General features: G+C 49.4%; 11 protein-coding genes and 1 long non-coding RNA gene across 21 annotated transcripts in view; 3 read left to right on the top strand and 9 right to left on the bottom strand.

Annotated features, from left to right (window-relative positions):
* The window catches only part of IL6R (interleukin 6 receptor), a 7,942-nt gene extending 7,382 nt beyond the window's left edge, over window positions 1–560 (bottom strand). Inside the window, exon 1 of the mRNA XM_053475087.1 lies at window positions 52–560. Coding sequence (XP_053331062.1) covers window positions 52–151 — 100 coding nt within the window. The 5' untranslated portion in view covers window positions 152–560. The remainder of the gene's footprint in view (window positions 1–51) is intronic.
* Window positions 561–1,668: 1,108 nt separating this feature from the next.
* AQP10 (aquaporin 10) lies at window positions 1,669–4,464 on the bottom strand. The gene is made up of 6 exons (XM_053474420.1): window positions 4,360–4,464; window positions 3,592–3,718; window positions 2,935–3,072; window positions 2,712–2,830; window positions 2,366–2,583; window positions 1,669–2,150 (listed from the first exon to the last, which is right to left on the bottom strand). The coding sequence occupies exons 1-6, from the start codon at window positions 4,462–4,464 to the stop codon at window positions 1,940–1,942; spliced, it is 918 nt and encodes a 305-aa protein (XP_053330395.1). The 3' UTR covers window positions 1,669–1,939.
* A 2,809-nt stretch (window positions 4,465–7,273) lies between these two features.
* HAX1 (HCLS1 associated protein X-1) lies at window positions 7,274–11,204 on the bottom strand. Its single transcript, XM_053475108.1, has 7 exons — window positions 11,098–11,204; window positions 9,429–9,652; window positions 9,107–9,270; window positions 8,727–8,778; window positions 8,281–8,396; window positions 7,796–7,919; window positions 7,274–7,483 (listed from the first exon to the last, which is right to left on the bottom strand). The coding sequence occupies exons 1-7, from the start codon at window positions 11,145–11,147 to the stop codon at window positions 7,380–7,382; spliced, it is 834 nt and encodes a 277-aa protein (XP_053331083.1). The 5' UTR covers window positions 11,148–11,204; the 3' UTR covers window positions 7,274–7,379.
* Window positions 11,205–11,921: 717 nt separating this feature from the next.
* UBAP2L (ubiquitin associated protein 2 like) lies at window positions 11,922–29,141 on the bottom strand. Of its 8 annotated transcripts, none has more exons than XM_053475057.1 (29): window positions 29,072–29,141; window positions 27,486–27,606; window positions 27,316–27,393; window positions 26,998–27,108; window positions 26,419–26,587; window positions 26,011–26,106; window positions 25,387–25,432; window positions 25,201–25,301; window positions 24,575–24,649; window positions 21,808–21,860; window positions 21,344–21,429; window positions 21,093–21,264; window positions 20,559–20,760; window positions 20,197–20,459; window positions 19,893–20,062; window positions 19,196–19,385; window positions 18,987–19,041; window positions 18,470–18,647; window positions 18,188–18,254; window positions 17,604–17,787; window positions 17,393–17,481; window positions 17,006–17,059; window positions 16,821–16,902; window positions 16,502–16,719; window positions 15,483–15,588; window positions 14,763–14,879; window positions 14,164–14,231; window positions 13,690–13,881; window positions 11,922–12,467 (listed from the first exon to the last, which is right to left on the bottom strand). In XM_053475057.1, exons 2-29 carry the CDS (start codon window positions 27,567–27,569, stop codon window positions 12,372–12,374), a joined length of 3,402 nt encoding a protein of 1,133 aa, XP_053331032.1. In that variant the 5' UTR covers window positions 27,570–27,606; window positions 29,072–29,141; the 3' UTR covers window positions 11,922–12,371. The 8 variants fall into 8 exon arrangements, with proteins under 8 accessions (XP_053331032.1, XP_053331034.1, XP_053331035.1 ...); XM_053475059.1 differs by having other exon boundaries at window positions 17,006–17,053; XM_053475060.1 differs by having other exon boundaries at window positions 24,590–24,649.
* A 235-nt stretch (window positions 29,142–29,376) lies between these two features.
* On the top strand, window positions 29,377–30,840 carry LOC128504868 (uncharacterized). The gene is made up of 3 exons (XR_008355495.1): window positions 29,377–29,416; window positions 30,439–30,505; window positions 30,597–30,840. It is a non-coding gene; the product is annotated as an uncharacterized LOC128504868 (long non-coding RNA).
* Window positions 30,841–33,754: 2,914 nt separating this feature from the next.
* Window positions 33,755–55,300, bottom strand: KCNN3 (potassium calcium-activated channel subfamily N member 3). The gene is made up of 8 exons (XM_053475120.1): window positions 54,427–55,300; window positions 46,566–46,661; window positions 40,939–41,357; window positions 39,988–40,129; window positions 37,046–37,156; window positions 34,751–34,878; window positions 34,568–34,637; window positions 33,755–34,370 (listed from the first exon to the last, which is right to left on the bottom strand). The coding sequence occupies exons 1-8, from the start codon at window positions 55,192–55,194 to the stop codon at window positions 34,074–34,076; spliced, it is 2,031 nt and encodes a 676-aa protein (XP_053331095.1). The 5' UTR covers window positions 55,195–55,300; the 3' UTR covers window positions 33,755–34,073.
* Window positions 55,301–61,377: 6,077 nt separating this feature from the next.
* On the bottom strand, window positions 61,378–71,269 carry SEMA4A (semaphorin 4A). Of its 2 annotated transcripts, none has more exons than XM_053475071.1 (14): window positions 71,040–71,269; window positions 70,118–70,278; window positions 69,931–69,993; window positions 69,581–69,679; window positions 67,419–67,530; window positions 67,080–67,196; window positions 66,629–66,768; window positions 66,074–66,246; window positions 65,459–65,609; window positions 64,891–65,080; window positions 63,683–63,801; window positions 63,207–63,370; window positions 63,004–63,122; window positions 61,378–62,714 (listed from the first exon to the last, which is right to left on the bottom strand). In XM_053475071.1, exons 1-14 carry the CDS (start codon window positions 71,230–71,232, stop codon window positions 62,053–62,055), a joined length of 2,463 nt encoding a protein of 820 aa, XP_053331046.1. In that variant the 5' UTR covers window positions 71,233–71,269; the 3' UTR covers window positions 61,378–62,052. The 2 variants fall into 2 exon arrangements, with proteins under 2 accessions (XP_053331046.1, XP_053331047.1); XM_053475072.1 differs by having other exon boundaries at window positions 63,004–63,119.
* A 21,015-nt stretch (window positions 71,270–92,284) lies between these two features.
* LMNA (lamin A/C) lies at window positions 92,285–103,996 on the bottom strand. The gene is made up of 11 exons (XM_053475073.1): window positions 103,520–103,996; window positions 95,852–96,008; window positions 95,411–95,536; window positions 95,103–95,273; window positions 94,734–94,859; window positions 94,143–94,589; window positions 93,929–94,036; window positions 93,440–93,559; window positions 93,073–93,180; window positions 92,677–92,937; window positions 92,285–92,560 (listed from the first exon to the last, which is right to left on the bottom strand). The coding sequence occupies exons 1-11, from the start codon at window positions 103,867–103,869 to the stop codon at window positions 92,531–92,533; spliced, it is 2,004 nt and encodes a 667-aa protein (XP_053331048.1). The 5' UTR covers window positions 103,870–103,996; the 3' UTR covers window positions 92,285–92,530.
* An 8,512-nt stretch (window positions 103,997–112,508) lies between these two features.
* On the top strand, window positions 112,509–118,312 carry DEDD (death effector domain containing). Its single transcript, XM_053475090.1, has 5 exons — window positions 112,509–112,638; window positions 114,829–115,241; window positions 116,510–116,617; window positions 116,701–116,847; window positions 117,352–118,312. Exons 2-5 carry the CDS (start codon window positions 114,917–114,919, stop codon window positions 117,726–117,728), a joined length of 957 nt encoding a protein of 318 aa, XP_053331065.1. The 5' UTR covers window positions 112,509–112,638; window positions 114,829–114,916; the 3' UTR covers window positions 117,729–118,312.
* Window positions 118,313–119,482: 1,170 nt separating this feature from the next.
* On the bottom strand, window positions 119,483–121,979 carry NIT1 (nitrilase 1). 2 transcript variants are annotated; one of them, XM_053475091.1, is made up of 6 exons: window positions 121,917–121,979; window positions 121,055–121,306; window positions 120,867–120,964; window positions 120,513–120,646; window positions 120,313–120,438; window positions 119,483–119,991 (listed from the first exon to the last, which is right to left on the bottom strand). In XM_053475091.1, the coding sequence occupies exons 1-6, from the start codon at window positions 121,973–121,975 to the stop codon at window positions 119,722–119,724; spliced, it is 939 nt and encodes a 312-aa protein (XP_053331066.1). In that variant the 5' UTR covers window positions 121,976–121,979; the 3' UTR covers window positions 119,483–119,721. The 2 variants fall into 2 exon arrangements, with proteins under 2 accessions (XP_053331066.1, XP_053331067.1); XM_053475092.1 differs by lacking the exon at window positions 121,917–121,979 and adding an exon at window positions 121,850–121,890.
* A 19-nt stretch (window positions 121,980–121,998) lies between these two features.
* On the top strand, window positions 121,999–124,926 carry PFDN2 (prefoldin subunit 2). Its single transcript, XM_053475117.1, has 4 exons — window positions 121,999–122,140; window positions 123,250–123,338; window positions 123,528–123,651; window positions 124,218–124,926. Exons 1-4 carry the CDS (start codon window positions 122,099–122,101, stop codon window positions 124,395–124,397), a joined length of 435 nt encoding a protein of 144 aa, XP_053331092.1. The 5' UTR covers window positions 121,999–122,098; the 3' UTR covers window positions 124,398–124,926.
* A 363-nt stretch (window positions 124,927–125,289) lies between these two features.
* Window positions 125,290–127,343, bottom strand: KLHDC9 (kelch domain containing 9). Its single transcript, XM_053475122.1, has 4 exons — window positions 126,821–127,343; window positions 126,529–126,697; window positions 126,157–126,355; window positions 125,290–125,774 (listed from the first exon to the last, which is right to left on the bottom strand). The coding sequence occupies exons 1-4, from the start codon at window positions 127,327–127,329 to the stop codon at window positions 125,608–125,610; spliced, it is 1,044 nt and encodes a 347-aa protein (XP_053331097.1). The 5' UTR covers window positions 127,330–127,343; the 3' UTR covers window positions 125,290–125,607.
* Window positions 127,344–139,770: the final 12,427 nt, after the last annotated feature.

The following is a 139,770-nucleotide window of genomic DNA, read 5'->3' as shown; positions in this document are numbered from 1 at the left end:
TTAGGGTAGAGGGTGGGGTAGGTGTCAGGGGGTAAAGGTTGGGGCATTTACCTGGCTTGGGACACAGGGATTCCTCGGTGTTAACCAATGACAGGAGCCCAGCGCAGAGGAGCACCAGGTGGGGGTAACTGCAGCTTGTTGCCCCCGGCATCCTAACGCGGTGCTGCTGGGACCGACCCCTCCGCCTCCAGCCGTCTCCCTCGCTCTCGCTGTGTCTAATTCACTGTGATCTCTGGAGCTGTCTCCGGACGCTCGGCGCTCTCTTTCATGCTCCTCGTCCCCACCTTTTCTCGCCTTAGAGTTTATTCTCTCGTGCTGTCTCTGTGGTCTGTCTCGCTCTATATCTCCTCTTCACCGTATCTTTCTAAAGCTGTCTCTTTATTTGTCTTGTCCTGGTGAGATGTCTCTTTTGGTAGCACCCCATCCCCTTTCGTCTGTGTCGGGCTCCTCGGTCTCTTCGCTTGGCACTGTCTGCCTGTCTGTGTCGTACGCACTTTATGCCTGTCTCTCGGCTCAAGCACAGCCCACACTCTCTGATTAAACATCAGGCTGACAGGAAAACATTTGAGGAACAAAATACAAGTTAAACTAAAGCTTCTGCTCTGTTTACTCAGAGATCACAGGGGATCGTTACCACAGCGCACAGCGGATCAGGCATTAGAGCCGCACAAGATCCCTTTACAGATCCCTGTGATCCCTGTGATCGGTTCTATAGAGCAGATCTTCAGGACATAGAGATCTAGTGATCCCACTTTATAGATCCCTGGTGAGATCTCTCCTTAGAGTATTGTGATCGGTTCTATAGAGCAGATCTCCAGTACACAGAGATCTAGTGATCCCACTTTATAGATCCCTGGTGAGATCTCTCCTTAGAGTATTGTGATCGGTTCTATAGAGCAGATCTCCCGGAGAATACAGAGATCTAGTGATCCCACTTATAAATCCCTGGTAAGATCCCCCCCTAGAGTATTGTGATCGGTTCTATTGAGCAGATCTCCCGGAGAATACAGAGATCTAGTGATCCCACTTATAAATCCCTGGTAAGATCCCCCCCTAGAGTATTGTGATCGGTTCTATTGAGCAGATCTCCCGGAGAATACAGAGATCTAGTGATCCCACTTATAAATCCCTGGTAAAATCCCCCCCCTAGAGTATTGTGATCGGTTCTATTGAGCTTTGTACATAAAATCATTTTTTGCTAAATAAATATTGTGAAATCATAATATTTTTAACATCAATTTGTTTTAGGAAGACAATAAATAACGCCGGATTATTTGGGCCGGAGGGTGCAGAGAAGGATGCGGTTTGGTTACAATATTTCCCCAGGTATCTCTCCGGGGGTCAGCGGGTTTCGTGATATCAGCTTGACCTGGTGATCAGGCCAAAGATCACCAAAGGAATGGCTTCCTGCTTATGGCTACCCATTCATTAAACGCCCTTCATTTCCCGGGATCAGGAGTGTGTGACGGACGGGTCCAAACAAGGACGCTCAGAGGGCCACGGAAACTCTGAGAACGTCTCCAAGATACGATGGACGTCGTGCAAACTGCTGGAGGAATCACGGCTTAGATTTTACGTCTGGAAGGAGAGAGGGCTCATAGAGACAGTTACAGAAGGCAAGCGAGACACAGGGAGACCCTACTACACAGCCGCCAAGTGCGGGAAGCTGCCCGCTGAGAGACATGATCCTGGTCAACAGATTCAGGGAATGGCCCCTGAGGGGGAGGATTTCCGAGGCCAGTTTAATAGGGAAATGCATAATTTCCTGTTATTGACATAAAATTGGAACTAAAGTACAAATACACAGCAGGTGGAGGCAGGTTGCCCCACACAAGACCCGTGTGTGGTCTGGGATGAGGTCCACTGCATGGTTTTTAGTGCCTCCTCAGTGGTCCAGGCATGTTTTATCCTACAAGGGTGACGGTCCTTAGTCCTTGGCTCACAGGCGATGGGAAAGTGAGTTATCCAAGTTTATGGTGAACACTGGGATCTCCTTCTTGTTCTCTGGAAGATCATCCTTCCTTGAGGTCTCTTCTTCACTCTCAGGCCCCAGATGGTGGAATTCCACAAATATCTGGTATAAAAAAGACCCTAAAAGACCTCCAACGCATGGCGCCACCACTGGGACCCACCACCAGCAGTTACCAGCTCTAAGGAGAGATAGAGTAAGAAGGTCACCCTTTAAGCCGTATCCGTTCTGTCCAGGTCTCTCATCGACAGATACGGGAAAAAGTTGAAGATGTTCCTGGGACTAAGCAATCCACCCCCCCAAAAAATGATACCCCACCAGTTTCATACTGATGTAAGAAAGCAATCATTTGTCTCAACACATGGTCATAAAAGTTGACATTGGGATGTCACTGACCTGAACACCTCTGGACCCCATCCGGCTACATAGGTGAATAGTCTTGGTCCCAGGTCACGGGTAGGGTTGATGGGGAACCCACAGTTGGATCCCATCGATAACCCAATGGAAAACACCAGCATTCCAACAACCACCGGTTCTAGTCCCCGCGGGACGGGCTTATTCCGTGAATCCACGATGGCCAGAATTCCCATCATGAGCATGGACGTCCCCATTACCTGCCAAACACAATGGACATTTCCATCTGGCCTGGTGAACTACAAATACCATCAGCCTCCCACAGCCTTTGGCTTGATATGGGTACAGTCAACCGGATATTGACCTAAGAACGTGCAGTTTTTCCTACCTGGTCCAAAAATCCATTGGCAATGCTTAGATACGGAGCTGGATACGAGCAAAAAATGGACGCAGTCTCTCTAGGTCCGTACACAGTTAGGTTTCCGTTGGTGTAATTCTGTATGGCATCTAAAATGGAGATAGGGGAGTTATAGGGAAGAAGGGAACAGGGGTTTTAAAATAGAAAGGACGATGATGTGATATGCAGGAGTGTTACTCGGGTTTTATCTCACCGTGATAAAGTGCAAACGCCGCTGCCGCCCCGGTGAATGAGCCCACCAGCTGGATGAAAAAGTAGAGGGGCAGCTTTCTCCAGGGGAAACGACCCAGGGCACACAGGCTAAGGGAGTAGGCTGGATTCAGGTGGCCTCCTACACAAGAGAAAACCAGGCGGCAGGAGTGAAGACACCATAAAACAGCCCCTTCCATTAAACATGTGGCAGACAAGGCCACAGGAGAACCAACATTTCTGACAAAGAGGGCAATGTGGTTACATTTCTCGGCATCAGTAGAAGTTTCACCAGATTGAGGCCAGGGCAAAATCAAAAGGATATGTCAAGAGCAGGATGTCTATCTGTGGACCACCTTTATATAAATACTGCAGGGTCTTCACAGCCCACCCCATCCATGAAGAAATAGGCTGACCATCAACAGATACAGGGACCGCAGATGCCGTGTAGCGTAGGGGGTCTTTCCATTTGCCATGGACATGCATGTGTACAGAAATCCCCACAGGACCCATTAAAGATGCACAATATAATAATAATTTAATGAATTCAAAAATAAAAAAAACAGGGGTTTATGACCTGTGGTACCTGGGAACACGGATCTGATTCATAGGGAGGTAAGAATTTGCCTAGGTGGTTCTCACACACACATTAACCAGGTACCTGATACTCCCCCCGACACATAAATTGCCATTACGACTGCGATTGCCCCCGCTAGGTACATGCAGAAGAAGTTTCCTTTAGTGCTCTGGCTGGTGACTCCTTGAGCGGTGGCTCCGACGGTGATCAGCTGGGGACATGGAGCAGAAGACCATGAGATATCAGACGATGGTGGTGACGCAGAAGATCTCAGGGAGCAGGTGGAAGTGTCAGGAACTGGGCAAGGAATAAGGATTTAGAAGAACCCGTTCTCATGCCTCAGTCTGAATGCTTGGACCTCGGACCACCGTGAGGGTCATCAAAACACCAACAGTGTGAGGGACAGAAGGGTTCAGGAGCCTAGGAACCTGGCCAAACCTTCTTGAGTCTTCTACGAAATACAGATTACATTTAATTTCTGCTTTTTAAAAAAAAAAAACTATGAGGTTTTGGGCGATACCTTGAAATGATATTTCAACTTCTGGATTGTTTTGGGAAATGAAGATTAAACAAACTCTCCAAAAATAGGATCTGAAAGCAGGAGTTTCTTCAAAACACCCGAGAGCGTCTCTCAGCTCGTTTCGGGAAGCAGAGATTTGTGTTTTTAAGAACAAGGTTCATCTCAAATAATTTCCAATTACGCAACGTTCTGTACGTAGAAGATCACTGCACTTGCCCCTTTATGCTGCCCCACAGACCCTGGCTCTGCTATTCCTGTGCTGACCCCACATACAGCTCTGTTACTGCCCCTCCATCCTGCCCCTCTGCTATTCCCATGCCCCTGTTACTTACAAGCAGCACAAATACCCCAAGGAATTCAGCCAGACACTCCCGGGCCACGGAATTCCTCACCCTCAGCCAGATCCGCACCTTCTTCAGGAAATGCCCCCGTGCCATGCCAGAGACGAGCCCGCCGCGGGAGACAGAAAGGAGTAAAGGAGCGCTGGGTCCTCATATATACCCTGCAGCTCCCTATGACGCAGAGATAAACGGCACTCATTATATCAGCCACTGATAATAATATCATTAATTGGCACAAACACGCAAAACACGTTACAGAATCAGAGCCCACACAGGTACACGGGGTCATCGCACACGCACCATATACCCCCAGCGCCAACCTGAGCCCAAGCAGGGACACGGGGTCATCGCATACGCACCATATACCCCCAGGACCCGTCAAAGACCACCATGTAACACTTCGTTTACTGTGTCCCCTGACCCCAGTTGACTCTATGGGCTCACCTCACATTGAACTTAGTCTTACCCCAGTCCTATGATTTAGGGGGTTAATCCATTGCTGCTATTCCTATTCTAACCCCACACAGCTCTGTCACTACCCCTCCATCCTGCCCCGCAGCCCTCTCTGCTATTCCTGCACTGCCCCCCCCACAGCTCTGTTGCTGCCCCTCCATGGTTCAGTGCAGTCTTTGATGCACAAAATAACGGAATGGGGTAAATATTCGCAGCAGGAAAACAGTCAAATAAAATTGATTTGTTTTCCACCTGGGAGCTCATTTTTCCCATCTGATCTATGACCTCTTGTATAAACTATTCCTTCCACCCACTGATGTAACGTGTGCATTATCTCAAGCACATTATTAACAAAACTTAATAATTATTGACCTCTGAAATCTAATGAAAATAACCAAGGAACTTATCAGATGAGCTGTCTCCGCCGTGTCTGGAACTTCACGGCATCGAACAACGAAATTAAGATTATGAAGAATCTGAGCTTATTCTGGATCCGGTTCCAATTTCAGGGCCACGAGATCCAAGAACGTGCATCCGAACCACGGAGATCCATCTTCACAGAACCAGCATGGAAAGCTCCGACCCATCACCTAACCCTAGGAAGACCTGGGATATCCGTGTCTGTCTTCTACGGCGTGGAATTGTCTTGAATCTTTAGTTCTTAGTGCTCTGGGAGCGATGCGATTCCTTCTAAGGAAGCCGCGCTTCTCCCGTGACAAATCTTCATCCTTAAAGCCATGTCCATGGACCGCGTGTGAGCCACAGAACTGGTTACTTTTCACGTCTTCAGTCTCCTTAAGTCCCCCGGTCAAACGTCTGTCCTCAGGTGCCTCCATCAACTCTCTCTGCTTCGTCGTGGAACGATTCTAATTTCTGGGGACGAGGGAAGGTGAGAGGTCCTCCTGGGGGAAGTTATCATATTCCGTAATGGCCGAAACCAAAGATTTCTCCCAAATTCCACTTTGGGAGATAAAACTCTACAAGCCAACTCAACCGGGAGAGCTTTGGTGGAGGACAGGAGATGGTGTGTCCAGTTGAGTCCTCGTTGACGTTGATTGGATTTTTGTGGCCAGTTATTCTCGATACAAAGTACCAACCCAGCCGGTCCTCTGAGCTGCATACAGATTGAACAAAAATAGCGAATTGCCTTTTTATTAAATAAAACAAAAAGCTTCGAGCCGGGCAAGGCGCCCCAGCGTGAGAGCGCGTTCCTGAACCGCGTTCATTTCATTTTCTAAATCCGGAACGTGGATGGGGTCCATCTGCGCTGCCCCGAAAGCGGACCCAAGAAGCCAAAACGATCGTTCAGCAGAAACCGCGTGCCAAGTTTTATCTGGAACGCTGTTTAATTAGCTGGGAGAAAGCAGTTAGAAACCCATTAAGCGTTTTATTGGTGTGCGGTTATCGCGGACGGGGAGCCTTAACGTGTGCTCAGGAGATGCTACCAGCAGGCAGTGGCGTGTTATTTATGGGTTATCGAGTCATATAAAGTCAGGTTCATTCCGGATCCTGGGTCAGGGTCGTACTTAGGCACCGATTTTCAGAGCGTTTACGGGAGGGTCTTCCATACCCCGTGTATTAGGGTCCATCTGCACGGCCCCCTGAAAGCCTCAAAGAACAGCAGCGTGAGAAGCCTGATGCAAAGCAGAAGGAATATCGTGAGAACTTGGCTATGTGTGGATAACGTGACAAAGAGTTGCGCAATACTGTTTAGTGTCACATGGGTTCCAGGGAGGGACTGACCATATTAAATAGGGACCCTTTGTAGGTATGCCATTAAAATGACGGCTTCCTCCATGCTGACACTGTAGCTTACATCTCACTCTAGAGCAAACGTTCCTATAATGGCCTCAAAGATTACAATTTGGGCAAATAAATCGATATTCAGACAGTAACATATTTCACAACAACGTCCGCTCATAATGATGCATTTATTTGAGATTTTACAAGAACAGTAACTGGGACATACATACATATATATATATATATCTACCGGTGTGTGTGTGTATATATATATATATATATATATATATATATATATATATATATATATATATATATATATATATACTGGTAACAGCAGAGCCCGACTCCCAGTAACTGGGACATTTATATATATATATATATATATATATATATATATATATACTGGTAACAGCAGAGCCCGACTCCCAGTAACTGGGACATATATACTGGTAAAGGCACATTCTGGTTCCCAGTAACTGGGACATATATATACTCGTAAAGGCAGAGAAACTGGGACACATATACTGGCACATATATAAATATATACAGGTAATGACAGAGTCCGACTCCCAGTAACTGGGCAATGTGTCAATAGAAACGATCCACTCACATTAAAAGTAAGGCTACTTTTACCCTTTAAGGCCCACGGGGGGCATTAAAGAGGGTAAACCCCCCGTCTCCGGCCAAGTCATTGAGTCTGAGCCAGTTTCTGGGTGGAAGTGAGAATTTATTTCAGTGTATCCGTTACACAGAGCTCCAGGTCCACTGAGGAGGAGGAATCGGGAAAAGGCTGGGAGGGCGCGTTATCACGATCACTGGGAGAACCACCTCTGCAGAATCCTGCGCAGGATCGTCTGGGAATCGGACAGATCTAAGGGATCTTGCGGTGGGCCCCGGCTGGCATCTGGCTGGACTCCTTGGCACATAGCGAAACAAATGTGCAAAGGTCAGAGGCAACCCAACGTCAATCATGAAGACACAAATATCGATAGTATGATGTATTTCTAACACTTTATTTAAGGACACGTCCATTAAAAATCTCTTCCCACGGGAAGGTGTCTCGTGGCAGGAGGCTCTGCATCTCCTTTCATACTAAGGTTTGATGGCCCAGCGTGGCCGTGTACTCGTGCGACTGGAACACGTGCGGATTCAAATAAAAACACTTTTCATGTTTAACTCGTTGGGCTGTTTTTATGTTAAAGACCCCCGTGGCCCCGGGGTCACGTACCAGTGATAGTTCCATGCGTAGGATCCTCTGTAGAGCTACTGATGATCTGGTCCCCTCTCCGGACCGTCACTGTGGTGGTTGCGTTACCGCGGCCGTCCCTCACCGTCCTTCTCTCTTCTATGGTCTGTGACGGTATAAAAACAGGCGAGTTGCAGTTTCGTAAGCCAGGTACATAATACTATTGTGTGCGGTGCCTGCTAGTGATACACAGCCATGCGGTGGCAAGGGACCTGGGGCACTCCGGCTGTGTGAACGTGTGACGCGGGACCTGCATTGTCCGAGTAGCACACAGCCACACGATGGTCTCCATCCCATACTCACCTACCATAGAGGCAACAAACACTGTTACCAAGACATCTGAACCCACTTAGGACCCGCATGGAGGATTAACACCTAGGATTGGGGTAGTAAGACTGAAAAGTGTATGCTCATCAGCCAAATGCCCAGGGGGTGGTGGGATAAACCCTAGACAGACTCCAACTTACCCCATCTGGCCTTGTCACTCTGGAGACAGACACACTCTGGAAGAAGGAGGGAGCCCTTGGTTCTGCTGGGGTAAGGATGGCATCGAGGCCCTTGGAGGACACTTCTGAATCCAGATCTAAATAGATCAATACAGTATCAGTTACAGTGGATACCGTAAGTGGCGTGCGGGCGCATGTGCACCTCAATAAATAAATGGGGACACAATTATCCTCCCTCACAGCATGGTGAAATGAACAGGCTAACCGTTATTGTCTGTGGCTGGTGAAATGAACAGGCTATCCGTTATTGTCTGTGGCTGGTGAAATGAATAGGCTATATGTTATTGTCTGTGGCCGGTGAAATGAATAGGCTAATTGTTATTGTCTGTGGCTGGTGAAACAAATAGGTAATTGATTACTTATGGCCTGATAGGTAATTGATTATATATATGTGTCTAGGTACATACCTCTGTCTTGTCTGGGGTCACCTTGCGGAATTCTAATGGCCTCATCTTCCTGCTGTTAACATGAGAGGAGAAACACTCTTCACAGAGTATGTGCATGATGACTAACGCTAACCCCACGCCAGAAACACATAAAGCCTGCCCATAGTGCCCGGCAGCCTCAGGACGAATCTCTCCAGTGTCTGGATCCCAATACCCAGCTGGCGTCACTGCCACTGTAAATCATCCCAGGGCGAAAACTGAAACTTTGCCCCTACCCCTAAAACACCTGAGCGTCCCCACACAAAGCTGTGCATGCGCGCCGTACAGCGCGGGTTCTCACTGCATGCCTGCAGAGCGTCCCGTAGTCCGACCATACGAGAGAAGGTACTATTTATCCATACCCATGGTATCCTTGGCTGCCTGGGGCCTTCTGGAGAAGTCGGGTCCCGGGAGTACAGATCCCGGCCTCTCGGCAGGTGAGAGTCGGGGGATTTCAGCATGAAGTCCCTTAGTGTACTTGCCCCCCGATCCCTCCTCTGAGGTGGCGGATCAATGCCAGGTAGCTCTGGGGGGTAAAAAGGCAATAGTGGTTTATTTTCTTATTGTACGGTCAGCTTTAACTCCTATTCGTTTATCAGGAAACAGAACAAAATGGCCAATAATATGAGCCCGATGCCCCCCCCGTGCGGCCCCAGAACAACCCACCCCCCCAAAAAAACATACCGGGAATTTGTCGGTTTATTGAGCCTAAATCTGTAAAGAGTTCGTCAAAATCCCTGAAAAATTCATCCAAACCAAACATGCGGTGGAAGGGGCTCTGGCCAAAAGAGAAGCCGAAATCAAATGCAGGGGGCCGGCCAAAGGGGTACCCCGAGTTCTCTTCATCATCATCATCATCGTCGTCCTCATCATCCTCGTCAAGAGTCATTCCCCCAAAAAATGGGTCCCTGTAATAGTTGATAATAGTTAATAAGACGCTAATGGATAAGAGCGAGCAGGTACAGTAAGTGTGCAAACAGCCGCACGATGGGGAATGAGCGTGCAAACAGCCGCACGATGACGGAATGAGCGTGCAAACAGCCGCACAATGACGGAATGAACATGCAAACAGCCGCACGATGGGGAATGAACATGCAAACAGCCGCACGATGGGGAATGAACGTGCAAACAGCCGCACGATGGGGAATGAACATGCAAACAGCCGCACGATGGGGAATGAACGTGCAAACAGCCGCACGATGGGGAATGAGCGTGCAAACAGCCGCACGATGGGGAATGAGCGTGCAAACAGCCGCACGATGGGGAATGAGCGTGCAAACAGCCGCACGATGGGGAATGAACGTGCAAACAGCCGCACGATGGGGAATGAACGTGCAAACAGCCGCACGATGGGGAATGAACGTGCAAACAGCCGCACGATGGGGAATGAACGTGCAAACAGCCGCACGATGGGGAATGAACGTGCAAACAGCCGCACGATGGGGAATGAACGTGCAAACAGCCGCACGATGGGGAATGAGTGTGCAAACAGCCGCACGATGGGGAATGAGCGTGCAAACAGCCGCACGATGGGGAATGAGCGTGCAAACAGCCGCACGATGTGTTATGGGTGTACTGCGCAGTAAAATGGAGCCTAATATTTATATATATACATACATATATATATATTATGCTCCATTGTACTGCGCTGCGGAATATGATGGCGTTATATATATATATATATATATATATTAGGCTCCATTGTACTGTGCTGCTGAATATGATGGCGTTATATATATATATATATATATATATATTAGGCTCCATTGTACTGTGCTGCTGAATATGATGGTGTTTTATATATATATATTTTAGGCTCCATTGTACTGCGCTGCAGAATATGACGGCGTTATAGATATTTTAGGCTCCACTGTACTGCGCTGCGGAATATGACGGCGTTATATATACAGCAGGTAATATGTTCTTTAATTACACATTTGGTTTAGTCACTGATTGTGTACACATCACATACTGTGTCCTGAACACACAACTACTGGAGTTACTGCACATGTTGTGTATATACACAGTTATTCTGCAGTGATGCTGACACACACACATGTTGTGTAGAGGTTATATTGCTGTTGTGCTGACACACACACGTGTTGTGTACAGGTTATACTGTTCTTGTGCTGACACACACACGCTGTGTAGGGGTTATATTGTTGTTGTGCTGACACGCACGTTGTGTACAGGTTATACTGTTCTTGTGCTGACACACACACGCTGTGTAGGGGTTATTTTGTTGTTGTGCTGCCACACACACATGTTATGTACAGGTTATAATGTTGTTGTGCTGACACACACACGCAGTGTTGTTGTCACACTATTGTGCTGAGACACACACACCCCTCACCTCCTGCCCCCGGGTTCAAAGAACCTCCTGAACAGGTCGAACAGACTCATGTCCCCGCGCGCCGCAGTCTGACTGACACCACAGCAGCTGGTCCACACAGCAACCACTTCCGCCGGCCACGACGTCATCTCCGCCAACCGCACCGAACGTCTCTTCGCGCTTCCGCCAAGCGCACCGAACTTCCGTTCAGCACTTCCGCCAACCACATATAGCTGTAGGTCCTCATGAAGGCACCAAGCACTTGGATTCTTATGTATCGGCCTAGTATCTGAGCCGCTTTTAACTGGGTACAAATGCCACCTCGGCGTAGATGGGGGTGTTTTCTTCGGGGGGGGGGTTGGCTTTTGTGTGTGTGTGTGTGTGTATGTATATATATATATATATATATGTATGTATGTATGTATACACACATTCATTACACTGGTCTACACTGCAACTTGCACATAAGCCAAAGTGTCAGCCCAACCTGTAATGACTTAAGAACAGAAAGAAACTCCCAAGTGTCCTGTATTTATGTACAAATCCTGCTGCCGAGGAAGCTCCCACCTTCAAAAATACGCTAAAACCTCATGGGCCCTTCCCTCTTTTAAAAATAAAAAATTAACTCGTCGCCATTAAACTTTGTAAAAACCTCATCTACAGCCACCTGTTTTTGTCTGTCCGTGAAGTGTCTCGAAAAAGCGATAAATTAAGTTTAAATGCGCTCTAAAGTCACTGACTCTACGATTACCCCTGCGGTGCTGTCGCCCCCTGGCGTCCTGGGCCTGGATAAGAGGAGAGCGGCGATGACTCCACACAAGAAGAAATGTGAGAACGTTGAGAAATTCAGCTGTGTTTTCCGTTTATATACAAGACACGTTTATCCATTAAATTTAGAACACAGTACAAAAAGAAACACATCAACTAATCATAGAATGCAGGTTTCATAGCGATCCATCCTACGTATACAGAAACTGCGCACAGGATGGGGCCTCTTCCTCCCCCCTTTTGGTTACCTCCACAAAAAAGGTAAAGAAAGGGGAGAAAAATAAAACAAAAACAGAGGAAAATAAAACAAAAAGGCCAACCCTCCCCTAAAATAGCCAACATTTCAGAACCTGACTGCAGAAAACAGGGAGAAAAAATACAAACTCTATATTACATATAACGAGAAGAATGGAGAGGGTAAAGAGGGCCCTGTATGGGGGGGGGTTCTCTATCATTTTGCTGCTCCGGTCAACACTTCGCCGTCACGCAATTTTCTTTGGGGGCTGGAGGGGGAGCCGTTCCTCAGGCTAGTTGGTCCCCCAGCTGTAACTGCTGTACGCAGACTTGTTGGCCTGAGATTTCTGTGCCATAGACGCTCCCTGGGTCCGTTGTCCAGCGCCACCCTGTGGAAAGACCAAGGCAGTGCGATCAGTTATTTATTTATATGGTGGCCATACAGTCAAAGGGTCTGGCAAAAGTAGAACTTGAAAAGACAAACAGAGACATCAGGTAAAGAGGGCCCGTCTGGCAAGCTTACAATTATTGAATATAATGTTAATTCTGTAGTTCAAAGAATGTTCATTTTTTTAAGCTCCCAAAAACTGCACCAATGCTCAGCTCCGTTTCCAAGAATCATCCATCTTCATATCCAACCAAGAGGGCAAAATAAATCCGAACACTCTTCTAGTTATAGCCCCCCTTATAATGTGGGGAAATACCAGCATTAAAGCGGACTCGTCACTTGCACAGCCGTTAAACATTGATCTATACGGTACGCAGCTTGTGTAATGAGAAATAGCCACGCTGAATAAACCTCAATTCTAACTCCTCCCCCGATGGCTGCAGCAGCCAATCAGCTTCCACTATTACTCGATGTTATACAGGAAAACGGGGCTAGGGCATCAGCCATTTAAATCTTTAAACACCAGTCTGTTAAACATGAAGGACTGCCGCATCAAGGACTTGCGTAAGTGGCAGGCCCGCTTTAAAGGAACGTTGTGACATCAGTGATAGGGCACTCCACAGCGTGGGACAGGAAAACCTTACACCCAGCTCAACATCACCGAGTACATGCGATATAAAGGGGCACGGTGCTCTGTATATCGTGATAGGTGACACCCAAGTTACATTTGCCATTCACCAAGCTGCGGCACAGGAGGGAGGGTGTGAAGGTGATGTTGGGGCATCTGTGAGGGGAACATCGTGTGGCCTCTCCCCAGGCGGAGGGGTGCAGCGTGACGTTTTACCTGCTCGCCCTGCAGCAAATGCCAGCACAAGATCTGCAAGGCAACCGGACAAGCAAAATAAAGGGACAGATGTATAGCCCCACAAAGACCTGGGACAGTCATGCCAAGGTGGACGGGCAACACGGACTGGGCAAAAGTACCCTAGAACAGTGTGAACTTTTACTGTCTAGAGGCAGGCAAATAAAAGCCATGCTGAATAAACTTAACACTACTGGCTAAATGGAAGAGTTTGTAGCTGTGCTTTTTATAGCAATAATCAGTTTTTAAGTTATTTTTGGCCAGGCTGGCAAACTAATGCACTTCTAACAGTTCTGGGGCTCGTAACTCCTGGGGCCACGCGTGGCCCCGGGCATTCACTGACGGCGGGGTGGGCAGTTACCTGAGCTTCCTGTTGGAGGTGATGGTGGAGGATCTGGGAGTGAGGCTGCTGATGAGGAGGAGCTAGGATGTGCATGAACGGAGCTGGGGGGTAGGCGGCTGCCGTAGCTGGGTTGATAGGGCCACCGCTTCCTAGGGCCGAGGGCAGGTTGAAAGATGTGGCTGGGGTGAATCCCTGCTTCTCGAAAGATTGCTGAGGAATTAAATGGGAAAATAAAATAAATGAGTTTAGCAAATCGAAAGCGCACGCATATTACACGAAGCCACCGAGTAGTTTCCCGTATCCCGGGGTGCGCGGCTTTGCTCTGTAATGGTGCTAGTGACGTGTACCCACTCAGACCCTACACAATGTTCAGCCACTGGCTGGGCGTCCTGAAAGGCCCCACATGCGGAATGGCGTGCTAGAATAACCAATGGCACTGACACGGCATCCTCGATTCACACAAGCAGCCGTATACTCCCCCCGCAAACATACCTGTGTCTTAGAATAAACAGAGCCAGAGATGTCAGGCACTCCCGTGTTGCTAGAGGTGACCGACACACCTGCAGGGAAAGGCGACAGCGAGGGGCTTAATAGCGTAATCGGGGTCCATATACTCGAGGGGCTGAGGGAGAGAACCCTTTACTGCTGGGAGACTACACCGGTCCATACCCCACGTACAGAGAGTATAGGGGGGCTGAGCTTGCACGAAAAAGTCTCGACCTCGTGGTGCTTTAAGATTGATGGACTTTAGCGGTCACCACAACAGCCATCTTTCCACTATTCACGCTATCCGCAGGTCGACCCAAGCGGTCCTTTATACATATACACTAACCTGCCCCGATCAGCAGTTAGACCCCCTCGCCTGCAGACATTCAACTACCGCGAACATGCGATTAAGTCACATACGTGATGGGTTCTGGCGAAAATCCCTTCTAAACAGGGCTGAAGGAATGTGTAGGGTTTGAGCAGGTGATACGGGGAGGAAGAGGTGCCGGGAAGCAGAGCATTTGTTAGGGAGGCCAACAAACCAAATGCAAGCTGAAAGCAGAGCGAGCGAGAGAGCGAGAGAGAGACAGACAGAGAGCACTTACCAGCGCCTGGTCCATTGGTGGAAGCAGCAGCAGGTTTAGTCTGAGCAGCAGAAGCCCCAATAAATGCACCCTTACAGAAATCCCCCACGCTGGACACCTGGCACAAGTCATCAAAGCCTGTGAACAGACACAGCCCTAAACATCTGAAGCGACACTCGCAGAACCAGGGGGGCCACGGACACCCGCCTCTCCCCACAGCCATACGCAAGCCCTAAACGTGGTCACTGCCGCGGAGCTCCGTTACTACTACCCTCGGGGCAGACTAGGGCTGAGACACCCCCAGGTTTGAACAGCCAGGGCTCCTGGTTCATCAGCTTCTGCTCTAAACTAAAGAGCGAGACCCACCCCAAAGTGGAACAGGATGGGGACACACAGAGGACCCCCACCTGCTGCTGCTCAGACCACCATTAGGGACAGACGCTTTGCTGTGGGGAGACTTTAGAAAAGAGGCAAAAAACAAAACAAAAGGGGGTGCGGGAGAAGAGAAACCAAAGTGTTCAGCCACAAGGAAGATACACAGGGATCTTTGCACTGGCAGGAGACACAGGGGGAGATCCACACAGCGGCCCTTTAAAGGAAGCATGTGAGTAGCACCAAGCCATCAGAGCTCATCAGCATCAATCTAAAAGGCGCCATTGTCCTGCGTGCAACCCTCAAACCTTGTTAAGGCTGTCCTAGCCGTCAATACCGAGCAAAAGGCGTCCGCGGCGTTTGCCTTACCTGTGCTGTATCCGTGGGACCCGTAGCTCGGGGCTTGCTGGAACGCAGCCGCTGATGTGTTCACACCGACATTCACCCCGTGCTGCTTGGAAGAGGTAGGAGCCACCTAGGGGGAGAAAGGAAAACCCGTTGGGGTGAAGCCCACAAAGGCAAGAGCGTACCGGATCTCGCCAGAATACCCCAGGAGCCAAGGCACAAAATAAAACATCAGCGGACGCCTCTCACAAAAAAAATATTCCACGTAGATACGATTCCTCGAACTAGAGAGATACATACAGTGCCAGCGTCAACAGTTCCCAGCTTAAAGGAATCCCTCCAAACCGAGCAGCGAACATGATAGCCACGCTTCGTAACGCATTGCGGCTTCCAGGACATGGTTACTGTAAAGCAGCCCTAACATTCCTCATTTTACATACATGATCTCCAGCGGAGGCCGCGGTTTCTCTTTGCACGGAGAGTTCTCTATTATTGGACCCAAATAACGTTTTTTTAGACGTTGCAGAGAAGGATTGCGATGGTCACAATACAATGCGTGGGGTAAAAACATCAAGCCCCTACCCCAAACCGAAGGCAGACAAGAAATCTCACCTCACGGGGGGAGAACGCCCCTCGCTAAACACATCCGCAGAGGGTGCCGCCGCTGGGACAGCGAGGACCAAAGAGAGCTAACCGCACCGACATTAAACTCAAGCCAACCTTGTGGCAAATACCCTGCCTCAAAAAAACTTGAAATCATTCTGATATAAAACCAGACTCTTCTGACAGCCGAGGGGAACAGCTCGAGAAGAGGACATCAGGCAACTGTTATTAAAAACACTTTTATTTAAGAAATTTTTTTACAATCCGGCAAAAGATATTTATAGAGGAACGTTACAAAAACAGGAGAAGGAAAAAAAAAAAAGGATTCCCGGGTTACCCCAAACACGTGGGCATATCAAAAGGCGGCTCTTTATCAACCCCAGGTAGCCGGTGAGCAGCGCTTCAGGGGCCACTGGCTATTTATGGAAATTGACACTCACTGGGAACACGGCAGGCGTATACTGGAAAGTGCTGGGCAGACCCGGTACCCCGGTGTAGTAGGGCAGGCTGGTGTAGCTGTAACCGGGTGGCAGGGCCGGATTGAGGAATGTTTGCTGCGTCGTATGATGGCCTTGCGTCTGGCTCTGCTGCGGTTGCGCTAGCGTTGTGGCCGGAGCCGGGGAAGACGCGTCTCCACGGCTGAACTTGGCTAGGTCACCTATAGAAGAAGAGATGGCGGCGGTGTTAGCATCAGACCAGAAGAAACACACGGGTTACCTTATTCAGAACCCCATGAAGGTGGCCGGCGGCGCACGCTACCTGAATAAGGGTTACTCGTCAGGCTGGCATCTCTCCCGGTTAGTGGAGTGTTGGGCGTCGGGAACGGGATGCTATAATAATCCTGGAGGGAGAAGATTCCATACATTAAGCAGAATTTACACTAAATGCCGGATGAACACAGTGTCTCCCAACCGCAAGGGTGTGCGCGCATGATCAACACTTACTAAAGGAAACCTAGTCTGCAGCATTTGGAGGTCGTCATAACCATAAACCTGTGGCTGGGAAAAAAGTGAATGTTAGAAAATACTGTAATGTTAAGGTATAAACAATTACATTCAGGGGTCATACTTAAAAATGTAGTGGATGCATGGCACCACGCTGGAGCAGATAAGAGTAAAGAGTAAAATTAAACATGGGTGAGACAGGCATAAGAATATTTTGTATCAAGAGCCGAGTAAGGTTTGAAGAAATCAGTAGTCGGCTCAAATCACACGTAACCCAAGCCCCCTAATGTTCTAGCATGTGCTGCCCGTGGTAGCCATGGGAAGGAGCCAGGAAGGGTTGGCTGGCATGCACACCATTAAAAATGCACCATCGCTACAGGCACTTACGGGATAGGCGTGTAACAGACCAGGAGCCATGATGTATGGATTTGGTAACAGTGGGGGAACACCAGGAGGCAGGTTCGGGGGAGCTTTACCTGTAGGACACGAACAAAGTTATGACATCATCAGCGGTTTAAGTCTAAACGAGTCATATACGGGATTATGTTACAATACGGTAATAAAGCGACACGTGTGAATCCAGAGTAAGGTGCGTTACCAGACGTGGAAGCGATAGAGTTCCTCGTGGATGGGGCAATGGTGGAGCTGCCGCCCATCTCCAGCCGCAAACCGCCGACATTCAAGCTGGAGGAGGCAGGTGGGGCGGAAGAGACGCTGCCGGAGGCGGTCGAGAAGGTGGTGACGGTCGGGTGCAAGCCGGTATCGCTCTCCACGCTGGTGTGCTGCAAGCCAGAACACAAACGGTTAACGTACGAGAATCCCTCATTTATACAACGCCAGGCCCGATAAAGGACGCCTCAGAGATCCTTATGGATGGCAATTATCTGTAACGCTTAACGACCGATGAGAATCCGACAGCATGAAGTGCGAGACATCCTCTACTACTGGGATTATTCAGAAACAGCCTTTATACAAAGCAGGGAACACGGAAGCCATCAGTTGTACGGACGCCGCACCACATTCAGCCAATAGACGGGTGAAAAGCATGCAGGCAAATCCATGTTGCTGTAGCATGCGCTGTCCCCCCTTCATGGCCACGTTAAGAGCCAGGAAGGGTCTACTGACATGCACAAGGAGACACGATATAAGACGCAGAACGAGGTCTCCGCGGCACGGACTTACCAGGGGTGTAGACACCGATGTCCTCACCGTCGATGGCACAGAAGCCTGATGCTGAGACGATAACGAACTGCGGGAGAAAAAGGACACGGTTACAATATTCACCCCATAAGCGGAGGGCGATCAGCACCAGATTCCCGCAGAACCCGCTAAACAATTTAATCTGAGCGCGAAGGTAAAGGTCCAAGTGTGATTGTAATTCACCAGCCGATGATTATATATACATACATATATTTATTTGTATCTTTAAATACTCCAAAAATCCCAAAACAGTCCCATATCTACCTGCTGAGCTGCGAGGGGGCAGGGGTGGTTTGCAGATCCTCTGCGTGGCCCGAGCTGCTCATTTGTGAAGAGTGCGGGGCGGCTGGGGTCGGCACAGACGGCGCAGACACGGCGTCAGCGAAGAGAAAGATGCTGCCGGCAGACGGCGAATCTGCTTTTACGGAGGCTGCAGAGGGAGCTGGAAAGAAAGAGAACCACGTTGGATATCTCACTCTCTCCAGGACTGGCTCCAAGTTCAGTTAAATACCCAAAGAGTGAATTTTAAAATGCGACTGTGTGGGTTGTGCGAGATCATCCGGCAACAGACAGCCGTCTTTTCCAGGCAAACCCCGGTTGCTGTGGCACGCGCTGTCCCCCCTTTAAGTCTACATGAAGTCAGAAAGGGTCTACTGGCGTGCACGGTCCCTGGCAGGCAATGCAGAAAGCCAACAGTCCACCAAACGTGTCCCAGACTGCCGTATGACACAAGCGAACGGGACCTTCCATCCCAATCCATTGCTGTCGGGGGTGCGCTTACCTTCCGCTGATACAGGAGCCTGCAAGGCGGGAGCCGGCACCGAACCGAAGCCATTCTGCAGGGAGAGGCAACAAATGTCAACTCGCAGAAAAACATTTTTTTATATATAATGAAGACAGATTGTATTCTGCCAGGACGTAGACGGCAAAGTCTGCCACCTGGCCAACCGGGTCCCCAGGGGTAAATAAATCCGCAGCGCGTGCACCCACCTTGGGCTGGCTGATATCCTTCTGTGGAGAGGAGGAGATGGGGTTAGGGTAGCGCCGGGTCTGTGTGGCCCGCTGCTCATATAGAGGGCCCTGGGTGCTGCTCTGCGAGGTAAACGTTCCCGTCTGTATACCGCTGCTCTGATACGCAGACTCCGGGGTCTGGCTGCTCACCACAGAGCTGACCGTCTCACTGCGGAAGTAAACGAAGCTTAAACGGCGCCAGCGTGAAGGTTCATTTTTACAGAGAGAAGACAACAATGTCCATGTCTGCACAGCTGACAATCCAAAAGACTGAGGCAGTTCTGATGGGTCTTTCAGCGCAAGCCATTGCTGTCGCACAAGCTGTCCCCCCTTAATGGCTACGGAGAGAGCTAGAAAGGGTCTACTGTCGTGCGCAGAGAATCGGTGACCTTGTTGGGAGAATGCGAGGACCAGCTGTCACTTAGAAAATGGAAGAGCTTACCGGTTACGTACAGTGCCCCGGCAGCATAAGGGTTACGGGGAGCAGGTGTCAGGAAGAGGAACGTGGATCACATATACATGGAAAAGGTATTTATAGCAATAGCCACATCCCCGGTGCCATTCATTATTCTTAAACAGTAACAGTAAAAGTGCATCATTCAAAAGGCTCAATATGACAATATTAAGGGAAAGCAGGCAATTCTAACACGCCTGGTTACTAGACGGGAATCGCTACCTCGTGGGGCTGGTGTACAAGCTATCCTGCGTCTGGCTCACGGTCACGTTCGTAGTGGGGGACTCATACTCTGGTAAGACCGGCTCGGAGCCAAATTGCAGGGCCCCAAACTGCAGGTTGAGCCCGGAGATGTCAGCTGTCCCGGGCATTTCCACAGCGAGAGCTGGAATCTGCAAACAAGAAATCCATTACTAAATAGACTAATATATAACCTCAAAATCAATGAGATTCTGGAATGGTGAGCACAGTGTGGGAACCCCAAAGAAATAGCCCAAAAGCCAGAAGGGATGCGCCCCGTGTGTACCTTGGATGTAAGCGAAGCCTTCTTCTTCTGCGGTTTCATCTTGTGGTGCGCAGGCTGGGGGCTGCTGGACTGGTTGTCCGAGGATCCCGGGGACATTTGGGGAGCAGAGTTGGGTTTTGTAGGCAGAGGAGAGGATGGGCACACCGGCACCGCTGACGGAGCACTGACCGCGGGCGTCTTCTCCTGCAGGTACACGTCCATCATGGCAGACGCCGGGGGGAAGCTCTGGCGCTTGCTGAACGGATCTGACGAATTTTTCAGATCTGTGCAGACACGAAAACAACGATAAGTCATAGCTAATTTCTTGAATTTTGTTGGTACCCGCGATTACCCATAAGTTCTAGTAACAGGAGCCAACTTACCAAACTGCCCCAGCGACGGGGGTTGTGCTGCTGACCCGAGGTCCCATGAAGTGGTGCTGCTACCATCAGACTGGGAATGCTGGGCTGCCAGCTGCGCCAGGGCCTGCGCCGTCTTAAACTGCTCCAGGAACTGCGAGCCGGTGCTGCTGCCGCTGCCGCCTTTGGGCTCACCCTCGCCGAAGCTCTTACTGAGCATGCTGACCTGCAAGCGAGGGGAGGCACATCTATTAAGCACCATCACTGCAGCCATCGCACCCAAGTCCTCCATCTTCAGGATGGCGGACAACCTGTAGTTTCCACAATGACCCATCAGCCAAGTAGATGCGCTGACCGTTACTGCAGGAAACCTTTTCGTTACTCTTGCATGCATTGTCCCCCCTTAATGTCTACGGAGAAGCCAGAAAGTGTCTACTAGCATGCTTTTAAAAACTTAGCAGTCCAACGGCGAGACCTTATCACCGAGATCTCGCTCATGGGATTCTTGCGACAGACTTAATGATACAACATGACGCTGTAAGTGTGGGGTCTTCTTACCATGCTGTGATGCGAGAAGCCACCCCCAGGGCTAGCCTGGGAGATGGGGTTCTGCTTGGAGCTGCTGAATACGAGGGGCTGAGACAAGGCTGCGTTTTGAGAAGACTCCAGACCCGATGCCTCGTTTTCTGCGGATGAAGGACTCTTTCCCAGCAGCACGGCCAGGTCGATCCTAGAGCAGATCACACGGTTTTAAGATGACGCCGTACGCAGAGGCGGCTAAGACGTGAACGCACCGACAAATCGCTTACCTCTGCCCAGCGGTGATTGTGACACTTTCAGAGGGAATGGGCGCAGACGACACGCTGGAAGCTGTGAATATCTTGGTCTCGGAAAGCTGAAGGAACACAAACAAAAGAACAAAACATACAATTAAAGCTTTACACCCTTCAGCGACAGATACAAGGGGTCAGGAGAAACTGTTAAGGGCATGTAACGGACTCCTCAACAGCTACATCCTGATCCAGTCCTAACAACGACCCTCCGGGTTCCACAAATCCCACTAGCAACTGCGGCATAAAAAAATGGAAAGGGGCGCAGCGAATTTGGACTGGGATCTTTAACCCAGCGGACACAGCTATTATCTGGATCAGAGACGCCAAAAAACAGGTTTTCCACCTGCGTGGTGCAAATTGAGCTTACTCATCACAGGAAAGGCCTTGTATGATTCTCTGTGACCTGGAGCACAGAAATGCTGAATGAAGGCTATACTCACATCTTCATTCCAATCGTCTGTCCCCCACTCCTCGCTAGCTGCCCTCCAAGCACCTAATAGGGACACAGAGCGCAAGGGGTTAACACCAGCTCGGCCAAGTGACACGAGCTCCTATTTTACACCTTTACCAGCGACAGCCGAGCGTGATAACTAGGGCTGCAACTAACGATTATTTTAATAATCGATTAATCGGCCGATTATTTTTTCGATTAATCGATTAATCGGATAAAAAAAACAATATGCAAATTTTTCGTTTATTTAAAAGAATTTAATGAACTGGATGTTAAAAAACAACTTAAAATTTACATTAACATTCTTATTTTGTTATGATGTAATAAAAAACAATATTTTCAAAGTACAAGAACCCAAACACAATATTTATGAAACAAAATAACCCCAAACATTCTGAAAAGAGGTGGACTATTACTGTTCAAGAAACTTTGCCCCAGCACTTTGCACTTTGCACCCAGCACTTTGCACCCAGCACTTTGCACCCAGCCCTGGCACTTTGCACCCAGCACTTTGCACCCAGCACTTTGCCCCAGCCCTGGCACTTTGCATCCAGCACTTTGCACCCAGCATTCAGCACTTTGCACCAGCACTTTGCACTTTGCACCCAGCCCTGGCACTTTGCACCCAGCACTTTGCACCCAGCCCTGGCACTTTGCACCCAGCACTGGCACTTTGCACCCAGCACTTTGCACTGTGCCCCTGCACCCAGTCTCTAACTCTGCCCTGCACCCAGCCCTGCCCCCACATTCTGCCCTGCCCCCACACTCACACTCTGCCCTGCACCCACTCTGCCCTGCACCCACACTCACACCCTGCCCTGCATCCCCACCCCCACTCTGCCCTGCACCCAGTCTCCCACTCTGCTCTGCACCCACACTCACACCCTGCATCCCCACCCCCACTCTGCCCTGCACCCAGTCTCCTGCCCTGCACCCCCCACCCCCACCCCCACTCTGCCCTGCACCCCCACTCTGCCCTGCACCCACACTCACGAACCGCTCTGTGCGAATGGAGCCACTCGCACAGAGCGAACCGCTCTGTGCGAATGGAGCCACTCGCACAGAGCGAACCGCTCTGTGCGAATGGAGCCACTCGCACAGAGCGAACCGCTCTGTGCGAATGGAGCCACTCGCACAGAGCGAACCGCTCTGTGCGAATGGAGCCACTCGCACAGAGCGAACCGCTCTGTGCGAATGGAGCCACTCGCACAGAGCGAATCGCTCTGTGCGAATGGAGCCACTCGCACAGAGCGAACCGCTCTGTGCGAATCGCTCTGTGCGAGTGGCTCCATTCGCACAGAGCGATTCGCTCTGTGCGATCTGTGCAGAATACTTACCTCCGGAACGCGTCACATCCGTCACGTAGCTAGAAGGCGGAGACTGCAGAGCATGTAGCAGAAGCGGGGAACGCTCGCGGAGGTAAGTAAAAGGAGCCGAGTGCTCCAACAACGAATTGATCACTCGATTAATCGATAACGGAAATCGTTATCGATGATTTCCGTTATCGATTATTATCGATTTTATCGATTCGTTGTTTCAGCTCTAGTGATAACACCCATCCGGCACAAAGCGGCCACCGGCTTCGTTGGAAACGCACATTAACCGTCAGCCCCCCAGCCGATGAAAAGCATGTCGGGTTTGTGGTTTAACCCCTTGAAAAGCCTAGAGCTGAGCAAGGCTTACCCGATCTGGGTCTGGACGAGGTTTAAAGCACAAACTCATTGCCATTTCTACCAATTTTACAATCTGTGATGATTTCAGGACATGGGGGCCGCTGCAGTGTAGATTGTGAAATGTATGTAGAGCACCCGGTATAGAGGTTTTAGCGGCTGGGAGACGCTTAACTATAGAGAGCAACTCAAAAGGCAAAATCATACATGAAGCAGCAGAGAACGGATTTGCTTCCCTTTGTTTAACGGGATACAAAGCCCCTCTCCGTCAGGGCCGCTTTAAAACACATAACAGAGTTTGGGACACCGCAGACCAGTCCTAGAGGCTTATTCACTCAGCAGGACTAAAGCCAGAGGCGAGCTGCTTACCGCGCAGCCTGGACTTACTTCGAGCTGAACTCTGCTGCAGACACCAGCAAAACCCTGAATATTCATTTCCAAATAAACATTGTAATAAAAAAATATTAACTTTAAACATCGCCAGATAATTTTGGCATTCATATTTTATTTTTATTTTCCACCTCCGACAAGGAAGTGAAAATACAAGCTTCAGTTTCCCGATAAGATTAAAGTTCAGTTCTTTATATAGCTGTATTATATGTATACCCCCAAAGGCCGTTGTATGAAGGCACATGGAGGGGGGGGGGTGTTTACGTATGATGATGCGTTTTGGGTCAAAGTGCTACAAGTTGGAGAAGGCTGAAGGAACGTTTCACTGGTTGCTATGGTTATTACTTATCATGGCAACTCGCACCAGGAGAGCTTTATACATAGTTTAAAGTCTGAATGTATATACGGTGTTTAAGCCTGGGGGGATCCTCCTGCATATTATCACCTTTAAGATACTGCGACTCGTCAGCGGACCAAAATATTCCCAAGTAAACTGTCCTCGTCTACCACCTTGGCTGGCAGTCCATGCCATGCTTCTACAAGTAGGTAGACAGGTACCTACAAATCTGTTAGAGGACTTCCTCCTCTGTTACAATTCCTGAACAGCGCAGGAAGAGTGCTACACGATACACATGATAGAAATTAATTCAGGAGAAAATCAAATAAAAATGGTTAATCAAGGGGCAGTTTGGGCACCTGGATTTTTCATACCAGGAGCAGTGGAAAATTTTCGGGGATAATCTGACCCCTCACCCCCAATGTAATCAAGTCCTGAAACAAAAAGGGAAAAAAAAACACAATCAGATTGAGGTGAACTGCTGGGGGTCTTCCCATATATACCCCGGGGACACGGGTCAAAGAACTGCCCCCATAAACACCGGAGATTAAAGGGCAACTTACAGAGCGCACACAGATGGCATGAACAAAAAGGTAACGTGACTGGCGGCTGCACGTTTAAACCAAACCAGGATCTAATATACTGGCAGAAAAAGAGAGACCACCATTAACTCACTGGTCACCAGCTACAGGCAAACCCCATTCAGAAAAACCCCAGGATGCGGATGGTGGGCAAAGAACGCAAGGGTCACTCTGTCCCATTTGGTAAGGAAAGCCCTAAATGTATTACGAAAGCCAATTATTTTTAACAATTAGCTTCTCGTGGGGTCCGCCCAATAGACAATCTGGGCTCCAACTACGTCGTGCAGCAGCCAGTCAGCTCTAACCTAGCGTGTTTCTAGCTACAGGGAACACGCTTTCTACGAGCAAAGCAGCAGAAATATTAAGATGCACGGCGCAGCTCGGTGGGGAAGAAGGTAACCTACTTGTCCCATCATCCGGTTCAAAGGCATTGTTCCATGTGTTGCTGTTCCCATAACTGTCCTCGGCACTGGACGGCTCTGCATAGTCTGCAGGGTTAAAGGTCCTGAAAAAGAAAAGCCGTCTGAGAAAAGCACATCATATTTCCTTGGTTCCATTAATCGGAAGCTGGGACGGTACCGGCCACTTACCCCATACCCTGCGCAGAAAAACGGCCACCTCTCCTTCCAGATCCTCCTGTGCAGGGAAAAAAAATAGACTGTAAGCTCTTGGGGACAGGGTCTCCCATTATACCGCTACACTGTAAGCGCCTTGGGACAGTGTCTGCCATTAAACCGCTAGACTGTAAGCTCCTTGGGACAGGGTCTGCCTTTATACCGCTAGACTGTAAGCTCTTGGGACAGGGTCTGCCATTATACCGCTAGACTGTAAGCTCCTTGGGACAGTGTCTGCCATTAAACCGCTAGACTGTAAGCTCCTTGGGACAGGGTCTGCCTTTATACCGCTAGACTGTAAGCTCTTGGGACAGGGTCTGCCATTATACCGCTAGACTGTAAGCTCCTTGGGACAGGGTCTGCCATTAAACCGCTAGACTGTAAGCTCCTTGGGACAGGGTCTGCCTTTATACCGCTAGACTGTAAGCTCTTGGGACAGGGTCTCCCATTATACCGCTAGACTGTAAGCTCCTTGGGACAGGGTCTGCCATTATACCACTAGACTGTAAGCTCCTTGGGACAGGCTCTGCCATTATACACTCTACTTTGAAACTTTTGTGGGCTCTTTTTGTATACTCTGTTCCATTTAAGCAGCGGTACCTCTGCCTCTTCCGCGTCCTCGACGCCCCCTATCTGTGCCTCTGCCAGATGAGCCCCCAGTTTTGCCGCCTTCCAATCCATTCTCCTGCGCCCGAACTGAAAGACAGAACATGCGTTTCATACATACTGTCACAGGTAGATCCCATCGCAAGTGTGTCACGCTCGTAACATGGAAAGAATCACAAATAATATCAACGCTCTGAAAGCAGGGACTACAGTTAAAAAATCAACCTCAACTCTGAATTTATGCGACGCTCTCTTACTCATTCATCAGACAGCAGGCATGTTTTATACATTGAAAATAAGACTTCAAGGTGAACCGAGTCGGAGATAACGGAGAAGTGCGAGACGAGTGTGTGGGTTTACTAATTGTGTTCATATTTGGGTCCCAGTGAGACAGTGACTTACACTCTCTGCCACGGCTGCTCCCCCGGCCTCTCCTAGGTGCTCCTCCGCGCCTCCGGCTGGCATCCCGCTCTCTGTCTCTGTTCTCCCTGCCCTCCTCGTTGGATTCTGTCTGACCCGTCTCTTTCTGTACAGAAACCCCTTTCTTCTTTCCCACCATTTCCCACGAATCCTATGGAAAAATGTTGCACAGAAACAATCGTTCAGCATCCTGGTGAAACCTGCCCATGAACACAACTTAACGTGAAACAATCTCACTTTAAATGTGCTTCCTGCGGCTAAATGGCACGTGGCTCATGGTAGAAAGGACACGGGCTAACACAGTAAGTACATACAAGCTTTGTACTGCAGATCAGGCCCAACATTATAGCGGACACACAGGTCTCCAAGTCAGAAAGACCTCTGGGATGGCACGATAAATGAGGAGAAATGTACAGAAAGCCTTACAGCAGATGTAAAACTACAACTCCCATGATGCTCCGAGAATCATAAGAACTGGGGAGCTACCTATTAGCAGCCTCAGTGGTCTCATTTTTGGTGTATTAGGAAGAACATTTATTTTAAATAGAGTATCATAATTACAGTGTCTGGGTTGCCTTCCAGCAAAACATTGATGGCTCGGGTGACGTCCCCATTGCAGTCGTGCAGCGCGATCACACACTCGTCCTGATTCTTCCCTGTGATGTCGATTAACTGCAAGGAGAAAAAAAAATATATACCCTTCTAATCTAAGATCCACTAACCTGACGTGCAGCGCTCTCCAGACTGCAGAAACTTACAAAGAGCCACGATGACATCGAACAGGCAAGTTGGCGTACTTCAGACAAGGATCGAGAGAAAAGGGCACGATCCGCCGGAGACGCTGGCGCAGAGCAGCAAACTCTCCCGGAGCAGCCTTACCTTTCTGACATTTTCCTCGAAATCTGCATCGCTCTGGTCTGAAATCATCTGTGCGAGTCTGATCTGCTCCGCGGTTGCCTTAAAACAAATCGCAGATAGCTAAGCAGGCATTCGGCGGGTAATAAAGACGCTGTCCGGAGGCTGGCGGGCCGGCGCTCGTCAATTCTTACCTGTGGCCTTTGCTTGTGCTGCGTCTGATTCTGTGTCTGTTCCCAGTTGCCCCGGGTGCGGTTTGTGGCCACCGAGGTCATCATTTACAGTATATACAAATAACAGTATTTACAAGTTACTCTGCAACGACAGAACGGAGGATTAAAGGCCGAGCAGAAGAGGCGTTCTGTTCGCTGTCGGTATACACTGTGATGCAATAGCGAAGAATCCCATTCCCAATTTCTACCACCCAAATCTAAATTCAATATTTAACCTTCACCTTCATTCCAATATGGTCCGATTGGCCAAGAAGCCCTCCCACAGAGAAGGATTCGGCCCAACCCGTCACCAGAACCGGGCCAGCGGAACAAAGTCTCCTGAGGAATGGCTAATATACGGGCCAGTGGGGCTGCCATAGATGCCAAGAGCCTCGTAGATCCCAGAAACAGGATTCTTAAAAGGCACAGCTGGGGTTTCTTAAAATAGCCCCGAGCCGCACACGGCTTAAGGAGCAGAGAGGCTAAACCCCTTCTTTCTCTCCTATACGAAGTAGTTGCCCCAGGCAGCAGCCCAAACTGCCCCATGTAAAAAGCAAATCCTCCACTCCCATCACTGCGAGGAAGCTGCATCTGCGCAGCGAAAGGGCACAAGACCCCCGCCTGTCACCCCTTACACTGCTGGAAATGGGGTCATCTCACAGGTCCAATGTACAGGAGACGCGCCATTTAGTGCAGTGGCCACGAAGACACGGCACCCACGACATCATGTTTAATGTCACTTTCTCTCCCGAAAATAACCCTTATAATAGATGACCCTAAGAGGCATCAGTAAAGCCGCTCAGCAACCCAGAACCTGCCGGCAGATCAGATCCGTACGGACCGCCTAGGCTGTAAAGACTCTCCTATGCTGATCTTGCGCATGTTTACATTCCCTCACTGTATTAGCCAATACCACTTCAGCTGGGAGGCCGTTCCACTTACCTACCTCCGTCTGTAAAGTAAAATGTCCCTGCACTACACGTAAGGAAGATACGTTAACGTTCTCGTGCGTTAGGCACGAGTAATCGCCTGAAAATATCGCAGGAGATTTAAACATGAAACATATAAAAAGCACAGAGGGGGAGCGAGACAACGCGCCTACCGAGACCTTCAACCCGGCGTGAGGACGGTACGGAGACAGACTGCCGTAATTAACTCCCTTCTAGCCAGTCTTGGGCTCCTCACCCCGTTCTATAGAGCCCGGGCATTGAGCGCATTATTATGACGGCAGGCAAAGCCCGCACTGATATACCCATGAAGAGAGGAATCACTGCCCTGCCTTCCACCAGATTTAAAAAAATGGTTTTCGTGTCGGTGTCTGGAAAACAGACCGGGGACTGGCGGAGTCGATATCCGCAATGAGGCCACCTTGTGCGGCATTCCCTCTCACTGCAACCCGCGGCTTGGACCCGGCCTAGTAGGCCGCATGGTGGTCAGAGAACGTGCGGCTGCGGGGACCCTTCACTTCTCTCCCCGGAGTCACTCTCACCCCAAGAGCCCGGTATAGTCTTTTTCCCTCTCCCCGGTTCCGGTCTCTCAGACGAACGAGAACAGAGCCCCGTCCTTACCTGCGGCTCCTCCGCTCTGACACCACGTGACCTCCTTACGCGCCGCCCCCTCTCACGTTCTGTCGCTGGCTGACGTCACCACGCGCGCCCGCTTTCCAGGGCTCTTGCGCTTCAAAACTCCTTTGACTGCTGGTTGGTTGATCTGAATGATCACGTGCTTGAAGGGAAATCTATGCGAAGCAGTGTCATGTGACGTTGGCTTGTAGTCCAGTCTGCGGATTTCACCGTACCAGGTTAACGCCGCTGAACTACAAGCCCCAGAATGCCACGCGCAATAGACTAGGGCACCGCTTCGCGCCTTTTCCAGAGCAGTCTCCTGACTCCTGTGAGGCGGGCGGCAGCCGGGTAGGTGCGGGTGTGTGAGTGCGGTCTGCTGCACTCCGTGTCCCACGGTCTGGCATTGGTGTGTGAACGACTTGCACAAACTCTGGCCCACGGAGCTTGCACTCTACCAAACGTAACATTCCATTTGTCTCATGACTCACACCTCATGGGTCCCTGGGGGGTGGTCGGGTCCTTTGACAGAATTTTAATACCTCATTACTAAATGTCTCACTTCCTTCTAATATTAATTTCCTTAAAGTATCATTACTTATTGGTTGATATAGCGACAACATATTCCATAGTGCTGTACCAGTGACACCTAAGTATATATTGTAGTGCTCCAGGGCGGTTCTTTACTTTACATTTCAGTGTAATATAATTTCTTATTATATGGTCTTCGAATCTCTACCTAGGAGGCCTCAGAGTTTCTCAGGGTCTCACAGTCTGTGGCCGATACCTATTGGTATCCCTGCTTGAATACAGGTGACTCAAATGTTTAATGACAAGTCAGTTCCATGACGACTGGTATTGCAGCCACACATATAGAATCTTTTATTAAAGGCTTAATAATTAGGTTCTCGGGGTCCGCTCCTTCATTAAATTCCCAGGTACGTGAGACCCGCTTGCAGGTGCGTGTATCCCCCAGGAGAGCACGCTGCAGGGCAGACACGGGGCACCCGCGTGCATCCATTTAACGCAGCGCGGAGGTTCACCCAGCGTTATACCACCGCAAATACACATCATGCGCCATAAAGGGCACGATAATAAAAATGACAGGGGGCAGAAAATAAGCCCGTAGAGCCCGGGGGGAAAAAATAAGCTTGTAGAGCCCAGGGCAAGAAACCTACATGAAGTTTGTAGACTTTATCCGTATGCGGACTTTATCACCTTGCGTTACGTGACAGAAGCATGTGCAAGCCGTATAAGCAGAAGACATTTGATCCATACATCTTCTGGGGTAGCCTTTTCCTCCTGCTTGCTGTCTTTTTAATCTATACCCTTGGAACGGAATATGGTACTAATTGCTGCTTTTTAAATCCCAGGTGATTGTACCGTAAGCGGTGGAGCGAATCCCCCCCGAGTGGGGTAACATAATGCGGAACGTGTTAGGTAGGTTCAAACCGCTTACCGTAATTACCTCAAAAACAGCGAAACCGGTTTGAGTAAGGTATTGAGTTATGTTTATGGGTTTCTATTGCAGCTCGGTCTGAAATCTCATATGTAAGGAAGGCCTCTCTTCCGATCGGGCCGAAGACAGCCCCAGGTAAAGGAACGCATTATGCATTCTTGTTTCATCGCCAATAAAAAGACCTAAGACGGCTATGTTAAATTGCAAATTTATTATAATATTTCTTTACCATACCTGGCTGAGGCAGGATACAACACTAGCATTCTGTCTATATAGAAAGAGTAAAAAATAGCTTGCGTGGTTAACTATATCTTTTATAAAATATAAAAAAATACGTCATCGGAAGATACATATTTCATAAGGTAATAAGAGATGAGCAGGTTGCCATCGACAACGGAGACAGCTCTGAGCACGCGACATGGTTATTATATATTACTGTGAATCACACACAACGTCGTCACGCCAGGATGTCGTCAGATGAGCAACAGACAGGACGGGTTTTATCCGCGGTCATGTGACCTGTTACGTGTCATGTTAATGGTTGCACTGGTAAATGACGTACCGGGTCTGACCCCGAGAACTCACAATTTGGTAAATAAAACATCTCTACTGCGTTTCTCCATCAAGTTCACATTCTAGAGGGGACCAGGGTTACAGCGACAGCTGGACTACAACTCCCAGAATGGAAGCAATCGACATTTTGGTGGCTGCAGTCTGGTGGCAGCTTTTCAGGGCTGGGTTTTGCCATTAGGTATAACTGACCATCCGTACCTAGCCGTTCCAGGAATGTAAATTATTACTATTTATTATTATCTTTTATTTATATAGCGCCCACAGTTTACGCAGCGCTTAAATTGAGGTCATTGTTGAAGGCGCGCATGCGTACTAGGTGCTGTTATGGGCTCGAGGTGCTTTAGACAGCGGTGAGGCATTGTGCCTTTGGCAAGTTACCCCACCAGGCAAGATTGTGAATGGTGGGGACTCAGGAGAACATGGGGCCGCTCGGCGGAATATTTCACGTGGAAACCCTCTGTAGGGCACAGGGAGGCTTCGTTCTTTGAAACAAATATGGCCGTTCCTTATAAAGTGTATGACTGCGTCTCTGCATAAGACCTCATGTGCAAATCATATTAACATACTGGGATGTCTGATGATGCCACAAAGTTAGAGGAACCAACTCATTCAAACCTTTCTTTGTCGTTAGTGGGGGGCTGGGGGCCCTTCCTCTTTATAGACAATTACTGTTTGGGTGCCCTGGTCCCTTTAACAAGGTACAACAAGCAGACGTCTGATAATGCAGGCCTGGCGTTGGCCAGCGTCCGACTCACTGACACGTCTATATACCCACCTCTGGAGAGAGGAGGACATTGGGTTTAAATCCATTCTCCCAGACACGTGTCACGCACCCGCCACATGACACGCACCCGCCACATGTCTGTCGCTTACACCTTTGTCACTATTGGTCACGACATGGGTACGATTCTCATTTACTAAATCTAGCGTTTTTCTTCCCTGTGACCTATACGGTAAGACACGTGACAGTAAACCCTAATTAATATGCACACCAAAGCTAGTCTTCTACATTTTCATGGAAAATTGACATTCCGATGCCATCTGATGGCGCCCATTGGCCATTTGTGTCCTATTATCTCATTTTTTTTGGTTACTTTTCCATCGTTACCCTTATGTCTCGCGTCCTGGTTCAGGACGAGGGGCAGTTTTGTCAGATTTAGCATAGCGGCAGGGTCTGACCCACAGAGCGCTGGCGGTTACATAGAAAACAGTACTGATTACTAGCGGCTACCCTCAAGCCCGTCGCTCCGACCAGGAGAGTATATTTAAAAGTGCGCAAAATGCTTTTTTTCTTTGAAATTTGTACATATATATTTTTTTTAATATAAATCTAACCTAGATGTCTGTAAATGTGCTGTGACGTAATGTCACGTATCATAAGCGATAAAAAAAAGGCTTTGAATAATGGCTACGATCGTAACCGCCAGAACACCCCGGACGTAGATGTTCAGGATGCCGGCGGTCTGTAAAACTGGGGCCTCGGGGGTAACGGGACGCGCTTCGTTGTTAGACTGGAGGGTTCACTGTTGATGTTTAACGATATATTTTCGCCTGGGGGCTGCAGACTCCCACTAATCTCCGCCGCACGGCAACGGTCCTCTCCTGGCACCTGTTCCGGGGCAGAGTTTTCCTTTTTAAATCCCTGATAATAAGCCAAGTGGAATTGTAGAGCAGTACTGAGTATTCGCATGCTGCTCTGTTTCAACCTTGCTGTCTTTCTATTTCTCCAGCGGCGATTGAATTACAACTGTGATCTTCTGCCAGAGCATGATGGGAGTTGTAGTTCTTCACATCCAGTTCATCCCGGTTTACCCCTTGCAGCACACGTTCCGGTTACTTGTCACACTCACTCCTGCCCGGATCTTTAGTTCAGGGACGTTACTCTGGACCAGCGCAGACGGCTAAATATTTGATTGTATGAAGCATTCATTGGAAGGTGTTTTCTTTTTTTTTATAACCCAGGTAGGGGTAGGATTGTCGTTGGGGGGGTCTTTAGAAGATCGCAGTGGTCCTTCTTGACGGGGTCATCGAAGCGGCCGAGTAGTATTTTGAGGGTTCGTACTTGCAGGCCGGACATTGCGTCGGATACACAGTGATTTGTACGGCTCTCCACGCACCGGAGGAAGAGCGCTTTTGGCTAGGTTTTTGGTGCAAAACTATTTGCCCCAAGCAAGTAAAAAAAAAAATAAAAGTGTTCATTATATACTAAGGCAGAGTATAACATGGAGCGCAGGACAGAGGCGAGCGGAGTATGGAGCGGGTGCTTCCTGACAGTCGAACGCCATCAGGTTCATCGTTTATGGTTCGTGTAGCATTATTAGTCCGAGCGCAAACCTGTGCTGAATAAAAGACTTCTGTGACCGCGCGCTCTTTCGAACGCGGTTGCGAAAAATGGCACATGCACGGAGAATGTGGTCTTTGCGTCGGGATAATGCCAAAAAGGTTGTTGCCAAACTTAAAAAATGAAGAAAAAAAAACCACACAGACCCCATTGATGTTCTTCTGTAAGTGGTCCCTGCAAGGTGGAGCCCCCCGCTACGAGCGCTCTTGCCTGTCTCAGAGATCGATGACATTTGGCGCGCAGGCATCAGACTTCACCAATAAAGCTTTTTTTTTGGGGGGGGGGTTCTACGCCCAATAATTTGCCTACACGTCGGAGGTCTGCGTCTGAACCAAGGCGTCTAGGGAAGAACAGTGAGCATTCAGACAGGAGGTTTGAGGGGTGCCTTGTCTTACTTAGCAGGCTACTTGGCAGTGAATGGGTGGCCATGTTTCCATCATTTAGGATGCGTTTGTTTTGCGCCCCACCTGGCGACAGCTTGACCGGCTTCCCGCGGAGAGGGGCTCCTCTGGTTAGCTGAGATTACACGATGGTCTGGAGGCCAGCGAACTGATTACGGAGCTCAATCCCTCCTAATGTTAAGTTGTTAAATCTCACGTTTGGAAGGCTAACGACTGGTGGCTTCCTCTGCCCGCTCAACAGCTGCTGGAACTGGTGTGGGGCGTTGGGAAGGACGCTGAACTGATCCCCATGGGGCTGTCCGAAAGAGGGGTCTGGGGAGTCCCCACAGCAACTCCGAGACCCCGAGACTCCAGGACCACAGAGAGGATGTGCTGCTGCTGCTGTCTGAGCGCGTCCACAATCAGAGCCGGAAGGGTGTTAAACGTGGAGGTGATCTGATCCAACTTGGTTTCCAAGCTGCCAATCTGCTTCTCCAAATCCTCACTCCGATCGTTGAGCTCCGTGATGAGGTCATACATGACGCTCTGCATCTGGGGGAGACAATCTGTCAGCGTGCGCACTCAGGTGGACTTCCCCCGCATGCGCTGTAGCGCTCCCATTGAATCATAACACGACTGGCTATCGCCGATTCCATTGTGAGGGCTACAGTACATGTCTATGTGCGTGTCTATAACATCGTTTGGATGGACCTTGTTGTTGATGACAAAATGATGACAAAATCTCTTACTTTGGAGAGATCCACCAGGGTGTTAGCTTGGTCACTCAGCTTCCTCTGCTCCATCTTCACGTTCCTTAGTCTGCAAGAAGAAGAGAAGCTCATCAGCGATGGCTCATTGCCCGGCGGCGGAGGGTTTCAGAGAGCAGGGGTGGAGGTGGAATGCGCTGCAGCATGGGGGGTTTGTGGACTTACTGGTGAATCGCCTGAAGAAACTTCCTCTGGTGCTTGCGGACTTTGGCGTGGTCTATCTTCTTCAGAAGCTTGGTGTGCTTGTATATCAGCCATGTTTCTCGTAGGACGTTGGCTGCCGCGTTCTTTATCTGCAATGTATTTTGAAGGTTTTAAAGATCAGCATTGCCTGGAACCAAATCACGGGTGTTATAACACAAGTCATGTGAAGGGGTACGTGTGTTTCTGTTCCAGCTGGCCTGGCCTCTGAATTATCACTCTCAGGCCTGGTAGTCAGAGAATAGGCAGCCAGTCCTGATTCAAAGAGTTTTGCAGTTAATCATTTAAATCTCAAATTAAGACTAATGACGAGTGCTTTCTCATCATGACTCTGTCTCTCTTATTCACTTTCTTGCAGTAGCTGTAATGGCGTCTCGGGCAGATAGAGGGTGACAGAGAGTCAGCCATTGGGAGAGAACAAGAGAAATAGGTGGCAATACGCAGAGATCCAGCAGGGGGGTAACACTGGAGTCACAGAAGAATGGCCAAGATGGTGACAGCCTGTAGGCCATATACATCTGGCTGGTAACGGTGCTGTTATAAGGCTGTAAAACAACACAACCCTGCAACTTGGATTGAAATGTTTAATCGTCAACATCCATGCACTGTGTACCCCTTATAGCTCTATACCACTGTACCCCTTATAGCTCTATACCACTGTACCCCTTATAGCTCTATACCACTGTACCCCTTATAGCTCTATACCACTGTACCCCTTATAGCTCTATACCACTGTACCCCTTATAGCTCTATACCACTGTACCCCTTATAGCTCTATACCACGGTACCCCTTATAGCTCTATACCACTGTACCCCTTATAGCTCTATACCACTGTACCCCTTATAGCTCTATACCACTGTACCCCTTATAGCTCTATACCACGGTACCCCTTATAGCTCTATACCACTGTACCCCTTATAGCTGTATACCACTGTACCCCTTATAGCTCTATACCACTGTACCCCTTAAAGCTCTATACCACTGTACCCCTTATAGCTCGTTACCACTGTACCCCTTATAGCTCTATACCACTGTACCCCTTATAGCTGTATACCACTGTACCCCTTATAGCTGTATACCACTGTACCCCTTATAGCTCTATACCACTGTACCCCTTATAGCTCTATACCACTGTACCCCTTATAACTCTATACCACTGTACCCCTTATAGCTCTATACCACTGTACCCCTTATAGCTGTATACCACTGTACCCCTTATAGCTGTATACCACTGTACCCCTTATAGCTCTATACCACTGTACCCCTTATAACTCTATACCACTGTACCCCTTATAGCTCTATACCACGGTACCCCTTAAAGCTCTATACCACTGTACCCCTTATAGCTCTATACCACGGTACCCCTTATAGCTCTATACCACTGTACCCCTTATAGCTCTATACCACTGTACCCCTTATAGCTGTATACCACGGTACCCCTTATAGCTCTATACCACGGTACCCCTTATAGCTCTGTACCACGGTACCCCTTATAGCTCTATACCACTGTACCCCTTATAGCTCTATACCACGGTACCCCTTATAGCTCTATACCACTGTACCCCTTATAGCTCTATACCACGGTACCCCTTATAGCTCTATACCACGGTACCCCTTATAGCTCTATACCACTGTACCCCTTATAGCTCTGTACCACTGTACCCCTTATAGCTCCATACCACTGTATCCCTTATAGCTGTATACCACGGTACCCCTTATAGCTCTATACCACTGTACCCGTTATAGCTCTATACCACTGTACCCCTTATAGCTGTATACCACGGTACCCCTTATAGCTCTATACCACTGTACCCCTTATAGCTGTATACCACGGTACCCCTTATAGCTGTATACCACTGTACCCCTTATAGCTCTATACCACTGTACCCCTTATAGCTGTATACCACGGTACCCCTTATAGCTGTATACCACTGTACCCCTTATAGCTGTATACCACTGTACCCCTTATAGCTGTATACCACGGTACCCCTTATAGCTGTATACCACTGTACCCCTTATAGCTGTATACCACTGTACCCCTTATAGCTGTATACCACGGTACCCCTTATAGCTCTGTACCACTGTACCCCTTATAGCTCTATACCACTGTACCCCTTATAGCTCTATACCACGGTACCCCTTATAGCTCTATACCACTGTACCCCTTATAGCTCCATACCACTGTACCCCTTATAGCTCTATAGAGACGGTTGCAGCAGCTGCGTGTCTATCCTTTGGATTGTGAACGTTCTGCTTACCCGTTTGGTCAGTTGCGTATCCATCATGAAATTGTGGACATGTTTTTCTGCTTTTGTGAGCTCGAGTTTCCTGGCGACCACAGCTACAACCAAGGCTGTGCACCCGGCACCCTTCAAGGGGAGGAAAAAACAAGACTGTGGGAAACTTGGACATTTCGAGCTGATTTTCATTTGATACTCCAAACCCCGTAAATTTCTACCAGCTGTATCTAGTTGTTTCGAACTTCATCTGTTCGTATTTACTGCAGCCACATAGGTTTGTAAGTAAATAGCGCTTGCTGTCGCGGTTTTGGGGTATGCTGCTTGGCACCCAGCCTTCCCAAATATGAACACAAGGAATATCACCTATCCGCTATACATTATAAAGCACCTCAGATAAGTTCCTCCCGGAAGACATAGTATGGGAGAGGGGTATCTGTTTCTGGATACGTTTGAGACTGTACATGGCACACATCTTCCGGATTATCAGCAATCATTTCGGATAATGAAGCGCTTGGGGTTGTTTCACCTGGGACTGGCAACGTGGGCCACGTGATGCAGCCAGTTTACTATTCTGGCCGCTGTAAACTTCCCTTCTGTGCTTAAATCCTTTTTCCGTTGGAAATTTTGTCTGTTGGGGCAAAGTCCTCGTGGTAATCTGTGAATGGAGAGCCCCTTAAACTGCCCAGACTGCACTAGATGGAGGAAGAGGGAGGAAGATAATCTGGAATGATTGGCGAAAAGACGCTTATGGAAGATCTTGGCTGGTTGACTCAATAGAAAGTATTCTAGCCTGGAAGCAGCTCATTATGTCTTCCCCGAAATAAATCCATTCCGTCCGATCGCTCGACTCTGTTGCCAAGTTATCTTCTTGGTTTTCTGCCATTTCCACATTTCCGGTCATTAAGCTCGGTTTCTTCTCTCTTATCCTAATCAAAGAAATGCTGTCACCGTGTGTACATTACCACCTGACTGCTGTCACCGTTTGAACATTACCCCCTTACTTCTGTCACCGTTTGTACTGTACCCCCTGACTGCTGTCGCCGTGTGTACGTTACCCCCTTACTTCTGTCACCGTTTGTACTGTACCCCCTGACTGCTGTCGCCGTGTGTACGTTACCCCCTGACTGCTGTCGCCGTGTGTTCGTTACCCCCTGACTGCTGTCACCATGTGTAGGTTACCCCCTGACTGCTGTCACCGTGTGTACGTTACACCCTGACTGCTGTCACCGTGTGTACGTTACCCCCTGACTGCTGTCACTGCGTGTACTGTACCCCCTGACTGCTGTCACCGTGTGTACGTTACCCCCTGACTGCTGTCACTGTGTGTACGTTACCACCTGACTGCTGTCACCGTGTGTACGTTACCCCCTGACTGCTGTCTCTGTATCTGTTCCCTTCTTAGGCTTCCTTCTGTTGGAAATTTCTTGAAGTGACTTCTAAGTAGGTCAAGAATCATTTAGGTGACAATTCATTCATCATTCATGTGATCTGCAATCAGTGAGATCCACAGCCGGAGCAGAACGCAAGAAAGAGCTGCGCGGGAACGGAGCTGCGCAGGGGCTCCGGGGTCAGGACCCAAAGCTGTAGGCCGTGTGGGAAGCGCGCGGCAGACTGTAATGCCACTTCTTGCCACTGGGCCGTTCATGTACGAGAGCTGTGCTAGTTCTCGGCCCCGGCCCCAGCGGCCTGTCCTGCGACTGTCGTAAAATTGGCCAATGTGACGTAACTCAATGCAGTCTTGGCCCCCAGCTGCCTGTCTTCCTGGCACGTCTGACGCTAACTCAGTTGTATGTTATTCATGATCTGTGGAACAACTAAATATATTGTGCATATCACAATTCGGCGGAGTTGTGACGGCGGTTGCGCATGTTTACACAAACCATTGTGATTCACGCTCGAGCTGCTTTCAGCTCCTTCTAAAACTCCCAGCTTAAACCCTTTCATTTATCGGGGAACTACTCAGATTGCGAATCTCGTGTTGGGTCTTGTAAGAATTACCCCGCGGGTAGCAAGCGGCGCGGTGGGCGTCCGGGTAATCCGGCGAAGCTAATGGCATCGCTCGTGAGAATCTGGAAAGTAAACAATGATTAAACCTATTTACAATTTTTAAAAAAACACCTCGAAAAATACCTTTTTTCTGTTACATATCGCCGGCAGAGCTGCGGCCTACCCCGTTGCCGTGGGAACACAGCTGTAAGGCCTACCACTAAGAGCTCATTACCGTCCTAACGGTAATATTAAATGGGGGGAGTGGGCCACCAGAGACGAGCTGCTTTAAATGAAGGGAAAGCCCTCGCATGAAATGACTCAGCTACAAAAATGGCATTCATTATACAATAAAAAGGGAAAGGCTGGGAGGGGTGAAAAGACGTGGGGCATTTCTTTGCCCACGATTGGCGGGGGTGGGGGGGCGCTGGGGTAGGGTGGCAGGGAGCATATGAATTCCAAAAAAGAAAAGCTTGCAGAATAATTACTGCTGGAATCCAGAGAGAAGATAATTGGGAGCCCTGAATTAGAACGAGATATTTTTAATCACCGGGAGGCTGATTATACGCGGCGAGCTCTGCTGAGATCGCAAATAGTCGCGGCGGTGACGGCGGGGGGGGGTACTGCATTCAGAGCCACATTGTACGTTTAGAAGCAGACGCTCACACATATTGTATGGGAACAGCGTTCAGCTGCTCCGCGCCCTCCCCAGCCTCTGCCGCTCGTCTTCCCACCTCGAGAACAATCCTCCGACAAAACAATAACATCTAATTAAAGCGAGGCAAGACGGCCGTGAGAGAGAGCCCCTCCGTCCGGAATAAAAATGAAATCAAGAAGAGCAGACGGTATTTCTGGATGCCCACCAACCTAGAAACAAAAAGAGTATGTGCGCTGTGATGAGGTCCAAATCTTCCCGCATCCCGGGCTATTATTGTGTTTTACCGAAGCTTTATACTGAAGGCTGCCTCTCTTACCATAATTCCGGTGAGCAGACAGACTCCCTTCCCGCAGTAAGTGTTCGGCACCATATCCCCGTAGCCGATGGACAGAAAAGTGATCGATATGAGCCACATAGCCCCCAGGAAGTTACTGGTCACGTCCTGCTGGTCATGGTATCTGGGGAGAAATACGTCAGCGAGGGATTAGTCCGTCTCTGGAGGCACAGACAAAAATCAAAAAGGACAAAAAAAACTAAAACAAAAGGTCCTGGACATTTCCCGCAAGGAAAGGGGTTAATAAAGCGCTTGTTTGATAGAGCGTTCCCATAGCAGAGCTGTCCAAACCACAAGGCCTGCCGCGTCTCACCGACTGTTAAGGTTTCCTTAATTAACATGCCGCAAATCAAATATGTCAAGTAATAATGTTACTCTGCCTTGGCTGATGGATCACAGTTAATTAAAGAAAGCCGTCTGCATTGTAGGCCTTGCGAGGCTGGCTTCATATGCACACGTTAAACACGAGTGCGTATGGAGTCCACAGCCTTGGGACACTGACCTCGATGGTGGGACAACACGGTGGGAGCCACGTTACCTCCCGATGCCTCAAATCCCCGAAATAAGACCTTCGGCTCTCTGAAGGCCAGGTCTTCCGTTCTGATTGTTCTTTCACATACTCGTGCTCCCTTCATGGGTGCCTTTTGGGTTATTATGACTTAGTGTGTGCTAAACCATGGTTGTCGGCAGCCACAAGGTTTAAAAAGTGTATTAGCCTGGCCCATGATGCAGTCCATTTATTTGCATGCGCTTTATGTTGTAACTTTACTTGTGGTCGCAATAATTTACTTATCGCACCTCTATGGTGTATCATTATCAGAAATGCCCTTACAGGTAGTGAGACAGTAGGTGCACAGAGTCAGAAAGAACCCGTCGTGGTTGTCCCACTTCAGAGGCCATCATTGTATCCCCTGACTCGCAAGATCACCTCACCTCTCGCACACGCGGACGGTCCAGGCTGCTATGATCCACAGGGAGATGCTGAAGACCAGTAGGACTGTCCCCGGGCAGATGGTCATCAAGGTCTTCATCACAAATCGAGTGTTGAAGTTAATCTTGTTGAGCGCCCCGATACTTCGAGAAGAAGCATCTGTGAAAAGCTTACTGTGCAAGAGCATGACCCGAGCGATAAGATAGAGCCTCAGGAACATGGGGATGGACAGGATAATGTCCACGTCTGCCTCCGCCTGGGATGGCGTGTAGGAGAAGGCCAGACGGGCGTTCCAGAAGAACTTGTACTCCCCAGGGATGGGGTGGATGGCACAGATCAGCAGCTCCAGGCTGATGTAGAAGATCCTCTCGTAGGTCATGGCTATCCTCCAGTCGTCTGCACCGTTGTCTATGATGAAGAGCTGCAAGAAAGAGTTGTCTTGAGAAATGAAAAGGCCAACGATTCCCAGTATGCATCTAACCACCTCTTCCTGATTGCCCATTTTAAATGTGGATATTGCAACTTGGTTTTTTACTGGATGCACAACTGAATGGGGAAGGGGCTTGATTTAGAGGAGTGCATGACCCCTGAATTGTTGGGGGTTTTGGTTAATCTGGGTCAGATTAAGGTCAGACCTGCAGGGACGGGCAGGCGTGCCTCTGTTAGAATTTTCCAGGCCTGATATTAAACTGTATCAGAGTGACAGGAGCACCGGCCGCTTCTCCAGTGCACCATTTACAATGTACCGCAGTCCTGGCAGGCTCTCCCCTCTTGGCTTGGCTTCCGGGATTTACAGATCTCTGGCCAGGCTCCCACAGCTTCCAGGTCCTGGGCTGTGTGACTTTGTAGCTGCCTTAGGATGATGGGAATTGGAGTCTACCTTTATGGCAAATGAAAACCCCCTCGGAATATAGCCTCGCCAACCCCTACAGAGCACATAGATCTATCGATTTTCTCATGCTGGGGTCCTCCTCCGCCTGTAAGGCTAATTAGGGATTTCCTAGCACTCTGGATAAATCTATTAACAGCTTTCATGGCCAGGGGCAGGAAAGATGAATTGCAGAATGTAATGATGTAAAGGAGACTGAAGACATAGACATACTTGCCCTTGCACAGATAACGCGCGCCACCTTAATCTATAGGTAGGGCACAGGCACAAGAGTACCACCTGTATCTTTGGTGCCAACAGGGTATAGAAAGGGGACAGGGCTTTGCTGAAGGTATTGGGGAAGCAGTTTTCCAGTGCACTGGAAATAAAGTCCTGAGCAGGGGATCTATGAGACACTGAAGGGGGTAGGATCTTAATGCTTGGCCGTACATGCTGCCAGCTCTGTAATGTTGTGAAATTCTATAGGTCCTTTAGGGATTAGTCGTAGTTGGGGGACTATAGGAAATGGAAACCTGTAGTCTGTAATCTCGGCTAACCACTGAGCTGTCAAAACATGACTGAGCATTACGGGGGTTGCAGTCAGAAAGCAGCTACCCGACGGCTGCCTGTTGTTGCCAAGCTTCTGTTTCCGCGTCGGTGTTGGAGTGGTCATGGCTGTGACAGAGGAGATAGTTCCAAAGAGCAGGCAGGTTTGGGATTAAATGACCGCAACGTGAACAGTCTCCCTGGGGAGGCAGAACCGGCTATTTGGGTAACCATGGGAACTGCATCAAACTCTAAGATTTATCTAATTAGGATTCCCCAGAGAAGGGATCAGACACGGCTCATGGTACGGTCAGGTAGTTTACAGCCACGGATGTAGCGTGCTACACTTGTGTATATATTTAAATGTATGTATTTGCGGGTGGACATCTGCGTCTTGGTTCCTGCTGGGTTGTGGTCTGGCTCCATAGGCAGCATCCTATACCGGCAGTGTTGTAATTTATTGGTTTAGTTAAACTATTTCAACTTTTCCACACTTTGTTCTGTTGTCCTTACCAGAGATACTGCTCACTCCTGACTCGCTCTAACCAGAGATACTGCCCACTCCTGACTCGTCCTAACCAGAGATACTGCCCACTCCTGACTCGCTCTAACCAGAGATGCTGCCCACTCCTGACTCGCTCTAACCAGAGATGCTGCCCACTCCTGACTCGCTCTTACCAGAGATACTGCCTACTCCTGACTCGCTCTAACCAGATATACTGCCCCCTACTGATTCATCCTAACCAGAGACACTGCCCCCTACTGACTCATCCTAACCAGAGATACTGCCCCTCCTGACTCGCTCTAACCACAGATACTGCCCTCTACTGACTCATCCTAACCAGAGATACTGCCCACTCCTGACTCACTCTAACCAGAGAAACTGCCTACTCCTGACTCGCCCTAACCAGAGAAACTGCCTACTCCTGACTCGCTCTAACCAGAGATACTGCCCACTCCTGACTCGTCCTAACCAGAGATACTGCCCACTCCTGACTCGCTCTAACCAGAGATACTGCCCACTCCTGACTCGCTCTTACCAGAGATACTGCCCACTCCTGACTCGCTCTAACCGGAGATACTGCCCACTCCTGACTGATTCTAGCTGGAAATACCTTTGCTTCATGACTGGTCCTAAATTGAGATATCCTTTCTTGACTGATCCTAACTGGAGATATCACCCTCCATTAACTGGTCCCAGTTGGACACAATCCCAGTTGGCACTGGTGCGTACAAACCAGTGGGTGTTGGTTTCCAGTACATGAAGCCTGGTGTAGGCTGTGATCTGTACGCTTGGCCTGAAGCCCTGACGGGGAGAAGCTGTTCTGCTCTCTAACCATTAAACAAACCATTTAAGAAATTGCTTGTACCCAGCTGCTTGCGCGGCTTATTATTATTTATGGGTTTTTTTTCCTTTTCCCAGCTTAGTCAACTTTTCAAAGACAAAAAAAAAAGGCTGTAAGATAATTTCTGCCAAATTATCTGAAGGCAAATGAAACGTGGAGTCTCATCTTTAGTGGGAGGAAAAACTGTAACATGCGGACGGAAGGTGTGAGTGCTGTGGGACGTGGGGTATCGCTGCCCCGTCCACCGGGGTTCTAACATCCAAACAAACCTTTCCCCGGGAATCTGTCTTTTTATTCTTTTCTAAAGATTTCATCTCAGCTTCTATGGCAACGACCTCTCAAGTGTCCCCGGCAAAAATGAAGAAAGAAGCAAAATTTTACATGGTTATTTTGGGTCAGAAATTATGTTTTTAACTCCACATTTAGTCATTAAATTCCGCGTGGGCCGGCACCGTTAGAAATGTATTAATAACGTTCTTGTTGATGCTTTTTGAGGCTTTCATCCTGATTTTAGAGTGTTTGGGGCAGAACATGGAATCGCCGCCCGAGTGGTGCAGGTAACATTATCAGAGCATTAAATGGGCTTATCTCTGGGAGCCTGAAGCATCGCTTTAACCGCACTCTTACCTGCGCGATCACAGCGGAAAAGGAGTTTTACGGGGACGGTGACTTCCAGTGGCTTAGGAAGAGGCCGTGACATTTTATTAAATCCTTTCCGAGATGTTCCTTCTGTACTCGCTGATAGCAAGAAGCCGCTTTCAGAGACAGGAGCATCGAGACCCATCGTGGTCAGAGTTTGTTTCGTATGGTCTCGCCGGAGATGTCTGCCATGGATCCCCCCTTCTCTGGTTATTTGGGAAACGCAGGGCTAGAAAACCCTTGCCGTGGACAGTCTGGGTGCCTGTGAGGCCCAAACTTGTTCAGGTTGGCTGCCGGACGACACATGATGGCCGTCTTGGACCCTCCAGGTTGTGTTTCATCAGTGATTCCTCTCCTACGCGCCGGTACAGAGGGTGCCGGGGGGGGTCGCGAGAAACCCGTCCCCCCGGCTGTACGGTTTTGGGGCCGCGGGCTCTGCACGCCGGCTTTCTCTCAGAACAATCTAATAGCGGAATTAGGCAGAAGCGTTTGTTCGGAAGCCTTTTATAAATCGCTGGCTCCGTGCAGGAAGGTGGGCGAGCGCGGTTCACGCCGTCGCTTTTTATAAAAGGGAGAGCCGCGGGGCGGCAGAAACAGCCGGGGACACGGAGGCTGTGCAGATAAAATCCAAACCGGTTCCCCGCCTGCCCGCTGCGATGGAGCTTTCTGCGTATGGATTTGTTAAATGATTATTTTTTATGGTATGGCCTAGAATTTGGGTGCAAAACAAGTTGTTACGGAGCAGGTGGTGGGGCGAGGAGGTCCTCTCCACGCCGCAGCGGTTTGGGGTACATATTCGCCGGATAAAGCCTTGATTCGTCAGCTGTTGCCGGCCAGCCGTGCCGGAGTCGGTGTACGAAGCAGGTGCACGGCGCCGTAAACATTTCACGCCGCCCGCGCTATTCTTAGAACGGTGGGATTTGCAGGGGGCTGCTTGGGAGGACACTCTGGGGGTCTAACCCGTAAGGCTGTCGTTTGCCGGGTCATGTGCCGGCGGTGGGGGTGCGTTACCCGTCTGAGCGCCGGCGCGCGCGGAGTTAAGCGGCTGATGTTTTACGATTGTGTCAGATTGCAGTGTTCTCTCTGACGGCTGCCAAATTCCCCAAACGTCCTCTGCTGCGTCTCCGTCTTCTGAAAAGCGTTATTTTTTTTTAGTTGTATCGTTTTGTTTTTAGATGTTCTTGGCCGGAGGAAAGTCCTGCGCGACGAGGTGATTTATGCATCACCCAAAGCTTCACTTTGTGGCAGACCCGGTGTTTTGGGAAAGCAATAAGATCCGGGGGGGGGCAGCCGATCGGAGACTAAAACCCCCCCCGGTCTCGTTTTCCTGCCTTTAGTGTTTTCTTCCAGGCGTTGGCCCTAAATCTGGGTTGAATTCCCCGCTCGCCTTGACCGTGAATTGAAGTTTAGAATTGGGGAACGGGAAGTTTATATAACGGAGCTGAAACAATTAACGACTGCAGACCAAGGTCCGGCTGTTTGCTCCGCAGGGGATTCTGTTCCTGTAGCGTGTAGCTATGTTTTTAGTGATTGCGTGTCAGGCTGACTCCGGCTCTCGTATGACGCAGGGGGTTCAATGTAGCAAACTCTGAGCAGCCGGGTGGGATCCCTCGGCGGCGTGGACCCCGCCAAGTTCAGTGCTCGGTAGGAGTCACTGGGGCTTCCAGCGTCTTCTCGCTGCTTTCTTTAACCCCCAGAGAGAGAGAGAGAGAGACAGCTTCATCGCTTATGGCCCCGGAACACAGGGGCCGAGGCACTGGGCCCAAGTGACTGAGCCGTCCCTCTCCATGTCGTGAATGATGACATCATTGTACAGCGATAGACAGGAGACTCGGCTGGGGGTCCCGCTGGTTGGCGCGAGGAGACGAGTGGTCGCGCTGAGCTGATTGGCAGTAGACGGACGTGACAGGCCCGGTTTTGGTATGTTTAGTGCAGGTCGCCGCTGTGCGGGATTACTCATGCGCCGGGCGTCACGAGAAGCACCTGCCCAACTGCGAGACCCTCCAAATGACAAAAGCTCCCGGCGGGGGGATTCCTGTTACCGCACGGAATCCGATACGTCGGGGTGAGCCGTAAGGGCGTGTTATGGCGGGGGGCTCGGTTATCCCGTTACAGGACAGGGATATTAGGCAGGGGAGCGTGCACGGGGTAGTTGTATCAGAATCTGACTCCGGGCGCTGGTGCTTACTGATATTTCACAGTGTACCCACCCCTGTAAGCCGTCACCTACCTGTACCTCCCGCGCATGATAGGCAATGATCAGACCCAAGAGGATAATGGAGGAGAAACTTATAAGGCATTTCAGGGCCAAGGAAAACATGGAGTCCTGCAAGAGAAGAACAGAGTGTCAGGAGGGGGTATACAGAGCAAAATCCCAGGCCCTGCCAACCCTGCCGGGCTGCTGTTCCCTGAACCCATAACCGTTTTACTAAAGCATTTCTTTCTGATAGATGAATCCGCTAAACCACGTGATAGAAGGAGAGCGGGGCGTTTCACTCCCTGATCTCCCTGAGCGTTATGAGAAGCTCCCGCGCGTTTCTCCTGCTGACCCTGTATAATGCGGGGTGGAAAAAACGTGCGGATGTATATGTGTTATATATAGTAATGCTTCTTCATTCATACAGATACATGCTTTTTACACACATACTTTTTTATTTATATGTACAGTGACACGTGTGCATGGATCAGACACGCCAAACTAAGTTAGCCATGATTTACTAGACCTAAAAATGTCACTCACACAGCATGGTGCTGTACACAAAACACACGTGTGCACTGCCCTGTGATACCTTCATACCCAGCAAACATTCTGAGCTCCTTGGGTCGAAAGGGGGTACCTGGGGGCATCAGGTGTTTGGGTGAGATGAGTGCACCTCGGGGTTTGGGTGGGATGGGGGTACTTTGGGGGGATCAGGGGTTTGGGTGGGATGGGGTACCTCTGGGTGTCGGGTTTGGGTGGGATGGGGGTACCTCTGGGCGTTAGGTTTGGGTGGGATGGGGTACCTCTGGGGGTTGGGTTTGGGTGGATGGGGTATCTCTGGGGGTCGGGTTTGGGTGGGATGGGGGTACCTCTGGGCGTAGGGTTTGGGTGGGATGGGGTACCTCTGGGCGTAGGGTTTGGGTGGGATGGGGTACCTCTGGGTGTCGGGTTTGGGTGGATGGGGTACCTCTGGGGGTCGGGTTTGGGTGGGATGGGGTACCTCTGGGCGTAGGGTTTGGGTGGGATGGGGTACCTCTGGGGGTCGGGTTTGGGTGGATGGGGTACCTCTGGGGGTCGGGTTTGGGTGGGATGGGGTACCTCTGGGCGTAGGGTTTGGGTGGATGGGGTACCTCTGGGGGTCGGGTTTGGGTGGATGGGGTACCTCTGGGTGTCGGGTTTGGGTGGGATGGGGTACCTCTGGGCGTAGGGTTTGGGTGGATTGGGTACCTCTGGGTGTTGGGTTTGGGTGGGATGGGGTACCTCTGGGCGTAGGGTTTGGTTGGATGGGGGTACCTCTGGGTGTCGGGTTTGGGTGGGATGGGGGTACCTCTGGGGGTCGGGTTTGGGTGGGATGGGGGTACCTCTGGGCGTTAGGTTTGGGTGGGATGGGGTACCTCTGGGCGTTAGGTTTGGGTGGGATGGGGGTATCTCTGGGGGTCGGGTTTGGGTGGGATGGGGGTACCTCTGGGTGTCAGGTTTGGGTGGATGGGGTACCTCTGGGCGTCGGGTTTGGGTGGGATGGGGTACCTCTGGATGTCGGGTTTGGGTGGATGGGGTACCTCTGGGTGTCGGGTTTGGGTGGGATGGGGGTATCTCTGGGCGTCGGGTTTGGGTGGGATGGGGGTACCTCTGGGCGTCGGGTTTGGGTGGATGGGGGTACCTCTGGGCGTCGGGTTTGGGTGGGATGGGGGTACCTCTGGGTGTCGGGTTTGGGTGGGATGGGGGTACCTCTGGGGGTCGGGTTTGGGTGGATGGGGGTACCTCTGGGCGTCGGGTTTGGGTGGATGGGGTACCTCTGGGCGTCGGGTTTGGGTGGGATGGGGTACCTCTGGGGGTCGGGTTTGGGTGGATGGGGGTACCTCTGGGCGTCGGGTTTGGGTGGGATGGGGTACCTCTGGGCGTCGGGTTTGGGTGGATGGGGGTGCCTCAGATGGGATCGTGCGTTTCGTTTGAATGCCCTTATTGTCATTCAGAGGAGCAGAATGTTTTCCGGTGCCCGCTGCCGTGGGGCTCTGCCAACACAGCCATTAGGAGCCGGCACTCTCTGTCTGAGTGTCAAGGCAGAAAAAATGGCAATAATTAATCCCAATTACCCCGCTCGTTATTTAGGATCCTCAGCGTGTTAACGCTTCGCGGCCCAAGCATGGGTAAACTTGTCATATTTGAATCACTTGTGTTTCTATTTCGCGGAACGCTAGAAAATGTCTTTATAAATGAATCTGCGGAGGCAAAATCTATTCTTCTTCTAAAAGCCCCGCTCCGTCTCACACCCCTAAGGCAAAAGTGCCCTTCTGGCCGTTTGGCATGCCCCGCATTCCCTGTGTACACCACAGGGCTGGGGCAGATGGGCATCGCACACGCTGCAGAGCATCGCACAGTACGCAGAACTCAGAGCATCGCACAGTACGCAGAGCATCGCACAGTACGCAGAGCATCGCACAGTACGCAGAGCATCGCACAGTACGCAGAGCATCGCAGCAAGGGCAGCATGTTGTATGAGTGGTGTGCGAGCTTCTGTGTCCTTAATGCGTTTCAAAATGATAAGTAACTAATTATTGGGGGTGATAGGACGATGCTGTCTCTTGTGATTAGCGCTCACTCTGTAGCATACGTCTCACAATTCAGTCCAGATATGAACCTCACTGACTCTTCCCAGTTGTTTTTCCTCCTCCTTCCTGAATGTAGGGCCGTTACCTGTCATTGAGGACAGAAGAAAAAGGAGTGAAAGCTCACTAGGTTATCGTAAGAGCAGCTATGCCAGGACGGGGTCTCCTCAGTGACTTCTCCGGCGAGGGACCCCCCGCTCGTTTCTCAGCCGGCGCTTCTTGTTCTGTAGTCTATACATTGAGATGAGCCCAGTGATCGCACGCGGTTCCTCTGTTTCTGGATATTTGCCTCAGATGCCCCCATTATCCAAAGTCTAAAAATATCTGCAGACGCCCCGCGTCCCGGGGGCCCCATTACTCAGCGCCGTGTTTTTCTTCCATTGACAGGCCGGGGCAGGAAGGTTTACCGGGTGTTTACGGGGAGAGCCTAAAATGAAACCGGTCACCGCTCCCCGTCAGCCTGTTGGCGATAGTAAACACCTCGGGCTCCAAATATTCTTCAACTGCAAAGGCTGGCTGAGGGTTGTGAGATTTGTTGCCGCACGTAGTGAATTGCTCGTTGTATAATTAAATGCAGATTCCTGTGTCTGGATCCCAGGGCAGAACCCTTAATGCATAGGGCAGGGCTGGACAGCGTGCTGCTGATAACATTACAACTCCCAGCACGCCCAGTCTGCTCCTTGCTGGCCCCCTTTCCCAGTTTAGTGATGTCAGAAGTCTTCTTGACCGCCCTCCTCTATCAGACTGCCCTTGAACCCGCAGGCGGGGTGGCAGGAGTGGCACTTCCAGTTTTTCTGGCCCTTATCTGGTCCCCGTCCGCCGGCAGCTTTTGATGAATCCCCTCGCTGCCGCCGTGCAGAGAAGCTGATTATTTAGAATCGATTTGGCATTTGATTTGTTATCTCGGTCCTGCGCGGCTCCGGCTCCTTCTCTCTCTCGCTGTCGGATAAGCCCCGAGGCTTTGTTCTGTTAATTACATATAAACGAGTTTCCGAGCTGATAAATGCGCGCCGGGAAAAACTCGAGCAGCACGCGCTCGAAACGCAACCATACGGCCGCAGCTTATAGAACGTGGGAGCGCGCAGGAGGCGGCTGGGAGTGATGCTTTAATGTTTGCCGTACATACGTGTTCCCGTACATACGAATCCAGGGATCGCTCCCTCTGCCAATAAGCAACGAGCTGCTGCTTCGCCGTGGCTTCCTTGTCTGGCTGGCTGAGGGTGATCGGTGGGACTGTCCCCAGCTCTGTGACCAGGACCTCCGGCTTCTCTCTGGACTGGGACAAACGCGTGGAAGAGCACGGGTACCCCCTGAGCTCTCCTCTGACTGCCGCGTCACTCAGTAGGCAGAAGGAGTCGTCGGGCCGGCGATGGGATGACGCCCCAGCGGGGGCCAGTAACGTGGCTTTGGGGTTTGTGGACGTCTTTCCCTGTTATGGACACGAAGATTTTTAAATACTTCAACACGGCCCCGGCGAGGCTTCCCCTCGGATGCGCATGGTCTCACCAGCCAGTGTGTCTGTGTTTTATTTGCCCCAGGGGGGCTGTTAGGCATCTCGCTTCTGCCACCCACCCTGTGCCCCCCTTCCTTTCCTCAGAAATGTCCAGTTCAGAGAGAGGTGCGTTCCGGATCTCCCAAACTGAGGACTGCATCTCCCATGATGCTTTGCCAGGCTGAGAGTCCGTGCACCTGCTGTGACCTGTATCAAAAACAAAGTAAGCCCTTGGCCTCGTCTTAGGTTCAGGAGCCGAGTGCCTATCCAGTTGGTGTTTAAATTCTACCACCTCTGCTGGGAGACTGTTCCGCCGATCTACCACCCTTTCTCTCATTACTGGAATGTGTATGAAATTCTTTGTTGATGAAGCATAAAGGATGCGATGGATTGTCTCTGGGGTATGAAAGGTGCATTATAATTACAGTGTGGCATTGTGGGTAAAATGCGTCATACTCTTTGCATGAATGAGTTCTCCATGAACCTCGCGATACAGAAATAATGACAGTGCCGATGGAGGGGAAGATATTTATAGTTGCACTGAACAGAAGCACACGCTAACAACCTGATCGCCTGAGTCTTGTTCCAGAACCGGCTGTGCGCAAAGGGGCTGCGCTTTGCCCCCTATACATGGTCCGGGGCCTGCACAAAATAGCCATAGTTTCTACTGTTTGATGTCATCACGCTGTGCCCTGTCTTTCCGAAAACCAGACTCACCATATAGGTGGTAGCCCGAAGTGTGATGGAGTGAGCCAACTGGCCTACGCAGGAGCCCCTTCACCAAGTACACTGCCGGTCCGGCAATAGTCAGGCGGCAGAAAATACAGGTGATCTTGGGAGCGTACCCTCACCTGTCCCGGAGTAATAAGCAGGGAAAGGGAATTCCAGGAAGCTTGGGAGGAGATCATGTCGGCCTGAATACAGAATAAAGTAACGGCCATTACTCCTGCGTTTGATGTTCCTCCAGAAGCAGCCGCTCTCGCGGTGACATAACCTGCAGTCCATCGCATTCTCATCTCAAGTCACACTGACGGCAGTGTCTCGTCCAGTACACCCCAGTATGGATCGGTCTCGGCCCCCGGGGCCCCCGCACTAATCTCACACACCATCGTCCCAGCAGGAAACAGGAGATCCCCATATCTAATGCCCCAGAGGAAGGGGGAGGACAAACTGAAATCTCACTGGTGATTCAGGGCAATTCGGAGGAGGCTGTGCCCAGGGTCAGCCTCCGGCCAAAACAAATGCAAAACCCCCTGGGTAATGTGGCTCGGACCCCGGGGAGTGTGGCTCGGACCCCGGGGAGTGTGGCTCGGACCCCGGGGAGCGTGGCTCGGACCCCGGGTAGTGTGGCTCGGACCCCGAGGAGTGTGGCTAGGACCCCGGGTAGTGTGGCTCGGACCCCGAGGAGTGTGGCTAGGACCCCGGGTAGTGTGGCTCGGACCCCGAGGAGTGTGGCTAGGACCCCGGGTAGTGTGGCTCGGACCCCGGGAATTCACAGGAGGTGTTTTAAGGGATTCATCTGAGTAGGGGCAGCTCCGGCCCTTCCCCGGCTAGTAACAGCTCGGACTCTGGGACCGCATGGAGGGGCCACGCAGAGCCCACTGCACCCGGGTCCATGCTGCGGCTGAGGGCTGCTGTGTGTGAGGGTTTCCCGTGTGTATAGACAGATGATACTTGGTACTCCTGTATGTTGCGCTGCTGAATACAGACTGCATGTACCACAGCGGTACTCGGTACTGCTTTACACTGCAGGTGTCTTGTTACAGTGATGGGATAGATAACTGTTCATGGGTTAATAGCCTTTAACCCTTAGTGTACTGTATCCTTTCTATGTGCCGGGAGTAATGAAATGCTAGCGTCATTAACCCTTAGTGCTTCTTCCTCTTCGTACTAATGGCAAGCGTTGGGATATTAACCCTTAGTCTGCCAAGTTCTCTTTCTATACAGGGACTAAAGACAGGCTGGAGGTTTTTAACCCATTAGCAACGTCATTAGAATGGGAAATATTGATTTTCCTTCTAACGATGATGGAGGGATTAGGATATCCGTGAGTCCCACATCCCCGGCAGCACCTTTAACCCTCGCACTGCCGTGTCTGGGCTGGTCCTGGCTGGCCCAATCAGAAAGATGCGCTGATGTGCAGCAAATCAGATTAGCATTTCACATTTCCTGGAATTAGGTACAATTAAGCCATGAAGCAGGGAAAACAGCAATCTATTACCAGAGGCCTGTAAATGCCTTCGACAGATGCCCCCTCGCCGTCATACGGCCCCAAACCATGTAGCAGAAACATGACCTTTAATCTTAAGGAAGACGCCAAAGATGTGGGAAGCAAACGGACCACTCATAGAATCCGCTGCCACGCTTAGGGCCACGTTATCTGGCTTCACAGTTCGGGGGCTGTATCTGCGATTTAGTTACCCTGTAAGGGTAGTAGCCCAGACGGGTAAAGACCCTCGGAGAAGACTCTGCGTCCCCCTGCTAGCCATAGGAGGAATGTACACGGTAATGTGACAGCTGCAGGTGTCTCTTGTTAGGCGAACGTCCCCTTTCTCTGGAGAAACATGACTTCCCAACGGCCACGGTGGTCCCCAGTGCTGAGCAGCCAGCTGGTGGCCATCAGCCCCCGAGCCCAACCTGCCCAGGACTCTCATACACGATGTGCCGCACAATCCGCTTACCGATGGTTGGATATACAGTAATTCCCGTTATGCACCCGCTTCCGGTGGATAATCATCTCTAAAAGCCAGCTTGGAAAGTCTCCTTACGTGATCACCACAAGATGCCACTTATGGGTCACTCTCATCAACACCCCCCCCCCCCGCCACTGAGATATGCTTAGGCCAGCCTTAAATCCAGCAAGGTTTACACTCAACAGGTAGCACTCTGTCTGTCAATAATGGGCAGCCAGTCAAAGAAAGTGTTTCCTATCGCTGACCAAGCATAATGGGAGTTATGTCTCCACACCAGGTGGAGATCTACCTGTTGGCTGCCCCTGGTGGTTGCCGAGAGCCGGCAATAACCTCATCACATTAATTACAGGGAAAGAGCTGAACGTTCCTCAGCAAAGGCAAGGAGCAGGATGGGTCTGGGCAGAGCACAGGAAGGCACGGACCCCGCTGCACGCTGAGGAATGCATCTTATTGCTCATTCTGCTCGCTTCCCACGGAAGGTGCTTAAAAATCAAAGCAGATTCTCAGTCACCACCAAAGGAGGAAAACAAAACAGATTGGAGAGCTCGGCCGTCGCCTCCCCGGAGCGGGGCAGATTGAAGGCTTTTCTCTGCGTCGCTGATGGCAGGCGATACGAGAGCCCTCGCTGATCACTGCGATGAGGGGGGCTCTCAGACGCACACCTCCTGCCTGCCATTCCCTGACACCTGTAGCCATTTTACTCCCGGCATTCGAGCGCACACACACACACAACACACATACACATCACACACAACACACATACACATCACACATCACACATAACGCATCGTGCCTTGGGAATGTCATTCATTTCCCTGACACCGTGCTGGGTAGGAAGCACTGATTATGTATCCGTGCTGGCATTTAACTCTTGTTGGTACACGGAGATTGGCACGGAAAGAGTTAGTCGGCGCCCAAGGCGGGTGCGATGGCGCGACACTGCCGGCATTCACTTGCACCCGCTCTTCGGAGCAGATGGGCTAAGCAAGCATAGAAGCCATTTTATTTCTTTAACTGTAAGATCGCATCTGGCACGCTCAGACGTTAATGTCACCCCCTCTCGTCGCACAACCCCCGTAGCGCGGAGAGAAAAACCCTACCTTTTCGTACAAACCCCACGACAGTTCGGTCTCAATGACCATTATAACTATTCCAAACATCCCGAAAATCAGAGCGTAGTCACTGAGCCGCTTCCTCTTCTCGAAAAGCGCCCTCCTGTGCCCCAGCTTGTATCCGATATTTTGATTTTTCCTCTTGTTGGCTTTCGGGTAGTTGTTGGCGCTGCTATTGCCTGAGTTTTGGTGGTTGTGAGTGGCGTTGGGGTGATGGTGCAAAGTCTGGTTGGAGCGGTGTTCATCCTTGGACGAGATGACTATCTCCGGTGGGACGCTGGAGTTGAAGATCTGTAGAGGTTGGCTTTCCGGCTCCGACTCTATCAGATTCCTTCTGGAGGCACTTAGTCGGCTGAGGGGCTTCATCACTCCTCCCGTGTACTTACAGGAGCTCATGGCTATTTCGGTGAATGGGTTGCTGTCCCTTCTGTGCACGAGAGGGCTGGCTTGTCTGTGCTTGCATCCTCCGCCAGCTCCACTTGTAGATGCTGAAGTTGGAGAGTGTCCAACCAAGTGGTCATTTAAATTGTGCTGGCTGCCCTGCCTGGAGGAAGGGTGGAGAGCCGTGGTGTTGGTGGAAGGAGGAGCCCTAAAAACAGTTGGTGAGGAGTGCAACAGGCTGTGGTGATAGGTCTGGCCGTGGAGCTGGTTCAGAGCGGGGTGCTGGCCCTCGTCCCCGGGTGCGGGACACTGACACTTGGGCTCCTCTTCCATATCCCCGACTCCCGAATCATGGAAGTGACCAGACGTGTCCATGGTGTGGAGATGACTGGGTACCTTCAGCCCCCCAATCCTGGCGTTCTGAATGGGGATCCAAATTGAGAAGGAAAAAGGATAATGAGGGTCTCCAGAGTGCTGTCGGACCCCCTGCCGTCTCCTAGAGGCAGCTCCCGGACATCATTATGAGACAAGGTGCCTGTGACTAGGAGGGAGATGTGAGAGTGTCTGCCTCTTCCTTCAACAGCCCTCTCGCCTCCCGGTTACCAAGCCAAGCCCACCACTCAGCAGCCGCCTCTCATTGGCTCAGCTGGCGATTGTGACAGCCCGGCCCAGCACCGTCGCTTTAACCTTTCCACATCTACAGAGGTAAACGCGCCCCCCCCCTCAGGTAACCGTGACATGTGCATGTCTGCCACCCCCTGGGGACTGTGGCAATAACTGCCCCTGGGGAAGGTTCCTGGTGAACACGAAACCCTCGTGAGTATCTCCCGAGCGGCTTCACCCAGCCGTCTCTTATACCAAGAATGTGAAGGCATGTTCGGCGGCTACTAAAACCGACTACACGGGAGAGCTCAGAGCCATACATTAATAAGAAGCCGAGCCCTTGGCCGTGTCTGTTTTATGTAGCTTGGATTTTGTGCCATGGCACTGAAAGGGTTCATTAAAACACTCCACAAGCAGAGCCATCAGGGAATGCGCCGTTACGGTGCTGGCACTGAAAGTGTTAAGGGGCTATTGATTGGAAAGCCCGTAATGGATTGGGTGCCGGAGAAGTTTATTCATTAATGTCCTTCGTCCACGCGTCGCCCGCACGCTAAACCCCGTAAAAAGGAAAGCATTCTTATTATTCGTACTTTACACCCCAAAGTCGGGAGATGTTAACCTGTTATTTGCCAGTGTGCGCAGTACGGGTGACAGAAAGAGAGGACGTTGACCATAAGAGCTCACGTAAGAGTTAAAGGGACCGGCCGGCGGGAGCTCGCATTACTTTGCAGGCTCCTTAACCCTTCCGCTTCCAGACAGCTAAGCCATGCTTTGTGGTTAGAAGTGCGGCTGACCGGAGCGCCCGAATGCAGGGAGGCGCATGGCTAAGCGCTGCTTTCACTTATTTAGCTGCCGATGTCGCCTGAACCCCACAATCTGACGAGCAACACCCCAATTCCACAGATGGAAATCTAAAGTTTGCGTTGCGTGTCCTCCGTGTCTCTGCCGGGAAGGGTTGCCATGGACACAGCCGGTTTTTTTTATTTCGTTTTTTTTCTCCCCGAGATGTTATTTGTGGGGAGGGGAGTCGCACGTCTGTCTCTGGCAGCCGTTATAATAGGTGGCCGTGCTGTGTCACTTTGGCTAATTAGTCATCTTGGGCATCCCGCACACTTTATTTAAAGCACTGCACTCTTTGAAGGGTTAAAAACATAAATTATTACAGATTTTAATCGCTTGCACCAGACTGGGGGGGAGCAGGGTGAAAACCGCTGGGGCCGCATTCAGTGCGTGCTTTTGTGTCACATGACAGTTATGGGTTCCCGGCAAAAATAATAAAATTAGCATGAATCCGAAATGATTTTTGGGAAGGGATTTGTGTTTCAACAAGAAGGGAAAGTGGAACTGCACCTTTAAATACATTAAAGAAACAAATGCACCATCCCGCCCCAGGGCCACCGGTATCTAATCCGCACAGCGCCTCTAATTCCAGGCTGGCCTTTGGCAAGACAGAGTTTTCTGAGGATCATGGGAGTGGTAGTTCACCTCGCCCCCCCCCCACATCAGCCGTTAATGGAGCTGTCACCCGAGGGGGGATTCTCCCGCAAGGTGTCATAGCTTGCCGGTGACCCCCGTGTCACACATCGCACGCGTACCGAGAGGTGAGAAGAATAGCAGAGGTGCAACCACACGAGGAGCCCCCCTCCGCACGCGCTCTCGGGCTCCATTTAAAGCGCCGTCTGCCACGTTCGCGCCGTTTCTTCCGGGTGATATTCCAGGGAAGGCTTCTAGCCGAGCTTTTATTTATAGAAGCAAAAATTGGAGTTTTCTGACATAAACCGAACGATGCGCAGCCACAAGTAAATGTGTAAAGCGCTCACGCAAACGGACGATGGAGCGAAAGGCAGTGGGTACATGGAGTGGCCACTTGGCAGAGTAATCAGCTAAATGCCGGGGACAGGACTGGGTGAGGGGAGAGGCGCTGTCCAGGATTCCCGCTGCCACCGGTTTGGACTCTCGCCTGCTGAGCATCTTGGGAGTGGTGGCTCGCTAGCTGGAGTGGCAAAGGCTCTAGGGTTTAGAGCTTTTGAGTGGCAGAAAATGGCTCATTGTTGTAGATTGTAAGGCAGATGAGCCCTTATGGCTGCTCATCCTCCCAAATCACATCTGTCTCAGCCCCCATGCCACCCCATGCATTCACAAACTGGATGTGTTGTTATGTAAGCTTCAGGGCTTCTAACAGTCTTTGTAATTGGGGCATCCCTCACTTTTAATTTAATAAGTGCTAGCTCTTTAGCCGAGGTGTCTATGAAAACCCCAATGCGTTTGCTTCTTAGCTTGAGGGAGCACGTGGCAATTACCGGAAAGGAGTTTCAGAGCTGAGGAAATGTATGGACAAATCATTGATCCCAAGAGCTTTCAATCTAATTATGTGTAGCCTCAATCAGCCTCCTGACTTAGGGTCCAATGTTTGGTCCAATAAGCCAGATGCTCAGCGGACAGATGGCGCTCAACACGATTCTCACGCGTCCCAAGAGTTCTTTCCAAGAAGTTAACCCTGTGGTGACTGGGCAGCTTGAGGAGCAGATCTCCCCCAGTGGCGCGGCTCCATAAGCTGATTCCCCTTCCATTCCTATTAATTATGTGGAACAGCAGGCCAGGGCTGCGCAGGGAGGATTGTGGAGCTGATCCCTTTTCAAGGTCGGGCTCCCAAGCAGATGTGGCTAGTGAAAGTCCTTGGAACAGCAGGGGCCAGAGCTGGGCCGGTATGTGCTGCAAATATTAGTCCTCCCCATACACTGCGGTGCCTGTTATTACCCCTCCATGGACCGTGATACGTGACCGGTTGGGTCATTCATCAAAGACAGATCTTGTTTAAATGGCCCAAAACCGTGCCCTTTGGACTAGGCGGGTTAAATTAGTACAGATGATGTGCCAACTGGAGATTTTCTGCCACTGACTGGCTGTAGTGATGAGTTTTGTACAGTGGCATTAAAAAAATCCAGCCCCCCCTGCACATGCACAGCACTATATTTACACACACCAACATACTTATATACCCACAGTAACATACTAAAATACATGCATACACACTGCAATATACATACACACAGTAGCCTATTTATATAACACCCACAGTAACACACATACACACTATAACATACTTACACGCATGCACGCAGTAACACAGACACGCACATACACATAATACGTTTTTAGTAGCTGGTGCAGGCTTCAGCCGCTCTGCCGGTGAGTTTGCCGGCTAAAATGGCCCCTCTGTTCTCAGTCCCCGCATTGCCGCTCGAAGTCTTGTAGGTGTCGTTCGATGTCCTTCTCCGTCACTACGAACCATTTAAAGGCAGCATAGGACAACTCGGGCCGGTTGTGTGCTTCGGGGTTAGAGGGCTTGATCCGTCGCGCTGTAGGGGTGACGCAGAGCGCTTCTCTTCTGGTTAATTTGGACTCCCATTGGCAATAGAGCCAGTAAAGGGATTAATAACACAATGAGCCCCAACTCAGAGAAACAGAGGGTTTGGCCGGGGTGTCTGTAGTGGTGGAACGGGGGGCGCACAAAACATACACACAGTAACACACTAAGACATGTACACCCAGTAATGCAACCCCCCCAGACAGACTGGGCTTGTATGTCTGCGAGGAAATTATTGAGACCTCGGCAGGCTCTTCCTATCTTATCAGCTTGTATCGTAGACGGCGATATGAGGTTCCTGGGAGCTTTCCCAGTTACCACCCTACGGCCCCGACCACAGGCGCAGCTAACGTACGTGATATAGGAAGGACTGTTTAACCTTTCAAATGCCAGGGACGTATTAGCTGGATCTCAGGCATCCAGAGGGTTCACTACGGGGGCAGTGCATACACCTTGCTTTTGGTGTTTATCGGTGTGAGCGCGGCCCGTCGCTCCCGGGCGGATGCTGCGTTCGGAAAAGGCCGGAGACAGACGGTGCGTTCTTCCTGCGACCAGTTTAGTGAATAGCCCCCATCCAGCGAAAGGACAGAGGCTGCTGCTCGGCCCGCCAGGTCCGAGTACGAGTTTCACTGGAGCTCCCCGTTTAATGGGCACCCGGCTCTTTGCGGTTATATTCAGCGGATTCCCTGGAGATGATCGCAGGAAGCACGCGGGGAGGAAGCTTTCATTTCACATAAATTAGCAGCCGCGAGGTGCAAAGGGAGCCGTGAACCGCCACGCCGCGCAGGAGCTGTTTATAGACTCTGCTTTTAGTTTGCGCCCTGACGCCTGCTCGTTACTGTGTGTTTCAGTCGTTCTGTTTAATACTGACATCACCGCAGATGATGACATCACCATTCTTGTACAATTTCCTTGAGGCAAAGAGCCGAGACGTGTTCATGCAGGTTACATACGAGTGAGTGGAGTCACCCGCAGACAGGCCTAAGGCCCCTCCACGGGGCTGCGGCTCGCTTAGCTTTAGGATGCAGTAATGGCTTTCATACAGGGGCATTCCTGGAGATGTTGCTATGGTGACTACAAGTGGTTTTTTCAGATTGCTTCATTAGTTGTTTCTGTGTTAAGTGGCCTGCTCAGCCGGGCTTCCCGATTGCAGCGGCCAATATGTCTCCCGTGTGGGGACAGAGGGAGGTGGATTCGTGGATCTGCCCCCCAGTATGGGTTCTAGACACATATTCTCCCATACACTCTCTCCTCTCACACACACAAAGCTGGTCTGCACCTTTCTCAGGCCCTCTCCTCTCGCACACGTTTCCCTCCCTCTCGTACACACACTCTACTTTCTCTCTCGCTCCCCTCTCACATACATGCATGCAAACACTCCGTTCCCCCTGTCGCTCATACTCCGTTCCCCCTGTCGCTCATACTCCGTTCTCCCTGTCGCGCATACTCTGTTCTCCCTGTCGCGCATACTCTGTTCTCCCTGTCGCGCATACTCCGTTCTCCCCGTCGCGCATACTCCGTTCCCCGTCGCGCATACTCCGTTCCCCCTGTCGCGCATACTCTGTTCTCCCTGTCGCGCATACTCTGTTCTCCCTGTCGCGCATACTCTGTTCTCCCTGTCGCGCATACTCCGTTCTCCCTGTCGCGCATACTCCGTTCTCCCCGTCGCTCATACTCCTTTCTCCCTGTCGCTCATACTCCTTTCTCCCTGTCGCCCATACTCCTTTCTCCCTGTCGCTCATACTCTGTTCTCCCTGTCGCTCATACTCCGTTCCCCCTGTCGCTCATACTCTGTTCCCCCTGTCGCTCATACTCCGTTCCCCCTGTCGCTCATACTCCGTTCCCCCTGTCGCTCATACTCCGTTCCCCCTGTCGCTCATACTCCGTTCCCCCTGTCGCTCATACTCCGTTCCCCCTGTCGCTCATACTCCGTTCCCCCTGTCGCTCATACTCCGTTCCCCCTGTCGCTCATACTCCGTTCCCCCTGTCGCTCATACTCCGTTCCCCCTGTCGCTCATACTCCGTTCCCCCTGTCGCTCATACTCCGTTCCCCCTGTCGCTCATACTCCGTTCCCCCTGTCGCTCATACTCCGTTCCCCCTGTCGCGCATACTCCGTTCTCCCTGTCGCGCATACTCCGTTCTCCCCGTCGCTCATACTCCGTTCTCCCCGTCGCTCATACTCCTTTCTCCCTGTCGCTCATACTCCGTTCTCCCCGTCGCTCATACTCCGTTCTCCCCGTCGCTCATACTCCGTTCTCCCCGTCGCTCATACTCCTTTCTCCCTGTCGCTCATACTCCGTTCTCCCTGTCACTCATACTCTGTTCTCCGTCGCTCATACTCCGTTCTCCCTGTCGCGCACACTCGTTTCTCTACCTCCTGGCCCCGGTACGTTGTATATTGCTCAGTGCACAATGTCGCGCATGAGTTTATAATCATCATAGAGGCCCAGAGGTGCTGTGCATGTTCACTGTGTATATGTACGTATGCCATCCTCTACTGCGTGTGCATACTGTGTCGCGTCTGCTACACGCGTGTTCCTCCTGCCATCTGTTTCTGTATAGGCCCTGAATACACTGACACACGTACTTGTTTACAGAGAAACATTAAAAATGTCATTTTAATTGTACATAAATAAAACCAAAATATACACAAAGCATGGTGGGTGGCACATGGAATTGGACGTGGCCCCCCCATAATACTGATAGGGTGTGGAATTCAGGGTATCCCCCGAAAAATGATGACCCCTGCCATAGATGCAGGCTACTCTGTGACAGGAGAAGACAGGGTTAATCATACAGGATGCCCTGATACGGAGTCCGGTACCTGCTCTTCACCGGAGCTTCACATTTATGTAAGTGAGGGACCCAAACAGAAGCCAGCCTTTACAGTACAACTCCTATCACCCAAAGCACCGGAACGACGCTGGCCCCAGTCCACCCCCCCAGTCCTGGGAACAGTCCAGGCCGAGGGGTTTTTTTTTGCGCAGTCTTGGGCATTTACTAAACATCTTGGGTCTGGCGGAACTTGTGCTGCTGTTCACATTATAAAACACCTTACAGAATAAAAGCAGAAGTCCATGGCCGAGCGCGCTCCTCCGGTGTGCTGCGCGCATGTTGACGTCTGAATCGTAGATCCCTTTGGAGATCCCGCGTTGGTTGCGATCAGCAAAGGAAGGGCAGGGTGACCTCAAACTCCTGCCACGTGGAATGTAACGAGAGACATCAACAAACCGAAGACACAAGCGATGGCGATCGACGACACTTAGACATCCGACGCATCCTCGGCCCCGCCATGGGACGACCGGAGTTTCACGCTGTTGTTATCCAGGTCCATCTTGCCGTCTGCCCCACTCAGAGGCACGCAGCACACCTTGGCAACGTCCCTGTCGCTTTGGTAGACCCCATTTTGTCCTGGGTTCCCCTGGGCTTTGGCGGCAGACAGTTTTTCTGTCTCCGGGGTGCTGCACCCCTGAATTTTAGTCTTGGCCTTTAGCTTGTCTCGCCAGCCATACAGGGCAAAGCCTAAGATCACGCAGATGGTCGAAACCAGCAAGACGGTGACCACCACAAACTGGGTGTAGTAACTGCGGTTGTCGCTGCTCGGTGACATCTCCACGTCATTGTCCTGTAGGGCCTTGTTGCTGTCATCCGTGTTGGGGGAATTCTTATGTCTCACGTCCACCCCGCTGGGGTCTTTGACCCAATACTTGGCCACCAGGTAGGTGAATCCGTTCTCCGATGCCCAGCACTCGTACAGCCCCAAGGTGTCGCTCTTAACGATGATCACCAGCGTGTCCTTGGAAGCGATCATCTGCTTGTTGGAGGGTTTGAGCATTGGATGCCTCCAGCTGTAGGTGGCCAGGGCAGACAGTTGGGGGCAGTGCAGCTTCAGTATAGTGTTATAGGAGACTGTGTAGCTTGCAACTGAGGGGACAGAAAGGAAAGATGTCAGTAGAGACTCACACACTGATGGTCGATAGCCATTTAATATAAAAGCAGATTCCTGTGTATCATACATATATATCATAAATCCAATGATTGGAATGTGATGCCGTTAAGTGATTAGTTTGGTGGATCGCCATTTTTGTCCCGGTATCTCTGCGCGGTGGTATGGACAGGACCTACTGGTGGAGAAGACTGGATGGACCGTCTCACCGCCATGAAACATCGTACATCTCAGCAGGATGTCTCTGTCAAAAGGCCTGTGTCTTACCTCGCACCAGTTTGGTGTCCGAGTCCTGCGTCGGTCTGGAAGCTCTGCCTTTTGGCTCAGGGCTCAGGCAGGTGCTGTTGGGGTTTCCGGACTCCACGTCCTGTAACCATAGCTCGCTGCTGGAATAAGGACGTTTCTGGGGTTAATAACCGGGAAATCTGCATTCTCCCTGTGGTTCGCTGCTCTTCACGTTTATTACTTACTTTGTGCTGGGCTTATTCTGGACTCCTCTGCACTTGTGGCTCTCTCCGTCCCATGCGCAGTAAGGGTCTCTGGCCAAAATACAGTCAAAACAGCTGGTGTACACACTGCAGTTGGCGAGGGGCACCTGGGCGATGCCGGAGGAGTAACCGATGTACAGGACCCTCTGTCACAAACATAGAAGAGGAGCCTGTTACTGCTGGACTGGTCACATGACCGACAGGAAGCATGATTTTGGTTGGTAACTGGTGCTTTGTTGTTGCGGGAGCAGTGGGAGAAGACGGCTACTGCCCATGGTCCCGTCTGCCAGGTGACTGGCTGGGAAGAAGCTGGCGCTCATAAAAGGCGTGGTGTATCTCGGCAGACATTTATTTTGAAACCCTCCTGCACCATGGAATAGTTTTGGCTTCCTAAAAGTCGTCGTATAGCGTAATGGCTCTGGGCCGATGCGCTATCAGTGTGTTTGTGGTCTGGTTACCTTGCCGGGGACCAGGAGGAGGCTCTGGACGGGCTCCTGGTTGGCCAGGACCTCCAGTTCCTCAATGATATGCGACTCTCTGCCATTCACCAGGACAACCTTGTGCAAGAAGCCTTTATCTGGAAGAGACGTGATACAGTGCGCATTGTGTGAAGAACAACAGAGAGCTTTGAGGAACTTGTTTGGGTAACATACAGTTAATGCTTTCCCTAAGTGGAACAGCAGCTTTACCAGGCTCGATATCTGTCGACTACTCACAGCCGCGAATCATTACATAAGCTCTCTCTCCACTTACAATGGGGTTCCATTCTGAGGAACCCACCTTAAGTCGAATGCACATACGGCTGCATGCGGTGTAGCTCTATCAGCTTTGGGTTACCACGGCAACGTACTGATTGTGTATTGCTGTCGCACCATCGTACAGCCAGGAGCAGCTGCAGTTCCAGCTTATAGGGGACGCATTATGGGGTGGGTGGGCCGAAGACGTGCTCTGTATATTATTACACATTGTGCGTTGTGTCAAAAGAAATTTGGTTGCAAATTGCTCTTATCGCCATGGCAACCAAAGAATGGGTCCAATCAGCAGGACTGTTTCTGAATCTAGTGCCCAGCGTGTCTCCTGTTTTATTTCATATAAATTGGGATGATTTATCAAAGTGTGACAAGCGCAAACACAGAGACGGTTGTAACTAAACGTGTGGCGGTACCATCATCATCCAGAACACGTACATGTATGAAGAATGTACATACGATCCATACGCATTGTTCCCACTGTATTAGTATCGCACGGGCCTTTGATCCGTCACCCCCCGGCTGTATCGGAGGACCCCCATATATGTCGTGCTGTATCTCTCACCCTCTTGGTGCTGCTGGACCCCCTCCTGATTGAGTCCTTAATAAAGGTTTGTCTGCACTGGGGTAACACAAAGTGCCCCAGGACGGGGTGGCAGAATTATATATATTTGGAGGTAATTAGATTGATATTAGGGGATAAATAGAGACAGATATTAGTGTATAATTAGATATATTAGTTAGATAATTCACCCCGATCACCTCCCGGGGGGGGGTCACTTTTTGGTATACTTGGGGCAGGATGGTGAATTTCATGTTATTACTTGACTGTGTTTTTGTTTATAAAGGGTAAATCCCACGTAGCACAAAGCGGCGGCTCGGGTGATGTGTGTGTGTGCGTGTGTTCAGGACGGTACCTGTGCCCAGGAACATGACGGTGTAGTTGTGTCTGGAGATGCCCTGCACCGAATCGATGGCGATCTGCGTGTATTGCACGCTCTGTTTGATGAGCAGAGGGACCCGTCCAGGCGGAGAGACCTTTTCGTCCATCAGGAAATGGTCTTTCATGAAGTTCAGGTCCGTGTCGGAGAACTTCCCCGAGATGCACTGCAGGTGAGAGGACACAGAAGAGGGTCAGGAATCTGTTTCTGTGGGGCTTCCCTGGGCCAAGGTCTGCCTACAGCTAATCACTGTTAGTATTTGGGGGTCACCATAATGGATTCTATCTGTTGGGCAAAGCCACAATGTGGAAGGGGCTCTGATTCTTGTGTGCGTTGAACGGGTCATTGGGGCTCCTCATGCCTCGCTGCTTCTGATGTCACCTACGGATATTTCTGCACCCGTGTAGGAGGGGCTCCCTATTATTTATTCACTTTGCCTCCTTGACAGGACCCCCAGTCAGGGTTCTGCCTTGTGCTACTATCGGCCACCTTCCTCCTCCTTAAGTGTTCCTGTGGCAGCGTTTGGGGCCCGCCGGGTACTCACACTGCCAGGACGCGGGTTTGACACGATTCCTGTGTACGTCGTCCACCTTGAGCTCTCCTTGTTCTGTTCCTTATAGTTTCCATTGAACACTCTTTCTATGTCCTTCAGCCTATAGGAGCAGACCGCGGAGCTGCTGGAGCCTCCAACTTGCCTGTTAGGACGAGAGAGAAGATCAAGTAACGGGGCGAGCGGCAAGAGGATGATGAGAGGCCTGTCCACCAAGTGTCGTGGTAGATGGGGCACACCAGCACCACACGGGGCCCCTGATAGCTCTGTAGAGGGTTTTGTAGATCTATATACTGCCCATATTAATAGAATAGCTATTGGGAAAAGCAATTTCTTGTGCAGATGTAAATGTGAAGCAATCCTCATAACAACCAATAGAATGTTCCCCCTGTTTGCTCTCCATTTACATAACGTACATAACCCCTGCAGACTTCCAAGATCAATATCTTCACTCGCCAAAAGATCCTGAATAATCCCACCTCAGGTTGCATGCTAGCTGGAGTTTTTGCTGCCGTTTAGTTTGTCGTCATTACTCTGGGGGCATGTGGTGGCTTCCGGGCCGCTGCTAACCGTCGCTAACCGTCTCCTCGCTCTTTGGCCAGGACTCACCATTGGGCACTGAACACACCAAAGAACGTGCTGAGCTCGGGATCGTCCGGACGCAGTACAGCCACGTGATGGAGGACGTTGAAAGGGAAGCCGTCGGGATGGGAGCAGATCAGCTGGGCCTTGAGGAATGTCGTCCACTTCTTCTGGAGAACCTTGTCCCCTCCAACATCATTCTGTAAGACGGAGGTAAGTGTAAGCGATCCCTAACCACAGGCACTGCAGGCAGTAGTACTCCGCATCTCCGCCCGGGCTGATATGGGGCTGCCGTGTACATAACATGAAAGGAGCGTGCATGGCATTGGGCTCTAGACCTGCTCCCAGAACATGCAGAGCGGGCTGCATCCGCACTCAGCACCCTTGCAGCTCCTGGGGGCAGCCATCTTCCCGCCACTCAAAGCCACATCAGTACTCTCCTGACCTATAACGAATGTTGGCCATCACAGCAGACAGCTTTAGACTTCAACTACTACCCCTCCTAGGGGGCATCAAACGCCCTCCGTGTTGAGAATCCCCCCGATGATCCCATACCCGGACACTGCTCCCAGCTCTACACACCTTGCAGACCCGCGCTACCCGCGACACCGTCAGCTTTTCAAAGAAGTCAAACTCTCTGGCGGTCTCTTCGAAGAAGAAATACACCTTACTGTCCACTGCGTGGCCGGGCAAATTAAACGATCCCACGAACGAAGCATCGGCTGCAGAGAAAGAGAACTAATTTACGTTTTCTGCAAGGTGGTTGCTCCAGGTACCTACCACCTTGACTGACAGGTTATTTCCCCACTTCCCCATTACTATGTCCCAGAACACACTATACACTTTGGGGAAATTTCCTGCCAGCAGAGGGCAGTATGCGTAAGTGTTTAATGCACAAGTCAATGCATCACAATACAATCTGCACAGACTGACAGGTATACCCAGCCAATGGGATCTCTTCCCGGCTCATCTCCCATTGGCCACCTAGTGTCCAAATGCATGATGCGCTATGAGGTAAGCACAGGTTACTCACAGTGCAGCCAGCCCAGGGACGCGTCTGTCTTCAGGTAGGTTCTGCTTCCCAGGTTCCGGAAGATAATTGGTTCGTTCCCTTGGAAGTTGTTTGTGGTCCCGGTGTAGAGCTCCCCATCTGCACGGAGAGTGACAAGTTAATCTCTCTACATGCCCAGGAATTAAAGCGTTAACAATGGATACCCCACAGTAGAGGCTGGTGACCCCTGTCTTTCCAATCATCTCATGGATGATGTCACTGACAATGACCAGGCCATTAGACTGTAAGCTCTGTGTGAAAGGCAGTTCCCACACAAGCCTTCTCTTTATTTCTTCTGCCTGGTGGCCGCTCTATACTTACCTACTACCACAGCAGTGTGTTTGTGCTGGGGGTCAAAGGGTGACTGGCCTTTGCCGTCGACGGTGACAATTTCTCCTTTGATGTTCGTGACAAACGAAAAGGTTTCAAGATCCTGGGAAAAAACGAAACACCGTCAAAGCGGGTACAACGTACTGCTACAGCGAGCTAACTCTCTGCTTACAAACTACACGGTAAGCCCCTTGGAACAGGATGCCATGTTCTGCCACCAGACTGTCAGCTCCTATATGAAAGCCTTAATGACGGGCCTCTTAAGAGCATTGCCTATACACACGCCTGTCCATGCACACATATACACTGACACATTTACACATACACCCTTGGCAACCATACAAATACACTGCCCTTACATACTACTGCCCATATACACACTCTGCCCTTACATACTACTGCCCATATACACACTCTGCCCCTACATACTACTGCCCATATACACACTCTGTCCTTACATACAACTGCCCATATACACACTCTGCCCTTACGTACTACTGCCCATACACACACATACACTGCCCTTACAAAATACTGCCCATATACACACTCTGCCCTTACATACTACTGCCCATATACACACTCTGCCCTTGCGTACTACTGCCCATACACACATACACTGCCCTTACATGATACTGCCCATATACGCACTCTGCCCTTACATACTACTGCCCATATACACACTCTGCCCTTGCATACTACTGCCCATACACACTCATACACTGCCCTTACATAATACTGCCCATATACACACTCTGCCCTTACATACTACTGCCCATATACAATCATACACTGCCCTTACATACTACTGCCCATATACACACTCTGCCCTTACATACTACTGCCCATGTACACACTCTGCCCTTACATACTACTGCCAATATACACACTCTGCCCTTACATACTACTGCCCATGTACACTCATACACTGCCCTTACATACTACTGCCCATATACACACTCTGCCCTTACGTACTACTGCCCATATACACACATACACTGCCCTTACATACTACTGCCCATATACGCACTTTGCCTTTACATACTACTGCCCATACACACTCATACACTGCCCTTACATAATACTGCCCATATACACACTCTGCCCTTACATACTACTGCCCATATACACTCATACACTGCCCTTACATACTACTGCCCATATACACACTCTGCCCTTACATACTACTGCCCATATACACTCATACACTGCCCTTACATAATACTACCCATATACACACTCTGCCCTTACGTACTACTGCCCATACGCACACATACTACTGCCCATACACAATACTGCCCATATACACACTCTGCCCTTACGTACTACTGCCCATACACACACATACACTGCCCTTACATACTACTGTACATACACTTCTCATTACATACTACCCATACACACATACACCTGACATACACTGTCCTTACTCACACACTTATACAGATACACAGCCCTTACACACATACACTTACACTACCCGTACACACACATACACTGCCTTTACATACTAGTACACATACAATACCCTTACAGACACCTGCCTGTACACTCACACACATGCAGACATACACTTCCTTTACATACTACTGCCTTACACACACCTGCACACATCCACTAACCTTACACATGCCTGCCCATACATAAATATATACACATACACTGGCCTTACACACGCCTGTCCATATGCACATATATACACATACACTGGCCTTACACACGCCTGTCCATATGCACATATATACACATACATATACCTTACAAATGCGTTCCTGTACACATTCACTGCCTGTACATATGTACATACTTATACGCATACACACATGTATCACGTAGTGATTAGGGAGCACAAAAACGGAGGTCTTCAGTGACCCTCCTCAGTGTGCGCCTCCTACTAAGTCTGAATCCCTGGCTCCCCGCTACTGGGCAGTTACCCCTGGTCAACTGCCATATGTCCCTATGCGTTAAGACACCACTGGCCTTAATCACACATCAGGCATATCAGCAGTGATTAGCAGGGGACCTGGCCGTGAATATCTATGCCAATGAAACCCCTTCCCCCACATCTTCTAGATGTCATGCAGTGTCTGCCCCGGTCTGTCTTTCTTTCTGTGTATGGACCAGGCACTAGACACAGGAGTGTTCCCACTTACGATGTAGGAGCAGATGGGGCTGAAGGAGTTGGTGCCGCAGGTATACAGGTGAGTGTCGTTCACAGGAAGCAAGATCCGGATAAAGTTAAAGCAGTCGGTCTGCGGGAAAACAGACAATCAGCTGACTAACCCAAAAAGATCACCCCCCCCCATACAACACCCCATTGGGGGCTTATCCCTAGAGGGTCTTCATTGCACACTGGCTACTCCATGCCATGGAGTGGGCGAGCTCGTATCCAGTGTCTACCCTTGTCTTTAGGACTGTCCATGGCCACTGGCGGCTGAATCTGGACAGTCCTGGGATAAGATACCTGATTATTATTTTTAGAAAAGGCTAATTAATCCCTTACCTCGTTGCTCTTTGCCTTTTGTACGCAGTTAAAGATGTGTGCTGGGCTGGACGGCCAGAGGATCTGAGAGAGAAATGACAGCCAGAGTTACCCAAACCTGCTGAAAACGCTAAAACCACATCTAACCTGTGAATGTTAAAAGGTTGCCGGAGCGACAGGTAAGATCGCTGGTCCACGGAGATCTCACCTGCTTCAGTAGCTGGATGCTCCCCGACTCCTTGATGCTGAAGGAGAGGACATTGTCCCTGGCGCCCACATACAGCTTCTCCTGGTCGTTGCTGAGGTGGAACTGGTTATAGTTGCGCACGTTCTCCAGGCTGAACGTGCTCACAGGTCTGGTGGGGTCTCCTGAAACACCATGGACACAAATTCACATCTACCAGGCCAAGAGACGTGGTGAGGAGCATGGGTGTGGGTTTAAATTCACACTGTTAATTATTACAATGCTTTTTGAGTGGACAAAATATTACACATGCTGGAACAGTGAGACATGCTCTGACCAGAAGAGCTAACAATCCAAAGGAAGCTACCTACAGCTATACCATATGGAACTTTTCTACCTAAAGGCAGTGACGTGTGCACAGGAATATACGTGTGGAGCTAAATGAATGTCGGGGATCTGATGTATGTGTTACATGTAACTGATACACGCATGTAAAACTGAAGCCATGACGGGGTGGGGAGGGGGACCGGTCTGTCTCCGTTTTGTTACACAGGAAGTCAAGTGTCTGTGCATTCACTTCCTGTTACCAGCCTGCGGTTGTACAAGTGGATTTTCTTGTTTGACGTGTTACATGGTATGTTTAACCCCGCTTGATCTGCCTGAAATGTGCTGGTTTTGTAGGAATGTTGTTTTTACCAGAATTACTACAAAGTCTTTTACTTTATAGCTGTCCCCACTGCCCCACGCTAACAAATTTAGGGGGTTACGTGTGACATCACTCTACCAGCACACCGTCAGACACTGCGTGGTGATGTCATCGCAGGGTGAGCTGAATTAGGTAGGGGATGAGAAAGGATACGCTTAAAAGGTTAATACGCCAGTGTTGTGAAATTAGAGCCTCCCAGCCCCCTGTGGGGTCGTACCCCCTCACCCTGCTGTCACTTACCTCGCTGGAAGGTGATGCGAGGAACTTGCTCTGCAGGGACACAGCTCAGCCCGGCCAGTACCAGCCAAAGGCCCACGAGCCAGGTGGCCATGGTGAGGAGACCGCACTTACAGCTCCCGAAACACGCTGCACGTCCAGCACTGCAGAGACAAGGAGCGGAGCATGTTACAGAGATCACGCTTCCAAACATCATGTTACATGACCGGAGCTCGCCTACTCACCCTCCAAACAGCCGAAGCCGTGTCCAAATGCTCAGTGACATGGTGAGTCGGTGTGACAGTCTGACACAGACTGTATGTAAAATAGTGTTACGCATAAGCAAATATACAAAGGTCTTTTTAACCCCATGTGCTAAATGCAGCCACTGACGTTGTACAAGCCTAAAATAAAAAAACAACAGCGTGGTACCGGCACATTTCCTTAAGTGCATTGATCTGTGTGTTCCACGTAACACGTTTACTATGACATATCTGTAACAGCATCACGGGAAAGAGTGGAGTCTGAAGATGTCTTACACCCTGTAATCATTAACACTCAAAAGTCTGCCACGTGCTGCCCACATCACACTGAGCCCTAAAGAGGTGAATTTACACAGAGAGGCCACTCACAGTCCCTGCACTTACCCGGCTGTGTACTGCCTCTCTCTGCCCTGGCTATTACCTGGGTGAGCGGCTTCTCCCCCCCCCAGCTATTACCAGGATGCGCGGCCTCTCCCCCCCAGCTATTACCTCGGTGCCCGGCCTCTGCCCCCCCCCGGCTATTACCTGGGTGCCCGGCCTCTCCCCCCAAGCTATTACCTGGGTGCGCGGCCTCTCCCCCCCAGCTATTACCTTGGTGCGCAGCCTCTCCCTCAGCTATTACCCGGGTGCGTGGCTTTACCTGCTGCTAACCGGCCATTACCTGGGTACGTGGCCTGTCCCCCCTAACCGCAAATTACCTGGGTGCTGATCGTGGGACCCGCGTGGTTAAGCCAGCTACCAGCTGAGCAGTAATGACAGATCTAGCTGTTGCACCCGTCACCAAACCCACAGGAAACCTGTTAAATGCAGAAGGCTCTGTCTCAATATCACGCCAGCAGTGTCCGTAATTACAGAAACCTCTGCTGCGACTGACGGGGGCTGCAAACAGGACCCCCAAGCTGAGTCACAAATCCGCTCTCAATTCCTCCAGCTACCCACACACCTTAAAATACAACCTATTTGCCACTTACACTCAGCACTGAGGCTGCCCTTACTGTGCCTTTAGTGGCAAAGGGGTGAGGTTAGACTAATAACAAAACGTGGCTTCCCGGGAGATTCAGCGCTGCAGCCCAATGCCAGTCTGCAGTAGGAAAGCAGTTGTTGGTATCAATGAGGAGGCAAACATATTTTCCATCGGCTCTTGTGTTATTGGCATCGTTTGGACTTTATCCAAGAGGGGCGATATAGCACCGTACCCCCATGCTAAGCAGATACAGATTAGCCGCATATTGTCTGAGCATGATAGAGGAAGTTGGCAGCAGGAAGGCACACTTCCTCTCTTTCACACCCCAGCCTCAGACTGTAACTGACAATGTTCAGAGCCACAAGAGACTACCCCTTCATCTTAAAGGTCTGTTGCACTTAGACAAGACAATAAACTGAGAAGATCTGTAATTCTTTAAATCACATAAGAAGGCTTTTCTCAATATATGGCAACAACCTATCAGTGGCAGCTTTTGTGTCACATGACAAGTGTTTTACGTGATTTATAAAAATATTTCTGGGAAGGGTTTGTGCTTTCAGCCGGGATGCGAGTGATATTTCTACTACATCATTTAGTTATGAAGGTGTTTAAAGCTGCTGTTCCACCCACACTACTGATTTTAACATAACGCACGCAGATCCGTGATTTTCACCTTTTCTCTGCTTTAGTATGAAAATGCAGTCTTACAGCAAGAATACATTGCGTGCTGGTTTCGCTTCCGCTCACCTTGTATATATATGAACAGTGAGGGGTAGGAAGAGGTGTGGATCAGAGTGCGATATGAGTCTCAGAACCTGGCGATACGTGTCAGCCTGTAAAACGTGAACATTTGGGGGCAAATTACAACCTTCAGTGCTGCCTCTCCCTGATGGAAATGACATGTTACAGCTCTGCATGTATGTATCACGTGAGGACACAGTCTTTTGCTTTAAAGAGGACTGTCCTAGTCGTCGTAAAATCAAATGGCAGATAGGGAATTTAATCCTTTAAATGCCAGTACTCAAGGGGTTAATCAGCTCCCCCCCATTTAGGTGTAATGAAATCGATTCCGCTGACTCCCTTCTGAATACACAACACGACGTCGAGATTTGATAATCAAATACGAGCCGTGCAAATACTGCGGGTGGTGAGGAGGTCGGCGTCCCGGGATTATCCCCTAACAACCCGCAGCCTCAGCCTCAAAATCTACCTTTAACTTTCCTTGCAAATGACCCCAAAGTGACCCCTCCCAGAGCCCAACTGGGAATGAAGTCCTGGAAGTAACGGAATGTCGGCCCCCTTTTTTCCTGGTGCCATTTTGGGCACACTGCACACGGCGGGTTCTGGCCACGATCATTTTTGTATTTAAAAAACATATCCGTTATAAATGAAATACATATGAAAATACATAGTTCATAATATTGTGGGCCATGACATCATGTAGTGGATTAGGAGCAGCTGAGACAGATTTACTTTACATAACGTGGAAAAGCATTTTAAGTATGAAAGTAACTATTTTCCACATAAAATAAGTAACGTGATACGCTGTGAAAGCTATTTCTTTGTTTAAAAAACTTTGCTTTCCGTTGGAGTGGATGTATGTAAGTGTGAGTGCATAGTGTCATAGTTACTGTGTGTATACATCTATGGTGTAAGCATGGCTGTATGTATATGTTTTAGAGTAGGTATGTATAAGTATTTGTGAGTCAGGAGGAAGCAGGGTCTTATATCCACGTCAGAAGCCACACCCTGTTCCCTCCTGGCATGGCGGTAAGGAAACCTGCCTGGTGGTTAAAGGATAGTTGGTTCAACTCCCGCGGGATACATTATGGCGTTAAATTGTAAGTATAGGTAGTTATAGTGTTTCTATGTGTATATATCTCTGGTGTCAGAATGGCTATATATAGTTTTAGCGTAGGTAGGGAGAAAGCAGGCATCATATTTCCATGGCAAGGAGACAGCAGTGGTTGCCTGGCGGTGTAAGGGTAAATTACTCCTACTATGCTCCGAAGGATGGCTCGTTCAACTCCGACCAGCTCTTTTATGGTGTTAAAGGGTAAGTATATACTGTTATAGTTGTTCTGTGTTTGTATATCTCTTTAGTGTTAGAGTGGCTGTATGTAACTTTTTAGAGTGCGTAGAGAAAAAACAGGCATCATATTCCCATGACAAAGAGTCAACGCTGGCTGCCTGGTGGTGTAAAGGTAAGTTAACCAGCCTGCCGTTCCAAGGATCGCTGGCTCAACTCCCATTATTTCCTCTATGGTTTTAATGCATATAGAATGTAAATATTGTTTTAAGTATGTTTCTGTGTTTGTATATATAGTGTAGAGGCATCCAAACCAACTGCCTGGTGGTGTAAAGGTAAAGTAACCTGCCTACCATACCAAGTATCGCTGGTTCGAATCCTGATGTATATATTGTTTTAGAGTAGGGGAGTATATATAAGTATATGTGAGTCGGGAGAAAGCAGGGTCATATATCCACGGCGAGAAAGCCAAACCAATTACCTGGTGGTGTAAAGGTAACGTAACCTGCCTACCATACCAAGGATCGCTGGTTCGAATCCTGATAAATATATTGTTTTAGAGTAGGGGAGTATATATAAGTATATGTGAGTTCGGGAGAAAACAGGGACATATATCCACGGCGAAAAAACAAAGCCAACTGCCTGGTGGTGTAAAGGTAAAGTAACCTGCTTACCATACCAAGGGTCGCTGGTTCGCATCCTGATGAGTATATTGTTTTAGAGTAGGGGCGTATATATAAGTATATGTGAGTCGGGAGAAAGCAGGGTCATATATCCACGGCGAGAAAGCACGGTCGGCTGCTCGGTGGCGTGAAGGTATAGTTGCCTGCCTGACATACAATGGATCGCTGGTTCGAATCCACATGATGACTTCTGCACGTAAGTATGCTGTGTGGCTCTGCTTGTGTGTGCCAGTGGATGGTGTTAAAGTGGCTCTGTGGCACTCTAACATCAGATGCTTACATACACATCTACAGCCTCACCTGCATACACATAGCCGGTTGTGGACAAGGTCGCCGATAACACCTGAAGGTTGCGGTAAGCCGTGTGTCCTCGCACGCAGTGACCGAAAACACTGGTTTCGGAATGTGTGCGCATCCGCTTGACCCGTTCCTGTCCATGCACAGTAGCCCACACAGCGACTTACATGGAGAATCATCATGGTGGATACGATACCGGAGATCTGGAGTATGACGGGGCATCACCAGCAACCACCCCTTTCCTTCTCTCTGCTTCCTTCAGGACTCTAATGAAACAAACATAATATACTCTTTGTATATTGTGAGACAAAGAACCCCCTGCAGGGGCTTTTACCCCACCATCCATGCAACATGAATAGAGTATAGTCTAATTAACTAACTAAACACTTAACTAACTAAAACACTTAGTATATAGTAAAAACACTTAGTATATAGTATTTATTAAACACTATTCATTAAGTGTTTTAAATACTATATACTAAGTGTTTAGTTAGTTAAGTGTTTAGTTAGTTAAGTGTTTAGTGTTTAGTTAGTTAAGTGTTTAAATTATACTCTATTCATGTTGCATGGATGGTGGGGTAAAAGCCCCTACATGGGGGGGTCTTTGTCTCACAATATACAAAGAGTATATTATGTTTGTTTCATGTCCAGAAGGAAGCAGAGAGAAGGAAAGGGGTGGCTGCTGGTGATGCCCCGTCATACTCCGGATCTCCGGTATCGTATCCGCCATGATGATTCTCCATGTAAGTCGCTGTGTGGGCTACTGTGCATGCACAGGAACGGGTCAAGCAGATGCGCACACATTCCAAAACCTTTTCCGCAACCAGTGTTTTCAGTCACTGCGTGCGAGGACACACGCCTTACCGCAACCTTCAGGTGTTATCGGCGACCTTGTCCACAACCGGCTATGTGTATGCAGGTGAGGCTGTAGATGTGTATGTAAGCGTCCGATGTTAGAGTGCCACGGAGCCACTTTAACACCATCCAGTGGCACACACAAGCAGAGCCACACTACGCACTTACGTGCAGAAGTCATCATGAGGACTCGAACCAGTGATCCATTGTATGTCAGGCAGGCAACTATACCTTCACGCCACCGAGCAGCCGATTGTACTTTCTCGGCGTGGATATATGACCCTGCTTTCTCCCCACTCACATATACTTATATATACGCCCCTGCTCTAAAACAAGGTATTCATCAGGATTCGAACCAGCGATCCTTGGTATGGTAGGCAGGTTACTTTACCTTTACACCAACAGGCAGTTGATTTTCCTTTCTCGCCGTGGATATATGACCCTGCTTTCTCCTGACTCACATATACATATATGCCCCTACTCTAAAACAATATATACATCAGGATTTGAACCTGTGATACTTGGTAGGGTAGGCAGGTTACTTTACCTTTACACCACCAGGCAGTTGGTTTTGTTTTCTCGGCGTGGATATATGACCCTGCTTTCTCCCGACTCACATATACTTATATATACTCCCCTACTATAAAACAACATGTTCATCAGGATGCGAACCAGCGATCCTTGGTATGGTAGGCAGGTTACTTTACCTTTACACCACCAGGAAGCTGGTTTTGCTTTCTCAGCGTGGATATATGACCCTGCTTTCTCCTGACTCACATATACTTATATATACGCCCCTACTCTAAAATAATATATACACTCAATAGCTATGCATTAACACCACCTTGTAGCCATCTGGATTCAAACCAGCGACCCTTTGCATGCTGGGCTGGTTACCTTACCTTTACACCACCAGGTCTGCAACCGGCTCTGCTTCCTCGCCTAAGGAATATGATGCCTATCATCTCCTGACTCACAAATACTTACATGCACCTACGCTAACACGATACATGCCCTTTAAAATTATGCATTGCTAACACCATATATATATATATATATATACACACAAAGTAACTCTAACAATACATACTTACACTTTAACACTAAAACATGTAACGCGGTATGAACCGGCAACCCTTTGCCCATCAAGCGAGGTATATTACCATTACTCTATCAGGGAATAGGAGGTGACGCGCCGCCATGACCCTGTTTTCTCCTCACTGACATTTACTGACATATACCCTCTCTAAAACATTACATACACCCTACATATATACACACAGCAACTGTAACAATACATACTCACACTAACACAATAAAGGAGCCTCGAAAACACTAGATACAGCAATACCAAATCTAAATAAATAAATACACTGCAACATACTTACACGCAATAAATAGCCTATTGGGGTTTGAACCAAAGACTGCTTTCTCCTGACTCACATATACTTATATATACGCCACTACTCTAAAACAATATATACATCACAGAGGATGCACCAGGATTCAAGCCACTGATCGTATGGTAGGCAGGTTACTTTACCTTTACACCACCAGGCAGTTGGGTCTGTGTTCTCGCCGTGGATATATGTCCCTGCTTTCCCCTGACTCACATATACTTATACGCCCCTACTCTAAAATAATATATACACTTTATATGCTTTAACTCCACAGAGGAGACTTTGGGAATCGAGCCAGCAATCTATTGTATGGCAGGCAGGTTACTTTACCTTTATGCCACCGAGCAGCAGATGGCGCTCTCGAGCCGTGGATATATGACCCTGATTTCTCCCGACTTACATATACTTATATGCATCCACTCTAAAACATTAGCTACAACCACTGTGACACCATAGATATATATACACATATATATAACAACTATAAAAATATATACTTCCATTTCAACACCCTACAGGATCTGAACCAACACAACCCATACGCTATACAGGTAAGACATCTAACCTTTACACCACAAGAGAGGTAGGCTCTGTTACTTGCCACAAATATATGATGCTTGCCTGCCTCCTCCTCACATATACACACGCGCTCTAAAACATTATAAACATATATACAGCAAACTACAACTCTTGGAACACTATACAGCCCTCACCGACATGTGAATCAGCCCCGCTTATAGCACACAGGTAGGACGTCTTAACTTTACACCACCAGGGAGATGCACCCGGTGTCTGCCCATGGATATAAGATGCCTGCCTTCTCCTGACTCACGTATAGGCACCCACTCGATGCTGTATGCAACATTACATACAGCCACTCCAACACCATAAATTTCCCCCCAATGCCCCTTACTGCTGCTTTTACCGAGGCTGGGATTACTGCCCCTGCTACGTGAGTGCAAGTCGCGGCACAGTGCCCATTATCCTGCATGCCGGCAACACCCAGACGCATTGGGAATCTACAGAGGCGCCATGTGCAGACTCCAGGGCACGGGTTCACTAAACGCCGCTAACGCTGCACTTTCTTATCGCTCTGTTTCCTAGAAGGAAAATAATAAATAGATTTCCTGCCCGCGCGGGGCTCCTCGCGGATATCCACACGCAGCATGGGAGGACGGCCGCAGATTACACGGCAGGATGTTTTGAAATGTGAGCTGCGCAGGCGATCAGACAGCGAGTCAGAGTTATTACAGTGTCCTTCAGTGTAGGCAAGGACCTGCCTCTCTGGGGAGGTGGTAGCAACAACCACCAAAAGTACTGTACTTAACATCACACAAAGGTTTGTCTTCCACTATTGATAGAGGGGCAATGCACAACAAACCCCACACAGAAGCACACGGCGTGCTGGGGACAGAAATCATGTTGGGGGACCTGGATCCATGACCTGGAGGGCAGCATTGAGGGGCCCCTCAAGACGTAAGGTTTTGTCGTTCCCCAAATATTTTCGCTGCGTTGGCTACAACTCCCATCACCCCTGGCTCTCATGCTAGCGCTGTGGCTCACATCCGCTGAGATCTGTGACACTAAACGTCGGGTGTTTACATCCGTTTACTCTAATCTGATGGGAGGATCCGCAATATACCCCCCTCCGGGCACTCGGCACCAGGTGCAGGGAGACGGGGCATTGTATGATAACCAGCGGTTACACCAAAACACATACATATCACATACCTGTGCCAAGTCACCAGGAGGCGGCGGAGCGGGTGAATGCACAGTGCCCGGTGCAGCCCCGGTGTATGTATAAACACATGGAAATACGGAGGAGAAGTGCCTCTTAGCCATAGTGATTGTGTTTGCCCCCGGGGCAGGCAGGTTTCTTCACGCCCCGGGTGTATATATGTATATATATGTGTTTGTGTGTTGTGACCCTGTACTAATAAACTCCAGGCTGCTGAGTTACCTTTACAATGTATGCATTCGGACTGAATAATAACAGTGAATATAGTAATGCTCCTCCTCACTACAACTCCCATCAGTGTGAGCCACGGCAGGAGTCTTCCGGTGCTCAGCAGATGAGTGTTCTCTCGGTGTTAATGTGAGCCTGACGCTGGGTCCCAAGCAGTCACCCCAAGACACAGAGTAGTACCGAGTATCCCAGCTCTCACATGCTCAGACTGGAACCATCAGATGGCAGATGTGATAAAGACGGACACTTACCCCTTCCACGGGCGTCACAACCACGGCGTATGCGCTTTACTCTCCTATACACCCCGACTCCTGGGCACAGAGGGCTGCCAAAGTCTGGGTGCTTATGGGTTTAAAAACAAACTCCTGGGCACAGCAAGATGACTGTCCTGAAGTTTAAGGGTTAAACTCCTGGGTCCACAGAGCTGGATAGGGTATTCTCCTGGGTACTGGCGCAGTCCGGGTGCTGTAGGGTATTCTCCTGGGTACTGGCGCAGTCCGGGTGCTGTAGGGTATTCTCCTGGGTACTGGCGCAGTCCGGGTGCTGTAGGGTATTCTCCCGGGTACTGGCGCAGTCCGGGTGCTGTAGGGTATTCTCCTGGGTACTGGCGCAGTCCGGGTGCTGTAGGGTATTCTCCTGGGTACTGGCGCAGTCCGGGTGCTGTAGGGTATTCTCCTGGGTACTGGCGCAGTCCGGGTGCTGTAGGGTATTCTCCTGGGTACTGGCTCAGTCCAGGTGTTGAAGGGTTAATTCCCTGGCTACTCTCAGGATAGCCACATTCGTGGAACGGCAGGGCTCTTGGGTGGCTTCGTGGAATGAGGAAGCCACAGAAGGCTGGCACTCAATCATCCTTCAGCGAGTTTTAACAAGCCCAGCCTCTCGGCGATAATACAGAGGAGGAACACCATTAAAGAGACAGCGCCCGGACGTCCGTACTCGCATTCCACTGTACTGAGGGAGGTGTGTGCAAGGCTAGTGCTCCAGGCAGTGGTGGTAGGTGTTTGGAGATGCAGGCTGCTGACCGGACTGGCAGAGCAGATAACTCCCATCACACCCAACAGCAGAGAAAGGTGACAGCGGCATTCTCACGCGCTGCCCGGTGATGAACGAGACTGTTCTGCGAGACCCGCTGCCCGGGGAGGAATGAGACTGCTCTGCGTGACTCACTTCCCCCGCATGCACGGGATACCTGTCCGAGCGACTAACCTGCTGCTCACACATTCCTCTGACGCTGGTTGGCGGATCTGACCTCTACCTGTGACGGGAGTGAAACCACTTAAAGGAACGCTGTAATTAGTAGTAACGAGTACAGTGAAAAGCATGACAGGAATGTAACGGGTGCGTGTGTGAATATAACCAGGGGGTGAGAAACTCGGCCCACCCCACCCCACCCCGGGGGTATCCAAAGCATTCCAAACACCAGAAGCACCCAGAGAGAATCCCTTGACTGGGACCACTACCTGCCTCCAGAGACCCCACGCTTACACCCGTCCCTAAAATAACTCCCAATCTGTCACCTGGGCTGGCGGCCTAGGAGTGATGGGAATGAACTCCACATGGCCTCTGTGTATTGTGACCTGTGAGTTACTGCCAGTGCAGGAGGCTGGGGCCATTGGCACAGTCACAGGCCATGGGGCTACTTTGTGTCAGAAGCCTGCCCTATAGTTACCCAGCACGGGGTAAATATGGGAAGCAGAGTCAGTGTGCTCCCTTACCTGAAGTGTAGTGGATCCATGGGATAACCTCCCACCAGAAGAGTTAAGGTTTGCTAGCACATATGGACACAACAGACATTAACACGTGTTACTCCCCAGGTGAGTGTGACTCAGGAGGTCACTAGTCACTGAACCGGTCCCAGGGAGGGCACTGGGTCACGCATGACGATAATTTATATGGCAAGCCATTCCTCCGAGCTCAGAGAATTAACCCGTTCACTACCTGCAGGATGGCAGACCAACACCTGGGATGTGATCTGCGACTCTTCTACCTCCTCTGCTGGGAGGCCATTCCGTAACTTCAGACTGATTCAGTGCGCGCAGTGAAAGCGCGTTTGTGTGAGACCGTCAGACTAGCTGATGGCCGGCATCTTGCATGAGAAGCGCCGCGCTCGGAGGATTAAAGACCAGTATTGTTCTGCTCTGGGACCGAGCCACGGACCAAAGAAAGGGAGCTTGTATTATCTCGAGAACGTCCACGGCACAGAATGTTCTCCCACCGACAAAACCAGCCCATTAATCACAAAGCATCACAACCCCAAGAGCTGACATTCCATAGAGTATGGATTATGAGCCATCAGCCCACATAAGTGGAGACCACGCGGGGCAGTCCGTGACCTCAGGGTGACGGATAAAAGGTCTGCGACAGGAAGTGGCGGAACTTAATGTAATTTACCATCCTGCTACTGCGTGAGAAGAAACCCCGGCAGCCAGCCCTCTGCGCAGGCACACAACCACTTGTGATAAAGGGCCACGTGCGCACAGTGACTTGTGATAAAGGGCCACGTGCGAACAGTGACTTGTGATAAAGGGCCACGTGCGCACAACTTCTGTAAGCAGAGAGGAAACAACTCCATAGATTTGGCAGAAATCTGCTCTTCACGCCGGAAATGCTGTCTTGTATCACACTGACACGGCCCGTCCACGGCATGTGATGAGAGGCAGATCCCACCCGGTCCACGGCATGTGATGAGAGGCAGATCCCACCCGGTCCACGGCGTGTGATGAGAGGCAGATCCCACCCGGTCCACGGCGTGTGATGAGAGGCAGATCCCACCCGGTCCACGGCGTGTGATGAGAGGCAGATCCCACACGGTCCACGCGTGTGATGAGAGGCAGATCCCACCCGGTCCACGCCGTGTGATGAGAGGCAGATCCCACCCGGTCCACGGCGTGTGATGAGAGGCAGATCCCACCCGGTCCACGGCATGTGATGAGAGGCAGATCCCACCCGGTCCACGGCATGTGATGAGAGGCAGATCCCACCCGGTCCACGGCATGTGATGAGAGGCAGATCCCACCCGGTCCACGGCGTGTGATGAGAGGCAGATCCCACCCGGTCCACGGCGTGTGATGAGAGGCAGATCCCACACGGTCCACGCGTGTGATGAGAGGCAGATCCCACCCGGTCCACGCCGTTTGATGAGAGGCAGATCCCACCCGGTCCACGCCGTGTGATGAGAGGCAGATCCCACCCGGTCCACGGCGTGTGATGAGAGGCAGATCCCACCCGGTCCACGGCGTGTGATGAGAGGCAGATCCCACCCGGTCCACGCGTGTGATGAGAGGCAGATCCCACCCGGTCCACGCCGTTTGATGAGAGGCAGATCCCACCCGGTCCACGGCGTGTGATGAGAGGCAGATCCCACCCGGTCCACGGCGTGTGATGAGAGGCAGATCCCACCCGGTCCACGGCATGTGATGAGAGGCAGATCCCACCCGGTCCACGGCGTGTGATGAGAGGCAGATCCCACCCGGTCCACGGCGTGTGATGAGAGGCAGATCCCACCCGGTCCACGGCGTGTGATGAGAGGCAGATCCCACCCGGTCCACGGCGTGTGATGAGAGGCAGATCCCACACGGTCCACGCGTGTGATGAGAGGCAGATCCCACCCGGTCCACGCCGTTTGATGAGAGGCAGATCCCACCCGGTCCACGCCGTGTGATGAGAGGCAGATCCCACCCGGTCCACGGCGTGTGATGAGAGGCAGATCCCACCCGGTCCACGGCGTGTGATGAGAGGCAGATCCCACCCGGTCCACGCGTGTGATGAGAGGCAGATCCCACCCGGTCCACGCCGTTTGATGAGAGGCAGATCCCACCCGGTCCACGGCGTGTGATGAGAGGCAGATCCCACCCGGTCCACGGCGTGTGATGAGAGGCAGATCTCACCCCCCCTCTGTACCGCTGAGCAGAATCTGGACTCACGAAAAGCCTTAAAAAGGAGATTTCACTGATCTCCTGCATTCCTGCTAAATGCTATGACGTGGAACAAACACGGCTGCGTCACACTGATCAAAGTTGTAGCCCAGTAACGGCCAGTGGTTGCCCCAGCCTGGCTGTCACTCTGGAGGGGTTTGCCCACCAAAGCCTTTTCAGACCCCCAGGTAACGTTACTTGCCCTGTGGCAGCCACATGCAAAGCTGCCCAGATACCCCCCTCCTTGGGCAGGGTTAATACCCCGGGGTCTGGGGGTGGAAGGGCTGTTGTCAAGAAAGGAGATTAAGCCATTTAAACCCCTGAACATCTGCTTTATAGAGCCCCAGTCTCTGCCCGTGGAATTAACCCATTAAACCCAGTAATAAAGTCAGTAATGAAACACGGCTTCAGACGGGGCGCTCCAGGAAGCCACACATCCTGGCCACAAGCGTGTGCTAGGAAACTGCCCCATTTTGGCGCAGGCAAAACAATCTGTGATACATATCTCCCATAATGTGGTGGGTAGTAGATTCCTGGCTCAAACACCCAGCAGCTGTGGTACACAATTCCTTATATAACATGATGTTTCCTTTTCCTGCACATCCCCCGGGGGATTCTGCGTTAATGGCCATCCTGTCAGCGCGGTTTTCCTCTGCGTGGCTCAGACAGGGATGTTGGTACTGGGCAGTGCCATACGATGCTTTCAGCGCGCGGTGTTAGTGGCCCTGGGCAGCGCTCAGCGCAAGGTGGTTAATGTGAAGTGAGTGGTGTCCGAGGCCGGAAGATGCCCCCTCCTAGCAATCCCATTCATCCAAACAGCAGCCGAGGTCAATCATCTCACCACAGAAAGCTTTCAACAACCCAGCTCTTTCGTGAGACCCCAACTAATGCACTGCCGGTATATGGCTCCAATGGTTTCCATGGCGATTGCTCCAATTTCTGTGCTTTGCTCCAGATTTTACCCTAATAATCAAGAGTACTTCACTCTGTACCGGACCACCCATCTTACTAAACCTGCAGGTATTTGACATCATCGCACGGTTATTTTATGACCAGCAGACGAGGGGTTAAAGAGATGATGTCATAATAAAGGATCCACATAAAACACACCTAACGCTCTCAGTTTGCGCTGCGCATGCATTAAACCGTCGTGTGCCGCCAGTTAAACCAACACAATCGATTTCATGAAAAAATGTACACTTCATCCAAATCCCCCGATAAAAGATGTGAAAACAGCCAATGTTAACGCACTCACATTGTAAAGGAGTAGTGGAGCTGGAATCCGTCTCCTCCTTGCCGTGGACGGACAGACTGGGATTGGGTGTGACCCTCAGACCCTTTCACCCAGAGGATAACCCATCACTAACCTCACGGGTGGCAGATACTCAGTACCACTGCGGAAGACTCTCACCTGGCTGACGGGACTCTCCCCGCAGACTCCGGGAGCCTCCCTCGGCCGTCAGCGAGGTGGGTGGGTGTGCACCTACCCTGCTATTGTCAGCCGGTGGATTCCACATTAACGGAGGCTGCTACATCCAGGGGTTGCCATGGCTACCTCGCACCATTTAATCCCTGCTGTGGGGGGGGCGGGGGGAGACGCCAGATGTTTCGATAAAAGGCTTTCCCAGACTTAGGCGGAGAGGAGGACGACGAGACTCATCCAGCTATTGTGTGTGAAGATCATGTGGAAAACACAGCGATGACAGCTGTCACAGCCCCTTCCTCCAGGATACACACATGCGCTGCGCCTATCAGCTCTTACTAACATGCAAGCTCGCGCAGGGGCTCCTGTTAACACACACGCCACACTAGCTCGCGCAGGGACTCCTGTTAACACTCATGCCACGCTAGCTCACTCCTGTTAACACGCAGGCCTACTGCTCTAGCTCACGCAGGGACTTCTGTTAACATACAGGTCTACTGCTGTAACGTTCCACCCTTTGCTGTCTGGAATTGTTTGCTGCTCATTTTCATTACCAACCACTAGTGGCCGCCCTTGCCACTCTGAAGCACTCAGACCTCATTGACATGTCCAGCTGCACCTTATTTCCTGGATTGCCAGCCTTTATAAACCTGCCCAGCCATTCTGTCTGGTCCTTGACATTAATGTTATAAGACTGCCAGTTTTGGTTCCCGGTCTGTTCCTGTTTTGTTTCCTGATCTGTTCCTGAGTTGTGGCCAGCACCCCACAAGTGGACTCCAAAGCTAAGTGCCCTGCAAGTGGGCTTATCTGTCGTGTGCACCCCATCCAGAGGGTTACTATCCGTGCGCCCCGCCAGCGGGCTTCCAGCTAAGAGACTTTCCATATATATATATATATGTTGTTTTACCATCGTCTGCAATACAGATATTAACTGCATATTCTGTCTGTGGTTTATTTCCTGCGCCTGTCTAGAACAACCCCAAGCCATCATGCATCGTGGGGTACAGACGGAGCCCCTTGTATCCCCTGCACCTGGGCTCCTACCAGCCCTGTTCACCCGGCTTGTGACAACTGCTGTAGCACACGCAGGGACGCCTGTTAACTTGCAGGCCTGCTGCTATAGCTTACACAGGGTCTCGTGTTAACACTGAAGCAGACTGTAAAAGTGTTTGTGTGAATCATAGGTGTATAGTTGATTTGTCAAAAAGGCAAAGATGGTATAAGCAGGGTGTTTATGGGACAAAAATGGCACAGGCAGGGTGTTTATGGGACAAAAATGGCACAGGTAGCGTGTTCATGCGATTAAAGATGGCCTACACTCGGCTGTTTGGGAACAATGCTGACTCATGCTGGGCTGTTTGGGGGCAAAGATGGCACGTCCTATGTGTGTGTAATTTGGGTGCTGGTCAGGTTCTATGTGGGCGCTGTTTTTTTTGGAGGGTTATTAAAGAAAGCACTATTATATGTTCAGTAAATGTTATTTAAACGTATTTATTTTACTTATTTTTTCAGATTTCTTGTTGTTTACAGTTGACATACAGTTTACAAATTGGCGCAATAAATATTCTTGCCAACATAATTTTGTAGATGTCTTTACATTTGGGGGGGGGGTGCCGCCACTTACAGGATCTGCCCCGGGTGCCAAATACTCTAGGTACGCCCCTGCACTGAAGCCTTGCTAGCTCATGCAGGGACTCCTGTTAACATGCAGGACGTACTAGCACAAGCAGGGACGCCTGTTAATACGCAGGCATGCAGGACCCTACGCAACGACTGACACGCTGGTTGAGACGTCAGCTCTAGGCTTGGGCAGATTCTCTACCTGCTACCCTTTCCTCTCAGATCCAAACTCCTCAATTCACACAGGAGACTACAAACCAATAGTCTTTAGATTTGAGCTTCCGTAGTCCCAACATCCTCACTAATTTCATCTCCTTTCTGATCCTCGGCTCTCGAGGGCTGCTTCCTTTAGGACTGGACCCGCCGTGAACCTGACATTACGAAGCCTGGTAATATTACCCCAGTGAGTGAGTAGTGGATCACTTGTGCTATCTCCCAGCAGTCGTAAAGTGGAGGCAGTATGGAGTATCCTGAACGCGGTGTGAATCTACGTTTACAGTGATACTCAGCATTCGGCAGCCACAGGCACGCATGTACAGTTTGTGGCACTAAAGCTCCGTGAGAAAAAAAGCTTCCTAAGTCTATTAGGAAATCCTTTAAACTTTCATTCCCTGCATTCCTCCCAGATACTTAACAGCCCAAGGAGGACAATGTCCATTTCTGCCATGCTTAACCCCCTCCCTGCCAGGCAGCTCCTGCCATGATAAACCCCCTCCTTCCCACTCTTAATACCATCCCGGCCCAGTCTCCGCTGCTATACCAACTCCTTCCGTGCCCAGCCGCCCCTGCTATGCTTAACCCTCTGCCTCCTAGACTGCTCCAGTCACACTAAACTCCCTATTTTGTTGGGTTGCTCCAACCAGGGGGCTTGGTCCCTCCAGAACAGTAAACGTTTAATGATCTGTGTTCCCCACTGCTGCTTAAACGCATTGGAACGCTATGGAGCACACAAACGAAAGTGGAAAGGACCCCTCTGGGGATTCGGGAGTTCTGTACGCACAACTAAGAGACCTGTTACATTTGGGGAGCTCTATACGCATGAAGAAGAGACCATTGAGATTTAAGGAGCTTTGTAAACACAAATAAGAGACCTGTGAGGTTTAGGGAGCTCTATACGCATGAAGAAGAAGGAACCTTTGAGGTTTAGGGAGCTCTGTACATACAAAGACGGGACTTGTGAGGTTTGCGGAGCTCTATATGCATGAATTAGAAACCTTTGAGGTTTAAGGAGCTCTAAACACACAAAGAAGCCGAATACAAAGTAAAGACACATAGAGATGGCATCACTTACGCAGCCGAGGGCCGCCCCAGCTGGCATCCGTGTGTCTGCGGTCAGCTGCTGCGCTCTGACGGTGCCAGGGTCACACTGAGCTCCAGGAAAGCAGATCACAGGAGATTTAAGGGATCCGTCACTCTCCCACCCTCTCCCATAACCCCATTAGTGACGCTCCAAAGCCTGCCAGGATCTGCCCAGCCTGAGAAACTTCATTGTCCCCCCCCCAGCATCTCTGCTTTACCGTGTTAATTAAGTTTTTATTTGCCCCATCAAAGCCCCCGTGAACACCTTCCTGTTATAACTCCTTCCAATGTTAACGCTTCCTGTCTATTTTCTTTACATTAATGCATGCAGCTGAGCACATCTCTAAGGCATGGTATGCCACAATAACAGTACAGCGTATTTTGTGTGTTGAGCCAGACCACAAGATCTATTTAGATTCGTTCCTTCAAGCCGTGTGATGTGCTCTCAGAATACATTATTTCAAAGGATTACATCTGTACAGAAATAGGATCTCAGATACTGGAGACCCGCTCTATAGAACTGATCACAATACTCTAGGGAGGGGGGATCTGCTAGGCCTGTGTCAGGTTAGAGTGTGTGTGGATTTGTCTTCTTCCTTTAAACCCGGCAGTGTGCGTCTACTTACCCCGATGCCCTGTAATCACTCGAGCACAGAATTGGCTTCAGGATGAATCTTCCCCCCAGTGGGCAAAGCAGGAAATGAACGTTTTAGCAAATTTCACCTTAATCTGTTATTCTTAAAGTGACAACAGTATACACAGCACTTTACAAATTGCGCAGGACCCAGCATACTTGTATCGACAACCGAAGCCAAGAGATATGTTTACATAAAGCAAAGAAAGACCCGTGTGTAAGCTTACTGCGCAGGATGAAACCACCACCTCCGTGATTCTTGGACAGCCAGGATGATGGGAGTTGCAGTGAAAAAAACAGCTGAGAGGATTCAGATCTCCGAACCTGTATGAGAAAAACACACATTAGAGCGTTAAGCCCCCGTGCGAGGCGCACGCTTCCTGCGCACACACTGCACGCTCTTCACTTCTCTAAACTTACACGTCAGGGAAGCGGCGCTCGGCAGGTAGTGATACCATCTACCGGCCCTCGCAGGGAGCCCAAGCATCCCGGGGGCATCACACGGCACGACTGTCATATATACACCGTTCTTTACACGTTTTGTACACTGTGAGGGAGGTGTAGAGATATATACACGGTTCTGTACTTTATGAGGGGTATATGGTGATGTATACAGTGAGGGTTAGTATATATATTTATATATATATATATATATACATAGTTCTGTACTTTATGAGGGGTATATGGTGATGTATACAGTGAGGGTTAGTGTATATATATATATATATATATATATATATATATATACACGGTTCTGTACTTTGTGAGGGGTATATGGTGATGTATACAGTGAGGGTTAGTATATATATATATATATATATATATATATATATATATATACACGGTTCTGTACTTTGTGAGGGATATATGGCGATGTATACAGTGAGGGTTAGTATATATATTTATATATATATACACACACAGTTCTGTACTTTATGAGGGATATATGGTGATATATACAGTGAGGGTTAGTATATGTATATATATCTATATATACACACACAGTTCTGTACTTTATGAGGGATATATGGCGATGTATACAGTGAGGGTTAGTATATATATTTATATATATATATATATATATATACACACACAGTTCTGTACTTTATGAGGGGTATATGGTGATGTATACAGTGAGGGTTAGTATATCTATATATATATCTATATATACACAGTTCTGTACTTTATGAGGGGTATATGGTGATGTATACAGTGAGGGTTAGTATATCTATATATATATCTATATATACACAGTTCTGTACTTTATGAGGGGTATATGGGGATGTATACAGTGAGGGTTAGTATATATATTGTGTACATATCTATCTATCTATCTATCTATCTATATATATATATATATATATATATATATATACACACACACACACACGGTTTGTACATTGTGAGGGAGGTGTAGATATATATATATACACAGTTCTGTACTTAATGAGGGGTATATGGTGATGTATACAGTGAGGGTTAGTATTTCTAGTATATCTCTATATCTCTCTCTCTATATATATATATACACAGTTCTGTACTTTATGAGGGATATATGGTGATGTATAAAGTGAGGGTTAGTATATATATACACACACGGTTTGTACATTGTGAGGGAGGGGTAGAGATATTTACACGGCTTTGTACTTTATGAGAGGTATACAGGGGTCTATGCATACAGTAAGGGTTAATATATACAAATATATATACACACCGTGCCGTACCCTTTCTGTACCTCAATTAGCGCCGACGTCACCCTCTTCTAACCTGCTTCCAGTGAACGAAGTTACCGCGCATCAGTCCGGGATCGAGCTCCGCCCCCGCGGCTACGTCACTACGACCCGTCGAAGAGCGCTAAGCACTGGAGACGTGACTACAAGTGTAGCGAGATCGCTTATCAGTGACCCAGGGCCAGAGCCCACCAACTGGCCGAGGAGTTGCGCATGGGAACAGCATAGGAGTGGTCGTTAACAGGAGGGGGTAGTTAGCAGGGGGGAAGTAATGGTAGTTAACAGGGGGGGGAGTAGTGGTAGTTAGAGGGGGGGGTGTAGCGGTAGTTAGCAGGAGTAGTGTCTGTTGGCCCCTGTATCAGTGGGCTCTGTGATCAGCAGGGGAGGGCTGGCATCTTGTGGCCCTGGGGGACCAGGTAAAGCCCATTGACTCCATCAGCCCCTTCTGCCTCCTCTCTCAACTCACACACACTGGCACACATTTACACAGACACTCACATACACACACACTCAAACATACACTCTCACCGAACAGCTTTCACCCCCATCCATTCTCGGAAATGAGACTCACAGACCAACAAGAATTTGGTTGATTGGTACTTTAATCAGGGAGGACTGCACAGAGGTTTGCTATATGCGTAATTTAATGTTTATATATATATATATATATAGGAAGAAAGCGGAGTAATGGAAATAAACAGGTACAGACTGCAGGGGAGGGGGCAGGACAGGAGTGGAGGGATCTCCCACCCAGACTCATTAAGGCACTTCACTTGCTAATACCTCCCTTCCAAGGCACTTAACCGAACCCCTCCCAGGAGGAGCCGTTTCTTTGGTTGCGCTGACGCAGCGTGAATATCCGCATTTCCATAGCAAGCATCTGCTCCTTCCAGACTCTTTGGTGTGCGCTGTACTTTATCCGGCCCCGAACTACCAAGTGCTGCGCGGTGAGTAATCCTCCTATTCCATTATATATTTATTTCCTTTATATAGTGGACGCTGCCTGGAGATTAGAGCCATTTAGTAGAAAAAAAGGTGGAGAAAAACAAAATACGCGTTTCACCGTTATCTGTATCATCTGATACAAAGGTAAAAAAAAAAAAAATAATTTACAACGCCTAGCAAAACCCGAACCTCCAAGTATTAAGCTTATTTCAGCTAAACTCTCCCGGCGCGCTTCGCAGCAGGCAGACTGTGCTTGATCGCCTCCGTTTATCAGCGCATTATATACATTGCTGATGGAATATAGTCTAAAGCGAGGCAGAAGCTCCGTAGTAGGAGGACACACAAGAAATAACACTTTGGGCTTTGGTGTCTGCGATCGTCACTCTTTCCTGAGCTGGTATTTTGTGATTTTATCCCCAAAACTAAGTTTACTTAGTTGTAAGAAAAAAACAAAAAACAAATTGTGCACATTTACCTGACGCGTTTCACAAACGTTCTGCAATCAGAGACCGGCAGGTTTTTTTTTTTTGTGAAGGCGCTTCTACCCCGACGCAGATAAACTACTCTATGCCTAGAAACCCACACAAAGCCTGACATGAGATATATACCGAGAGAAAAAAAACAATAAGAACCCCCCCCCCGCGCCGGATCCACCGATTTCCCAATAAATCTTAATTCGGTGGACCCTAAAACACTCGAAAGTCTATTTACACTTTAAATATCTGGCTGGGGAGGAAAAATATGGAACAGGCCCGTCGGCCAAATGTGTTACACGCTCCAGGAATATCCCAAGAGCTAGATTACGGGGGTAACCAGGGCTACCTTGGGGTGTTACAGGCGGCTAGCGTTTAAATCCCCCCGCGCCTGGAGCTGTAAAGAGATTGCGCGTTCCATATGTAGCCAGTTTCAAATTAATCTACTCGGCGGGGGGGGGGGTTTGTGGCTGGAGAACGTTTGCGGATTTAGTAAATTGGGAGGACATAGAATAATAAGGAGGGAATTGCCCCCAAAGCTTTCATTTACCCCTCTGGGTGATGCTGGCTGTCACTTGGATGCCCTGTCGTTTCCCAAAATATGTCAACACGTCACATAAAAAAATGTGTTATCCTAGCGGTTCCTACACCGTTACAGATAAACCCAGAACAGAGTGTATTGGTGCGGCCCTCTGCCACGCGCTACCTCCCGTCTGTCAGAGAACGCGCGGGTGGGGGTATGAGGCTGATATTATTGCCTCTTTGTTGGTCAAATTCGGTCTCTGCCAGAGAGGACAGGTCCGCGTTGGTTGAGAACCGACTGCAGCCGACGTCTCGCCGAGGGTTGGCGCCAGGATCCAGCCATCCCGTCGTGTAACAGATACAGACGATAAGGAGTTTAAAAAAAAAAAAAAGTTCCCTTATAAAAATTCTGTAGAAAATAACCTTTTTGTAAAAAAAAAAGCCAGGAAAATAGAGATTTTTTTTCTTTGCCTGGACGTAGAGCTGGGCTTCGGGGGGTTACATTATACTGCAGCTCTGCGGAGAGACCTGAAAGAGAGGAGAGAAGATGAAAGCTTTTACTCTGGACGGTTGAGATTTCCCGGTGGAGTTTAACTACTTGTGGTTCTGCGGGGAGCAGCCATCACGGCTGACCCGGCACTCACCTGCGCACGCTGGTCGCCGTTACCCAGGATGTAAGACCGGGTGACGAGGCTCTCCCCGAGTCCGCTGCCCCCGCCGGCACCTCCCATGCTGCGGTAGGTTCTGGTAAGGGTGACGCTGGATGAAGAGGAGCTGCTTGCGCCGCCGGCTATCCCGGAGTTCTGGGCGCCCCCTTTATCAGCGGGTCGCCCACAGGTGGTGCACATGATGGTGCGGGAGCGGAGGTTGTATTCTCCGGGGTCTCCGGTAGAATTATGGCCGTCCTGTGATAAACGGGTGAGCAACAAGACTATTACAAATCCATAGCCCAGGGCTTTCTGGACAAGGGGCCACATTCCCTGGTGTCTGCCCCATCAGGATGAGTCTAAACCCCCAAAGGGAGGGAGCTCAGGACTTACCTGATGGTGGTGGTGGTGATGGTGAACGTCCTCGTCATCATCATCATCCTCGTCATCGTCATCTTCGTCGTTGACCACAGTGCGCACAAGCTTGCGCATTGCCACCTCCTGCAGGAAACACATTGTTGGACCAGAACCTGAACTTCCACGGCCTCAGAATTTACAATCAACGACCCCCTAGACTACTCGTGGCAACGTGATCGGCCGGTCACGTAGAGCAGTAGTTAGCCATGTGTTCTTATTGGAAGCCCCAGCTGCCGTTGAATGGTCTAACTGATCTCCGGTGACCTCCGGTAAAGCTCTCCTCGCTTTCTACGCCTCTATAAACCCTCCCCAAGCTCCAGCGCTCGTTGCTCCCATGGCTCACCTCATTGCTGGAGGTCAGCAGAGCGGTGCGGATGCTGTCGCCTGTTCCCCAGGAGTTCTGGGACTTCCAAACCAAGTCACTTGGAGGATTATTGGCCACTCCAGCTCCAGCAGCCCAGATCTGCAAGAAAACATCAAGCATTAGAAAGGGCCACATGGTCTAAACAATCACCCGGCTTAGGGAAGAGCGCCACGTGGCAACTGGCGGTAAAGCTATCTACCCCAACACAGGGTAGCAAGTAATCCTACCACACCACGTACATGCGCAAGATGGTAAAACCACAGGGTGCAGAAAGACGCTAGTGTGGTGGTGACAAAACACTGCATCGCTCTTTGTTCAGGCTGCCTGAACGTCAAGTATTTCACTGTCACCCCCTAACCAGCAGAGGGCGCCAGATCTCCACGCAAAGCTGGACGAGTGAGCGCTGCACCCGCTGCAAGGTCGCCGGCTTCTGCTGACAGTGGCTAGAGATAGAGCAGTCCCACTCACCGTCATCACTTGCCCAGCCTTCAACGTGGTACGTGGAGGGAACTTGTACACGATGGGGGTTTCCTCTCCGATCTGTCGTTTAATCTGCCAGCTGCCGAGTGACTGGTCCTGAAACGCAATGGGAGGGGAGTATTAGGCAGCTATATGCAGGAGAAAGCCGACAATCACTCTTTTGCTCAATAAATGCATCCGTTAAACTTTTAATGCTCCTCACCTCGCTGGATTTGTTCTTCAGGCGAACAAACTTCCCTTCCTGGTCGACCTCCTCGACGGACACCTTGCCGCTGGTGCGTGCGTGTTGAGTGTAAGTGGTGCTTCTTGACTCTCCTCCATCCAGCTTCCTTTTCTTTGAAGCAGAAGAGGAGCTGTGGGCGGCAGAATGCGCCACGCTGGTTCGTGAAGTCCTCTTGTGCGATGTCGGGCTCGGGGAGAGACGCAGCCTCTCCTCCTCCCCCTCTAGCAGTTTGCGGTACGCGTGGATCTCCATATCAAGCGCCAACTTGATGTCCAGCAGTTCCTGGTACTCGTCCAGCTGCTGCTGCATGCGCGCCCTCATCTCAGCCATCTCCTTGTCTTTTTCAGACAGGATTCGCCTGCTGCTGTCTCGCTCCCTGGTCAAGGCGTCCTCCAGGTCCCGTAACCTCGCCTCTTTGGCCGCTAGCTGAAAATTAAGCCGTGACAAAAAACGTAAGACCGCCAGTTGATTCATTTCCCAGTAGCCGTACATGATTCTCCGTGTGTCCAGAGTGGCCCCGGAGAGCCTTGGTCCCGCCGGTTGGCACCAGCGCACACTGACACCGCTCACCTGTTTCTGCAGCTGGCTGAGCTGAGCCGACAGGCTGTCGATGCGGATCCTGCTCTGCTGGATCTCCTCATGCGCCTCTCCTACCAAATTACTGTTCCTCTCCGCCGACTGCTTGAAGTTCTCCACCTGGGGGTACAGACACATTTAAACACCAATACAAGTGCCCGGTGACTAAAGAGTCCCTGGAGTTAGTGAGAAAAGCCCTACCGACTTTCATAATGAATACCTGGAACCCTCTATGAAGCCCATAATCAAGAAGCTTTAATGAACACAGCACCAGATATTCTGATCCACTGGGAATCACGGGCTTGCACCCTTATAGTTACCCCTAGTACCTTGTGGTGCCCGCCCAGGAGGTAGAATCCTTACCTTGGCATTGTATGTCTTCTCTAACTCCTCCTTGTACAGGTTGATCTGCCCCTCATGCTCGCCACGCATCTCCTGCAGGGCATCTGCCAACTTGCTTTCGAACTCCCGTTGGCGTCCGCTGTCGAGTTCCACCAGACGTGTCTCGTGGCGGCGCTTGGTCTCTCGCAGTTCCTGCAGGGAAGATACAGTTATTATCCAGCAGTCGCTGGCACCGTCATGCCACCCCCGGAGTACCTGTTGCCCCGTGGCCACATGCAGCCTGTGACATTACGTATGCAACTTTTCTATAACGGTCCACGCTTCCTCACCTCACTGTAGATATTCTTCTGGAACTCCAGCTCCTCCTTGAGGGTCTGGTTTCGGTTCTCTGCATCTACTCGGCGAAGCATCTCATCCTGTAGCTGCTTCTTGGTGTCGGCCAGAGCGCCCTCCAGCTGGAGAAAGAGGGAGAGCAGGGGTTGTACGTTACAAGACGCGCCTCAACAGGCTCTCTGCATTTCATGAAAATTCTCTAGGGAACAGACGACATTAAATCCACTTTAAGACGAATAAAGGCGGATAAGCTACGGGCACCCAGTGGATTTATCTCAAAGAACCGCTGAGCCACATGGGACAGTCTCCTCCAACTTGGGAAAGCGTCTCCACGTATCAACATCGTCATATCTAACCCAGCGTCGAGCCGACGCATCGCCCACTCTAAAGAGGAAGTCTCTTTCCTCGCGTGAAGAACGTATGGATGTTATTCTCACCTTAGAAAGCTGGCCTCTGAGCTCCCTCAGCTCTGCCTCCAGAGTCCTCTTCTCGCTGAGGGCTGTGGTCAAGTTAGCGTCCTTAGAATTGAGAAGAGCCTCCAAATCCTTAAGGCGGGCTTGGGCTGCCAACAGGTCGGCCTCCTTCTTGGAATTCCTGCAAAACTAAACAAGTTTAGCACCAATATCTGAACGGGCGACGTATTCTCGATACACCTTGAAATGCGAAGAGCTCCTAAGAACGTTGGTTCCTTCAGACCTCTTAAGGAACAAATTAAGAGACACGGATCGCGAGCAAAACACAAGCGAGCTTGGACGGGCCAGAAAAACACAAGTGGGGTCTCTCTTCTCGGCTGCCAAGGGTTGAGTTGGGCGAGGGTAGAAACGGTACGAGGGCAGTTTGAAGAATGACCCTTTCATCGAGGAGATTTCACTGCCAGTCCGGACTAGCTTCTCCCAGGAGAACAGCTGGACATCGGAAGGGACAGGGCTCTCCAAAGCTTTGCCGGTTTAATTACAGACGTCGTTTTGTTGGAAACGCCGCAGCTGGGACGCTAAACACTGAGGCTGTTGGCGATCATATTAGCCGTGCTACGTCCCAGGCCTCCAATCCTGCCCTTCAACACCAGGCTTTAAGGAGTCGGCGCGCTGGCCGGGCTCCATAGACCTTCTCCCTCTACACAAGGAGTCATTTGCAGGAAGACGTATGAGCCGCAGTCGGCGAGATTAGATTAAAACATTGCGGACGAGATGTTTTAACGTATCCAGGAAGTCACCGTGACGACCGCTTTATATTAAAGATGAAGTATTCTGAGTAGACGGACCCGTGCTGAACCTCCACACGAGGCAGGAGAAATCACCATTAACTCGGTGATCCGCGGGAGGAATATATCCGTAGAGGATACCCCCCCGCTGGAGTCCTGCCATTCCCCGGCTCATCGCATGGCGACTTTGGCACGGGAAGCCCGTCCCCGGCGTTCTATACCACTGACTTTGTTTAAATGACCGGGAGGGACGCCGAGATTTATTAACACAAACAGACCCCAGATCTCGGCGTCCGAGGAGCAGTCCTGATATTTTTAGCCCGGAAAGCAGCGTCTGTATCCAGTAATGGGCTTTTAGGCAGAAATCCAGGGCAAACTCCAAGTTTCCAGTACTTGACGGGGAGGAATGACACAGATCCCACGGCGGCCGGCCGCATGTTTATTAAGGAGATGGATCGCCGGCTGCAAAAAGCTGCCTTGGATCGGGGCGGCAAACGGCCATCTGCCTCCCGCCCCATTAATTCCCATCTCGGGGGGCTCTACGAGGGAGCAGCTGTTAACATGTATATGTTTATAATATTCTTCATTTGCACTTTCCATTTAAATGGCATATCTCCCCCCCCCGCCGGAGTCCTGCACCAGTTCCAAGGATTTTTAAGCAGAGGAAGCATCGCTCTGGGATCAGTGGAAATTTATCAAAAAAAGCCTGGAAACTCTTGATTATTAAGAAGTTATTTTTACAAGATCTGCTCCTAAAGGGCAAACCACAGGAAACATCCGCCCGACGCAGCGCAGCCCCGGCTCGGACTCTCCATGCCACCCGGCCGCGCCATTTTGGGAAGAAAACATTATTTTTAAACTATTTGGAATTTTGCCCGAGTGGCCGTGTTACGAAGGATTAAAGCTAAATGGCCGCCCAGGCGGTATCTGGTGCTGAGGTGCCCCCCTCCCCACACACACAGGAGTGATGCTTAGAAACAGAACCTTCCGGCAGATCGGCCCCATCCGGCCCCCGTCTAGTTGCCGGTTTCTGCTGCTGTAAAGACTCAAACCCCGGCACAGCATGCGAGGGAAAGCCCAGGAAAGGATGGGTCGAGAAGCACCAAGTAAAATCTCTGTGTTGCCACGTTTCAGGTCTCCATGCGCGATCTCTGACTCAGACTATTATTTCCAAACGAACGTTTGCCAAACCCTCCAAACGTCTGCCAAATCCTTCCGATCCAGACGGAGCGAGCGCGGCAGGGACGGCCAGGAAGATTTCAGCAAAAACCGCACGGCGCTGTACCCGGACAAGCGTTATTCCACCCCTAAAGTCCCGCTGATCTCAGGGAGAGCGATAGAGGAGCGGCGCGTGATGCGGATGTCATGGCGGCCAATCCCTGATTAGTTTAACCAAAGATAAATGGATCCTAAATATTCTGGGGGGGGGGGTAAATTAAATTATAGGGGGGTGAATGGGATTCTTTCCCCCGGGGTTAGACTTTTATCGCCAGCGTGTCGGTGGGTGGGAATTCACACAGGACGCCATTATCTTCCCCTACCCGTCATGGTGGAAGAGATGATGTCATCAAAACGCGCCTTGTACACTAAAAGAGCCAACTGCTAAGGTGTGAAGGGCTTAGCAGAACCAGCCCTGTTCACAAGAGCTTACAATTAAGAAGATACACTGGACAGGGATAGGTTCTTTGATCTAGGCCACATGGCACATACGGATTAGAGCTGCCAATCACTGCAATCCCCGCCCCCGGTGTGCCTTAGCACTAATCAGACACCATGCGCAGAAATCTCGGCAATAAAAACGACACCCGTCCCTAAATCCTTCCTGCCAGGTGAGTACGCCCCAGGGCGTAGGCCGCTCCGCACCCTATTTCTCAACAGCTTTTATTAGCGATCAACTTAACATCCTATAGAAGATGATAACCGGGATTAACCCTTTCCAGCTAGAGCCATGCATCTCAATGGTGAGAGGTATACAGTCAGCGAGTGTGAGTGTGAGTATGTCAGTGGCCAACCTACGGGCATAGTCATGGCGATTGTCTCTAGTAGAGCGTCAGCTCTGTGGGCAAAAACGCCTTGGCACAGAGAGAGGTCAGGGCAGCCTGGAGCTCATTATCTAGAACTAGAGGCAGCTTCTTCCGTAGGGCGCAGGGAGAGAGCCGCTGGAAAGTAAGTGAATAGAGCGCGGCTCGTCAGAAGAGCTGACCACATCCGAGCCTGCTGCGGCTGATAGGGACGCGCCGCGGGCGTTAAGATCTCACACCCCACGTGCACCGGCTAAAACGTCAGCTCTTCTTCCAACTGCGGCTGGCCTGTTGGAACAAAGCTGCCAAAAAATATTGGAAAGCTCCGGGAGTAACGGAACATTCTAAACTGGGGTGGAATAAAACTGGAGACGGATGAGCCTGTACCACCCGTCACTCCGAATATCCAGCATCCCACTGTTAGAACCAGGCTTTGGGGGTCTCAGGGCGATCCTACCCCAACGACAGGGTTAATAAAGGAGGCTGGTTTAACTATTTAGGGTGGCTGTTCCACTTATATACCCCCCTCTCGGTAAAGCTTCCCTTTTTTCGACATCAGAACAAGAAAATGCAGAAGGGTCGTGAAGGGGCCAGAAAATACAATCCAGACACTTGGCTTACGAGCCAGGGCCGGGACCCTGGAGCTCTACATACACCAGCGAAACATTACATTATACAGGGGGCCGGCTCACCTGACTATACATTATACAGGGGGCCGGCTCACTGACTGTACATTATACAGGGGGCCGGCTCACCTGACTATACATTGTACAGGGGGCCGGCTCACTGACTATACATTTTACAGGGGCCGGCTCACCTGACTATACATTATACAGGGGGCAGCTCACTGATTTAACTATACATTATACAGGGGACCGGCTCACTGATTTAAATATACATTATACAGGGGCCGGCTCACTGACTATACATAATACAGGGGGCCGGCTCACTGATTTAAATATACATTATACAGTGGGCCGGCTCACTGATTTAAATATACATTATACAGGGGGCAGCTCACTGATTTAAATATACATTATACAGGGCCATAAAAGGCGGACGCCCTGTGGCCCATAGAGCGCAGACGCCCCGCAGCTGTCTGAAGGGATTTCTCGTCCGGTGAAAGCACGGCGCTGTCTCTTTAACGTCTCGCTGTAATAGTACCCCGGATGCCGCAGGCAGATCCGTCACACGCTCGGCCTCCACGCCGGAACACGCCAACGTCACGCCTTTCAAATAAAAACATATCAGGACGTTCCCATAGAGAGGGAAAAAAACGATCAAAACGTGGCTGTTCATTAATCCGATTTTTGGCAACATTAAGAATATGTCGGAGGCGGATATCGCCCGGCGCGGGGGCAGTACAAGCAAGCCGTCGGCGAGACAAATACCCCAATAGCTGTAACCCACTGAGTGCCACTCACATTTCACAATACATGTGATTCCCAAATCAGTTATTATTGGTTCCTCGAGTGCAACATAACCGGGCAGCGAGGCGGCAGCCCCCCATGCGGCGAGGCGGCAGCCCCCCGGGCAGCTCTATCAGACCAAGTTCTTTACTGTATAAGAGTCGCAGCGTTTCCTTTGACCGGCAATAAAATGCCCCCCCCCCATAACACTCAATCCTCGAGGACTTGCACAGCTCGAGGCATTTGTGGGACTGCAGACGTCGCTCCTTTCCAGAATTTACAGAATGTGCTGAGTCGATTGTGATGTAAGGAGCGGCTTTAGAGATAAAGCCTGCAGATAACGATGTAAAGAATTCACCAGAAGCCGCGCAGGATTAATGCAGAAACGGGGGGGTTTAGGGATCGGCTTCCCTTAATGTGACGAAGGCAGCCGTTACTCGCCCCTTAGAAGCCACGGACTTTCTCAGATTGTTTGGGATGAAGGGGTTAAGTCGCTCCGTCCCAATGAACGCGCTTTCCTTCGGAGGCCGCATAGCGCCCGTGCGGGCCGCCGGGCACATATTTCTGCGACGCGGTAACGAAGAGGTTAACGAAGCGGGGCAGAGTGCCAGCTTTGACGTCCTTGGCTTAAAATCCTGCTCTGCCATGATGTCTGCCGGGACAAAGGCACTTTTATCTCCTGTCTGGGAGCGGCTGCCCGGAAGCCACCGTGATATTTCGGAGGCTCGGCGCCGGTCACATGGCGCGCGGGCTGATCCCCTATTGCTACGTGTAATTTAATGGGAGTGGATGGGGGGTAATTACCGGGCGGACATAGGCGAGCTGGTGGGCGACTTGGCCACGTCCCGACGTGTTGCAACACAACACCCTAAACTCTACAAACTCAATGAACCCCTTTTAAGTGGGGGTGTGTGATATGCATCGCTATTGGGCACCTAGAACCCCCCCCGACGTACTCAATCTTTAGAGCGCGTGCACAAATAAATTTAGTCACGTAGGGGAAGCCATTATCCGCTGCACCGCTCACTTCCTGCCGCACTCCTGCTCAGGGTGTGAAATGTTACAATGTAAATGCTACAAATGTAGCGGAAGCTTTTACCGCTTCTACGTCTTTAGCAGGAATTCCGTAAAGGAGGGAGTTCCACAACGATAATGGCCGCCATCAATTAGTCTCGTCTAAAAATGAAGGTTTCAGTTTGTACATTGTAGACGGGGGCCGGATGGGGCTGGTTCTGGGTTTCCATATTTGTTATTATGGAATTCACTTTTTCGCGGCTCGCTGATGAAGCTGACGGGAAAATCTCGGAGACGGCTAATTATCTGAGCCGGGGGTAATTAAACACCAAAACAAACATCGGTTGTCAGGGAGAGTAAGATATTCCAGGTAAAATATTACCTAATGTGAGAGTATATGGGCGTAGGTCGGGGTGGAAAAAGGAATTACAACAATTGCCCCGCCACGACCGGCTTAGGAGGCTGACGACACCGTCAGCGTGTCACAGGCTCAGGAATGCTGCGAATCTCATTGATCGGACTGAAGGAATGTTCACCGACAACAACAGAATGTGTCGCTACTGGTCAGGGCCTGAAACAGACGCCCAGCGCCCCGTAACAGGAAACCCCCAACCTGCCGGCAGATCGGCCCCCGTCTAGTCGCCAGTTTCTCCTGCTGTAAAGACTCAGACCATAATCAGTCGTCGGTCTCGTCTTAGATTCAGGAGCCGTATGCCTATCCCATGCATGTTTACATTACCTCGCTGTATTACCCTCTACCACCTCTGCTGGAAGGATGTTCCACTTATCCACCACCTCCTCAGTAAAGTAAAACTTCCTTACATCACCTCCATTATAACAAACCCAGTAGGGTCGAAATCCAGAAAGCAAAGGGTCTGAAGAACTGGTGGCGGGTTAGACGGGTCGGCTCGGTAAATGTTATGTGTCTGGAGTGGCCCCAGGGCCCGGGCGGCTGAGTTTAACCCATTACGCCATTAGGAATGTAGGAAAGGGTTAAAGGAAACGATTGTACAAAAACCCCGGCCACACACAAAACAGTATTCTGGGGCGTCCAGACTGCCTTTTACCCCCGTGTCTGAGGGTATCAGGCAGCAGAGTAACCGCACCCCGAAGTATGAAACAGAATGAAAGCGCGAACGAGAGAAAGCGCGAGATGAGCCAAGTTTGGGGAAAAGTCTCCCTGATTCCCGTCCAACACCCCCCATCCGGGATCAGCCGACATCACATCCGAGCTTCTGCCCCCGCAGACAAACAGCCCACAGACTCATGCGTGTTCCTGCCCTGATCCCCCGCGTCATGCCAGGCCGGGATTAAATAGTCCGCGCATGTCTGCTCCTCCGGGCTGCCGCAGGGCCCCACGCAACATGTTGTTCTAATTGCGGGGTAACAAGCGGAGGGGTAATTAGGGTGGCTGCGTCTGCGAGGAATGCGATGCACGGCATGGAAAATGCAGCATCACCACAAAGCTGGCAGCGGCCCATCGGCCCCCGGCTGCCGAGACGGACAATGTTTTTTTAGGTGCCTGGAAAATCAGGAAGGCATATGGAGGGGGGCAAAGACATATAGGGGGGGACATATGGGGGGGGCACGGCGGTCAGAGACATGGAGGGCAGATATATTTCAGTAACATTAGAGGGACTCATTGAAAGCGCTCTGTCACAGATCGCCTGCCGGGTGTATCGCTGCGGGGCAGGCTGGGTGTGCCCTTATCTGCTGGGTGGCAGAACGCAGGGTACATCGGGCAGGACCCCGTCTCCTGTCGGAGGGGCTCAATCAACGTATGGGCTGCCACGGCGACAGCACCCAGCTGCACACACTCTACAGTGTGATGAGGGTTAAAGGGGATCTGGTCTGCACGAGGGGGATCCTGTAATAGTGCCAAGGGTCTCTCACGGCACAGAGCCCCCAGATCAGGAGGTTCTCCTGGGACACGTGAAACAGCCTCCCAGCAGAGAAGGTAAAAGTGTTGTCCTGCACATTGAATAGGTGAGTCAGAAAATGTGGACAGAACGGGAACAGAATAAAATGATAGGGAAGGAGACGGAAGTTCTGGTCTTCAAAAGGCTTCCCACGGGACTACCTGCGCTACCGGACGTGTTGGTGCCATAAATGTAAACGCTCCTCACTTACATGACGTGGAGACAGAACAACATTCCTGCACCCGGGGGGGGGGTTGTATGTATATATATATATATACGGAGTGTGTGTGTGTGTGTATATATATATATATAGCAGGATCTGACGTAATATTTAGGTAAACCGTCGGATATAAATGGGGCAGATGAAAAGGTTACAGAAAATGAAATTTTGGAGTCACTTAACCCTTTGAGTGCCGAGGGGGTAGGGGTTTGGGAGCAATCTGTTTTGCCCGGTCGGCTAGCAAAGCTCTCCCCCGGCACTCGGAGGGTTAAAGCCGGCTCCCGGTTCCCCGCAGCCCCGAGGAGCCCCGCCGTTCCTTACCGTGCCTTCAAGTCCTTATACTCGTCGCGGATTTTGCCGAGTTCCAGCTGGAGCCGGGCTCTCTCCTTGGCCACGGAGTCCAGGGTCTTGCGGGCATCGGCCAGTTCCGTCTCGTACGCTCCCTTGATGCTGGACACCTCCCGGCTCACCACCTCCTCGGACTCGGTGATGCGCAGCCGCAGCCCCGCGTTCTCAGACTCCAGGGAACGCACCTTGTCGATGTAAACGGCCAGGCGGTCGTTGAGGTCCTGCAGGTCCTCCTTCTCCTGCAGCCGGGTGATCCGGGTGGGGGAGAGCGGCGTGGAGGACTGGGCGCTCCGGGTTGTCCGCTTGTGACCTGGGGTCTCCATGGCTGTGCGTTGTCGGCGCTGTACACAGAGTGAGTCTGGATGTGTCCTCTCTCTCTCTCTCTGACAGTCTGAGTGCGCGTGTGACTCGAGATCACATCCACTCGGAGCTCCAGGCGCTGGGAGGACTGCAGGAGGAGCTTCGACAAACAACTCAAATCATAGGAATGACGACTTGGCTCGGCCTTCCCGGCAGCTGACGGCAGAGACCAACAAGCGGGGCTTTAAGGGCCCACCGCGCCAAAGCCTGCAGCTGCTGCAGAACCTTTCCTTGGCAGACCTGTCAATCATCGCGGTCAGTGTATGTCCAAGAGATTCTGCAGCAGCCGAGGACCCCCCCTGGTTAGTTTAGGGAGGCGACCCATTAAAACGAATTAACCCCTGCCACTCGGGGTACAGCTGTGTGGGGTGGAACCCTGGAATGTGAATGGAGCCCCGCAGTATACAAGCTCTGCTGCTGCTAATACCCTAAGCATTCATTATTTATTGATTTATATAGCGCCATCATATTTCGCAGCGCTGTACAATGTACTGCTAAACTAATCAGCGCCTGCTGCGAACCGCTTCTACAGGAAGGCGATCCCACACCAACTCCCAGCCAGCCGACTTCTGCTGGGTTTTTTTTACACCACTTCTGCTGGGTGGCTGTCCCACGTATCTACCACCCCATTACTGACGTCAAACTTCCTTACATTAAACCTACGACCACGTACGGCACAAAGTAACTTACTGGGGGGTTATATTACTGTATACAGCGCTGGGGGGATATATTACTGTATACAGCGCTGGGGGTTATATTACTGTATACAGCGCTGGGGGTTATATTACTGTATACAGCGCTTTGGGTTATATTACTGTATACAGCACTGGGGGTTATATTACTGTATACAGCGCTGGGGGGTTATATTACTGTATACAGCGCTGGGGGTTATATTACTCTATACAGCACTGGGGGTTATATTACTGTATACAGCGCTGGGGGGTTATGTTACTGTATACAGCGCTGGGGGTTATATTACTGTATACAGCGCTGGGGGGTTATTACTGTATACAGCGCTGGGGGGTTATATTACTGTATACAGCGCTGGGGGGTTATTACTGTATACAGCGCTGGGGGGTTATATTACTGTATACAGCGCTGGGGGGTTATATTACTGTATACAGCACTGGGGGTTATATTGCTGTATACAGCGCTGGGGGTTATGTTGCTGTATACAGCGCTGGGGGGTTATATTGTTGTATACAGCGCTGGGGGTTATATTACTGTATACAGCGCTGGGGGGTTATATTACTGTATACAGCGCTGGGGGGTTATATTACTGTATACAGTGCTGGGGGTTATATTACTGTATACAGCACTGGGGGTTATATTACTGTATACAGCACTGGGGGGTATATTACTGTATACAGCGCTGGGGGTTATATTACTGTATACAGCGCTGGGGGTTATATTACTGTATACAGCGCTGGGGGGTTATATTACTGTATACAGCGCTGGGGGGTTATATTACTATATACAGTGCTGGGGGTTATATTACTGTATACAGAGCTGGGGGTTATATTACTGTATACAGTGCTGGGGGTTATATTACTGTATACAGTGCTGGGGGGTTATATTACTGTATACAGCGCTGGGGGTTATATTACTGTATACAGTGCTGGGGGTTATATTACTGTATACAGCGCTGGGGGGTTATATTACTGTATACAGCGCTGGGGGTTATATTACTGTATACAGTGTCCTGGTCCACACACAGATGCACAGGGAAGCTGAATCCACACACAGGGTTGAGTCACCGGAGGATACGCCAGGCGTGTGAATCACTCCCGTGTCCTTTTCCGAGAGCGAACCGCACCCTTAATGTCGCTTCTCAATTCCCCCTCTGTGTACAAAGCCCTCTGTGTGATGCCGGCATGCACTCCACCGCGTGCCGCCGACCTGCCGGCAGCTGCCACCAGCAGAGGAGCCAAAAGAACCCCCTCGCCCCCCCCCTCGTCCCGGTCCCATCACAATCTGACGGCACCAGCTGCCCACAGCCAGCTTAACCAAACGGTGCTGGCTGACCCTTGCCAGGTGCTCCTCTTGACGCATATGGTACAGCGCCGCGGCATACGATGGCGCTACGCAAAGCAATAGATAATGATAATGTATGTTTAACGCCACGGGCCATTTCACGCCGACTAAAGCTGCTTATTCACGGGGCAGTCAATTAACTGCATCAAAGTCATTCAACTGACTTGTCAAATGTTTATATTGGACAAAAGCCATCAGGCCAGGCTCATGTATTTGGGCGCGCATGCATCGCTCTATTTACCCCGGGACCATTCTGCCAACTGTCCCTGTTCAGTCCCTCTCCCAAATCCTTGCGCCTGTCTTTCCTCCCTGGTGCCCCTCTTTTCTAGGAGGTCAGAATGTTTGCTGGGTAATAAAGTATTGCAGGGTTCCACAGCCCTAAAAGCCCCGATAATGTGTATAGAAACCATAAAGAATCCCTAAGGGCTGCATGTGGACAGAGCTCCACCAGTTGGACAAATTTAACCCTTGAAAATAACAAAGAACTATTTGCTGAACCAAATCTTTCTCCAAACGTTTTTGATCTGTTTGCCGTTAGACCTGAAAACTCTCCAGATTTCCAAAAATCCTAATAAAAACCAGCAGTCTCTCCCTGGAAGGGGCCCGTTGGATGGGGGGGTACATGGACCCCCATCCCCTACCAGCCTGTTCTGTTTAAATCTGGTTTCCTGCTTCAAAGCTCAAAGTCTTTTAACAGCTTCTAATTTCCATGAGAGACGCCAAGAAACCAAATCCAACCCAAACCACTCCCGAGGAGGAAAAAGAGGGGACGGCTTCATGTAGTGGGTTTAAAATCCCAAATATTTGGCATTTATTATTTTGCCTATTCTGTTTCACATTAGTCGGGGGGGGATAGAGAAGGATAGATTGCCCCTCATTACTAGCGGATGGTCAGCTGTAGATTAAGAATTAGCAGAGGTGAGAGAATGAGAACAAACGGAGGTATCACATTAAAGGATGTGTATTTTCTGCTTCTATGGCAACAAATCAAACAAGTTTTTTTTCAAGTGCTGGATCGATCCCTTTGTTTTTTTTTGTGAACAAATCAAACACCCTTCTCTTGTGTCATGTGACTACAGGCTGGATCAGTACTTAATATCTATTAATGAATAGAGTCATTTTCATGGGGGGGGATTTAGAATATTTAATGGGGGTTACTAAACTTAATAGGTGGAACAGCACCTTTAAAATAGTTATTAGTACAACATATTACAGGGCACTTTTGTTTTAGGAGGTCTGGCTTTATTGGGGCATTTAGGGCTGTAGAACCCTGCGATACCCTCATACCCAGCAAACATTCTGACCTCCTAGTAAAGAGGGGCATCAGGGGAGGAGAAAGGGACACGACGGGAAGAAAGAGGAGCATGGGGATTTTGGGGACTAAACAGGGACTGGCCAGACTAAACAGAGACATTAGGGAGGTATGCGTATGCCTTTTCTTGTGATGTGTGGTTTATTTTCGGCGTGACCACGTGCTGCGCGTACATTTTGGGAAGCGGTGCGGGGCAGACACCCGATATCCCCGTCGTGTCTGCTGCTAATAAACCACTGTTTGTTTCTCTCCATTTCCTTAGATACGGAGGGGGAAGCCTGTGACGCGCAGGACCTTGCGGGGTTTGGACAGAGGGGGGAAGCCTGTGACGCGCAGGACCCTGCGGGGTTTGGACAGAGGGGGGAAGCCTGTGACGCGCAGGACCCTGCGGGGTTTGGACAGAGGAGGGAAGCCTGGGACCCTGTGGGGTTTGGACAGAGGGGGAAGCCTGGGACCCTGCGGGGTTTGGACTGGGGTTTCCCCGGCTCAGCTTGGCCTCGGAGGACACCTGATATAGTGAAATAACGGAAAATAACGTACACGTCGGCTAACCAATCGGCCGCGAGGAAATAAAGAAGCTGGGGTAAACAGATTATCCCGGTCGATCCCTATATGCAAATAAAGCATCTCTCCCATAAAAGGTCATTTGCATAGGACACCACGCGGTGATGTCACAAGCTGGGTTGTATCATCCTGCTAAGGCTGTGTGCTTCCAGCCCTACTGCCAGAGGGCGCTAACATTTTGTGGGGTAGAGTGAACCTCTGTCTGTGGTTCTGCCCCCCAGGGGGTACTTATGATGGGGCCATGGGGGGAATTCAGTACCTTTCAGTTTAATTTAGAAGGAAATAGTTGCCATATGGGGGCAAAACATATCATCTGGGGCACTTGTGTCACATAGGGGGCACTTGTGTCACATAGGGGGTACTAAGTTACTGGAAGAATGGGAATCTCCCCATGCCCCTATAAAATCAAGAGAATCTGCCCATTACATTACCCCCCTCGGAGACCCAGGAAATCTACCCCATTCACCATTACCCTATACAGACTATTACCCCGCGTTACGCGTCCTGCGGAGCTCAATGCTCTGTCCATGGAGGGCTATGGGCTTTCAGTAAAAGCCTCTGAGCTTCGCGCCCCATCACGTTCCATCCTTCGTGTGGTCTGAGGACTGCTGAGTAGGGCCATTTTACCCATGGGGGTAAGAGCAGATGCTCCCCGGATACTCCTGAATGCCTGGTTCGAGCGTCTCTGTGCGGGAATGAGAAATGGCCGCGCGGTCGGCATTAACGCAGAATAAACGGATACAAATTAACGGGAACCTCTTGGCTTTTACTTATTAAAGACACGGTAACGTCCCGGATCCGGGCACATCTGCGAAGTGACTCACGGTGCCCCGTATCCATGACGCCCTGCCTAGCAACCAAAAATACAGAAAAAATAAATGAAACCCAGGAGCCTGGGCGTCTCCGCCAGACACTCAGAGTTTCCTACGGCCGCGTTTAGAATGTCAGCAAATCCCCCCCCCTTTCTTTTCTTTTAATTCACTAAAAGGCTTTCTGGCCAAAATAATCATTTTTTTCTCTTTTTTTTCCGCGTGACTCATAAAAAAAAATAAAAAAATATTAAAAAGCCAGATGGCTGGGAACATGCTCTGTATACGCTATAGAGTATATACGTTATTATTTAACTTTCTGCATCGTCCTACAGGACTCGTGTAAACCGTGAGGCGGCGCCGCGAACATGTGGAGGAATAACGTGAAGAACATTAAAAGGTCTAAATTTAGAACAGAACACAGAAAGTCGACGGGAGCGGATCCAAGAAACCGCGTTCGATGAAAGACACGTGCAGGAGACGGCCGGGAATGTATCAGAGTGCGATACAATGTGAAGAGGAGCAGGAAGCCATTGTGAGGTTGGGGCCAACGCGGAACGGGTTGATGAGAGCGCAATGGACTGATGGAGAACCACGGGGAAGAAGGGGCAAAGACTAGGAGACAAGCTAAGCAAACAGGGCAGGACGCAACCCGGAGGCCTAGGACCCGAGGGGGGCTCAACAGCGAGGCCTAGGACCCGAGGGGGGCTCAACAGTGAGGCTTACGACCCAAGGAGCTCGCAACAGCGAGGCCTAGGACCCGAGGGGGCTCAACAGCGAGGCCTAGGACACGAGGGGGCTCAACAGCGAGGCCTAAGACCCGAGGGGCTCACAACACCGAGGCCTAGGACCCGAGGGGGGCTCAACAGCGAGGCCTAGGACCCGAGGGAGGCTCAACAGCGAGGCCCAGGATGCGAGGGGCGCGCAACCCGGAGGCCTAGGACCAGAGGGGCGCGCAACCCGGAGGCCTAGGACCCGTGGGGCGCGCAGCCGGGAGGCCTAGGGCACGTGGGGCGCGCAGCCCGGAGGCCTAGGGCACGTGGGGCGCGCAGCCCGGAGGCCTAGGGCACGTGGGGCGCGCAGCCCGGAGGCCTAGGGCACGTGGGGCGCGCAGCCCGGAGGCCTAGGGCACGTGGGGCGCGCAGCCCGGAGGCCTAGGGCACGTGGGGCGCGCAGCCCGGAGGCCTAGGGCACGTGGGGCGCGCAGCCCGGAGGCCTAGGGCACGTGGGGCGCGCAGCCCGGAGGCCTAGGGCACGTGGGGCGCGCAGCCCGGAGGCCTAGGGCACGTGGGGCGCGCAGCCCGGAGGCCTAGGGCACGTGGGGCGCGCAGCCCGGAGGCCTAGGGCACGTGGGGCGCGCAGCCCGGAGGCCTAGGACCCGTGGGGCGCGCAGCCCGGAGGCCTAAGACCCGTGGGGCGCGCAACCCGGAGGCCTAAGACCCGTGGGGCGCGCAACCCGGAGGCCTAGGACCCCTGGGGCGCGCAGCCCGGAGGCCTAGGACCCCTGGGGCGCGCAGCCCGGAGGCCTAGGACCCGTGGGGCGCGCAGCCCTGAGGCCTAGGACCCGTGGGGCGCGCAGCCCGGAGGCCTAGGACCCGTGGGGCGCGCAGCCCGGAGGCCTAGGACCCGTGGGGCGCGCAGCCCGGAGGCTGCTAGACTGTAAGCTCCTTGGGACAGGGTCCCCCATTATACCGCTAGACTGTAAGCTCCTTGGGACAGGGTCTGCCATTATACCGCTAGACTGTAAGCTCCTTGGGACAGGGTCTGCCATTATACCGCTAGATTGTAAGCTCCTTGGGACAGGGTCTGCCATTATACCGCTAGACTGTAAGCTCCTTGGGCCAGGGTCTCCCATTATACCGCTAGACTGTAAGCTCCTTGAGATTTCCGACGCGCTCGCGTGTTCACAAGCGGACATGCAAGATCCACGGTGAATTAACCCCCTACGTGCCACATAGTGTTTAAATACGCTTACGTTTGGCTCTGGCTCACATGACAGCCTTGTCTTCCATCTGTGGGAAACGTTTCTTACGCTTTAATGCGCAGGTGTGCGGCGTCTGTATATTATATATGAAATGAATATAGTTATCATTTGCTTGCTTCATAAAATGTTTTTTTTATCCATATAAAAATTATTGCTAAAGGTGGAGGAATCTGCGTCAATAAGCTTAACCCTTTGGTTTGCACAGCGTATGAGAAACTGACTCCTTAACATCTGCTCGGGGTGACCAGTGACCCGAGCTCTGCGGAAGAGTATTTCCATCGCTCGGATTGCAGTACACACAAAACTTTTAGTTTTTTTTTCTTTTTTGTTTTTGTAATGTGTCTGTTTTCTCAAGTAAAATTAAATGCTTTTATTTGCTCGTCTATTGGTCCCCAGTGCTTAATGATGGGCTTAATGTCTGTGCTCTCTGTTAGAGTATTATGATCAGTTCTATAGAGCAGATCTCCAGGAGGACACAGATCTAGTGATCCGACTTTATAGATCGTTGGTAAGATCTACCTGGAGTATTGTGATCAGTGCTATAGAGCGGGTCTCCAGGAGGACACAGAGATCCCGCATTATAGATCCCTATAAATGGAAGAAACTTTTAATATTTGGGGTGGACTCTGGGGGGGGGGCAGTTGCATCCTGCCATTCCTATCTTGGCCATGGGTTCGGAGAACTGTGGGCACAGCGACACCTAGAGGCCGTGAGCTTAAATACGCGCTGCGGGGTCTTGGCATGCGCAGCTTTGGGACTCTCAATCATCTAAGCTTCCTTGGGTATAAGCGGCAGTACTTTGCACCCTACTGCTGGATACTTCGCTTCTGTGCTGCGTCTCAGGACCTATTGTATTAAATGACGTAGTTTAATATAAATATTTCAATAAAAAATTCATTTAGGACAATGATAGAATTCCCTGCTGTTTCTATACACATTATCGGGGCTTTTAGGGCTGAAGAACCCTGCGATTCCCTCATACCCAGCAAACATTCTGACCTCCTAGAAAAGAGGGGCATCATTTTTTTATTTATTTGTATATATAAAGCAAACCAGGTTGAGTCCCAGCTTTACCCTGATGCTTTTATTATCACACATGCCAGGCACACAAGGTCAAATCCCAAATCAAAACTACTCTATGGGAAAGAAGTAGATTTTGTGAGCTTTTGGGGTCAAGGCCAGCTGTCTTATGATACACGAAAAGGTAACTTAGGAAACATTATGCGGAGAAGAATCGGATGAGAGGGTCACTGCTCGAGTCCCCCGAACATAATGGAGCTCAGCGCGCTGTCCTCATGATTATTACTTACTGATTTATGTAGCGATGGAGGGAGCCTCGGGGTTCGTATGAAACCCAGCGCCGTTTTAGGGGATCTAGTAGATTTGGAATAATAGATGCATTTATAAAACACAGAAAAGCTTGGAATTCAAGGAAAGCCAAGGAACCGGAGACATCGCCGGACTGTGAAGGTGAAATTAAATACATTTTAATTCTTTGTGAGTATAGTGCTGGAGACGGCCTACTGGCAATGTGTTTTTTCTTGAATTTTAGAGAATATCTTATAATATAATATAGTTGTGGTTTTTTAATGTTCACTTGTTTCTCAAAGAATAAAATAAAACAAAAAAAATTGAAAATTCTTTATTTTGAAATACACCCCAATATTGCACCCATTGCCCTGCCAGTGTGCCCTTAACAAGCATGGCCACCTCGGCCATTCCTAGCCGTAGGAGTGAAGCCGCAGGACCTATGCGGATGTGCACGCAACGTCTCCCTTCCCCAAGATGGCGCCCGTGGATCCGTTTTCTCTATGGTGCTGAAGCCAAGCAACGGGTGCCGGAAAGGTTCAGTTCCCTATCCCGAGCTCCTCCTCTTCCCGTGGTTCTTCCTCTCCACCCCGGCAGCGGTGCCCGGATGTTCCCGTCTCCCTGTACTGCTGATAGAGAAGCTGACGGATCCCTAATGTCTGCTCCGTCCTGAGGGCAGAAAAAGGCTGAGTCTGAGTGACAACAGCTGCCCCCAGCAGGGGTAAGAAGGAGGGCGGGGGAGACAAAGCTCATCTGAATCTGTGTACCCCATTCCTAAACCTGTGCCCCTACCTGGGTACTTTCAGAGAAGCCTGCCCCCACCCTCAGACTTGTTGCCCCCTTTGCCCGTCTGCTCCATGCATAGCCCTCTGTGCACATACCTCTTCCTTGTGCTTGTTTTACCCTTGTTTATAAACCGCCCCTCCCCCATCAATATGGGCCTAAACCTCCCTGTCTATATGGAGGGCTTATTGCCCCCCCCATAACCCTATACTTTACTCTTAGGGCATTACTGTGACTGTGCTTTACCCACCTGCTCCCCGCGCCTAATGCCTCAGCCTGAAACTACCCCCCGCGCCCCTAAAGCGCCACCCTGAAACTACCAGACTCCTCTACCCGATTCCACCCCTTTATTCTGCCTGCTCCATGTGCCCCATTCCTGCTCCTGAATGTACCTGACCCTGGTGCCCACTGCTTCTGCCGAGTGTGCGCCCTGACCAGCCCCCAATTATTGCTAGACCCACCCTGGTGCCCGCCGCCTCTCGCTGAGCCTCTCTCTCTCCTCGGTGCCCGCCGCCTCTCGCTGAGCCTCTCTCTCTCCTCGGTGCCCGCCGCCTCTCGCTGAGCCTCTCTCTCTCCTCGGTGCCCGCCGCCTCTCACTGAGCCTCTCTCGCTGAGCCTCTCTCTCTCTCCTCGGTGCCCGCCACCTCTCGCTGAGCCTCTCTCCTCGGTGCCCGCCACCTCTCGCTGAGCCTCTCTCTCTCCTCGGTGCCCGCCGCCTCTCGCTGAGCCTCTCTCTCTCCTCGGTGCCCGCCGCCTCTCACTGAGCCTCTCTCGCTGAGCCTCTCTCTCTCTCCTCGGTGCCCGCCACCTCTCGCTGAGCCTCTCTCTCTCTCCTCGGTGCCCGCCACCTCTCGCTGAGCCTCTCTCTCTCCTCGGTGCCCGCCACCTCTCGCTGAGCCTCTCTCTCTCCTCGGTGCCCGCCGCCTCTCGCTGAGCCTCTCTCTCTCCTCGGTGCCCGCCGCCTCTCGCTGAGCCTCTCTCTCTCCTCGGTGCCAGCCGCCTCTCACTGAGCCTCTCTCTCTCTTCTGTGCCCGCCGCCTCTCGCTGACCCTCTCTCTCCCCTCGGTGCCCGCCGCCTCTTACTGAGTCTCTCTCCTCAGTGCCCGCCACCTCTCGCTGAGCCTCTCTCTCTCCTCGTTGCCCGCCGGCTCTCGCTGAGCCTCTCTCTCTCTCTTCTGTGCCCGCCACCTCTCGCTGAGCCTCTCTCTCTCCTCGGTGCCCGCCACCTCTCGCTGAGCCTCTCTCTTTCCTCGGTGCTCGCTGCCTCTCGCTGAGCCTCTCTCTCTCCTCGGTGCTCGCTGCCTCTCGCTGAGCCTCTCTCTCTCCTCGGTGCCCGCCGCCTCTCGCTGAGCCTCTCTCTCTCCTCGGTGCTCGCTGCCTCTCGCTGAGCCTCTCTCCTTGGTGCCCGCCGCCTCTTACTGAGTCTCTCTCCTCGGTGCCCGCCGGCTCTCGCTGAGCCTCTCTCTCTCCTCGGTGCCCGCCGGCTCTCGCTGAGCATCTCTCTCTCCTCGGTGCCCGCCGACTCTCTTTACTTACTGTGCCTGACGTTTTGTGCTGTTTAGTGTCAAAATCTAGGAATTTGGGTCCTTCTGGATCCAAAAATGTACAATTAGAAACCTAGAACCCGCCGGCAGGTCAGATCCATTTGGCCGTCTAGTCTGTAAAGACTCAAACCTTAATCAGTTGTTGGTCTCGTCTTAGATTCAGGAGCCGTGTGTCTATCCCATGCATATACCCTCACTGTATTACCCTCTACCACTTCTGCCAGAAGGCTGTTTCACTTATCTACCGCCCCTCCAGTTAGAAGCCGGCTCTAACGCTGGAGATGTGTTTGTGATTCCGTGCAGACAGATGCGATTCATAAAGAGCGGCGCGCGCTTTGTTGGAAGGGACGGGCGAGCGCGTTTAATCCGTGTGTCTGGAGACTCTTCATACCGCTCGAGGCTCGTCCCGAAGTAAAGCAGATTACGGCTTGACCTCGATCGGAGCGTCTTAACCCCGTGTCCGCCCCGCGTCGGAACTATTACACGCTGTTTGTGTCCGTACAGCTGGGGTTTGGGGTTCGGACGGAATGTCGCGTGCTTCTTTCTTCTGTTCTTGTTTATTCTCCTTTCTTCCTTTCCCGCAGCCGGTTTCGTCCGAGGACAAGTCCATTACATCGATATTGGGCCGGGTACGCAGGAGCAGCTGGCCCGTTCATCGACTCCCCCCGCGAGATGGCCCACCTCAAACGGAGAAGAGATCAGGCCTGGCCGGAGGAGAGCGGGGACAGAGCGCACGGATTGTACAGCCTCCACCGCATGTTTGACATTGTGGGAACGCACTTGACGCACAGAGACGTGCGGGTCCTCTCCTTTCTCTTTGTGGACGTTATCGACGATTACGAGCGGGGGATGATCCGCAGCGGCAGGGACTTTTTGCTGGCTTTGGAAAGGCAGGGCCGCTGCGACGAGACGAATTTCCGGCAGGTGCATCAGCTGCTCAGAATAATCACCCGGCACGATCTGCTTCCGTACGTCACGCTCAAGAGGAGGAAGGCAGGTCAGTTTAAAGGGACCCCCCCAGTAATCCCCCCCCCCGCGTGTGAAAGTACTTTGTAAGTGATCTCATGTGCAGGTGAAGCTGCAGCTCCAGAGCTAGTTTGGTCTGCGCCGGCTGCTATCGGTGGGAGTGCTTTCTGCGCATGCGCGAGATAGGGGGGTCTTTTTTGGCGGAGATGAGGGGTGGGGAAAGGGAGCAAATGCTTTCTCCTGAACGCCTCCGTGTAGAGGACGCTCGCCTACCTTATTCGTTATCGTGCATGCAATGGCTGCGTTCAGGGATGTCACATTCTGTCATGTTTAACCCCTTCAGTACCGAGGGTTTTTAGTACCTACCGGCTCGATGTACCGGTATATCCTAAGAGACACCTTGCCTCGTCTTTTGTGGACCTACAAGCGCATCGGCAGGGTAACCGATGAGTTAATTATGCGAAAGATGTTAACTATTATCAAATATTTGGCTTCTTCTATCTACGCTGGTTTGTATGGATCAAAGCTGCAGCTTCAAGCTGGCCTTTCCTATAGACCTGCGGTGATGATATATCCGCAAACATGTCGCTGCCAGATGAGTTGGGAGAGAAGGAAAGGTACTGAACAGCGGCCATTCCTCTATTTTCACTTTTTTGACCTGGGTCACAAAAGAATCGGGGAGAAGGGAACAAAAATCATATTTCATATTGTCATTAAAGATATATGTGTGTGTGTGTATATATATATATATATATATATATATATTTTTTTTTTTTTGTATGTTCACTCTATTCGGGAAATAGTCACATGGGAAAGCGTTCGCTGTTGGGTTCTGATTTCGCGTTATTGGGGTAGGAGGGTAGTTGTCGTCTGATTGTTATTTATTTATTGTTTTATATGGCGCTATAACATTCCGTAGAATGGGTAGACAGGACATAATAAGTAGTATATAACGTAACAATTTGACTTACGCAAACAACAAATGTTTGCTCGGCCCCGGTGGACGTGGGGGTCCCAGAGGGGCAGTCTTGACCTGCTGTTTGGCGGACTTGTTTGGAGGTTGAGATTGGTGTTCTGCCCGATGATGGGGACAAACCGAAGTGTGGATATGGGGCACTCCTGCGTGGTACCCGTACAGCACAGGGAGTGTCTATAGCGCTCTAATGCTGGAAGGGACTGCGTTCTCGGCCGCTTGGATGCGGGGCGTGCCGGGCAATGGTCATTCATGGAGGGGCCGAGACGTGTAAAGGGTATGGAGCGCCTAAGAATGACCGATCATTGTTACCGTTCTCCACCTAGTGTGTCCGGACCTGGTCGACAAGTACCTTGAGGAGACTTCCATCCACTACGTGACGCCGCGGACGATGAGCAGCTCGGAGTCCAGCATCGAGCACCCTCGCACCGCAGGTAAGGAAAGGAATGGGGCTCTGTCGGTTTACTGAGCTGCTGCCAGTGTCGATTTATACCCCCTGCCTTCTCTCCACCCTCAGCACCGCCTCAACACCCCATGGTGTGTTCCCCTCCCACCGGGCACCAGATCTGCACTAAGAGGCCGGGCCGCGGAAGACCCTCGCTAAGTAGCCAAAGGAAAAGGAGGAAGTCCATCACGCCCGATCCCAAGGAGAAGCAGACATGCGGTAGGTGTCCGTCGGAGCTGGTTGGAGGCCAGGCCTCTGATGACTGAACTGCGTTCCCCTCTCGGGCAGAATATGGGATGTTTAATAGTTCTTGCACCAGCCTGTTCAGAAAGATAGAAACCTGGAGCCTGCCCGCCGATCAGCCCATCTATTTGCCCATTTTCTTTGCTGTAAAGGCTCAAACCTTGATCAGTCGATGGCGTCATTCTAGATTCAGGAGCCGTATGCCTGTCTCATGCATGTTTACATCCCCTCACTGTATTACCCTCTACCACTTCTGCTGGGAGGCAGTTCCATTTCACTACCACCCTCTCAGTGAAGTAAAGCTTTCTTAACCCTCTGTGTGTTTGCCCTGGTTGGATTGGTTGATAGATCTGCTAATTTGGTGTGTACAATACTTGTACCTGTATTCAGACACACTCCTACATGCGCGTCATTATTCTCCCTCTGCTGTTGAAGTGGATTTGTCCCAAGGGCTGACATTCTACGCTCTTTACTCCTTAGACATCCGCCTACGGGTACGGGCAGAATACTGTCAGCACGAGACAGCGCTTCAAGGAAACGTGTTCTCCAACAAGCAGGACCCTTTAGAAAGACAATTTGAGCGTTTCAACCAGGCCAACACCATCTTAAAATCCAGGGACCTCGGCTCCATAATCTGCGACATCAAATTCTCGGAGCTCACGTACCTGGACGCGTTCTGGCGAGACTACATAAACGGTTCCTTGTTAGAAGCTCTTAAAGGCGTCTTCATTACGGACTCCCTAAAGCAAGCCGTGGGTCACGAGGCCATCAAACTGCTGGTCAACGTGGACGAGGAAGACTACGAGGTCGGGAGGCAGAAATTACTTCGGAACTTGATGATGCAGAGCGCTCTGTGACCCAAACACTTTAAGCCGCGTCCGCTAAGCCAGGTTCGGATCTTTTGACTTAACCCCTACTTGGCGAGCGCGGCTCTCCACCTTGGGCCCCCCCCCTTATCCCTATTATTTTTGAGTACTTTTTTATATATATAATTAAAAAGTTTAAAAAAAAAAAAAACAAAAAAACCACACACACAAATATATAAATATATATAAATATCTATATATGAGGTTAGCACTCTTGTTGCCTCCAGGCCTGTGAAAGTGAGGAGTAGACTGGTCGACCAAGCTGTTAATACGCTACGCCTTTAAGACACGTATAGGTATAGGTGCAGATCCGCGCAGGTGTTCCGCGTGTCCGTACCTATAGATTTATATAATCACAGCTTTCTCTGACTTCTCTAGAAAAGTTACAGTTCTTCAACGTGCATTTTTTTTTTTTTTTTTTCCCTTTTCTACTTTGTGATATCAAAGATTCATGAACATCGTGACCCCCAGAAGCTGGATTTTGCAAAAATTGCGGTGCTAAGTCTTTTTTTTTTTTTTTCCTCTTCAATGGTGGACAGAACACTGTAGAAAAAAAAAATAGAAAAATCACGAAAACAAAAAAAAAAAAAAAATGTTCTAAGCGGACTGACGAGGGTGAAAGTCACATGCTGGTGGCCAATTGCAATTTTTTTGATGTTTTTAACATTTTTTTTGTTCCCCCAGTGTGGGGGAAAAAAAACAATTAGCAATGCAGGATTGCCTTAATACCCTATAACCTCATATTTATCATTGCTGTGAATAGTTTAACATCCGCTACATTGGTCAGAAAGGACAGTTTTATGACAATGACGGTGTTTTTTTTTTTTCTTTCTTATATTTAATTTTTTTAATTTCTTTTGGCCATAAGCATAGAACATTTTTTGCCTCGAGCCATACCCGTTCTTAAGAACATAAATTAAGAATGCAGTGCTAAAACAATGATCCATATTTTTGTTTTTAAGGGTTAAAAAAAAAAAAAAAGCTGTTTACATTTTCAACATGTCGTCTCCCTAGAACCTTTCATTTTTTTTCCCTCCCCAAATCCTCTACAACTTCGGGCACTTATAAATGTTCACCCCTTGTTGCTGTAATCCTGACGCAGCGCGGCGTATGTTCGGAACTACATAATAATAGTAATAATAATAATCAGGAAATATTGTCCTCGTGGAGAAATGGAACTGATTCGTTTGTTACGTCCAGGTTCTGTGCAGAAAGTGGATATCGACCTAACGGTGCGTTTTGTTTTCCGTAGAGAGATTTAACGTGTTTGTCCGACCTCAGACCGCGTGTCTCTGTCAGTGTTAACTTTGTTTAATCCTCCTCGTTCCCCGTTGGCTGCTTTAGGAGAAGTATTTGTACCGACGATCGGTTTCTCTGATATCGGGCCGCTCTTCTTGTGTCTTAGGATATCCATAAAAAGTTTATATTACGCATTTTTTGTTTTTTTTTTTGGGAAAAAAAACGTGTTGCTCTGAGCAGTTGGTAAGTTCTAAATGTACAACTCCAAATAAAATGTCAGAAGCCGTGGCTATCTGATGAAGGATCTGGCCTTATTATTTGCCGTGGTCGTCTTTTTTTTTTTTTTTTACCATATGGAACTGGGGGTGTCCGTCCAGGCCCTTGAGGGCCGTAATTATGCCAAGTCGCTCGGACGTACGGCTGGGCAGCTGTCTATCTCGAAAGTAATTTGGCTTCCTCCATGAGAAATTGACCCTGATTCATTGATTCCGTTCCATCGATCCAGGTTCGTTTATTTATTAGACTTTATTAGAAATATTTGTAAAGTATTAATTATCACAACATATTTTGTTTGTTTGTATAGATTCAAAAATCTGGAACACAACCAATAACCTTTACAGATGTGTTTGTTTTTTGTTTTTTTTTGTCCAACACGGTCCCTCTTCACATCAGAAATAGATTTCGCTGTACATGGACATAACGGTAACATTTTAGATCCAGGTCTCTTCTGGCGGTCATCCACGTATCAGACTGTCGGCTTCATGGCGATTTTGCCGTATAAGTCGGGTCGCCGGTGGTTCTGTACCGGCATCTCCGTGCGCAGGCGGCTGAGGTACCGCAGGTTGATTTCGGCATAGCGCAGCCCGACGCCCTCCTGGCACTGCGCCACGACCAAGCCCCACGGGTCCACAACCATGGCATGGCCGTACGAGGATCGCTTCGGATTGTGACTGCCTGTTTGCGCGGCTGCAACAACGTAACACTGGTTCTCTATGGCTCGAGCTCTTAGTAGCACCTGGAAAGGAGAAGAGATGACGGATGCGTTACTTGGCCCTGTCCTCAGCTGTATTTAGGAACGTGACATAAGTTGATTATGGTCAATTATAGCCATTTTTCTTCATTTAAAATCTGTGGTGTTAGCCCCCAGGGATCAGAGCTTGATACCTTCTGACGTGCCGGCGCGGCTGGGATAATACCCAAGGACACCACGGCTTACAGATATATTTGACCCAATATAAAGCCCAAGGTAACATGTGGGTCAGACTACCGTTTGGCTGTGCCCGCCCGCCTTGCAGCTCCCAAAAGCCGGCAATGCGATGGAGTAGGAGATGCTGACCTCCCAATGAGCGAGTCCAGTGGTGACGGTGAAGGCTGAAGGGTACGTCAGAAGCTCTGCCCCTTCCTGGCTTAGCGCTAGGGCCATTTCTGGGAAGCGTAAATCATAGCAGACCCCTAGACCAACCTAGAAAAGAAGAGTTTGTTCACCTAACCATGTAAGCACGTGTTTTATCAGTTAAAGCCAGTTTTCAAGCTCACCTTGCCGGCCGGGGTGCTGACGGGGGGAATCAACCCCGGTCCAGGGATCGTGTATTTGCTTTCTTTCAATGACACCCCGCTCTGCAGATCTACATCAAACAGGTGGGCTTTGCGGTACACCGATACAATGCGACCTGGTCAAACGGAGTAATCGAGAGACCTAAGGACACTGAAGCCACACGGCAAAGACATATGAAGGACAACTCAGCGTAGAAGAATCAACGTCGGTCGTACGGGCTTAAGAAGGCATGATATCGATGATCTCCCCAGGAGGGAGGAATAAATATTGTAAATATAGTGTAAGCATGTAAAGTCGTAGCAGCGGATGGATCCCTCGCAGTGATTTCATTCTACCTGTATTGTCCAGAACCAGGTGGGAGTTGGAAATCTTTGTGTCCCAACAAGGTCCTTTCTCGTGAAATCCCCCTAGAGACAGCCAGACGTCGCACTCCCTGTAAAACGGACACGTACCGGGTTATCGATAGCGAATGACTGAAAATTCAATACCACAACGTCCACTCACACTCCTGGCCGTCACGCACCTCGCAAGGCTGGAGTAACGTTGAACGGTGACCCCTTCCAGAGTCTCAGCCAAGCTCAGGGTCTCCTCCGTGTTGTCACAAATGTAGTCGAAGGCCTCGGGGAGGAACACCATGCTGGCCTTACGGGAAGCCGCTTCCCGGATGAGTCCTGAGCAGACGGAGAAGTTCTTCTCTTTGTCGGACGTTGAGGTCATCTGGCAAACCGCGATCAGAGGCCTGAGGTCACCCGGCAGGGAGGACATTTTTCTAATCCTTCAAAGAGTACAAAATGGTTAAGACATACAGAGTGAGGGGTAACTGGAAGTGACGGCCACCAAGACAACCAACTCGGCTCTTTTATAACTTTTTTTTTACCCTTAATTTAATTTTTAGCGGTGAGTCCCGGCAGGAATATGCCGACGCAGGCAAATAACCAACTAGTTTTAATAATTAACGAAGTTAAAAGACCTCCTCTCCTGCCGGTTAGTTATTCTCCAACCCCTCGTCATTAACGGCAGGCTAAAAAGCAGACCACGAAACGTGTAGGCATGTTAATGTATGTAAACATGGGTGTCAGGCGCCTACTACTGGTTGGTAATCCGGTCCCAATTTAATCCAGATGGGACTTCGGTTCCATAGTTCCCAAATATAGCATGTGCAATGTCATATGCCTAAGGAAGCCCTTTAAATAATTTTGGTCCTCACGGGCATCCTTACTGTCTGTGGCATGTTTGTGATTTGTCATGAGGCTTGGGCCAGTCATGAGGCTTGGGCCAGTCATGAGCCATACGCGGTGTTACATGTCGGTGTACATACATGTAAGAGCAAATGCGTGTGTAGCACTACTTAGATGTGCAGCGGGTCTCCTAGTGACGTCACTTACCCGAGCCCGCCGATGAGGACGCGCCCGGCGCGCATCACCCACTCCCAGCTTCCTGGCATCCGCGGTGCCCTCACTAAAGATGGCAGCTGGTATTCCGACCGGAAGTTAGCTCACGAAAGGAAAGCTTCCGCTTCACATTAGCTGAGTCTGACTAGCTTCTGAGGGAAGTCAAGTGAAGGGATATGGCGTCCACAGCGGCGGCGAAACAGGCGGCAGCCGAGCAGGTACCCGGGGAGGGGAAGTCCTCTGACCCGGGGCATTTATTTATTAAAATACCCCTGTATAATAAACCTAGCCCTCAGCCCCGGGTACTGTGTCTTCGTGAGCCACATTGGGAACAGACCTCGTGTCTAGACACAATGAGGTTTGCATGTGGTGCTGTGTGCATGTTATATGTGTGTCACCGAGCTGCTCTGGTAGAGAGTGTGTCCGTGTACGAGGTGTTCCCGCGCATTGTCAGCGAGCTCCTCTCGGTACAAATAGTTCCTCAAGTTCAGTCAGAAATGGATAGAGAGAGACCGCCTCAATATAGCACGGCAGCAACGAATAAAGAGACTGTCCCAATATAATACAACAGCAATGGATAGAGACCCCCTATATGATATGGCATCAATGGATAAAGAGACTGCACCAATATAACACGGTAGCGATGAATAAAGAGACTGTCCCAATATAATACAACAGCAATGGATAGAGACCTCCTATATGATATGGCAGCAACGGGTAAAGAGATTGCCCCGATATAATACGGCAGCAATGAGTAAAGACCCCCCCGATACAATACGGCAGCCATGGGTAGAGACACCCCAATATAATAAGACAGCGACGGGTAGAGAGGCTGCCCTAATATAATATGACAGCGACGGGTAGAGAGGCTGCCCTAATATAATATGACAGCGACGGGCAGAGAGACCACGTGATACATCAGTCCTGTCACTAGTCAGAGACTAGTCTGTCGCCAGTCAGAGACGGTTCTGCGCTGAACACCCGGCTCCGTTCGCTCAGCGGCACCTCTGATATTTACACGTCTAAAATACACCGGGCTACTTATACACGGAGTATAAAGCCAAGCGAAATCTTTTGCGTTACATGGGGCAGCCCCAAAACAAAAAACATTAAAGCTGCGCAACTCATACAAAAATATAAAGAACTTATGGCGGAAACCGAGCTCAAATTAATGGAACCCGGCGCAAGACGAAAGAGACGCCGCTTAAAGTGTGAGGGGGTCTTATATTCAGGCTTATCGTTATGGAGCCACTCACGCGTACTCTGTTATGTGAAGCATGCGCGGTTACCTTCCGGTGCTGATTTCTTTTGTTTTCTGACTCTTTAGGTCGTGGCCGGATTCAATCGTCTGCGCCAAGAGCAGAGAGGCTTGGCCTCCAAGGCTGCCGAGCTGGAGATGGAGCTGAACGAGCACACGTGAGTGCTAATGGCTTTCGCCTTGGGGTTTAAAGGTTTTATTAGAGGTTTAGGGGGTGACGCAGTTCTACTAAAAAGTCCACGGCGGGATCTTAATAAACGGGCACGTAAGGGGTGGAAGCAGTCCAATGGCGAGCCCCTGTGTACGCACGGTGGCATCTGTGATTAATGACCCGTCTCGTCCTTTAGGTTGGTTATCGATACCCTGAAGGATGTGGATCAGAGCAGAAAGTGTTACCGCATGGTGGGCGGTGTGCTGGTGGAACGCACCGTGAAGGAAGTCCTTCCCGCTTTGGAGAACAACAAGGAGCAGGTAATGCTGTGAACGTTTTCCTTTCAAGCTATAATGTGCTCCGAGAGGCCGTTACGATACCCGTGATATACCCGGATGCGACATGATTGAGATGAATGCCCCATGCGCTTCCACGTTTAGGAGACGGTGAATAGGGTGGTAAATGCGGAAGCTGCATCGGGCATTATTTATGGAGAAGGAATGGGGTGCTGTTCTCTGTAATATACATGAGCTTTCAGAAAGTGTTTAACTAAAGCTGGCTCCGCGTCTCGTGTCCGCTCAAGACAGTCTGTCGGCGCTCTCGTGTCCCTTGTCTGCCAAACGCTCAATCGTTTGCTATTCCTTTAACTGCCAGCTTCTCTGTTTGAGTTGTTTTGCATGTTTTGTCTTAATTTATGGTATTTTTTATAGGAAGCACTGCCTACGGCCGCTCTGTAGGAAGGAAATTTAGACATTAGACCTGCATGTAAAATAAGAATTTAAGTGTGGTCTCTCTCGGCAGACACAGGGAAGGGGGACATAGGAAGTGTCTCTTGTCTCTGTCACGGCCTGACGAGCTAATGTCTCAATTTCTAACCATGTTGCAGATTAACAAAATCATTGAAACCCTAAGCACACAGCTGCAGGCAAAGGGGAGAGAGCTGAACGAATATCGCGAGAAGCACAACATTCGCCTCATGGGGGAAGACGAGTCGAAGCAGCCCCCCAAGGATAACGGGGATGGTTCTGGTGCCAAGCCAAGCTCTGCGGGCGTCCTGGTGTCTTGATGCCAAGAACCCGCATAAGCTTGCACTGATGCCCCAGTTGCCCCCTCAGTGCTTGGAGCAAATCTTTTTTGTCCCTGGACTTTAAGCTCACTCGGTAGGTTTAGTAAGTTTGCCACACAGAGCACTCCCAGCCAGATTCAGGCAGGTGGCCTGTTGACAAAAAGCGATAATTTTTTTTTATTTAAAACCATTTATTTTCTCAATTTCACTGCATGAAAATATCGTGGATCTCGGCTCCAGCCTGTAGTAGCCTTTTTAATGGTTTCTGTCACCTTAAGAGTGGTAATAGGATTAATGAAGATCACTCAGACTGATCTGTGCGTACTCGTTAGTAAATACCATTTAAATGGAGGTTTCTGACGGACTAGAAGTGTATTCCTCTTCCATTAAATTATTCTTATGGACTTACCATCCATTGTGGATTGATTCTCATCCCTCCCGGGGACCTGAGTCGGGATTGACGCACTGTTTGGGGCAATTCTCCCCCGCAATATTTTATTTTTTTTGTTCAATAAACTTTCTTTCTCCAGTTTTTTGAGTTCTGAAGGTTCTTTCTTTACATTTTTGAATACGCTTGTCCATTGGCATGCGATACATTTCTCTGTGTGATGTTAGATGGTTTGAAACGGTGTGGCTTTGTCATTGGAAAGCGTTTCGATAGTCTTCACAATATTTAACAGAGGATGGGGCAGTTGTGGCATTATAGCTGTATACGCTCTGTGTTATATTGTACAAAACAATAACCGAGGGAGTCATATGTCCCACGTACTGAAGCCTGGTAGATACGTCAAGCTTAAATTAGTGTTCCTTTTTTTGTAATTCTGTGCAATTGAAAGTAGTTTAAAAATGTAAAACATTGAGGAAGACATCTGAGCCAACATTCTATACATAGTTATATCTTAAAGTAGTTTTAATCTCATATCTTGGGCTCTACAAGATTGTAAGCCATATGTAGGTCCATCATGACCCATGGTGACCGCACTGAACGTTAAATTTTGTACTAGAAGGGAGTATCTTAGGGTTCCAACCAGACCACACAGCTCTTTAGCAGCTGGAAACCTCTATGTACGTGCGTGAAATGTACAAAGCGGGAAATTAGGCTAAAGACGAATAGCGGAGAAAATGAAGACCCTGCGTGGCTCTGTAAACGCGTCTCGATGCATTCCTTGGTTAAGTGGTGCTATTGGAACATGAGATGATGGTGAGTCTCTTACTGGGCGAAGTCCAGGACACAGACCTCTGGACAGGGGGTCTTTCCATCAGCACCGAATCCCCCCACCAAGTAGAGTCTGTCGTTAATCAGGCACGTTCTGTGCCCGACTCTCTTCAGGCGCCGATCTGAGCCCGGGAAGTGATACCAGCTTGGGGGAGAGCAACCTACAGAGAGAGCAGAAGAATGACGTTGTACCTTGTTTGTTACAAGAAACCTCTCTTTCGGTTCTGACCACAGAAGCTTATTGTAATACCACCCCCTAAGCCCTGGCACCTAGAACCCGATAACTACACGGACTGTTATCTACCCCAACCACACAACTACATCTCCCTCTCATGCAAAACCATGGCACCCAACTATTTCCTTCTCGCGTCTCACAACCCATCAAACATTCCAATCCAGCTGCATTATAGCGCATAGTTTGAGCAATTCTGCGGAGAATTGATGCATTATGTTAATAGACGTTATTAGTGCCATGGGCTTTTGATCCCACGGCAGATCCCGTCAAGTGCGATAAAACGAAAATTTGATATTCTAAAAACTCACGCGTGTCAAAAACATAAAGGTCGTTACAGACAGCGTCCCGACTTTTACTTAACGCCTCTCCTCCGAACACAACTACGAACGGACCAACGACCGAGCTTGAGTGGTGCTTAAGGCTTTTTGGGGCGTCTCGGGTAACACCTTCTGTGCTGACAAGTCGTGACAGCTGCTCTGTAAGTTTTGGGCAGCCGACTGTATTCACCTAAAACAGAAAGATTTTACCAGATCGAGGTTCTTCACTTTCCTTTCCTCACTTCCTGGTTCATTTTATTGGTTTTGAACAAAAAATAATGGTAATCTTCTACGTAAGCCTATCCAGAGAGAGAGAGAGATCTCGCGTGTATTCAGACTTAAGTTGTGTTTGGTGAAACCTACTTGGATCTTGTCTTTGCTCCATTGTCCGGCAAAGTCAACTGAAGATGATTCTCGTCCGCCAAAAACGTAGAGCGAGTAGCCGGTTGTCTTCGTAGACGTGGAGTCGCTTGGCAGAAGGACAGCGGAGTGACCGGAACGTGAAGCCGTGCGTGACTCCTCTTCTCTGTACCTGGAAAGAGACAAACGCCAGTTCTGCTCTCAATAAGAATATTTCCTTTACAGATTATTTGCGTTTTGATCTCTTTGATCCATTTTATTGGTGGAATTGAATTTGTTTTTTTGGAGACCTTACCAGTAAGTCTTGGTGCTGGCGTTGACCCTCAAGGTATAGACACTGGCATAACGCCTCTGGGTCCGCAGCCCGCCCTCTCGTCCCACGACGCGTAGCTCGTGGTCGGATATTTTGGTGCACGTGTGACTGCTGAGTCCCACCGGAGGGTTGTTTGTTGGGCCTTCTGCCCACAGAGCCCATTCTTCCCTCTCTGTGTCATAGCTGAAGACTGACGATACCCTTCGAGATCCATCCCACCCTCCGACCACACACAGCCAACGGTTTCCCAACTCCACGGCGTCGTGATGGCTCCGCTTAAACGCGTTCTCGGGAGCCATGCCCCGCGCCGTCTTCTGCTCCGTGTCAAACACCACCACATCTCCAAGCGGAGCTTCTTTAGGGTCTGTGGATCGAACGCCTCCGGAAACATACAGCTTCCCCCTGATGGCTGTGCATGTGTGGTACCCACGGGCGAAGCGCTCGTCCTGCGCCACCACATTCCACGTCCACGGACACTCTGTAGATGTCATTGTGATGACCCTGCGGAGAGAGACGGCCGTTGGAATCGTAACACAGTGGGAAAGAAGGCACGTTCGAGCAGAAGGCACGTTCGAGCTAGATGAAACTAGAAGGACCCCTTGACGTGTGAAGATGTTTCCTGAACGAAAAAACCTACGACACGTGAAAAATGGAGCACGGCGGACCCAGGACCTTTCGTCCGTCTCTGTGCCGGTACGTAACACAGCCTCCACCAGCCTAGGTACACACGGGGAGTCGCTGTCCCCTGAACGAAATGGAATAATCTCCTGGCCTCCAAAATTACATGAGCTTCGGGGTAAAAAAAAAAATCTGGGGAAAATTCTGGGAAACTTTTCTAGAAAGACATTGCAAGAATTTTTTTTGAGGAAAATGAAACAAAAAAGAAAGTGATATGTTACAAAAAGAAAAAATCTGGAATTTCAAATAAAGTTCTGGGAAAAATTCCTTTTAAGGGCATTTTTCTATTTAAGTTAATAAGAAGGAAAAAAAGAAAATTCCCCTGTTGACAGATCCAGGATTGATTATCCCTTTAGTTCCAGAACAACGTCTATAACAATGATCAGGAACGTGGTGTGACTGTAATACACAGATCGGAATTCTCTACTCTTACACTCCTTGTGCCAAGAGCTGACAATCGACGGCTGCAGACACTGCCCAGCCTAACGTGTCGCAATTAGCTTCGGTTTAAAGCGTTATGTAAAGCCACACGCTTACCTGATAAGAGATTTCACTGCGACGTCTGCTGCCACAACAATGTGCCTGGAGACTGACAGATCGCCTTGGCAACCGACTGCTCAAGCTGCCTGAAAGCAAAGCCACGCGCTGTAAAAATGCTGAGTGTCTTTTTCCAGCTCACAGCTCCGTCCTTTTTTTTTTCTTCAGTGTTCTGCGCTCTCTTACACGAGGAGAAGAGACTACAAAAGCCATCCGTCTCGTCTTACCGGCTTCCGACGGAAAAAGAGCCCCGAGACAAACAAACGTTTTACCCTCGTCTTTGTAATATATTAAAATAAATGATATTGCCCAAGGAGGATGGCAGAGCCATGAATAGATCATAGGAAATACTTTTTTGACAATGCCTCCCTTGCAAAAATCTAATATACCCATTGTACCGCGCTGCGGAATATGGTGGCGCCATATCAATCAATCAATAAATAACAATATGAAGTGATCATGGAGAGAGTCGCAAGACATGACGTGTAGTCATTTATTTCACAAGTAGTAGTTGCACTGCACATCCACCAGAGGGCGCCCAGCCACCATGAAACACTTGGTCTAACACTGGGCAAATCTCTACAAGCCCCCCCCCTGACGTTCCTAGGGTTAAAATACTAGAAATACCCGGCCCCCCGCGATAGTTGCGTTAATATATGTGAGCTTCTCAAAATGCGGGCCGCCATGTTAGATGAGGTTTATAAACTGCTCTTAAAATGTACATTGTTGTCTTTGGGTTTCCATGGCAGCGCGTTGTTGATTTGCCGGCAGCCTGGGAAGATGCCGTCGGTGTTGACCTTGACTCTCTGTAACTCCCTTTGCTGATGTTAGCGCATTCGGTGTTATCTAAGGAGGCGGCGGCGGCGGCGGCGTGAGGTTTTTATCATTTAGATACAAATGCTTGAAAACTAATTGAAGTGCCCGGTATTTATTTTTTGGGGGGGGGTAAGTGCGTAAAAGGGGGCAAAGCTTAGAGCTGTCCGTATAACTCATCTCTTTACCGGGGAACCTGAAAGCGTGAAATTGTAGTCAGAGAAACAAAGTATCCTCCCCACAGGCCTTGAGGATGCCCACGAGGATTATTATTTGTTTTATATAGCGCCATCAAATTCCGTAGCGCTGTACAAAGGATGGACAGGACATAACAAGTTGACTTACAGAGAGAACAGGTGAGGAAGGCCCGGCTCAAACGAGCTTACAGTCTAGAGGATCAAACTTGTGTAGGTTTCCTTTCATTCATTATTATGATCTGGGCATGATCGCCTTAATCGTGCGCATGCCGTTTGTCCAGTAACCGCTTCCGCGCAGTAATCTTTACCGTGCTGTAGAATGGCAGGGGTTGCAGTAGTTACCATCTTCCCCACGTCTCAGGCCCCGTCTAGGAAATTTCATATCCTAATTATATCTGTGCCTCCGGCGGCGAGGTATTAAGTGAATTTGCCCCAAGGTCAGCAGCACCCAGGCAGTGCAGATGTGGTGTTTAAGTGTCTAGGTGTCTGTGTGACATGCCCAATGAATTCAGACAGGTGGCAGCTCGTCCGTGGGGCTGTTAGTGGCCAGGGCTCCGCTTCCTGAACAAATCTGATTGTTTAATGCGAGGATTGGGCGACGATGTAGTCCGAAAACTGTAAAAAAAATAACCTTAATTTAGTCTGATCTTACAGGCATGTCAGAGTCCAATTACTGGTTGGTCATATCTGCAGGTTATACTCTCCTTGGAAACTAGAAGATTGGCACAGGGTCTGCCATTATACCGCTAGACTGTAAGCTCCTTGGGTCAGGGTCTCCCATTATACCGCTAGGCTGTAAGCTCCTTGGCACAGGGTCTGCCATTATACCGCTAGACTGTAAGCTCCTTGGCACAGGGTCTGCCATTTTACCGCTAGGCTGTAAGCTCCTTGGCACAGGGTCTGCCATTATACCGCTAGACTGTAAGCTCCTTGGGACAGGGTCTGCCATTTTACCGCTAGACTGTAAGCTCCTTGGGACAGGGTCTGCCATTATACCGCTAGACTGTAAGCTCCTGGGACAGGGTCTGCCATTATACTGCTAGACTGTAAGCTCCTTGGGACAGGGTCTGCCATTATACCGCTAGACTGTAAGCTCCTGGGACAGGGTCTCCCATTATACCGCTAGACTGTAAGTTCTTGGGACAGGGTCTGCCATTTTACTGCTAGACTGTAAGCTCCTTGGGACAGGGTCTGCGATTATATCGCTAGACTGTAAGTTCTTGGGACAGGGTCTGCCATTTTACTGCTAGACTGTAAGCTCCTTGGCACAGGGTCTCCCATTTTACCGCTAGACTGTAAGCTCGTTGGGGCATCCTACTGTCAAAAGACTATTTTACGTGGAATGATTTTAACAGCACCACAAATACTGAGAAGCGCGTTGTATACTAATGACCGACTCATTTATATTTAAATTTTTGGGTTGACTTATGACGATTCTGGATTAGCGTTACTGTTGAGGGGTATCAGCTGTGTTAAAAAAATATATATATATTCACAATGGCAGAAGGCAACCGAGATCTTCCTGAGATGTGGTTCGCCAACGTTCATAAAGCTGCTTCTGATTTAGAATCTCTGTATGTAAACGGTTCCTGTTTTATATATGTGCATGTATAGAGGTCGTAGCCGTATTAGTCCAGTGGCGTCAATATTTTATATATATATATATATATATATATATATATAATGAATACCCCGGCTGCTTGTGCCTTGTTTTCTGTGGCTCTTCTGCGTGACTTTTCTCTCCTTTCCTGTTGGTGGCGCTGTCACTGAGTGCATGGCGACCCGATGAGCTCACATCGCATCATCATTATTATTATTATTATTAGACGTACAGTAAGCGTGCAGCCTCCTCCGCCGTGTCCCCGCGCTCGCTCCGATTCCTTTAACCAGCGTGACATCAGTTGCTTTATAAAGAGAATTGCAGAGACCCGCTTTATATCTTCCCGGCAATACTCTCTCAATTTATCTCCGTGTCTTTTGTGCTTCTGATTGTCAGACGGAAGATGAAAGAGTTAAACTTCGATTCGCTAATCAGGAGAAACTTATTCCCAGAAAGACGTCTTACAAAGGAGGGTATTGGCCGACGGCAACCGAATTTCGGAGCCAAATCGATACCCGCCGGTCTATGAAACGGGGCGAAGTTATGAGCAGATCTGCTCGCTGGAGCCCAAGGGAGTCCAGTTGGGCCCCTGGGGGCCACAGACCTACTGGAGCCCTAAGATTTCTTTAATTGCCATTAATCAAGTAATTAGAAGTTGCCGCCTATAGAACGTGGCAACATTTTAACAAGCTATATAGCGGTCTTTGGGGGATTTCTCTTGTGTTGGGAATTTTGGGCACTCCTCTAAGCCGCCTCCTACTTCCTGTATTTGCATCAATTAAATGGATGCAAAAAAAAAAACCCACTAAAGAATCAGGCAACTCAGGAGCTGCGAGGCCAGCTGCATGCTGGGATATATCTATCTCGTCAGAGGGATACCCGGTCCTTAGTCGAAAGTTAGTAACTTTTATTGGCCTGGGATAGGCAAAAAATGTAGCGTAATTATATCACACAGCACCATCGCATACGCCTTTTGGGAACTCGGAAGTCTCTTTTTCGGATGGAACTCTGCTGGGAGGCCATTCTTTGAACTCCCCCGAGGCAGTCGCAGAGACCATGATCTCATCTCTTTCCTGGATGTTCCGTGTATCTGAAAGGCGAGTATCCCGCATTTTTTACCCACAGATATGGTCACTGCCATCCTAAGAATGAGGTCATCGTTACTCAAGCAGAATAATTCCGTTGAGTGTTTGGGTGAATCATGGATGAGGTCATCCGAGGCAGCCATGCCACCGCATCAATAAATAAAGAGATATGCCTGGGCCAGACGCTTTGTGTGTATTCTCCTCGTGGGATCAGCCACTGGCTCTGAGACGCGGGGCAATTATTTCGGGACTATTTAACAGAGTTGGTTACAAAAAAAACTAAAACACCTAATTGTCATGTGGCGTAAAAGCAGACACCGATTGGTTGTTGCCATAGAAACCATGGAAGCTGCTTAAAATGCTTTGTATACGTTCAAAAGGCATATCTGCTAAGGATTCTAATAGACTGTAAGCTCCTTGGAACAAGCCATCCTCACCGGCACCGGCCGCTCCAGGCTGTCGCCTCCTCTCCCCGCCGTCGGCACAGAGACACCAGAAAACTGGACAATTGGAGTCGGACAAAAACCCCTCGGTAGCCCTGTCGGAGATTGCCGCGGGGGCATCAATCGCAGTGACAGAGGGGGCATGTTATTTCTGATGCCATCTGCCTACCCCGCCACCAAGCCAAGCGATGATGTCATGCCAGCCGCCACCTGCCACGCTGATGGGTACGCCAAGTGTGAGGGGACGGGTACCAGTCTAATTGGTAAATCTAACGCGATTGGGTCGCTACGAAAAACTGATCAAAAAGCAGAAGAATGCGAAGTTGTTACCCAAAGGAAAATACCTGTCCTGGATCCAATGGATAAACACCAGTGCCCAGCGGGGAGGAATAATACCATCTTACCATTAAATTTTTTTTCTTTTTCCTGCAGGAATCTGTTATAGCGCAACGCACACAAAATACAACACAGCCGTTTTATCTTAAGTAATAATACTTTAATAAAATTAAGTTTTTAATGTCAAATCAGCACATTTAATACATTAACCCTTCCCTTCTTTGTTTTCTACAAGTTGTGCAACACCATGTATGCTTTAACTTTCTGCTTTAAAAATAAAATAAAACCGAAACACAATTTCCCGTTAAAAAACAAGGTCGTAAGATCCGCAAAACAGCTCGTGGGGTGCGTGCGAGAGGCCGCTGGAAAGTCATTAGAAAAGAACGATATCCTTCAAGGGGGAACGTATCTAAAATCCAGTTTTTTCAACCCCCGTAAATGCATAATAGTTTCCTGGAAGGGTTTTAGAAGGGGGAAGGATTTTTCACACACACACTTTCCACTTCCTGCTGTGTCTTACACAAACTTCAAGCATTTCCTGTAATGTGTAAGCAAAACAGCTTCCCCCTCCGCCTGCCAATAGAAGATGTTTTATATATAAAAAGCCGCCTTCCCCCCTCCCGACTTAAGAAATTGCAGTGATGTTTGAAATAAGACTGTTGATGGTATACTACAAAGTAATAACTTTTCCCACCAGCATTTAGAACTCAAGCATGGCGTCAACTACTCTTTTTTTTCACCTCTTAAAAGTATAGTAAAGCCAGCTTTTACATTTGTCATTACATCATCGAGTTTGAGTCGCACAGGCATCCTGATGACCTATGACTTGAGCTGACACCCCCCTCCCCCCGTAAAATGGAATATGCCCGATTTATTATACCCACGAGAGGGGAAGCAACTGTATATCCGAGCCGAGTAATAGTTTTCAATGTAAATATTAATCCGCGCTATAAATAAGATATAATCCGACGGCGGGACACCTATCGGGAGTATAAAAAATGGTAAATTACATTTCTTGGTCATTTTGTTCTGATGAAAAAAAATATTAGGTGCCTTTTTTTTTTTTTCTCTTCCCATCTGAAATGAAATTAGACGGAAGAACACAATCATCTTTAAATATCTTGCTTTTGTCTCGAAAGAGAATTGTATATATTTTTATGCATATACGTCGTACCCCCCCAACCATCCTCCTCCCTCCCCCACCCATCCCCAAAACACACCTTTCTCTCCCCAAATCTTATACTTTGATGAAATGTATGTAAAAATAATAATAATTAAAAAAAATGAACTGAATATAAAGTGCATGACATGTGGTTATGTTATAAAGACAGACTTTCATTCTGAGTTTTGTTCAAGTAAAAAAAAAAAAAAAAAATCGTTTAAAAAAAATGTAAAAAATACATATATAATATTAAAATTCACAACCAGAGTGCTTTGCAAACGCAAATATGTTGCAGTCCCTCTGGCTCAGAAAGGGTTATACATGAGGTAAAAATGAAAATAATCCAGGACCAATTTTTTTTTATTATTTTTTAAAAAAAATCTTCATCAATTCAATGTCAAGTTAAATATTTTTGAGAAGACTCCAAGATTTTGTCATGTACCCCCCACTCATACAAGTATTAAATAGCCACCAATGTTGTATTTTTTCCTCCATATAAAACTTTTTTTTGTGTGTTTTATTTTTTTTTTATTTTATTAAAAAAAAAAAAAAATCTTTTAATGCTCTGCGGTTTAAATTCTGCCTACGCGTTTCGGCTCAGAATTTTTAAAATTTTTTTTTTTGTATTTCCAGGCCTTAAATGTTAAAGCTATTTGCAAAAATGCTAGAGAGACAAGTCCAGGCAAAACATAATCCACCCCCCCCCACCATCCCGATATTTTAAGTGCTATATTAGGAACTTTTTTTTTATGATTTACAAAAATGCAGAGAAATATATGAGAACAAAAAAAAATTTATAAAAATAAACAGAAACATAGCTTTTTTTTGGTTTTTAATTCTTATAATAAAAAGTATTTTTCTGGGACGCAGGAGGAAAATAATTTTTAGGGCTATCCCTGTCACACCATCAACTACGTAGAGGGGGGAAAAAAAGGGATTTTGGGGATAATTCCCTCTATTATAATAATAATAATAATAAGTATGAAATTAAATCTGCCGGTGGGATCTGCGGATTTGGTAGGGTCCCCTGACTGCGAAGGGGTTTAAATGAACCCCAAAATTTGGCTACGCGCTTGCTAGCTCCTCTCTCCATTAGTGCACACGCTTATTGCCGGGCTGTCACTTCTACCCTAGGTCACTAACAGCTCACCAGACTAAAATCAAATAACCTATATATTTTTAAAATCTAAGAATTCATATAAATTTGATATTTTCTTTTTTTTTTTTTACATTTTGGTAACTTGGTTAAAAAAACAGACAAAATGCGTTGGGTGGGTTTAAAAAAAAATGGCCCCCTATGACCGAGGGTTCGCGTCTCATCGATTATTGACTAACGTTGCTGTTTCATTTTCATTCTATTTTTATTCCCCAGGACGTTTTTTTTTTTTTTTTTTATAGAGATCACAAATCCATCTGTTTTACACAAACAATACCATGCACTGCGTTCGAGGCGATGCGTCCTTGCCCAATGGTCCCAACGGTCTTCTAGAGCTGCGCGTGCGCTTTGAGTGCCGGCAGCAATTAATTATTCCTTTATGTCAATAAATTAGGGGCCGCCATCTATAAAATATCATTTAGAAAAAAATTTACCAGTTTGGCCATTAACGCCCAACAAGAGTTTTGCCTCCGTCGGCCAAATCAACCCATCTGCGAGCGCAAAGAAACCGCTAAAAATTCACAGTAAGTGCTGTTGTGAATCTTAATTCTCTGTAATAAACGACTGCATTGTTATAAATGTAAAAAAAAATTATACAAATATCTAAAATATTATTTTGGCCGCCCACAACCTAAGCCTACTTTCCATACGGCTTCTGCTCTCAAAAACAGGAAGAAATTGGCCCCAAAAAAACAAATATCGGGATGATTGGATGAACCAAAAACATAATTGACGCCACATTCTAAGCTTAGAATGTCACGGCAAAAGTCATTTCATCTCTTAGTTACTTTACTGTTAAACTCCCGCAAAGTTCGTCAATGCCTCGAAAAAGCGTAAGGTTACTGGCCGGCAAAACTAAATTTAAATGATAAAACAATAAAAAAAAAAAAAAAACTTTTTTTTTTTTTTTTTTTAAACAAATGCCCACTGAAATTTGCAAAATAAATTTCACGCGGACGATAGTTGATAGCGGAAGATGTCGTAAAAAAAAAAAAAAAATCTTCCCCCTTCATGCGCTATAAGGGATACAATGTATAGAATTTGTAGTCTATGGATTCTCATGATTGGTCACAACCCTCCCCACCTCAAAAAAATAAACTAAATATAAAAATTAATGTGATAAAAATATATGGCATTTCAGAATCGTTAAAGCAACAAAAATTTGTTTTTTTTTTGTGTTTTTTCTTTCCTTTTTCTTTCTAAATTGGTCTACGGAAAAATTGCAAAATGAAGCGTACATGAAACTATCTAATTCACGGATTTAAGCTTCTATTCCCCCGATCTACAAAATATTGCGTTTACATCACTAAAACAGCACGCGGATTATTAGAGCCCCCCCTTTATCGATCGCGTTAACTCCTAGAGAACCGAGGGGATCGATGAACACAGTACTTTGCAGCAGCGCACTGCGGCCGCTCGGTAAAATAGTTCTTTTGCAGGCAAAAATCAAAAAAGGAGTTAATCGCTGAAACCTCTAACCAACAATGTGATAATAAAAATCACTAGACAAGGCATTTTTAGCTAAATATCGATAAACAGCAAAATGTTCTGCACACAAGAAAACAAACAAAACGTATATTTTTTTTTTTAAAAAAAGAAATACTTAAGTTTTAATCTGGCTACAAAAAGATTTTTTTTTGTCTACATATCTATGCTTCGAAATCTTTAAGGATTACTTTATCATAAAATAAAATCCTTTCTTTTAATAAATTACCCAATAAAAAGTACTTTTTTTTTTTTCTTTAGCACGTGACCTGGTTACATTTATACATAATAAATGCATTTATTAAAATAGAATATTAAATTATAAAGAAATGATCTAATTTTTTTTTTTTTTAGCATTGTCTTCATTTTTTTATCTCTTTTTTTTTTCAATTTTTTTTGATTTATTAACGCGCAAATGAAACGGCTACAGATTTTTTATTTATTTAACAGTCTTGGCCTCCTTGCGGGTTAGAAATAGAATTTTAAATAATAAAAAAAAGTCTCTCCCCCTCCAAAAAATCTTTATTTTTTTAATACCTTTTTTAAATTTCATATTGGGGCAAACGAAATCTATTTTATAGTGCTCCTTAAATATAAATCAAATTTGGTTTTTGTGTAGAATAATACATACTATTATCTATATAATTTATCATGATCATATCACAGTATATTATTTTTTTTTTTGTGTATTAGGTATTTGTTCTATATTTCTCTTTCTAGTGCCTATGTTTTATAGCCGAGAATGAGTATAAAATCTAGAATGGAGGTCGCCAAACCTGGGATTTGAAGAGAGAATGTGTGTGCGGGTCAGCACTGTTGTGCGCAGAAGAACTGTTATAAACCAAAAACGTTTATGAGCCAATAAGTCACCGGCCTCCCCGAGTCGCAAGCCGTTCGAAATCGAAGGCTACAAAGTCAGGAGGCCGGACGAGATACATTTAAAGTCACCCCACGCGCGACAGACGTGTAAACTGTCGCCGGTCGCCACATTTGCTGGAGCTTTCTCTAAAAATTGAGTTAATGGTGGAATTATTGGAGAAAATTCCAAGTAGAACTTTGAGGTTACGACCAACTTCGTGCAATGCCTGCTCAGCGTTTAGCTTCCTAAGACCGCGGGGAAGGACAAAGTTGGAGGATGAAACCTGGCCCCTGTAGTATGAAGCCGATCTCCTCGCCCACCCCAACCGTAATATTGTCAAAAAAGTTCTTTATCACGTAATTACACTTTTATATGAGCGACGCCGGGCTTACCATCCATCCATCGATGGTGGTGACCTAACCATCATCTACACTGCATTACCTCGAGCACAATTTGTAAAAAGGTTTCTCCAATCCCACCTCGTCCAGTCCACCACGTCTACCATATTTACACGACACTTGGAGTGAGGGAGTAACCCCATACTTGGATGAGAGATACTCAATCGCCAAGGCGTGTACTAACCGGTACCCCACAATTCCATAGTTTTGTTTCACTTTATTCATATGTAAAGTCTAAAAACACCTAGACACAGCATTGAGCCCCAAGGCTGAAGTTAATAGAAGAGCGAGAGAGACGAGCTTGTCCTAATAAAAGGAGAAACATATAGTACATTCATCACTCCTTGTTTATTAGCACAATCTGGTTCCAGGCTCCTTTGGCTTCCTTCCATGTCCCCTAAAAGTACTATTCTTCTCTACATTTTTTTTGGTTCATGAATGGGAAAGCCCTTATATTTAAACTACACAAAAATATTTTAAGATAGGTTCGAGAGGGAATCTGTACATATTCAAGAGTCACGTGCAGTCAAAGCAGGCTGGCTCAGAGATAATCAAGCCACAGTTCAAAATGGCCGCCCTTTGCAATGGGAATGCATTCTTTTGGTCTCTGACCGTGTAAAACTGACCGTAAGATGTCTAAACTGCAAAGCTGCAGACCCATCTTGGGGCCGAGTCTTATTAATCACCGTAACGATTAATAAATACGTTCCTTTATATATATATATATAACGGGGCACGTGGCCTTCGGTATCAAGTTAAACCAGCTACGAGCCAACACAGCCTCCGTTGGTCTACAATTCTCGTGATGCTCATCCCAACCAGGCTGCAGGGAATCGACAGGAGGAAGACCAGAAAGATTAAGAATATTCAGGATTATGTTTTTTTTTTTTTTAAAAGTACAGAAAATTCTCCATGGCAAAAAAAAAAAAGAAAAAAAGCGTAAGGAGCGTGATTTCATTCCAAAGAAGACTCCACCATTCTCGGTAATCTGACAGCGAAGGAGCGAATGATATTCTGGCATTATCTACATCGCAGGACCCTTCCTGGAGAATAAATTAACAGGTCCTTTAGTTGATGGGAAATCTAAATATTCAACTCGTTTGGCCCATGTATAGCGGACTTCAACGCCACACCTAGTGGCCAGTAGAGGTATTGCATCCTGATAAAAAAGAAAGGGCTGCCTCGGCTGTTCTACCTTTGGAATGTAGAATCTTCTTGCAATGTCAGACTCCTTACAAGGACTATTTCTTTAAAAACTCTGCATACTGGCTTTTGGCCTTCCTAGCATAACAGCATAGTTTGCATACTCTTTAAAAACCCACCTGTATCCCATTGGCATGACATTCTTCACCATGATTAAAAACAATATATTAATAGATTCCAGTAACGTTTGTTCGTCTTTACAGAGGTTGCCGTCTAGTGTTTGCAATTTTCGACGTATTCCTAAGGTCGAAATGGTTTGGGAATGTTGAGTTATTCTAGGATGATTCTGGAATTTATGGAAACGGCGTAGAGCTTCACCTAAATTATTATTTATATAGAGATTATTGAGATGGGTAGTGCTTTGAATGCTTCAGTGCAGTTCAATGACCCCCCCCCCTCCGAAGTCTTTAGGAGAATCGGGTCGGAATCCAAAGATCGGCTGTATCTTGAAATCTCAAGTCCCTTTTTTTTTTTATATGAGCCTATCCCGTCCCACGAGCGGTCCTCTCATTGAATTACTTTGCTTCTAGGTCCCTCCGGCTGTGATTTGCTACATTTCTTTAAAAAAAACCAAAAAACATAAATACTGCTAGTCTGGAAATCACTAAAACAAATGCTACATATATTTAAAATAATAATAATAAAAAAAATATTCCTCCAAATCTCGGGTGAATGTTTATTTCCACCACATTCAAAATTTGGATCAAATTGTATTTATCAGTTCCGAGGGCGCCTAGAAGAGTTCACGTATTTTTTGAAAGTGGTGAAAAAAAGACATTTCCTCCCCTTTTCAGATACGTTTGATGCTAGACCGGGTTGCGGATAATGGCTTTTTAGTTGCCTACACCTGCGCAATGTGCGTCAAGCGCAGGTGTCGGAGCAAGCTATATTCTTCACCTACAGATATATATCTATCTATATAATATGGCCAAGCCCTTTCCAAGGTTCAAATATAGGGATCGGGTCTTTGTGGTAGCAAA

This window comes from Spea bombifrons, chromosome 9 (assembly GCF_027358695.1).
Source record: "Spea bombifrons isolate aSpeBom1 chromosome 9, aSpeBom1.2.pri, whole genome shotgun sequence".
Taxonomy (NCBI): Eukaryota; Metazoa; Chordata; class Amphibia; order Anura; family Pelobatidae; genus Spea; species Spea bombifrons.
The sequence above is the reverse complement of the archived record's forward strand: the minus strand, read 5'-3'. Positions and strand labels throughout refer to the sequence as shown.

Bases quoted from the DNA above. Each gene is read 5' to 3' on its own strand.
- AQP10 (XM_053474420.1), bottom strand. From the start codon at position 4,464: ATGGCACGGGGGCATTTCCTGAAGAAGGTGCGGATCTGGCTGAGGGTG. The intron at 2,584-2,711 runs GTAGGAAAAACT...TGTGTTTGGCAG, and splicing joins CCAATGGATTTTTGGACCAG to GTAATGGGGACGTCCATGCT. The intron at 2,151-2,365 runs GTCAGTGACATC...ATCTCTCCTTAG, and splicing joins TGGGGTCCAGAGGTGTTCAG to AGCTGGTAACTGCTGGTGGT.
- HAX1 (XM_053475108.1), bottom strand. From the start codon at position 11,147: ATGAGTCTGTTCGACCTGTTCAGGAGGTTCTTTGAACCCGGGGGCAGG. The intron at 9,271-9,428 runs GTATGTTTTTTT...TTTACCCCCCAG, and splicing joins AATAAACCGACAAATTCCCG to AGCTACCTGGCATTGATCCG. The intron at 8,397-8,726 runs GTATGTACCTAG...TGATCTATTTAG, and splicing joins TGACCCCAGACAAGACAGAG to ATCTGGATTCAGAAGTGTCC.
- UBAP2L (XM_053475057.1), bottom strand. From the start codon at position 27,569: ATGATGACCTCGGTGGCCACAAACCGCACCCGGGGCAACTGGGAACAG. The intron at 26,107-26,418 runs GTAAGTCACTGT...TCTGTCTTTCAG, and splicing joins GAGCAGCCGTGGCAGAGAGT to TTCGGGCGCAGGAGAATGGA. The intron at 14,232-14,762 runs GTAAGTGCTCTC...CTTTCCCTGCAG, and splicing joins CACCAATGGACCAGGCGCTG to GTGTGTCGGTCACCTCTAGC.
- KCNN3 (XM_053475120.1), bottom strand. From the start codon at position 55,194: ATGGACACGTCTGGTCACTTCCATGATTCGGGAGTCGGGGATATGGAA. The intron at 41,358-46,565 runs GTAGGTGACGGC...TCTTTCTTGCAG, and splicing joins ATCATGCGCGGGAGGTACAG to CTCTTCATCATAGACAACGG. The intron at 37,157-39,987 runs GTAAGAGAGGCA...CTCCCCTTGAAG, and splicing joins GTCTGCTCACCGGAATTATG to GGTGCCGGGTGCACAGCCTT.
- SEMA4A (XM_053475071.1), bottom strand. From the start codon at position 71,232: ATGATGTTTGGAAGCGTGATCTCTGTAACATGCTCCGCTCCTTGTCTC. The intron at 66,769-67,079 runs GTGAGTAACCTG...CTTTCTCTGCAG, and splicing joins GTCCCTGGGCTGGCTGCACT to CCGATGCTTCGTTCGTGGGA. The intron at 65,610-66,073 runs GTGAGTCCTGGC...TCGTCCTAACAG, and splicing joins GGTGTGTTCAGTGCCCAATG to GCAAGTTGGAGGCTCCAGCA.
- LMNA (XM_053475073.1), bottom strand. From the start codon at position 103,869: ATGGAGACCCCAGGTCACAAGCGGACAACCCGGAGCGCCCAGTCCTCC. The intron at 95,537-95,851 runs GTGAGAATAACA...CTCTTTCTCCAG, and splicing joins TCAGAGGCCAGCTTTCTAAG to CTGGAGGGCGCTCTGGCCGA. The intron at 93,181-93,439 runs GTGAGCCATGGG...TGTTTCCTGCAG, and splicing joins TGCTGACCTCCAGCAATGAG to GAGGTGGCAATGCGCAAGCT.
- DEDD (XM_053475090.1), top strand. From the start codon at position 114,917: ATGGCCCACCTCAAACGGAGAAGAGATCAGGCCTGGCCGGAGGAGAGC. The intron at 115,242-116,509 runs GTCAGTTTAAAG...TTCTCCACCTAG, and splicing joins GCTCAAGAGGAGGAAGGCAG to TGTGTCCGGACCTGGTCGAC. The intron at 116,848-117,351 runs GTAGGTGTCCGT...TTTACTCCTTAG, and splicing joins CAAGGAGAAGCAGACATGCG to ACATCCGCCTACGGGTACGG.
- NIT1 (XM_053475091.1), bottom strand. From the start codon at position 121,975: ATGCCAGGAAGCTGGGAGTGGGTGATGCGCGCCGGGCGCGTCCTCATC. The intron at 120,647-120,866 runs GTAGAATGAAAT...CCGTTTGACCAG, and splicing joins CCTGGTTCTGGACAATACAG to GTCGCATTGTATCGGTGTAC. The intron at 119,992-120,312 runs GTCAGCATCTCC...TCTCCTTTCCAG, and splicing joins CTGGACTCGCTCATTGGGAG to GTGCTACTAAGAGCTCGAGC.
- PFDN2 (XM_053475117.1), top strand. From the start codon at position 122,099: ATGGCGTCCACAGCGGCGGCGAAACAGGCGGCAGCCGAGCAG. The intron at 122,141-123,249 runs GTACCCGGGGAG...CTGACTCTTTAG, and splicing joins AACAGGCGGCAGCCGAGCAG to GTCGTGGCCGGATTCAATCG. The intron at 123,339-123,527 runs GTGAGTGCTAAT...CTCGTCCTTTAG, and splicing joins ATGGAGCTGAACGAGCACAC to GTTGGTTATCGATACCCTGA.
- KLHDC9 (XM_053475122.1), bottom strand. From the start codon at position 127,329: ATGACATCTACAGAGTGTCCGTGGACGTGGAATGTGGTGGCGCAGGAC. The intron at 126,698-126,820 runs GTAAGGTCTCCA...GTCTCTTTCCAG, and splicing joins GCCAGCACCAAGACTTACTG to GTACAGAGAAGAGGAGTCAC. The intron at 125,775-126,156 runs GTGAGTTTTTAG...CTCTCTCTGTAG, and splicing joins CCTTTATGTTTTTGACACGC to GTTGCTCTCCCCCAAGCTGG.